Source organism: Leuciscus leuciscus (genome assembly GCF_965113295.1).
Source record: "Leuciscus leuciscus genome assembly, chromosome: 24".
NCBI classification, from domain to species: domain Eukaryota; kingdom Metazoa; phylum Chordata; class Actinopteri; order Cypriniformes; family Leuciscidae; genus Leuciscus; species Leuciscus leuciscus.
In genome coordinates, this window is record NC_138723.1 from 18,644,897 (window position 1) to 18,789,075 (window position 144,179).

The 144,179-nt window shown below is 37.1% G+C and overlaps 9 protein-coding genes and 3 long non-coding RNA genes across 23 annotated transcripts; 3 read left to right on the plus strand and 9 right to left on the minus strand.

The window, feature by feature from the left end:
- The first annotated feature begins 1,598 nt into the window (after positions 1–1,598).
- ptrh2 (peptidyl-tRNA hydrolase 2) lies at positions 1,599–3,409 on the plus strand. The gene is made up of 2 exons (XM_082157231.1): positions 1,599–1,692; positions 2,572–3,409. Exon 2 carries the CDS (start codon positions 2,574–2,576, stop codon positions 3,102–3,104), a length of 531 nt encoding a protein of 176 aa, XP_082013357.1. The 5' UTR covers positions 1,599–1,692; positions 2,572–2,573; the 3' UTR covers positions 3,105–3,409.
- Positions 3,410–4,355: 946 nt separating this feature from the next.
- Positions 4,356–40,674, minus strand: cltca (clathrin, heavy chain a (Hc)). Its single transcript, XM_082157128.1, has 31 exons — positions 40,421–40,674; positions 30,572–30,779; positions 27,013–27,281; positions 26,572–26,733; positions 26,123–26,236; positions 25,273–25,446; positions 20,568–20,765; positions 20,091–20,291; positions 18,447–18,599; positions 18,243–18,365; positions 17,936–18,073; positions 17,688–17,852; positions 17,401–17,581; positions 16,177–16,340; positions 13,303–13,428; positions 13,082–13,224; positions 12,063–12,297; positions 11,841–11,963; positions 10,973–11,118; positions 10,622–10,805; positions 10,303–10,495; positions 10,047–10,204; positions 9,140–9,412; positions 8,878–9,045; positions 8,473–8,622; positions 7,514–7,645; positions 7,311–7,421; positions 7,023–7,193; positions 6,717–6,938; positions 5,104–5,179; positions 4,356–5,011 (listed from the first exon to the last, which is right to left on the minus strand). Exons 1-31 carry the CDS (start codon positions 40,460–40,462, stop codon positions 4,875–4,877), a joined length of 5,040 nt encoding a protein of 1,679 aa, XP_082013254.1. The 5' UTR covers positions 40,463–40,674; the 3' UTR covers positions 4,356–4,874.
- A 1,673-nt stretch (positions 40,675–42,347) lies between these two features.
- Positions 42,348–50,938, minus strand: btg3 (B-cell translocation gene 3). Its single transcript, XM_082157229.1, has 5 exons — positions 50,823–50,938; positions 48,225–48,431; positions 47,949–48,086; positions 47,667–47,868; positions 42,348–42,943 (listed from the first exon to the last, which is right to left on the minus strand). The coding sequence occupies exons 2-5, from the start codon at positions 48,395–48,397 to the stop codon at positions 42,731–42,733; spliced, it is 726 nt and encodes a 241-aa protein (XP_082013355.1). The 5' UTR covers positions 48,398–48,431; positions 50,823–50,938; the 3' UTR covers positions 42,348–42,730.
- Positions 50,939–51,830: 892 nt separating this feature from the next.
- LOC309488806 (uncharacterized protein) lies at positions 51,831–53,339 on the minus strand. 3 transcript variants are annotated; one of them, XM_082157225.1, is made up of 5 exons: positions 53,273–53,339; positions 52,755–53,102; positions 52,316–52,636; positions 52,161–52,232; positions 51,831–52,054 (listed from the first exon to the last, which is right to left on the minus strand). In XM_082157225.1, exons 1-5 carry the CDS (start codon positions 53,322–53,324, stop codon positions 51,888–51,890), a joined length of 960 nt encoding a protein of 319 aa, XP_082013351.1. In that variant the 5' UTR covers positions 53,325–53,339; the 3' UTR covers positions 51,831–51,887. The 3 variants fall into 3 exon arrangements, 1 of the variants encoding a protein (XP_082013351.1); XR_014202275.1 differs by lacking the exon at positions 53,273–53,339 and having other exon boundaries at positions 52,157–52,232; positions 52,340–52,636; positions 52,755–53,159; XR_014202276.1 differs by lacking the exon at positions 53,273–53,339 and having other exon boundaries at positions 52,340–52,636; positions 52,755–53,146.
- Positions 53,340–56,044: 2,705 nt separating this feature from the next.
- LOC309488753 lies at positions 56,045–58,368 on the minus strand. Its single transcript, XR_014202263.1, has 3 exons — positions 58,161–58,368; positions 57,417–57,451; positions 56,045–57,113 (listed from the first exon to the last, which is right to left on the minus strand). It is a non-coding gene; the product is annotated as an uncharacterized lncRNA (long non-coding RNA).
- Positions 58,369–59,042: 674 nt separating this feature from the next.
- On the minus strand, positions 59,043–65,135 carry LOC309488805 (tapasin-related protein-like). Of its 3 annotated transcripts, none has more exons than XM_082157223.1 (6): positions 64,951–65,135; positions 63,581–63,641; positions 63,136–63,480; positions 62,709–63,017; positions 62,528–62,611; positions 59,043–59,353 (listed from the first exon to the last, which is right to left on the minus strand). In XM_082157223.1, the coding sequence occupies exons 1-6, from the start codon at positions 64,951–64,953 to the stop codon at positions 59,196–59,198; spliced, it is 960 nt and encodes a 319-aa protein (XP_082013349.1). In that variant the 5' UTR covers positions 64,954–65,135; the 3' UTR covers positions 59,043–59,195. The 3 variants fall into 3 exon arrangements, with proteins under 3 accessions (XP_082013349.1, XP_082013348.1, XP_082013350.1); XM_082157222.1 differs by having other exon boundaries at positions 62,697–63,017; positions 64,951–65,133; XM_082157224.1 differs by having other exon boundaries at positions 62,721–63,017; positions 64,951–65,131.
- A 1,643-nt stretch (positions 65,136–66,778) lies between these two features.
- On the minus strand, positions 66,779–69,102 carry LOC309488804 (uncharacterized protein). The gene is made up of 6 exons (XM_082157221.1): positions 68,723–69,102; positions 68,416–68,464; positions 67,912–68,253; positions 67,554–67,826; positions 67,374–67,469; positions 66,779–66,946 (listed from the first exon to the last, which is right to left on the minus strand). Exons 1-6 carry the CDS (start codon positions 68,783–68,785, stop codon positions 66,795–66,797), a joined length of 975 nt encoding a protein of 324 aa, XP_082013347.1. The 5' UTR covers positions 68,786–69,102; the 3' UTR covers positions 66,779–66,794.
- Positions 69,103–77,216: 8,114 nt separating this feature from the next.
- Positions 77,217–81,877, plus strand: LOC309488815. Its single transcript, XR_014202281.1, has 3 exons — positions 77,217–77,326; positions 78,168–79,694; positions 79,942–81,877. It is a non-coding gene; the product is annotated as an uncharacterized lncRNA (long non-coding RNA).
- A 1,990-nt stretch (positions 81,878–83,867) lies between these two features.
- On the minus strand, positions 83,868–88,306 carry LOC309488807 (uncharacterized protein). Its single transcript, XM_082157226.1, has 5 exons — positions 88,170–88,306; positions 87,118–87,426; positions 86,735–87,016; positions 85,420–85,494; positions 83,868–84,407 (listed from the first exon to the last, which is right to left on the minus strand). Exons 1-5 carry the CDS (start codon positions 88,231–88,233, stop codon positions 84,286–84,288), a joined length of 852 nt encoding a protein of 283 aa, XP_082013352.1. The 5' UTR covers positions 88,234–88,306; the 3' UTR covers positions 83,868–84,285.
- Positions 88,307–88,453: 147 nt separating this feature from the next.
- On the plus strand, positions 88,454–89,238 carry LOC309488818. Its single transcript, XR_014202284.1, has 2 exons — positions 88,454–88,568; positions 88,700–89,238. It is a non-coding gene; the product is annotated as an uncharacterized lncRNA (long non-coding RNA).
- Positions 89,239–89,722: 484 nt separating this feature from the next.
- On the minus strand, positions 89,723–95,104 carry LOC309488797 (uncharacterized protein). The gene is made up of 8 exons (XM_082157199.1): positions 94,387–95,104; positions 93,884–94,195; positions 93,502–93,780; positions 93,121–93,216; positions 90,848–91,156; positions 90,463–90,744; positions 90,219–90,299; positions 89,723–89,989 (listed from the first exon to the last, which is right to left on the minus strand). The coding sequence occupies exons 1-8, from the start codon at positions 94,448–94,450 to the stop codon at positions 89,952–89,954; spliced, it is 1,461 nt and encodes a 486-aa protein (XP_082013325.1). The 5' UTR covers positions 94,451–95,104; the 3' UTR covers positions 89,723–89,951.
- Positions 95,105–95,395: 291 nt separating this feature from the next.
- Positions 95,396–135,142, minus strand: bbx (BBX high mobility group box domain containing). 8 transcript variants are annotated; one of them, XM_082157173.1, is made up of 18 exons: positions 132,754–134,553; positions 129,691–129,816; positions 127,958–128,039; positions 122,539–122,710; positions 120,334–120,591; positions 119,333–119,534; positions 118,682–118,749; positions 113,594–113,674; positions 113,359–113,433; positions 113,140–113,217; positions 108,136–108,213; positions 104,870–105,734; positions 104,337–104,475; positions 103,323–103,471; positions 103,047–103,136; positions 102,489–102,677; positions 101,451–101,646; positions 95,396–101,359 (listed from the first exon to the last, which is right to left on the minus strand). In XM_082157173.1, exons 4-18 carry the CDS (start codon positions 122,695–122,697, stop codon positions 101,278–101,280), a joined length of 2,709 nt encoding a protein of 902 aa, XP_082013299.1. In that variant the 5' UTR covers positions 122,698–122,710; positions 127,958–128,039; positions 129,691–129,816; positions 132,754–134,553; the 3' UTR covers positions 95,396–101,277. The 8 variants fall into 8 exon arrangements, with proteins under 8 accessions (XP_082013299.1, XP_082013298.1, XP_082013304.1 ...); XM_082157172.1 differs by lacking the exons at positions 129,691–129,816; positions 132,754–134,553 and adding an exon at positions 134,993–135,142; XM_082157178.1 differs by lacking the exon at positions 129,691–129,816 and having other exon boundaries at positions 101,451–101,643; positions 108,136–108,210; positions 132,754–134,556.
- Positions 135,143–144,179: the final 9,037 nt, after the last annotated feature.

A 144,179-nucleotide genomic window follows, 5' to 3' on the forward strand; every position in this document is an offset into this window, starting at 1 on the left:
GTGTTTTGTTTTGCTCTATCCTCTTCGCTTCCGCATTCATCAATACATCATGTGTCGGGACAGAGTTCACTCTTCTGCCGGAACTAGACTTGCGTACAGCCATTACCGGCCAGTGATTATACTTTATAAAGTTATGGATATTTTTCTTACAAAAAACGCATCGCTTCAGAAGAGCTTTATTAACCCCCTTGGAGCCGTGTGGATTATTTTTATGATGAATGGATGCGCTTTTTTGGGCTTCAAAATCTAAGGTACCATTCACTCCCATTATAAAGCTTGGAAGAGCCAGGATATTTGTTTTATATAACTCCGAATGTGTTTGGCTGAAAGAAGAAAAAGTCATATACACCTAGGATGGCTTGAGGGTGAGTAAATTATGGGCTAATTTTCATTTTTGGGTGAACTAACTCTTTAAGTTTGAAAGATTGCATGTTACAAACTCACAGGAAGGATGTGTATTTGTGCACCTACCGATACCCTAGTCTAGTGAGATCTCACAAGCACTAAATAGGCCAGTGGCATGACAGTCTATATAAAGACTCTCGTTTCAGTTACCAACCACACAAAAAACCCAGAGGCCCACCACAAATGCACCGAAAATAACTCCAAGTACTACAGGGAGTTGACATCACGCAAACAAAACGTTTTATACCAGTGCCATCACTGCGTAACGTACTGCCCTTTGCTGTGAAAACGCTTGATGGCGGTTTTCATCTTGGACCAGATCTTTTCACATCTCTTTCTTTTGTCTGTCAAAACATTCAAGTAGGCAGCCGCACAAAAAATTAAGTGCAGCAACACAAAAACACACAAAAAAAAAACAGACCCATCCTACAAATTCTCTGCTGAAATGCATGCCTAACATAATGTAATGCGCATTTGTAATTGTAGCCTATTCATTTTTGGATTCTTTACAATTACAGATTTCACATAGTGCCTTCACCCAGGATGGATAACCTTCACAGATGGTGTCAGACCAGCAGATGAACAGCAACCTGGATAAACAACAACAAAAAGAGCCCAACAGGTATAAGACAATCTTAAATGTCAGAATCAAGAATATTTTGTCCATAATGTCTTACACAATCCTGAGCACACCTGCTCTCCCAATGCTACACTAAGGGTGCAAAACCATGAGAGGCTAGGCCAAAAAAACAGTGTCTGATTTCAAAGCTTCTTTACACTGTCTTAAATTAGGTTGGGCCTCTGGGGTTCAAAAGAGTAAAGAATTGAAAGTACCCGGATGAGAGATTGGGACCTAATTGTGGGAGTACGGTAGATAGGCAGCTTTTACAGCATCCTCCTGCCTTTAAATGGCCTATATAGCAAACCCATGATGCTCAAAAAATGCTGTCTAGGTAAGCAGGTTCCTAGATTTTGTGACATAATCACTCTTACAATGTCAAATGGCATGAGCATAAATAGGCATCAAGACAGCCTAGTCAGTGTAATGATGGCGGAATATTTCCGTTTTAAAATCAAAGGTCCCTGAAAAGGATGTGTGAAATTAAGGTGCCCGCATTACAATATTCATTAATAAGGATAAAATACACATTATACAAACCTGACTGGAAACCTTTCCGCGGTTTCTTTAAACTCCAACGCGTGACGTCATCAATAAGCGTCGGCTTGAAAGAAGCGGCCCGAGGAGTTAGCTGGAAACTTCAGGTTGCTGAATCATTTTGATTGATGGTGAGTCCGATTTCAAGTGGTCTTAAATACATTTATTCTGAATAGGCTCACCAGCACTTGTTAGTTTAATCTTAATCTGAACACGTTTTAGATACTAGATTCAAGCCGACTAGATTGATTGCCAGCATGAGTGTCCATGGACGAATGGCATAAGAGACATTTACATGTGCACAGGGATTTGTTTTATTGAATATTAGTTACACAAATACTAATGTTCATTTGATTCAGTGGGTGTTATAACACATTTTTTACCAAAATGACTATCAATACCGTAGTTTCCTCTAAAATACCACAGTAACAGTTATTGTTACTAAAAAAAACGTTTAAAAAAATTCCTCCATACACTGGTTTCAGAATCTTTCTCATACAGTTTCATTTTATATGCTCTTTGTACTTTCAATTGCACCTCAATGCTAATATGATCGACTCATGTCATACTGGCTTCTTATTACGTCAGATGTGACTATTAGTATATTTAGGATTATTTACATGTGATCCAGCCATGAATTATTTGATTCTGTGCGTCTTATAACATTCCCTTACAATAGTAAAAAAAAATTTAGTAACAGTTTTAGCTACTAATATGAAGACAAATATAATAGATGAATAATTGTTTTCATCCATACAGTGTTTTCAGAATCTTTCTGTCATTTTATATGCCATTGGTTAATCTAGCAACATTAACCCTATGGTTTCCATGATCATTTTATGTAAGGGTTTAGCAGTTTCCTGTCTATCCTTGTTCAACTGGTCAAGGTTGATATGGGATTTAGAAAGTAATAAGTAATGCATTCATACTTTTATGAGAGAGTAATCAGTACAGTAATTTAATTACACTGACTTTTACCCAACACTGCTAATCACTTTGTATTTCATCAGGTATGATGATGGATTCTCTGTATGGGCCTGTCGCTCTGGGCATACTGGCAGGTGTGGGCTGTGGGCTCGGCCTCGGATGGCACCTCAGTGGGCGTTTTGGCAGATCGTCCCGCAGCATGATGGCGGCTTTAGGAAACAGCGCCGGTGCTGGCAGCGAGGCCAGTGTGATGGGCGAGAGCGGAGAGTTCAAAATGATCCTGGTGGTCCGGACTGATCTGAAGATGGGCAAAGGTAAAGCGGCGGCACAGTGCTCTCACGCTGCTGTGTCCGCCTACAAGCAGGTCCAGCGCAGGAACCCAGAGCTCCTGAAGCAGTGGGAGTACTGCGGCCAGCCCAAAGTGGTGGTCAAGGCTCCAGACGAGGACTGTCTGCTGGAGCTTCTGACCCACGCCAAAGAGGTCGGACTTCCCGTCAGTTTAATCCAAGATGCTGGAAGAACCCAAATTGCACCAGGGTCTCGGACGGTTCTTGGCGTGGGACCTGGACCGGCTGATCTTGTTGACAAAGTGACAGGACACTTGAAACTATACTGAATAACACTATTCAAATAAGATGGGACAAAACTGGTACAGTTTTGACCAGTTCTTTGACGTTATAGTTTTTATACGATCAGAACGAGTGGAGAACTTGAATTAAAAGGGTTAAAATGACACATTGATTTATAGGTTTAACCATTTATTTTAAGTAAACAGTTCACCCATTCCATCATTGAACATACGAGTACATTTGTTTTGTCATAAGTTTATGTACAGAAAATTAGTTATTTGGGAATCTCATTTTTATCATATTAATCACCCCCCCTCATACCCAATGGAATAAAGGACTTTTGTTTGTTAAACTTTGGTGCATAAATGACCTGCTCCTGTTCCTTTTTCAGTTGCACAATGCTAATATGATCTGCGAGGATTTAGATTTAAAACACTGGATTTTTGACAAACTGGCTGCTTATTAAATCAGACGCGAGTATTAACATTTTTTTATTTACATGTGTGATCTAGCCATGAATTCCCACTTTAAAATCTTTATGTTATGCATGTCTGAATCAAACTGTCCAGTGAGTATGAAGGGGGAGGAATTACAAAAAAAAAAATACATGGCACATGAAACTGTGGTTAGACCATATTTTTCTTGAACAAGAAGCCTTTATTTATATGGTAATCTGGAGGGGAAGAAGGAGGGAAGGGGGGAATCTCATTCTCTGTGCACAATCAGATCTCTACAATTTACGTGTATATGTACGATTCATTTCAACTCAGTGAAAACTGAGTACAGGACACACAGGGAGTTTAAATCTTTCTTAAACCAAATTACCATTTCTGATTTCTCTTCTGTACAAATAAAGGGTAAATTGAATTTCGGAACAACTGGCAGGATAAACTGGCTTTCTAGTCTCACTTCGCTGCCTTACAGTGACCTAAACATCACAACAATAGCATACACACATACGCACACACACGCTGCAGCACAGAGAGGTAAGGTTAGTAAAATACACACAGGTGTGAAGAGCCGCATATATATTTATATATATTTTAATCATTACCCCTTCTCAAACAGATGGTCCCACACAATGAGCACGATACTGCACAACAAAAGTTTGTTTTTCATATGGAAAACAAAGGTACTGGTGAACCTGCATAGGTCAGAGAAAAAGTTTGAAGATGCCGTATGAGTGTGTCTTCACGCATTTAAAACAACCTTTTTTTTTTTATATATATATTTATCGAGAGCTACACACCTGCATTTAATTACTGGTGTTGAGTAGTGTTTGTTTGTGGAGGCGGTAGTCACATTTTCCTCGATTTTATTTTCTTTCCTGGAATATACAAGTTAAATGCAGACAGACTGAACAAGCTGCTCACACACATCAAAATGATACATTAGTTGTTTTTCCTCTGACTACGGAGTGCAAATCAGATTTTCTGTCTTATTTTAATTAAACTGACTTGCTTCTCCCACAAGTCTCCTCATTGTAGACACCATTTCCCCTTTACATTGACAGATAAAATTGACAGGAAATTAAATCTAGTAGATATTTGGAATGTGAAAAAAAAAAAATTCTCAATGAAATCTTTGACAATATAGAAATAAAGTCCTTCATGATGGTATAAAGAAAACACGATAAACAAAAAAAACGATCATTTTAAAAAAGGTAAAGTAAAAGAATAACATTTGCTCAAATCCCCCGTTGTGAGCACAAAGTAAGAGTCGGACCGGTGGAGGACTGAGGGAGAGAGATCCACGGGGATTGCTGGACCGAACCAAGCGGCAGCAGGAAGAGGGACGAGCGGGAAACAGGGAGGTCCTTACATGCCGTAACCGAAACCTGGCTGGGCCTGAGGAGCCTGTGGGTAGCCGGGCGCTGCTGTGTACCCGTAGCCGTAAGCCTGCTGCGGGGGGACGGCCACACTGGGGCCTGCTGTCAGCATGAGCTGAGGTGTGCCTGAAGAATGGGAGATAGTGAGAAAATGTATTAAAAATGAATTTTTAACAATAGAAATAGTTTCCATTGCATATGTGCTTTCATTGTTTTACCATAAACAATGGGTTGAGTTTCCGTCGCCTGCTCCTCCTCTTTCCTCAAAGACTCGCAGGTCTCCAGCTTGTCCACCTAAGAACATGAGAGAAATAAGTCTTCAGTCTGTATGTGTTCATTTCTGTTGAGGACTAGGAATAACTCTTAAATAATAAGACCGATTAATACAGTCACTCAAAAATATATAATTTACTAATATAGTTATAATTAATAACAATTATACTTATTTAATATTTATAATATTATAGGTTACTATATGTAACTTAAATCTTTTCAAAATGACAAATGGAGATTTAAAAAGTTAGTCAAATTTACTCACATTTTTATTTTTAAATTAATATAGTGATGTGATGTCTTTATTTTATGTTATACTAATATAAAGTATTTAAATGTTAATAAATTACATTTGAAAGTGACAAATAGATTAAAAAAAAATTTGACTAACAATTTAAACAAATTAAACATTTTTAAAAGGTCCCATATTGTCAAAAGTGAAATTTCCTGGCTTTTTTCATGATAACAGAGGTCTAGGGGCTATGAAACTACCAAGTCGAGAAAATGCTGTTCAGTCGATGGATGTCAGGAAACTACATCATAGCACAAGCTTCCGAACAACATTAATATAAGAGACCAGTGGCTAATGTTCGGAAATACCACAGTAATTTAGTTCGACCTTAACCGTCTGTTCTGCACATTTCGCAAGTGACTGCTTCGTCAATCAGACCCAGTTCAATGCCGGTTTTTCAAAAAAGCTAACGTTACTCAAAGATGCTGCAGTCCCTACATTGATGAGTCTGACCTCAAATTCGCAACCCGTAAATAAACTTTATTCAATATGGAGCCAGCATAATCTGAAATTATAGTTTGTAAACGGATATGCAACACTAACAAGTTGCTAAGTTGATGCTGACGTGTTTTTTTTTTTACAGTCTATGGTTGCCACAAGCTTTGATAGAATATCTGTTGGAAACAAGACAAAATACATTGTTTGTTTTCCTAAGTTACAGTTGGTGTCTGTTGTTTTTATTGAGTTAAAGACGGTGAGATCGAGTTCACTCAGTCTCTGTCTTTTGTTTTGCGTTAGAAACTAACGTTCAGTGTACTTGTGAGCATCACCAAGCCACAGCAGGCTACAGCATACATGAACCTAGTTACCTGTGGTTGGCCTGGCCGTGCATCACTCAGAAAACAACAGGCCAATCAGAAGAGAGGCTCATGAATATTAATTAGACAGGCCAAAATCAACCTGTTCTTAGCAGAGCTCCTGAGAAAGGAGCAGTAAAAATATTTTGAGAAGGTTTTTGGTACTTATACCACCAATATTCTTAAGGAGATCAAAACCTAAAATAAAACTCCAGAAAGGTGTACAATATGGGACCTTCAAATAATATACTGATAATTGATGTGTTCATTTTATGCTATTCTAATAATTATACTAATAGAAAGTATGTAAATGTTAATAAATCACATTCAAAGTGAAAAATAGATATTTAAAATGGTTTGTGTTTAAAATGTTAGTCAAGTTTATTTACAATAATTGATCATTTTAGTTAGGGCACTTGTAGTCCTCCACACATTTATACCCTATTTTAGAGTAGAAGCCCGTCCTTACCTTGCTGAGGTATTCCCTCATCACCTGGATGAAGTAAGGCATGGAAAAGTCCATGATGTTGTGCCTCCACGCCGTCTCCAGCACCACGTCAGGCCTGAGCAGGTCGTAGCAGGTAAAGAGGCAGGCGGCGAAACACTCCTTCTTATCCTCCTGAAGGAACCACTGCAGAAGCTCCTCGGCCAGCTCTGTGTCCTTCGACTCGGATGCATACTGCATGGCATCCTGGGTAAAACAACACATCAGATCAGATCAGCAACACATTTACAAACAGCATAACTGAGATAACAACCCTGTTGTCCAGCTCACCTTGTAGAGTTTGTCTTTCTTGCACAGCTCCACGCTCTGCTTCCATCTGTTGTTGCCTTTGAAGAGGTAAGCAGCGATTCTCCTGAACTCAATCAGCTCGTGCTTCTCCAGACGCTGGGCCAGCGAGATGTTGTCGAAGTTATCGTATGCATCTATAGATGTCCTGAGCGCCTGCGGACGGGATAGTTCAACAGCAGATGAGGTGGTGGACAAGAGCTACTGCAATAAGCTACTATAACTGTTCAATGTTTTTTTTTTCAGAAAAATGCTTTAAAGTGTTGTTTGTACCTGATAGTCTTCCTCTGAGATGAAGAGGTTGTTAAGTGCTTCATTGACAGACTTGTTGTTGTGGTTTTGTACTGATCGCAGGTAAGGCTTAACGAGAGGAAGCTGCTTAACCTGGAGGAATGAAAAACTCTCGTTTTACCTGATCTTAAATAGGGGGAAGTTGCTTAAGTTGGATAAGCTGGCCTTGTGCTTGCTCGCTTTACCTTGCTGAAGAAGTTGACGGCTCGTGAGTGATCCAGTCTTGGGGAAAGAACTATGAGCAGGTCGTTCAGTAACAAGGGCCTGAACTCCAGATAAAACTGGATTGCTTTGTAGTACAGTTCCACGTTGGCCACCTAAACAACACAAGAAACACAGTCACTTATTTAATTCATTTCCTGGTGTTATTATTATAGTATTCTTTATATACTAGCATAGTATTTATTAATTAGCTTTTATTTTAACTTAACATTTTTTGTAAGTTTGTGCTTTTGTTTTTCTAATTTATTTAGCTTTAATTCATTTTTATTTTAGTTGTAATCATTTTAGTAGTTCAAAAATATCATTTGCTTTATTTCAATTAGCTGCCAAGGCAACATTTCTAATTTTAATGCTTAATGAATATTAAGTTTAATGAATGTTCATTCATATTTTTTTTAAGTCAATACATTCATAACTGATGTCTTCAGTTTATTTAATGTTATACTAATAATTAGAATCATTTAATAAAAAATACACAAATATTATTTACTATATGTAAATGTAATTAAATCACTTTTCAAATTGACAATTTTTAATAAAATTGTATTTTATGTCATATTAATTATAATTAATAATAATTAGATAATTTACTACATGTAAATGTTAACAAATTAGATATTTGACTTGAATTGAAATTTGACAAGTTTACAAACTGTACCAAATCTTACACCCTTTATTGATGCTGGTAATTTATTCAATGCAATAGCACTAGTGTATAAAAAAATGTTTCCCCACTACACCATTAAAAATGTATTAACTCATGTTTATATTTCTTCTTTTCTTTCAGCTTTATTTCAGTTAACTACTAAATCTATACCTATTAAAATTGTTTTAGTTTTAACATTACTGAGAAAGTCAACTGAGTTTGAACTCAAAAGAAGTTAATTGAATTTATCTATTTATGAAAGCAGTTGAACTTTACCTTGGTGATGATGTCCTTAAACTGTCCCTCTTTCCAGGCATCTGTGGGATGGCTCATCATGGTGATGATGGCGTTGTCAAACTCTTCATACTTGTCATAGAGGAAAACAAGCTCCGCCCACAGGTGAGCCTGCTCTGCGGCCCTCAGGACCTGAAAGAGAAAGATGTCAAAGTGAAGGAGACAGACTTAGTAACATCTGTGCATTGCAGATGATGACACCAAAAGCACAAGAGAATATCAGATTACACACTGAATTCAATTATAGCTGGAGGGGGATAATGGGAGAAGAAATCAATTAACTCCTGCTGTTTAACAGAACTGAGTGAGCGACTCTTAAAACAAAAAAAAGAGGAGTGTTACAAACCAACATCTGCAATAACAATCATCGTTAGAACTGCTGTGTACCTTGGGGATGTTGACTCTGGACCAGAAGAGTTCCAGATGCTCCCTCATCTTCTGAGGTTTGAATTTAGAGTAGAGGATGGCCAGCTCTGTGAACATGCCCATGTGAGCACGCTCCAACCCTAGCGCCGCCTCCAGCATGGTGATCAGCTCCTCGAAGTAGCCACGGTCCTACAGAGAGCATTTGAAAACAATATAATTAAATTTGATCAGCTCTGTTAGTTACAGAATTTTTTTATTATTTTTATTTAGGATCAAAACTTGCCTGGTAATAGTTGATGAGCTCTTCTAGCTCATCGGCATGGACCACGATGTGAAGGCCACACATCTGAGCCAATCTGAACTCCTTTCCATCCACACAAGCAAAGCACACCTCCTTCCAAGTGCGAGTGCTGTTAGCCTTACGGGCACCGTCCACGGCGGCCTGATACTCGCCCAAGTGGACCAGAGTAGAAGCCAAGCGGCCGAAATTGGAGACATTGTTGTACAAGAGTTTGGCCGCCTCGTACATCTTCTCGTCATAGCAGCGATCTCCAACCTGTGAGCGATAATAAAACAAATGAACTTCAAATGTGATGCTTTGTTTGTCTTAGCTAAAAAATATATAGACAAGCTCTGTCAATCATCTCTCTTAATAACCAGTGTAATCGTTAAATAAAATGAAATTTTCGAAAAACTATTGAAAAACTTGCAAATTAGAAATGCTACCCTGGCAACTAACAAGTTAAAGTTGACGTACTAAAATGACAAAATCTGAAATAAAAATAAATTAAAGCTAAATAGAACATTCAATAGAACTATATATATATATATATATATATATATAAAAATTCATTTTGTAACAAAATTAGAAAAATAAAAGCTAATTCAAATGATTAATAAATACTATAAAAGTATATAAATAACACGGTAACACTTTATTTTAGTGTCCTTGTAATCATGCATAATTTACTGTACATGTAAGATGTGTAACAAGCACCAACCATAAACCTAACCCTTATTATATAGTAAGTAAATGTTGTTAATTAATATTCCACAGTGCTTATTTGTGTAATTACACTGTAACAAGGGCACCTTAAGATAAAGTGTAACCAATAATAGTAATATATGTAATAACACTGTAATTACACATTAAATTAACAAGCAATTCATAAAAAGCAATCGTGCATTACCTGCTGGATGTGTGCATTATTGGGTCCATTTATAAACTCCTCCAGTTCAGCAAGACGGTTGGTTTTGGCCAGTGCGAAGATCAGCTCTGTCTCCACGTATGACTCTCTGGCCTTCTTTCTGGCCATCTGCAAAAACTTCACCAGGTCCTCCCAGTTACCTTAGCCAGGAAAAATCGATGTGAATATAGAATCAAAGGGAAAAAGTCCATAAGTAAAATGATTTATTATCTAGGACTAGAACTGAAGTGGGCCATACCACTCTGGTCAGCAGCCTGAACAACCTCCATGTAAGCCGAGGGGTCATCAGCCTTGATGTAGGAGTCAATGGACTCTTTGACGAGACCCTTTTGCAGCTGCGCCTTAGCCAGCTGACTCCACACCGCAGGTTCATTACAGCGCTCTGCAAACTCGTACGCCCGGTCCAGATTACTGATGTGCTCAATCAGAACCTGAGGAGGACAGGAAACATCAGCTCTTTACTTATCTGCCATTCAATAAATCACATTAGCAAGCCTACTTGAAAGTGAAGGACGAGAGCTGCTGAGAGATTTACTGATTATGGCTCGACCATATACCTGCACTGCAGAGGTGTTGACATCAAACTTCTTAAAGATAGCAAAGGCCTCCTCAAACAACTCGCTGCTGATGGCAATGTTAGCAATGTCTGGGGCGTCATAATTGTCCAGGCGGTTGATGTATTCCATGACGCGGGTGCGGTCCGCTTTGATGGCTGTTAGGATGAGCAGGTTCTGCAGGTTTCTAGGAAAGAGATGAGGATTATTTAAATGAGATAAGGATTTAATATTCATTTGCATTAAAAAGTTGCGCAAGACTGTTTGGGCAAGGAATTTAATGTCTGTAAAAGACAGAAAATACACTAAAAAGCCCAGCTGTTTATGTGTCGGAATATTTTTGGGCTTATGCACCTGTGTTCACTGAAGACCGAGTTGTCCAGGACGATCTTTTCCAGCAGCTCAATGAGTTCATTGGGCAGGTCAGCAGTCATGAAGGCCTTCACTGTGACCGACACTTCCTCTGGGTCCTGAGTCTCTGACAGGGCTGTCTGCACCACCTAAAGACACAAATAACAACTTGAACACCAGCACATTCCAAAACCAGAAGGTCAAAACAGAATCAGAGATTTATTGCTTATAATTTGAGTTTTAAAGACAAGTGCAGAGTATAAAACACATCTAAAACATTATCTACACTTATTTTGTGGTCGGTAATGTATGTTTTAAATGTTTTTGAAAGTCTTATGTTCACCAAGGTTGCATTTATTTGATCAACAATACAGTAAAAATGGTAATATTGTGAAATATAACGATCTAAACTAACTTTTGTATTTGAATACATTTTAAAATGTAATTTATTCCTGTGATGGCTAAGCTGAATCTTCATCATCATTACTCCAGTCTTCAGTGTCTAATGATCCTTTCAGAAATAATGTTGAAAACAGTTGTGCTGCTTAATTTAAAAAAATATATATTTGACTACGCTTCCCAAAGTAAAGACAGAAGGTAGCATAATTATATTTAGGAATCCCAGAATGCATTGGAACAAACTAATTGGGGGGAAAAACTCATCCCAGATGGTGGAGCTGAATGGTGATATTTATACAATGCATTCAATACAGCAAAGTTTTGATAACATTAATTTGATCTATTTAAAATAGACTATTTCACCCAATATTAATGTGAAATTAATAAAACATAACAATCATGCACTTCCAGTTCCTGTATGAGCCATGTTTATGTATTGTGAGAGAGGAGTGCGACACATATATATGTGTACCTGGTCAATAAGAGGCCTCCTAAAGGGGTTGGTCTCCAGAAGCACACTGGCCCAGAGCTCCGGGTCTCTGCGGCGCACCAAGTACCGGGACAAACTCTTGAACAGAGAGTTCTCATTGCAGACCTGTGTAGAAAAATATAAAAGACACATTTCATGTTGTTTGGTTGAACGAAACTTGGAATAAACAGGCTCAAAACTTATTTATGGTTGAGCATCACTAACGCTTATGAGCTCCTGGTCGCACTGTCCTCTCTCATAGGCCACACAGGCCAAGTGAGGGTCTCTTTTCTCGCAGTATTTCCCCACCACACGGCTGTCATAGTACGGGTTCTCTCGCAGGAAGCGTTCTGGGTTGTTGTTGCTGTCAATATAGATCTTGGCCAGGGCATTGTGGGTAGCTGGCTCCTCACAACCCTCGTGGATACGAGACTCCAGCCATGGCAACAGCAGCTTCAGTCTGAAAAAGAAACTCATTTAAAGGACAAGTTCGGTATTTTACACTTAAAGCCCTGTTTACAGATCGTATCTGATGAAATAGAACGGTTAAGATTAAAATTTGGACACATGCTGCTGTCCCGAGAATTTTAGGTTTATTTCGCTCCGCGAAATACCTTTACGGTATTACTCCGCCGCTTCTTCTTCTGCTTCTTCTGTGTATTCAATGAAATGCCCGTGGTTTGCTTGCAATTGGCAAAGGTGCATTATCGCCACCAACTGGGCTGGAGTGTCTATTATTCAAGCTCTCAACGGAAGAATCACGGGTGTGACGCGTTTGGCAAAATAGGTCCACAAAAGCGAAATAAACCTAAAATTCTCGGGACAGGAGCATGTGTCCAAATTTTAATCTTAACCGTTCTATTTCATCAGATACGATCTGTAAACAGGGCTTTAAGTGTAAAATACCGAACTTGTCCTTTAAGCTATCATATCATTTTTTTCTCCCCCAGACATCCACTTCCAATGTTTAAGTCATTTTTCCCCTCACAAAATGATTACAAACACCATATTGCAAATGCAGGCGCCATTGTTAAACAATCAGAACAGCTACTGCTGTTTGTTTTCTGTGTTTACTTGTGCAATCAAAATTTCATCTGGAAACTCTTATGCTGTACACAAACAAATGATTAAACATCACCAAAAATAAACAGAAGCATCCTGGAATAGATCTGAATCCAAGACAGCTTAGCATCATGCTTTCAATTGCTTTGTTTTGACAACTTTACGTTCGATATTGTTCATACCGGTTTCTCTTCTCAACCTCTGCCACCAGCTCATCGGTGGAAAATTGGCCCCGCACAACCAGGATCAGGTTCTTGATGACATCTTCAGAGCAGTCAACATCGAGCAGCCCTCCAATCACCACAGGCAGACGGCTTGGGTTCACCTACATGTACAAATTATCATTTAATTTTTGATCATTGCTTGACTACAAAGGCTTTGTGAGTAACTAAAGGTTTCTCACCTTCTGCACGTAGATTTCGATGTACTTCTGCAGGCTGTTTCGGTACAGGTAGAGTACGAGGTCATGGACAAAGTCGAAACGATCGCACACAATGATGAGAGGCAGCTGGTCAGTGAGTTTAGCTTCCTGTCAGTCAAACACGATGGGGAAACGATAAGATAACATCAGATGTCAGACAGACAAAAGGCATGTGTTCAGTTATACAGTCAAATCTGTAAATAACTCCAGGCGGTTTTTAAAGTTTAAGAGTGACTTTTTAATCAATAGAACGAAATTTAATGCAAAACTTTCTATTAATTATTCAGTATAAAGGGGCGGTCACACTGCACTTTTCGTTCCATTGACTTCCATTCAAACGCATGTAAACGATATTTTATCGTTATATGTTGAATTCGCGTTTACAAAAAAGACGCTGCAGAGCATGACATCATAAGAAATCTCGCATGCTCAAAGTCTAGTGTGACCGTGGCTTAAGACTCAATTTTACAAAACTTCAAAATGTATGGATGACAAAGCTTATGAAACAGATTTGACTGTATTTGATAAAAATAAATACAAAAATTACTGAAAATGATTAGTTCAACAAAAACCTACCAAGTAATTAATAAAAAAAAGGTAAATATTAAAAGCAATAAAAACCTACAGAGTAATGAATAATAATAAATAAATAAAATATTCAAGCAATAAAAAAACTAGTTTTGTAAAAACCTATCAATTGATTCATAATTTAAAATGTTATATATTTAATAAAAACATAGCTCTATACAAACCTACAAAATAATTTACAATTGAAAGATATAATAAAAAATTTAATGTTTAAGTAATAAAAACATTTAGAGGGCAAGACAAGATTAGAGGGCAATCGAGTAGTCCAAAAATGTTTTTTGGAAGAATTAAGTGGTTAGTGGTAAAAAAGGAAGGTCTATAACTGAACACAAGGCTTGAATCATCTCAGGTTTTGATGTGGCAGCTTTGCTCCCCCTGCTGGCTATAACATGTAACAATTCTTCTGCCACACAAGAGTGCAGTTTACAACACATACAGGATTAATGAACTGGGATTGTACAATTCACTCCACAGAAACACCACAGACTGACCTCCACAACCTTCAAACATGAAGCTACAAACATTTACAGAGGCTGAACGTTTGCAGTGAAGCCTTAAACGAGACCATTTTAAAACTTAAGCAAGTCTCAAAATCATTCCACAAAAACGTGGCTGTCCGGACCCACCCTCTGAAGCTGGCATGGCAGAGTCCAACTGTGAGGTCAACTTTATATGGTCTGACTCTGGTGGAATAGATTCTGAAAAAGACCCAAGGCTTCCATTTCTGCAGAACACGGTCACCACAAATCAACCACAGCCAAACACACATCAACACACTACCACAAAACCACAAGCTCAATCTCAGCCCGGTCACTCGCTACGATCATCAGGGGAGGGGTCAAGTTCAGGCCGAGAGAGGGTTGTTCCCAGCAGTCAATGCTTTACGAAACCTCCCTGTATGTGCATCGCACACACCAATCCCAGTATTAATCCTTCAACTGACCATTGGGAGAAAAGAAGGGATGACAAAAGAAAAGAGAAGGGGAATAAAAGTAAAAGGAGTCTTAGGATGAATTTACCTTATACAAGTCCTGACCATCCAAAAAGTACAGGGTAAAGCACAGGAGATAACAACAGCCACCATGAGGATTAAATAGTGAGATCATCTCCCTAAAACTACAGGAACATGGCTGCCTGATCTAAATGGGGATTCTTTTTTAAAGAAAAGAGAATACCTGTATTGGATCCCCCCCCATTAAAACAATGAACTAAATCCAAAATGAATTAAGCTTTTTCACCAGCATTTGTGGCATAATGTTGATTACCACAGAATAATTTCACCTCATCCTTGTAATTCATTTTTATTTTAACTTATATTTTTAAATATTCAATATTTGTTATTTATTTTATTTTCACAGTAATAGTAAAATGCTTCCAATGGAAGTAAATCAGGTCAGCACTATGAAGGGTTTAGAAGCACAAATATTGTATTTTTGTTGAAGCAATTCACTGAATCATTCACTATACTGAATTATTACTAATCTTGTCTATATATGTAGTAAAATTAACAATATTAAATGATTAATTACCATTATGGTATCAGTTTACAATAAGGTTTAATTTGCTAACACAAGTTAATGAATTAGTTAAACTAATTATAAGCCATATATTTTTTACAGCATTTATTAGTTGTTTATTGTTTGTTCATGTTAGTTCACGGTTCATTAATGTTAACAGATACAATTTTGATTTTAAAAATGTACTAGTAAATGTAGAAATTAAGATTAATAAATGCTTAAGAAGTATTTTTCATTGTTAGTTCATGTTAACTAATGTAGTGTTATCGAAATAATTTTATGTGATAATCCACATTCCACAAATGCTATTGAAAGAGCTTCATTTAATCAAGGTTTAAATCTTGTGGCTTGATTTGAAAATTAATACTATTTGCATTATAGCCTCTTACTGTAACCACAATTTTTTTAATTCTGTTGTAATTGACTTTATGCCACAAATGCGGTTAATAGAATAAAACTAGCATTAAACCCACAAATTCCTTTACCATAAAATGCCAGATCAAACACTTTTTTCTTAAAAACAAACAAACAAACAAAAAAGTTCATTTTGTCCACTTGCATCTGAAATTGCAAATGGCCTGCACGTAAATGATAAAAGACAGATCAGTAGAAGAGAACAAAACAGGAAATGTAATGAGGGGCAAAGATGGAAAGAGTTTTAACAGAGGAGAAACTAGAGAATATAATGTGCTTTTTGCGGTCGGCAATGGATCGTTTCAGACGGGTTTTACTGACAGAGTCTTGGCAGTACCTTGAGAAAGTTCTTGACTCGTTCAGGGTCGTAGCAGTTGCTTTCCCGACAGATCCGCTCCACCTCTTTGATTTGGCCCGTCTTGCATGCGGCCTGGATGTATTTGAAATGCACCTCTGGGTCCTGGCTGAAGTTCACAATTGAGCCAAGGAAGTAGAACAGACCTGCATCCAGCACAGAACAATAAATGACGCTTGACATTTACTGGACAGACTTCTGGTTGCGGTTTGATCTACACATTTTGTATGTGCAGATTTTGTGTGATATTTTTATGGTGCTTTTTTGTGCTTTTAAATGATTTTATGTTCCACAGAGGAAAAGTCAAACGGGTTTGGAACGGCATGAGGGCGAGTAAATGATGACAGGGTGCGCAAACCCTTTAAATTACTGATCAGACCGCTACATTTGCATGAGCACTGCATTTCCATTAAAATCTAGCTTCTTGTCAAAAGCACTCTTACTCTTGCTGTCATGTGAAAAGCCTGAGGGATTGTGGGTGGCCGCAGGCCCTGTGCTGCTGCCTGCTGATTGCCAAACCTTTTGTCCTACTTAGCCCAGAACGGAAGGCTACATGCTGCTCCACACACAGAACAGAGCCATTACACGGCCAAGATACCAGTCAAATTGTGTCTGCACTATGAAAGCCAACCAGCAGAGTGACCACGAGTGTTTAGATACAAGTTCAAAGACATTTAAGAGTGATTTTCTGGCAGTGTCTGCCAACAGAAGTGTTAGGCCAGCCAGATGTATCAAATGAAACTACACGGGCAATGTAAACTCTAGGTGGGATACATATTTGCAGGAAAAATGTTGGGTTTATCCAACACTTCTTTTTCAGTCTTATTGCTTTTGAATGAACTTTATGAACCTTACAGTTGTTTCTGATTCTTGGATAAGGATTATTTCTTAGATATCATTCACCAACCAATTTGTGCAATCAAAATTTTAAACGAATTGACTCAAAAGGTCTTGTTCTTGCTTTCAAAATTAGTTTTTAGCTTGACATGCTGCCCTATCACAACACCTGTCGTGGTAACAGTAGCGCAATGGGCAAATAATGTACATTGCTATAGTAGCAGTGCTTTAAAGTCACGAAGGAGAAGGTATTTTGTTACTTTTATGATGGATGCGCTTTTTGGAGCTGTTAAACCCCTTGAGTCAAAGTGGTTGAACTTTCCTGTTACACCAGATAATAAAACAGAAGGAATGAAAGGATGTTCTTACCCTCAAAACTCTTGAAAGACTCAAAAAGCTCCGTGAGGGACTGGGTGGACAGCTGCTCGTGATACTTGGAAGCCACCTGGACACAGATCTGCAGGTTCTGCCTGATGTTAGCAGATAGCATGGCTCTCAGACACTCCACGGAGTCCTCCACTGACAGAGAGCCAAAGTAGTTCACCAGCCACTGCAGACATTAACAGAGCAAAATGAAGAGAGACAGATTAAAAACACGGTCATACTTCAATTCGGCATGAATGAAAAGATAAGAGAAGTCAACACTTGTTGGGTACCTCCGGGTTGAGCAGGTGCGTGTGTACGACAGCTCGTTTGATGTCGTACAGGTCAGTGTAGTGCTCCAAAGCTCTCTGCAGAAGCCCCGCCTTCTCACACAGCTGGGCAATATGGGCACGATCGTAGTTCGTGAACATCTGGTTTCCTAGGATGGCATCCGCAACCTGCGAGAGACCATTTTGCTTGAGAAGAGTCTGACAATAAGTGTGTCAAGAAGCTTTTCAGTATGTTTTTCTGCATTGTGTACCTGTGGTGCATGCATCAGGTTCATCTCCAGCAGACGGGTCTGCAGTGGTCCTTCTGATGGGCGGTTGTTTTTCAGAGCATCCAAAAGGAAGGACGTGCACTGCTGGACCAGGTTGTACTCCATAAACACATCAACGATCTGGGAGAAAAACGCAGTTTGTCAGTGAACGGGTCAGTTCATTAAATTGAGTCATAAAAAACAGGGGGGGTGCCACAGTTTCTCTCTAAATCATTTCAAATACTCCTTTCGTTCCTTTCTTCTCAATCTCCCACTTCACTTTCATCTCCTAGCCTCCTTCGTTCCTGACCTGTGTGATGTCAGCCAGCGGTTCCTCATCCTGAACAAGCATCTGAGCAAACTGCAGACCCTGATCCGGACTGATCCGCATCACATTCCTCAGCAGGAAGATCCAGTCTGGAGTGTAGCCCACCTGTAACCACCAAATGAGTATGTTTTCAAACCAGTTTGATTTGAGCCCAAATTTAGCTTGAAATCTGATCGGTCATCATACCTTTTTGGCGTACAGGACGATCTTGGGGAACTGGCCGGTTTCTGCGAAACACTGAATGACTTTGTTAGGTACGTTGGCCCTCAGATAGACACTGAGAGCAAGAGTGGGGTCCACAGACTTCACCAGGTCACCCAACTCCTCTGAGCATTCAAGCTGAAGAGAACAACACAATTTCACAATAAAGGTTAAAAACACATTAAAAGCACAATTTTAGAGTGCAGTGTTCAAATCACATGCATTCGATTCTTAAGAACCGATTCTTTTTTATGAATAACACAAAACTCATTATTTAGCATGTTCAACTCACTTAGTCATTCATTCAAAATCATTCAAAAGTCGTTTCTAAAACAACTGACTTCCTTACAGAACCTTACGTGAATCCTTTTTCAGTTATGTCTGAATTAAATGAACCTATGATGTATATTTTATGTTTTTAAACATACTTACATCAGTCTATTTAATGATTGCTAGTTTATATGACAATGTGAATCTGCGAAATATGCATAAATTAATAAAGGTGCTCTATATAATAAATTAAATATTGGTTATAGTTTAGCATACACTACTGTTTAAGAATTTGGGGTTGGTAAGATTTTAATGTTCAAAAACACAGTAAAAACATTATATGTACTGTATATTACTATTTTAATATATTTAAAAATGTAATTTATTCCTGTGATGCAAAGCTGAATTTTCAGCATCATTACACTCCAGTCTTCAGTGTCTAATATGCTGATTTGCAGCTCCAGCCAATTTTTTTATTATTATCAGTGTTGAAAATAGTTGTGTTGCTTAATATTTTTGTGAAAACTGTGATAGAGTTACAGAAAACTGTGATAGAGTTTTTGTATCACTTGATGAATGGGCAGTTCAAAAGCACAGCATTTCAAATATATATCATTTGTAACATTATAAAGTCTTTTAATGTCACTTCAGGTCAATTTAAAGTGGTCTTGCTGAATAAAATGTATTAACTTCCTTTAAAAAAAACAAAAACTAACTGACCCCAAATTTTTAAACCGTGGTGTATAATGTTTAATTGTAAGGTTGCATTGAATGCAAGGAAATCTTTATTTGGTATAGTGTTCTTTGTGTGTATTTATTCCATTCAAATGTATTTCAGGAATGAGCAAAGGATCATGGTCCTCAACTCTCCAAATAAATCATGATCGTGGAACAACAAATCACGTCAGTACAATCAATAAACCGAGAGATGTTACTTGTTGAGACTATGAGAAAGAACATTTTTAGTTATTTTGAGTGTGGATTGTAAAAAACAAGCTGGAAAAAAAATCCCAAGACTTTCCTCTTCTGTGCTTCAGAAGGAAAGAACCCAAACACCCCTCGCCCCACATAACAAACACATGACATCACATCTAAAGCAAACATCTTAGATAACAGACAAACACACACACATTCACACACAAACAGTCATTCTCACAATCAACACAGTCTGTTTTCACACAGACCCTTTCTTTGTCACAAAAATATGGAGGCATTCTTTCTATTTGTGAAAAAAAAAACACATGTGAAGAGCACACTCTGTTCCCTGCGCCTCTCACACAAACACATGCGTGCAGAGGAAGTGGCTCTTGTGGGTGTGTGTGGAGATAACCCATCTCCCCTGCGACCTCCTCCACATACCTTGTCCTCCTTCAGCCATTTCTCCAGCAGTTGTTTGCGGCCCTGCTGAAGAACAGGTCTGCACAGCTCCAGAGACTCAAACTTGTTGAGCTGGCCCTGGTCCAGCAGGATTCCGAAATACTGCAGCAGCGGGGACGTCTGGCCAGGCTGGGCCGGGACGCTCTGGAACCGGCGGATGGTGTCAGGGGTGCGCAGGATACCCTGAGATAAAGAAGATGAAGAGAAGTGGGTCAGCAAGCAAATATGATAAAAACATGCATAAACTAGAGCCCAACCATTACAATTGTTGAATCAAGTGAATATTATTTTATATAATATTTATATAATTATTACATAGTTGTTATATAATAATAATAATAATAATAATAAACAACAATATATATTTAGTAATAAATACATAAATACAAATTCATTGTTTTTTTTATGTTATTTATAATATCAAGCTATAATTATTAAATAATATTCAGCTCTCCTCACCTTTGGAGCGTTAGCGGCCACTTTAGCTGCCTCCGAGTAGCTCCCTGCGGCAAAAAGGTTGTTAAACTTGCGGCCGAACAGCTCTTCTGCTCCCGCCAGATTATTCCGGACCGCCATACGTAAAGCCAGGTCTGGATTCTGCAGCACATTGGTGATGTACTGGATGATGTTCTCCTCCTCAACACACACTGACAACACCTAAGAAAACACACACATGCACACAATAAAGTAACAGAGTTTGTGATTTATATTCGCAATTAGTTATTTTCATTCGCACTGATGTACAGTAAGGTGAGACATTTGATCTTTCAGACCACATTTCTGGTACATAAGCCCCTTTCACACAGAGATTCCGGAAAATACACGGATAATGTGTCCTGGGATTTGTCACGGGATCGTTTGATTTTGGTTCATTCACACTGCCAGTGATTTTCTGGAATCTGTGAGTGCGTTCACACACATCCTGTAAAGATCCCATAAAGACACATGACGTCAGGATGGCGAACGGTCTCAGCTTCAGCGTGGATAGTAAGGAGCTCCCTGAGGTCTCTGGTTCATTCCAGTTTGCAGACATTTTTGTGTTTTTTTGTTGATGAACAATTTTTCACTTTCTTCTAAGAGCAACAGAGTCGCATCATCACTGCGACACAACCCTTACGGCATTGGTCCTGGCTTTTGTTCACAAAGAGCGCGAAAGATCACAAAGAATGTTACTAGGTCCCCATCCCGGCATCGATCCCAGGACATGTTTGCGTTCCACAGAAGGCACTCTAGCAATTTTACAGCAATTTCCCGTGATCAACGCGCCGTGTGAAAGGGGCTATAGAGAATCAGACCAGGAAAAGACAGGAGAATTAGTTTTATTATTATTACTATTATTATACTGTCATTTATCTGTTTGTTAATAAAAGATCATTTAATAATTTGTTAAATTAATAATTTGTATTTGATGTTATTTATCTATTTGTTTATGCCAAAAGGCTAAAATAAATTTTTAATTTCTTAATAATAATAATAATAATAATAATACAAATATAAAAATGTCTCTGTTTAAATGTCTTTATTTGTTAAATTTGCTCAACAGAGCCTGTAATTCAGCACCAGGAAGGAAGAACAAACTGGAAGTTCAGGGACATTCCCAGTGCCCAAACCTCATATAACTAAGCATTTAATTAACAACTCTTATATTTTGAGACTTTGAATTACACGAGGTTTCTATAACTAGCTGATTTTTGACAGTTAATCACACTCACAGCAATACCGCGAACTTGAGTATGTTCATGTCACCTGCATAAAAGCAGCAGGAAAAGCCATCACACACAGAGCACAACTGATCTGTTGTATAATATCCCCTTTCAATGACCCTTAATGAGAAAACATAACACCTCGTATCAGCTGACCTCCTCACACTGAAGCTAAGGTGCATACTAATGCTCGTCTCGAGTATGTAACATGATCAGACGCAGGAGTGCAGTGAGATGTGGAGGGAGTCCTCTTTCAACCAAGTCACTGCTTTGATCAAGCATCTTATCTTTATTTCGAATAAAACGTGCTACTAATAAAACATAAAAAAATTACTGACCAGCCAGAAGGTCGTTTGAGAGATGCTTATAAAGTTTGGTATTATTACTGTAGATATTTGGCCAAGAGACAAGTTAAAGTTGCCAGTTAAAGCACAATGTTCAGCAATATTTCTCAGGAAGTACAGTACATATTAAAGCCTGGAAGGACAATTTTTTCAGCTACTGTACTAGGTTGAAACAGTGACACAATCAAGTAAAAGAGATGTATGATGTTTAATGCATACTTAACTTGTATGAACACTGATTAAACAAGACAAATGAGAGAAAGTTATTTTAAATGAATCAAGATAAAACAAATTGTCCCCCAGTCTAGGACTATTTAATTTCTTGCAACCAAAAAGGTGCAGTGTAAGTGCGCACTGTATCTCTGCTGCATGTCGCGAGTGTTTGTAAGCTACTGTGTGTTCTAGATCGGCATCAGCAGGTCAAAGTCACAGCCGTTATTCTGCATGGATGCACAGGACTCTCCGTTAAACCCGAACGGCCTACCCCCAACAATATGGGTCAGCTCACCCAGAGATGGAGGGAGGCAGAGTCACTAAGGAGAGGAGTAAAAATAGAGCAGCTCATTGTGTCTATCAGCTTTCTTCCACAAAGAGGCAGTGAGAGAGAAAGAAAAGGAGAGGGCAAGTGAATGAGAGATTACATTTGCGTGTGTGTGTGATAGACAGGGGCTGCAGTGGCCAACAGGGAAGAAACGCTGCATTGACGTCAATAAAAGCCCAAGGCCTGAGGAGATGATGATAGTAATAATGAGTCATTCCTGATGAGGACCACAAATTCAAACATCTGCGTAGAGCACATCCCAGTATCTCTGTTCTCAAATGGACAAGATATCAATTCCAGTTTGCTTAAATGTATACAACGCCACAGCCGTTTTGACTAATTTAATATATTTTTGCATTGTATAATAACCATTCATTTTCAAATGAGAAATATATATAAACAGTTCGACAAATCTCAAAATAAAAACAATTGCAACCATTTAGATTGAAGAGTACACACAAACTATTTTGTATATTACTATTATTAACAACCACCACAATAATAACAACAACAAACCAAATTATTAGTTAATTTATCTATGACAAATTGCAGATGTTCCTCTATTGTAAACTGCTTTGGATATATGCATAAAAAAAATGCAAAAATGTATTAGTTTATGTTAAAAAGCAAACATTGTAATTTTATTATTATTATTTATAATAACAATAGCAATATTAAAATAAATAAATAAATATTACACATTAACAAATCATAATATAGTTATTTTTTTAATATCATTACCACTACTATGATGATGATAATTATTATTGTTGTTGATTTATTATTATTAATAATAAAAATGGGCTTCTACTTTTTGGCATAATAAACAAATTGATAAATTAACAATCATTTTGTGCATTTATTATGCCAAAATGCAGAAACCCATTTTATTCATTATTATTATTCATGCTATTAATAAACAAATAAATGTAACTTTCTACATTTTATTATGCCATAACTTTAAAAAAAAATTAGAAATATTTTTTGCGTCCACTACACTTCTTTTTAATCACATAACAAAATTTTATTTTCCAGTCCATAGGAGCTGTCTAGGGGCTGAAGTACTAACAGACCAGACATTTGACTTATTGAGAGTCATGTTACAATAGTCCAATTCAGTATTACAGTGTAGTAGGCTTGATCGAGGGAAAAAGAGAGGGCAAAGCGTGATGTCACAGAAGCTGATGATGCATTCTCCCTACGCACACTGTGATTGGTGCTCCGGTTCCGCCTCTGTTAACGTGACAGGATTTAGGATGCCAGTCAATGCCTCCCACGGCAAGATCACATGATAACTGCCACTTTTTCTCTCTCTCTCTCTCTCTCTCTCTCTCTCTCAGCCTGTCTCCCTCTTGCATTCTCTGCAGCTATTTTCAGTGAAGGCTCTCTCTCAAGGTCACTCTGCTCACGAGTGCAGACGCAGCTGGTTAGAACCTGACTTTTCATCACCCACCAGTGCTGAGTGGTGCAGAGCACAGGAAGATGGAGAATGCCAGTATGAGAAGGGGAAACAGGGGCAGGAAGAGAGATCTGCATACCTTTTCCTTTACCTAAACTTCAATAAATCATACTCAGACAATTATTCCAGCGTGAAATTTACTCGATAACGAATCCATCCATTATGTACTAGATCTTACTACCAACATGTTAAATAATAGATAAACTAATTGCAACCCAATTACGTAACGCTCTACAAAATAACAACTGTAAGCCAAAACACACATAACCCTTCAGTCTATTAGTCGAACAATGCATTAACGCTATGCCGTTCACCTTTGTTATGTTGTGCATGGTATTGTTGGTCGACCCAGGCGGAGGTTCTGTATTATTGAGAAAGGTAACAGTGCTCTTCAGGTTCAGCGTGACACGGATCGGATAGGCTTTCTGTCACCTGCTGCATAATTTAAGACTTTCTCCGGCAAGGCTGGAAAATTATTTACCCGCTCGCGGGATCCATTAACAAGCTCATAAAGGAGCATTGTGAACAAGGAGAGCCTTTGGAAAGGAGTGTTGACTCACCAGAGATATTGTGAGCACCCAAGTATTTATATTATAAATCTAACGTCCTGGGATTCAGCATGCTGAACCGGGGAGAAATTTATCCTTTTGACCTCATTTATGACATCACAATGCTTTTAAGAACTATGGTGTCTTCTATATATAAGTTAAGTGAAAATTTCAGGATGGAAAACAATGACAAAAGCTTCAAGCTAGGAAATGAAAAAAGATTGAGGGAAATGTGTAGAGGGAGGATGGGTGGTTTCCGTGTCTCGGTAAGACGGGGTATTAAATGTTCTGCCTCTGGGGTAATCAGCTGAGTTGTGTCCTCAGATTCCGTCTGACAGAGCGGAGATCCGACCAAACGCACACATAGAGCTCCACAGTGTAGGATCAAAGTGACACAGCTGCTAGAAATTTGAAATACCGACACTAATTACAGCTAAAGCGTGTCATTTTTTCAATGTTAATATCCTTCCTCCTAACCCAGCTTAACATGCAGAGACAACTGTAAGTAAGCCATTTGAAGGTCGATTTCCCTGAAAATTTTAAACATTGTGGCCCTTTTCAACACGTACCTGTCCTTTCCTGTTGACACCGATGATTCCAGCTGTGGCTTCGTGGGGTGCCGTCACAAAAATGGTCTCTCCGCTGATTCGGTTCATATAGATGCAGGTGCCCGTTTCCAGGTCGTACAGATGAATGTAACCATATTTAGTGATGAGAAATACGACGTCCTGTTTGGAACTGATCTGTGTGATGAGAAATGTTGCATTGCATTCAATTTACTTTAGCATTCAAAACCTTAGGGTTGAATTTTTTGAGAAAAGATTTCTCTTATGAATATGATCACCATTTGACTGCATGTATTTGATCAAAAACACTCTAAAAAGTAATATTTTGAAATATTACTACAGTTGAAAATGACTTTTCTATTTGATCATATTTAAAAAATTTCAGCATCATTACTCCAGTCTATAGTGTTATGTTATCCTTTAGAAATCATTTTAATATGCTGATTTGGTGCTCAAAAAACATTTACTATGTTGAAAACAGTTGTGCTGCTTAATACTTCTGTGGTGATGAAAAGAAAGTTCAAAAGAACAGCATTTATTGTAAAACAATGTAAAAGTCACTTTTGTACAATTTACATGATCCATGCTGAATAAAAGTAATGATTTAATATATATATATATATATATATATATATATATATATATATATATATATATATATATATATCACAGTGACTTTTAAAATTTTAAGTGGCTATGTACCATATTTGTCCATAAAACAAAAGTTTGCTAATTTTATTGCTCAGATTCATCTTGTGATATTTAACCACGAACTGTGCAACAACCAGTTAGGTAGGTAGGAAGGAAGGAAATAATGTCTCATTTAACTGGAAAAGACCAAGAAACCTCATACCTGCATGGCCACGGGGAAGTCATTTTGCGCTTCTGGAGGGAAGAATACATCCACAGCTTTCTTTGGGAATGGCTGGTTGCCAGTCGGTGGTGTCCCCACTTCAATAATATGAAGCTGCATAGTAAATCCTTTAGTAAATTTCATGTTGTGACGTAACACATACACACATCTCAAAGTGCTTCAAAAATTATGCAAAAGGTCTAAGAGACAAATTAAGCGATCATCAATAATTGTTCAATAATATTAGTAACATGAACATCTGAAACTAAAACTAGCAAGCTACATGACCTCTTCCTCAAAAACGGCAGTTAACACACAAAACTGTCCAAACAACTTCCTATTTTTCTTAGACAACCATGTTAGGAATACTGGTAAATTTGGTCATTTAAGCAGAGTAAAATGTTTCTAGTTAATGCAATTAAATACTATAAAGACATTTGGCAATGCACCTTTCCTCCTGCCTGACCCCGCACAGCGAAACAGAAGAGAGTGGATTCTTCTGTATTCCCCTCCATTTTGAACTGGCCAAAAGCTGCGGCATGACCCTCGATCGGCTGTGACACCTTCCTGTCAACTGAGTACAGCTGCATGGCACCAACAACTCTGTTTTGCTATAACAAGAAACAGAATAATAGAGAGATTGGGAAAAATGCCTTTGATTTAATATCCAACATCTGACTGAAAGAAAAACAAAAGAAATGATTAACTAAAATAATAATAATTAAAATAAATATAAATAAATTACAGAAAAAGTCATTTATATGAAAAGGAAATAATGAACGCAAGACATAAAGAAAACAATATCTCAATGTGAGCATGTGTATGTCTAGAATAGTGTGCATAATTCTAGACCAGAAATCCTGAGTGATTATTTAAAATGATTATGACACCTGAGCAGAAATGCCAATGAGCAGCAGCCACTTCTGCTTGGCATCGGTGCGGTAGTTGATGATTTGACAGCCTGCCAGGCTGGAATGTCTGTCAAACACTTTGACCGGCTGAGAGTCTCCCTCCATGCTCCAATGATAGACAGCGTTATCGGTCACCAGGGCGACCGTGTTAAGAGAGATCCACTTCCAGAAAGTGACATCATCGGTCATGGTGTGGGCTTTCATCTTACTCTTCATCTCGATGTTAAAGATCTGAAGGGTTTTGGCAGCTGAGAGGAACAAAGGAGAAATGTCATTGTAGAAAACATTTGGACTTTTATACACATAAAAGCATTTAATTAGATTACAAAGAAGTCAGGGTAGAAATATTGTCAGTCATGGCTGGAAGTGCATCAGGCAAGCCCACCATGACAGCTCATTCAGCAGTTAGACAAATGAAGCCAAGCAAATCAAAAAGCGAGTGTGGAGAGAATTTGTGAACGGAACACAATTTAGACATCTCAAATTAAACACCAGAGACTGATTTCATCTTAGCACAAGACATAATGTGTGTTATGGGAAAGGAAAACTTGGCGGGAACTCACCTGATTAACTTCCAACCGATTATTCATAAAAACAAACACTAATCTACGTGGTAAGTTACTTTTCAGGTTCCAGTTAATCTGATCTTTGTGTACCGATACAATTAAGACAAGGATTGCAGTATAATGCAAAGATTTTTAAAGGCAACATGAAATGTTTTACTTTTGGTTTCGCTGACAGCTTTTGAGGCAGCCATTAGACCAGGATGTGGAGGCTGAAGGTGAAGTTCACCCAAAAAAAGATTTTTTTAAACAATGTAAAATGATTGCATTAATTTGAGGAAGGTTATGCACAACAGTAACCCAAAATTATGCCTAAATATTTGGGACTTGTTAACATTTCCCCAGCCTCTGTGACTTAATTGTCAGTAGAATATTAATGTTTCAAATAAGTTTTATTTACTTCTTTACATTTAATAAAATGTAAAAAAAAAAAAAAATAGGAACAGGAATGTGTATTAAGTGTGTAATTTTTTGTATTACTTCAAACAGCTTGCTGGTCAGATCTTTTTTTCTGTGCTGGCATTACTATAAGTTGCGATGAAATGGAAGTAGTGTACTAGTGACAGATCTTTTCTTCCACATCCAAGTGAAACAGATTATCAAAAAATAAAAGTTGGGCCAGGACTTGGTTCTATCCATTGCTTGATTGGATTTTGAGATGTAGGTGTAAGTCAGATCTGAATGCAAGCTTGCAAGGACAGGGTTTAGACAGCCTATGATTGGAAAAATCTAGCAAACATCATCAGAAGGAAGTCTTATTTTCACAAAAAAGATCTAATTCAATCAAGATTAAAAAAATATATAAATATGCACGAATTAATCATTCATACCAAAATAAATGCATTTTGAAAATAGATTGATTTCATGTCGACTTTACATTTTCAGTAGAACTTGTGTGAGATCGCAGGCTGATGTGAAGCTGATTGCGGCAGAGGTCAGAATTTACACTATATGCATCGACGGAAGCAAATTAACATGTTTCAGGCCTGTGTGGATATGATTCCTATAATACACTCATCACATGGCAAGGGTGCTAGCGTGAGAATTACAGAGTGAGAAAGGGATAGAAGGGATTTAAATCCACATTTAAGATTGTCTCAACATAATAAGAGGGCAGGAAACAGCACTATAGTCCTAAACACCCTAAACAGAAGAAAACAAACAACAACGTCTCAACATAATAATAAATAGGCCTACATGTCAAGGAACTCAAATCCTGCTTTTGGACATCCAACTCAATACAGAGAGTGGTTCCAACCTAGCTCTAAACTGAAAGCCTTAATTGGTTCATATGGTTGACCAACAAATCGGATTTAATAATATCAGTCAGTTTAATAATATGAGTCAGTCCTGAAGATCAGCAAATCAGATTTATATGCAGTGTGAACAAAGGTCAAAAGCAAAACTGTGCAAGTCTAGATCATTTCAGGTTAAATATTGCTCAGGAAATGTGCTGGTTGATTCGTAAAGGATATTGTGAATCCAAAATAGGCTAATAAAATGGTCTGTAGCCACAAACAAACAATCATTTTAAAGCTAATCTAATTTGAAACGGCAACTGACTGTTTTGGCTCTCAAATGCCATTCACTGCTCTTTTTTCTTCTATTGAAAAGTCAAAGCAAACAGGTTTGATGCTACAAATAAACTTTTTTCAAGCAGAACATTTTATTTATTATGCCGTTTTACCAATTACCTTCACTTAAATGTATCAGTTACAGTTAATAAATTGCTAAGAATTATAGAGATGACTATGAAAGCCATTTGCACAGCATGACAACTCTACAGAGGCTCTAAGCTTAGTGCTAAAAGCTATTGATATTTATTCATAGCTATAGATATAACATCAGCCATGACACTGATACAGAGTTAGTCACACAATTGCTACCTAAACACAAGCTGCATAGTGATTAAAACCTAATGGACTATGAACTACCACAAGAACCATAAAACTATGAGGCTACCTTTACCCAGGTTCATTTATATGGACTTAAGATATTTGATGTTAAGATTACATAGTGAGGGTGGAGGAAAGGACTCATTATGGCAAGCATTTAAAAAATATATAATAATTGAAATTAAACAAACAGAAAAGCACATGTATGCCCAACAATATTTCAGACCCCAGGAAGAGAAACTGGATTACTTATGTCTACAGAAATCAACATGATGTGAAAATTCAAGCTATGAATTTTGTGAAAGTCGAATCCTGTTTAGCCGAATTGGGTTAATTATGTGGTATATTGTTGGCTAAACAGTCTTTATCTATGTAAACATTATCAGAGAAATGCCACGACATGTTTGCTTTCCACACGGTTTGAATTTGCATGGAGCCCAAGACCGAACTTTGAGGCACACCTCTCCAATTTACAATGGCAATATTGTTGAACTGCCGTTGTTCTCAAAACCCATTCACTACATCAAAATATGTTAACTTCTAAAGTATATATGAACAATGTGTATGCATATCCTAAAACATTATTTAATATATTTTCTGGCTTGAAGTGGAGGCTCTAGAAACACCTACACAAGGTTAAGCAATGAGGCCAAACAACTCTACATGATGTTTATTTTAGAAACAGGATTATAACTTTCACAAATCATTGTACTAAAATATTAACTCACCGTCTGCATACACATGAGAAAGCAGCAACAAAAAAGGAAACAAAACAAAAAGACAAAGCAATTATGGCTGCATGACAAAAAATACACAACATATCATGTTACTGTAGGCTAAGATGTAGACTACAATGAGGAAAATGCAAAAACATTTGCTCCAGAAATTGTTCTAGTATAATTTAAACTAAAAAGAAACTCTGTGTTAATGAATGAAACTAAGAAAACAACATACTTAAGTTCTAGTTTAAAAAACAATTGGTTTGGATCGATTCTATGATTCAGTTCAGCTAAAAATGCAGTAGTTATTACAATTAGGTTAATATGGGTATCTGTGGCTCTAATAATCTATATCTCTTACCTTTAAGTGCAATGACTTTGCTTGCAGGGTTCATGATGGCGCTGTCTGCAGAGATGGGCCTGCGGATGGGGGTGTTTGGGTCCGCCATGTCGATGATCACCACCTGTGCCTGTTCTCCGACCTTCTCCCGGATACAGATGAATTTATCCGATTCCATCGTCAAGGTGCTGAACCCGATGTTGGCCGGGTTGATCCCCAAATTTTGGAGCTAAGAAATTTCATTTTTTATTAGTTTAATTTAATTTGATTGAAAACATAATACACAAAAGGAATATATATATATATATATATATATATAACATTGTGATTTATGATGACAATTCCCATTTTAAAAGTGTATACAAACAAGAACATATCCTTTTCAAGAGCCATGCATGAAATCATCACACATGGGGATTATGTTACATTATATCATGTTTCACTCTGACCCTGTGAATTATTACAAGAATTGATCTTTAAGGAAAAATCAATGACTTTGTACCTCACACTACTGACTGAAATGGAATCAAGGCATAATTTACAAGGGACACAAACACACCAAAGAACTTTGTTCCAAGAACTTTTGGCCTTTTTGTTAACAAAATTTCACCAGTAGTGGTGTCTTTTGTAACAATAATTTTTTCACACACAAAAAAGGCATAGGACCAGCAAAACCTCCCTTTCCCCACTCCACTAAGCCAAACACATGGATTCACTGTCTGAAAAGGCCTTGAGGAATTTATCTCAGGGACACACAAAGAACAGATACAAGAAACGGATACACTGGTTAACTAAGTCACCTTATCATATGCAGAATTTTTTTTATTTTACTGTAAAATCGTCCAATTTATGTTTTTTGCACGTAAAAACTTTGAATTAATGTATAATTTAGGGCTGGACCCGAATATTCGAATATTCGTTCGGTGGGTTGGTATTCGATTTGAAAATTTGACATTCGAATATTTAATTTTATTTTATTTTTTTTGGCACACCTGGGATCCCCCGCGAAACGGTTCTCATTCGCGCTTGAATAAGGCCGGCGACACACTGGCTGCGTGGCGTGAGCGTCTCAGCTGCGTGGCGTGTCCGTTTTTATTTCGGCTCCTATGTTAACAGGTTGGAGTTTGCACACTGCCTGCGTGAGACACGCGTCTCAGGCGCGGCTCGAGCCACGCGGAAAACGCTTGCATGCTAGAAATAGAACCGACCCCAGTGTTCCAGCAACGGGAGTGTTCTCTCGATAGAGCGCAGAACAGTGGAGTTTGTATGGACCAAAGTGCATGCCTGAGCTTGTGTTTTGAGTTAAGCTGCGTTGCTTTGACATTGTGGAAAATAGAATAATAGAAACAAAATGTATTAGCCTTTTTACCCGTTATTATCAATCTAAATGAATCTCGTTTTTTCTTTATTTAAATTTCGTTTTTTCCTTTATTTAAATTTCGTTTTTCTTTATTTAAATTTCGGTTTTTTATTCATTTTAAATTTCGTTTTAAATACAAAATTAAATTCTTTATTTAAATTTCGTTTTTCTTTATTTAAATCTACTGTGTCAGTAATTTGTTAGTCAGAAAAATATTAGACTACCTTAAAAGTATTGCTTTATTTAACAGACCTGTGTGCGTGCGTTTTATATCACTAGTGCAGTGTCCGTTATCGGAGCATGAGGCGCGCCGCTTCCCGCTCGCGCTGTTCTGTAGTTTATTAAAAGTTTATTAATTCTGAATGTGTCGCATCTCGCATGTCCGTCTATATTGCACCTAATGCGACACTGCACTCCCAGTGAAGTCGATTGGATAAACGGTTCTCGAAATAATCAAAATGCAAACGGACATACCGACACACAGAGAATACTGCCTTTATTAGAGAGAAGAATATGTTCAGCACCCTCTCTCTGAAGCTTCGAATATTCGATGTTCATTACTACCGAAGCTTTGAAGCTCAAAAAAATGGTATTCGGACCAGCCCTATAATTTACAGAGAAAAACAGTAAATGGACATTCTAAGAAGTCCCTCCATTTATTGGAGAATTGTTGCGAATCGCAAGAGTCACTAATAGGCTAACCTTTTTACAAGCACACAGCTACGCATCTGGAAAGATCAGAAGAGGAGAGACAAAAACACTTCAATTATCCAATAGAGCACTTGAACATCCACAGTTTCCCTCAATTACCTCAGATACAAAAACAGCAGGTCAGACTTTTTCTTGGCACAAGCTGCTCAACAGATAAAGCAAGACAACATCAAATAACATCGAACACTGGTATATCTTGCTGATTATAGACCTTTCACCAAATAAATGCACATAATAGTTAAGGTCAAGTAATCATGTTTTAATTTCATTGGCTTATGGCCAATGGTTTTATTTTGATTTGCTATCAAGTGATTAATATCAGTGGCATCTCTACCCAATAACTTCCTGTAGGGCCACATAGGAAACATACCAGGTAATGCTCAACATCGATAAGGAACTCATATCCGCTAACAAAACATGTTTCAAAGAGGGTTTCAAGCTATTAAAGAGACACTATCTCAGGTCATAACTAATAGAACTAAACCAACCATGGACGAGACTCAGGTCTCAGTCAATTAGAGACAAAAATAAAAAGTCAGTGGGACACCAGCTTAGCAGCACCACACCAGCTGCCTTAGAAGTCTGAGTCACCAAAGGCTCCGTCAGAAAGACTGACCCTGAGATCGATGGAGAATAAGATCTGCACTTGCACTCAGAGAAGCAGTGTGATCTGCACACTAATAAATGCTGATCTTTTCTTGTAAATTAGTCTAATTCTAACTTGTCTGTCTTAGACAGCATGATTCACACCATGTGACTAAGCACCACATGTAGATGAGAAAATGCAGAGACATCAAATCTGAAGAGACTTACGTTTGAAATGGGTTCAGAGAGGAGCAGAGGAGGAGGATTTAGTGTAGGAGACATCTTGACTTCAGGCATTTTCAACTAAACTGACAGCCGCTTCTGAAACGACTCTTCTCATATCAAGTCAGATGGCCAAAAGGGGTGAAGTTGTAACTTTATTTCTGATGAGCAGCCAAAACCAAGCCTTGGTTTTTATCAGCCGCCAGACAGATCTCGAATACCAGTAAGCTCAAACAGAGGTGGCAGTTGAGTTTGAGACACAGACGTATCATACGCCAATCGCGATTCTAATGTTCGAAACCGTGTGCCAGCTGCCGGCACATTGAATTACGGAGATCAGAGCTAACAGCTGGACACACAGGGATGAGAATCCGTGGTCTTATGTAACATCACTTACAGTATTCAACGAAAAACTGTGACGCTGTACAGGAGGAGAGTCCTCTGTGACATTAATAAAGCATTCAATGGTTAGTGTTTAGCAGTTATTTGCCAATAGTGCCACTATGCTCCCAAGACTATTTGTTTTGTCTAAAATCCACTTGTTTTTGCTTTGCATTTTGGGCTGATAACAGCCTCAAAGAGCATAACTGAATTAAAGATGACTTGAAAGTGCAAGGACAAATTTTAAGGATAAATTTGTCAGATGTTATTATTAATGCATTGCAATATTATTTACATAAAGTTACGCGACTACAAAGTCTATTATATGGCTTTGGAAAACTTGGAATATAGTGCATGATTTGTTTGGACTACACTTAAGGTAGTTTTATGATCATTTTTCAAGTACTATTTGGAGCTTTGACAGCCCCTTATCCCAACCCACTTTTGAATTCTATGGAATAAAACAGAGTGAACCTAAACCAGAACTTCTCCTTTTGTGTTCTACAGAAGAAAGAACGTCATAGGGGTTTAAGAAATCATGAGGGTGAGTAAACAATAAAAATTTTCATTTTTGGCTGAACAAACCCAAATTACAAGGACCTTGGATATCTAATACAGAGGTTGTACAAGATATAATAAACCTTACTGACTGATAATTATTGTGAAGGGCAGCAAAGACTTGGAGTTTTGTTCTTTAAGTTGCTAAATACTAAATTACTAAACTAACTAAATATTAACAAATACTAGAGTCAGTTGCCTTTAGCCAGCAATGAAATGCTGTATCTATGTCTCATGCTGCAGTTCTTAGGCCTAATCAAAGAACAAGGAGGAACAGGAAATACATTTTCTAGGAAGAGCTCAACGGAATTAGCAGCAACATTTATCAATGGGTAACGGACGCTGACACACCCGAAGCAACACCCACATTCCTTTGTCATGTGGCACAGAAAGCCACATCATCACTAGCTACTAAGCAAGAATTATGAAAGAAAAAAAATTAAATAAAAATAAAACCAAATTATATAAAATATATATATTTTTAAATATAGTAAATAAGCTATTTTCATGGCAGTTAAAAATTAGGTACAAATTATTATTACCGGTACATATTTTAAAAAGGAGATAAGGGATAAACAGACAATTTATAGAAATATAAAATTAATTTACATGCAAAAATAAAAAATTGTAAATACAAAATATTGCTACTGAGGGAAATGTAGCCTGCTCACGAACATTTCTGTGACCTTTCTTACTGCATTTCAAAGATGACATCACACATGATGACATCACTGGTGAGCAGGCGGTGCTGATTGGCTAAGGGGAAACTCTGCCATTCCAAGCTCTCATAACGCAATGAGAGACTGTGAAGCAAACGTAAGTGAAAGAGCACTCTCTGCTGTAGCGTCAGCCTTAGGCCAAGCGTGATTCATCCACAGCATGTACCTGCTGTTTGCTTCAGTGTCGTCACAGACATGCCCAGAAACTAACCCTCTTTCCCACTAGGTAGTTCATCACTGTCCAGTCTCCAAGAATATGCTGCGTAGCTCGAGAAACGGCTATTCGAAAATAGCTGGCCAGTCCCTTCCACAGAAATCTCTGGTATGTGCATGGATGCGATATTGATTTTATCCTGGCAAGGAATTTAAATCAATAATTGCTAGGTGGTACAAGGAAAGCTGCTCTTTTTGTACCAGAAATAATTCAGTTCAGAGAAAGATATTGAAGGTGACTATTCATTTTAAACATTAAGTCAGATATGCGCAGGATCTGATATGCACTACAGGTCAAAAGTTTGGATATGCATACTCATTGTTTATTAATTCCTAGAATAACACACTATTATTTGATCTTGTATCCAACTTGACAATGAAAAATAAAGCATTTAAAGCATTTGAGCATAAACTTTTCAAATGATTAGATGAAATTTCAATCAAGTGTGTTTACAGCATGGTAAACTCAAATAGTTGGCAATGGCATGTGTTCAATGACATAGAAAACCAAATGGAATTATCAAGCGTTTTTTTGAAAGCATTGACAATCTCTCCCCTCTCTGCTGGAGTATAATTGACTTCCCATTTTAGACTGTTTATTTTACAGTGGTTAGATAAAGATCAGTACTGTGAACTTTACCAGTGAGTTAGCAAACTAAAGACAACACACGAGAGATGATGGTATGAACAACAGATGAAGAAAGAGACAGACGTTAGCCGAATCATGGCAGTTTTTCTTCAAACAAAAAAATTCAGATGCAAAGTAAGGGGCCGTTCACACAGAATGCGTTTTTCCATTCCTTTTTTTCCTATGTGAACAATATATTTGGACAAAGTAACATGGCAAGTGTGCATGCAGCTACACCTACATTGAGCTAACTTGCATAACATGGTCCCATTAGGACATTAAACTTGCCTCCCCGCTGGCACTTTCACTGGCCACCAGCCATCACTAGTGTGGTATTCCACATTAAACCTTAAGAACAACCACAGACACTTGACTTGACAAGGTTAACTTGAACGGTTGCTCTGTTATGCTGACCTAGACTACTTTTGAAGTGTTCATGCTTTTAGCACATTTTGATGGCCGAGCTTTGCTTTCACAAATCAGGGCAAGTGAGAAAAATGTGTAAAACGTGAAGTGTCAAGAGCTTCTTTGGGTTTGAGCAGATAAATTCAGCACGTCATTTAAAATCATGACTTTTTAAAGCTGTCAGCACATTTTTTTCCTCCAACCTCCTGTGCTCATTTAACCCCTTTCCTTCACCATCCAGGGAAATATGGCGCCTTGCTCAGCACAAACCCCTTGTGCCTTATGATAGCAGGAGGCTCGGGGAAGGATACACAATATGCTGAGGCTTGCACAACACTGCCATCGTCCTCCATAACAGGAAGCTGGGACCCATTGTGTAGAAAGCTAAATCAACATATTAAGAGCTGTGACCATATGACCAAAGGTGACATGTGACCAGCCTAGCAGGTTCATTCTGGACAGCAGAGCGGGAAGTGAACGGGAAAGGGAATAGAAGGAATGAATCCTCTCCGCAAAGAAATCCGAGTTCAGCCAGTGCTGAGCAGTTCAAAATGGATAATGGATCTCCAGCTACATGAGACAGTCATGTGTGATCAGCAGGGTAGAGTTCAAAGATCAAATGCATTCACAAGGCTTTAAGGTAACGTATTAAACAGCATCACATAAAACACACGAAATCCATCTGAAGATCACCTGACTTGCTCCCGTATAATGCTTATGTTACTCTTAAAACCAGAGTAATTTACTCAGGTGATCTGCAACATTAAAATCAATGCACTACAGGTTATGAGAAACAACTAGGCTAACTTTCTGCATTGCACTGATAAGCAGTGCTAATGTGCATGGCCATGCATCCAGCATTCAGTGAGTTAAGGATTTTATACATTGCATTCGTTTGAAACAGTCATTGCCTGGTTTTTAGTTTGCATTGCTTAGGTAAGGCAATTGCAAAGAGATAAGTCGAAGAACATCTTACATATAGACCTACTGCCCTTGTATACATGAAATCATCTGGTAGTAAACTACGTTCGCATTTAAACTGCAGGTCTTGAAGCCCAATTCCGATTTGTTGTCTAAATCCGATTTTTTTTAAGTCAGCTTTTAAAAGTGACCCATATCCAATATCTGCATTTACACTTGGCGAAACAACCCAAGGTAGACATACTGACCCGAAAAGGCTTAGGCCAGAAAAGAAGTAAAAATGGTACAACTTGCAATGGACGCAGACAAAATAATACAAGCTTTTGCTCTCCGCACTAGGGCTGTGCAATTAATTGAATTTCGATTTTAGCTCCCAACGATCACCAAAATAGTACAGTCGAGTAAAAACGATTATTTTGCCATGTTCTGTTTTGAAAGAACGCTCTAATTTTGTCTTGTGTTCTGAATGATACGCGCATATCCACCCCTCCCGAAGCGTAAACTCTCTCAGCTTGAATGTTTAAACTGATAAGAATTAAAAAGAAGTTAAAAAAATTGACTTTAGTTACGATGCAATGCTGGCCCGATTGTGCAAGTGACAATTCCGTCACGTCCTGACTCCAAAACGCGAGAGTGTAGTTTCGACGCTGCCTTGTCCAACCCATTTTGAGAGACGAGAGAGAGAAGACGCAGCACTGCTGAACACTCACGCGGTTTGTGAAATTGCGTCTTGGAGATCATTTTAAAAAGATTGATTTGATTTTATAATCTGTGTGGATTAATTTAGGCTACTCATACAATCTACATGCTAAACTGAATCAATGTTTGCTGGGGAATTTTCCGCATTATAAGTGATTATATAGACCTTCCGGGAATTATTAAAATACTCATTTAAGTAACTTATTATCTGTTATATTATTTATTTTAATAGTTCAAAAAGCACAATCAATGTTCAAATTTCGATTTTTTAAGAATTGTTGACAGGTGTCTTTTTAATAAATGCAACACGTTCCCAAAGTCATGTGAAATAATCGCGTTACATAATCGTGATTTCAATACTGACCAAAATAATCGTGATTATGATTTTTTCCATAATCGAGCAGCTCTACTCCGCACCATCTTAAAAGGTCGGCAAAACATTGGTCACTTAAGACGAAAAAAAAGAAAAAGAGGAGAGCCCTTGTTGCAGACTGAGCATTGAAAAGAGTCATGTGATCGCAGTTGGGGTCCACCTGATGTCCGACTCGTATTGACGGGAATATCCGATCGGTCCGCTTACATGGCAGACACAAATGCATGTATCCGATTCATATCAGATTGGTTTTCCACATATGAACGAGGCTTGAAGCCGATCGGAGGATATCAGAATCCACGTGCTTTTTCCTGCTTACCATTGGTCATATCCGATCCGTGCCACATTGGAGGAAAAAAAAAATTGGAATTGGGTCACTTGAACCATGTAATGTAAATGAGGCCTCAATAATTTATACAGAAAATGTCAGTTTCGGTGACTAGACATCAGTTCTGCAAACATTAACATCATACTTTATACTTTTAATTGCATCTAACTGTTGTGCCTCAGATTTCAGCAAACCGAAATAAGCAGCTCTACGATTCGGACTACATGAGCAGGTTGTCTTTATGAAACTGATCCTATTCCTACTGACTCCTGTTGTACTCTTACCACTTCACTGGAAAAGTGCTGTTCCACATTTGCATTTCATGAAGTGAAAATTCCACCTGAGGACTTCAGGCTCTTTTTGGTCCATTATGCTCTTTGCTTTTTTTTTTACACTACTCACCTTGCGATCAGTATCCCAAAATCTGACAAAATTTGACAGGATATATAGAATGGCATGCATTTCAATCAGTCTGCCATCAAAATCCTGTTTGGTGCCAGTTGGATACTACAATTTTTCTACAATAAATAATCAGTCAATAGCCAAAGTTTGCCACATTAATGACATTTAATCGTATCTAAACGGGTGGTTCTCATCCAAAATAAGCTGTGATGTGGACCAGACCTACACAAAACTATGATAAAATGACACTCACAGACTGTTACAGGCCTGACACTGCAAATATGATGTTAAACAATATCTAATTGATCTAGCAGTAGGATTGTTGGTCATAATAAGGCCCAAGTTCAAGGACACAGAAGCAATACATATTTTAAAAAAATACCAAAATACACTCAAAACGAGACAATGGGTTAAGTTGCATTAAAAGTATAATTAGTGACCAAAATGAGTTACACCAATTCATTAACTGACTGAGAGCCTCAACTGAGATAGTATAAACAGATAAGAAGTGACAGCAAAGCAATGTATGATTTCATTGTAAAATAATGAACGGTTGCAGAGGTATCATGGGACCACACACACGTCTATAGGTGGGGCACTTAACACCTGCTACCAGGTAATCTCGACACCTCAAACATAAACCTGTCTTATTACATTATAATAGGCCAAGGAACCGTGTATAAAACAAGACGGAATATCTTCGATCATATACAGTGAGTCATTTCAACAAATAAAAGAGTCTGTTTATTTTAAGTTTTCCTCAGTAGATGTTTTATATATATATATATATATATATATATATATATATATATATATATATATATATATATACACACACACACACACATATATATATATATATATATACATACATACAGTACACACACAAGGACAAAACCAGAGGCCAAGACAGCTGACTAGTGTAGATAAGCCCTGTGACTACAAATCTCAATATATTCTCAATACAATCACTTTAATCTTCCTGCCATAAATCATTTCCAAGCTACGTTATAGTTTCAATACACTAAATTCGCCAAACCCCTGTGAATGTTCGAAGAATTATGACCAAAAAGGATGTCTGGGAAGGCAGATGACTAGATTGATTGTGTGTGTGTGTGTGTGTGTGTGTGTGTGTGTGTGTGTGTGTGTGTGTCACAACCAGTATTTAATATTCAGCAGGATAACACCGACCGTAGCTAAGCTAACTCCCTTGCTACTTACTACAGCTACTGGTGGGAGGTCATATTCATCAGGGAATGGGTTACTACGTCTGTTCATTTAAAAAAAAAACACACTGACGTTTTCACTACAATCGCATAATAAAATAAACGAGACCCTCATTTTAAGATGTTTCAAAGTCCTTACCTGCAGGTGCTCCTGGAATCTGATGGGCAGGATTTGAGCCATGATGATGGTGGTTTCTCTTCGCTTTCCTCTCTAATTCCTGCTATTATTTCTGCCTAATCTAAACTACTCCAGAGCCGAGAATGAATGGAGGTGGTCTTGTGTATTTTGGGGGGGCAGATGAACCGGGAATGTGTTAGGTTTCTCTAGTCGCCCGTTGAATGTAAATGAGGCGCTTCAACTCCAGAATGTCAACCGCCGCTGAGAGGAACTCTAGAAACCTGCAATGGCGGCGGAACCCGTCCGGTGGAGAAACGCACCGGAAAGAGACGTAGATCTCAATGGAGGCGGAGGGATACGAGCACTGCGGAGAAGAGGGATTCTAGTTTGTTTGACTATAAAATGTTAGTAATATACATGTAGGGATATTGTGAATGTGTTATACGTATTTTTTTTTAACATGGGAGAACTTAATAAGATAAGTTTGAGCGTAAAGGCTGAGGGTACTAGTTCTTTGCGAATCGCCCTTTGCTTTTTGCCACATCATTCGTCCTCGTGAATTGACGTCAGTTCCGATATTATTTCTTATGTTTTATTTGTATATTACAGGCAGGGGCGTTTTTCTAGGCTATCATCAGTACTGGGGAACGGTAGCCTACTTAAAGTGTTTGCGTGTATTTAGTAATGTTTTGATAGTCTTTTGGTAGGAAAATGCAGTACAGAGTCGTTTTCAATGCAGGTGTTGAACTTAATAAAGATATTCTTCATCGCAGGCCATTTAACAGAATGATTCATTTGCAGGTTTGTAAATAAATCGCTATTATTTCTTCACTGTGTTCAACGTATCTCATGTTTTGCTGAGTGAAAACCCACTCCGAACGATTCAGTGTACGAGATATGTCCGAATCATTAAAACTGAATGGCGCTGTTTCGGTTTGCCGAATTGAACAAAATTATAGAAAAGAACCGACTCAAGAGAATGATTCATTTGCTAATCGGGTGGCGCTAGTTTTAGAAAATTAGGTTGGAGAACATGTTTTATTTACTTGACTGCCAAGATTATATTTATTATTTGTAATACGTGCATTTGTTTTTGCAAGTGCAAGCATATAAAAACAGCAAATTAGTTCAAATATTATAATTGAATTATAATAATAATTGAAAAATGCGTACATTATATATATATATATATAAAATCACACACAATCGTTCATTAATCTACCATAAATTTGCATAGAAAATGTTTAATTATAAATCTTGTTATTCCAGAAAGTGGATTGGTGCAGTAGAAAACACTTTAATGTGATATTTTGGAGCGCTAATAACTAATTAAACAATTATGACAATAATGCACTGTGATAGCAAACGGTTTTCCCAAGCACCTGGTGCATATTTGATGCACACTATTGTAATGTGTAACAGACAAGGGTGTGGGAAAAAAATTAAATTAATTTGTTGGTCAATTCCTTTCGAGTCTGTAATGGTGGGGATGATGGCCATGAATTTTAGTCATTTCCTCTTAAACTTGGTCAGAGTTTGTGAACAGTTAGCTCCGCTCAGAGGAAGGTGTGGCCAGCATAGTGAACTTGTTGATCCGAGTTGTAAAAACACATCTGTACTACTTGTGTCAATATAAAATTCCATACACCACAAAATAAAGAAGCACTGCTTGAGGAAATTAGCTTAAAATAACTAAGTACTATAAAACAATACTGCAGTTCTATGCTATTTAGAGAACAAGTTAAATATATTGTACACCTAGACTCTCTGTTCCCTATTTAAAGATAAAGTTCAATTTTATTTCGTACTGCCACCTAGTGTTTTTATAACAAAACTACAAAAACAACAGTTACATCAAATAACCAAAACCATTTTATATTACTTGAAAATGTTTTTTAATGTTATCCATAATTTAAGTGGTCTAAGCAATACATAATACTTAACTGTGAATAAATAAAACATTTGGTCACTGAAACTATGACAAAAAAAACAACATGATTTAAAGTGTTATCAAATTATCCCATATAACATAAATACAGCACATATTTCATTACCATTAAAATTGAAATACTTGAAATATTCCTAATCCAATATGTACGAAGTTTACCATATACATGTTCTATTACAAATAATCTAAAGTGCAAACAGTTACGGTTATCTTTCTTTAAAAAATAGACCAGTCACAAATTCAAAAAACAGTGTGACAGAACTACAAAAATACACTTTTAAAAAATTTGGTCAGTCATCTTAGTGGTAACTTCAAAAAAACACTTTTCAATGGAACACCCCTCACATTGACACCAATGAACTAACATACTGTAGTAACAGTGGTCACTGAAGCTGGTGTACAAGGTTGGAAGGGCTGCCCCAGTAGCCATGCTTGCTGCGGTAACCCTGTTGGACCCAGCTGTGCGGTTTAAAGGAATGGTTGGGTCTGCAAGGGGGGCGGATCATGTAGTGTGGGCGCTGAGGGTAATGCCCTTTCCCTGGGCCGAATTTCTTTCTTGGTAGAGGATTCCATACTGGGGCACTGGCATATACAAGCTTTACAAAAGAAAGAGAAGACAAGAAATTGATAGAAACAATGGTTACATACATGTGCTTTATATTTCACTGATAAAAGTGAAATTTCCCCTCAAAAGACTACAATTCATCCAAATAGCTCCATTTTTAATTAAATGTACAGACAAATTTGGTAATTTTTTATTTTTATTTATTTTAAATCTGCAATTAGATTATTTTCCAAAATCATTTAGCTCTATGTGCCACAAAGTGGTGAGCCATGACCAATCTTTGCTTGGCAAGACTGAGGTGCTCCCTTTATACCCAAACACGATATCCTCGCCTATTACCAGTTCACCTGCTTATGACTGTTTCAAAAACAGTTTACAGAGTTCCCACACCTTGGTTAACTTCAAATTCAAGGACCTTTCAAGGACTTTCCAGGTCCAATACACTCAAATTCAAGGACTTAATGTGGGGACACATTTGCTGTGTCCAACAACAAACGCTGAGGTACCATCGTAGTAATTTTGTGAGTGTGTGAACGTCATGGCATGATGGCAACATTCAACACAAAGTACCTCACGCAGGAAACACTTAACGTAACGAGTAAATACGCGTAACTAACGTAAATCAAGCAAGCTAGTATGCATAGACCACGAAGTGTTGGCGAAATAACACATTAGCGGACCGGAGGGAATTATATGGAATTTTTTCCAGAAAACTTCTTGCACAAAATAAATTCAAGCACTTTCAAGGACCTGTATGTTTATTTTCAAAACTTTCCAGGGCCTTGATTTTTTTTTTCCAGATTCACAAACTTTCAAGGATTTCAAGGACTTGTGGGAACCCTGAGTTTAACTTGGATATTTTACATTTATGCATTTGGCAGACGCTTTTATCCAAAGCGATTTACATTGCATTATCCTATACATTTATACATAGGTATGTGCAATCCCCTGGGATCGAACCACTGAGCTACAGGAAAGCTTTATAAGCTTATCACTTTTATTTTGCATCTGTCCCAACTTTTTTGGAGTGTGTTGCAGCCATCAAAATTTGTTTATATTTACAAATACAATTAAGTTGTTCAGTGAAAACATTGGAAATCTTTTCTTTGAACTTTTGTCAGTTAAATAAAGTTGAAAGATAATTAACAAAATTTCTTGTTTTTATTGCATTTTACAAAATGTCCCAACTTTTCAGGATTAAGATTAGTAGAAGACAGTCCATATAAATAAATAGGATTAATAACCTACAATACCGTTCAGTGAGTTTTAATTAATACTTCTACTCAGCAAGCATGGGCGGCGCTAGGGAGGGGCTAGCAGGTGCTTCAGCACCCCCAAGAAAGACCAAAGCACCCCCAAAAATAATTTCTGGAAACAGTTATATTCAGGCTGTATTCTATGGAACCCCTGAACCGTATGGTGAAGAAGAAAAAAGGAAAACTTATCTTGTTATTTCGAGATATTAAGTAGTTATTTCAACAAAATATCTTGTTATTTCGACATAATATCTGGTTATTTCGACATAATATCTGTTATTTCGACATAATATCTGTTATTTCGACATAAAGGGAAATTAAGCGTTCTTATAATGGTTTTCTATGGGAGGAAAATGCTTAACGTGTAGTATAGCCTACACGTTGCGTTCATATTCTGGGCTCATCTGATTTTTTGTACATAGTATGGCCTACTTTATTATGATTTTAGTATCATAATGATTAATAAATGCACGCACAATTATCCGTTAACTTAATAAATGTTGCAGATCTCTTTTACTATGCACAAACAAATGCCTTTCAACTTATTTGTGCAAAATTCTGAATTAAATGAATGTGCAGCAATTTGTACAAATAGAGAGTCTGTGGGCCTACTATACATGTTGTAGCCAATAATTAAATTAGCACACTTAGTTTCATATTTGTTAAAATATTATTTCTTCTAAACATATTTTTTCATCTATGTTGATTATGAAAAGTGAACAGCATGATAGGATGCACAATATATCGGGAGACATGGAGTGGGCCAGACATGAATTTGACCACTTCATTAAGTTTTGTTTTGTAGAAAACCTTTCTTTAAAGTGAATTTTGTTTTGTATAAATTGAAATTTTGTATAAGAAGCAAATATTAGGGATGTCCCGATACCACTTTTTGCAGAACGAGTCCGATACCGATACTGTAATTTTTGGTACTCGCCGATACCGATACCGTAACCGATACCTGAATTTTCACTGCATTTGTAATTTTTAAATGTATTAGTAGATAAACCAAAAGATTATAAATCATATTAGTTGGCTTAATTTGTTCATCAAATATATATATTTCTTTCAGTTATTTTCATGCTTAATTAAGCCTGCTAAAATGCATTGTATGAGCTTCTGTAAGCCTACTGTCACTGTTCATTCTATTGCTCTATCATATTTTATCTTTCATTTAATAGCACAGCACATATTTAGAGCTGCTTCAGCAGGGCTCAGTGCTGAGGACTGGGTCAGCGGTTCAAATGTTTGTCAAAACCAGTGATATATCAATTATTTAATCCAATTTTGATACTACAACAAAAACTAGCAGCCTAATTAATGTGAATTTAAAACAAGTAAGCAGTCAGTAACAAAATAAAAACAAACAATCGAATTACAAATAGGACAAATATATACAATATAGAACAAAGAAAGGCTACAAATGAAATAAACAGTGTTTTTAGAGTTTTTCGGGTATCTAACAGTACAGAAATTTGAATAAAGTAATCAAATGTGAAAAAAGCATATTCATTACTGTATGAATTATATATAGATGGATATTTTCTAAAGTTGAAAAGGGTAGCCTATTTAGTCAAGAGCAGTGAGTATTTATTTCTCCTTTGTTTGATTAGCATTAAAACACAGAAGCAGGTTTATCAAACTGCTGCCCCTTTAAGACCGAACGCACAGACCGCACTTGAACATGCTACGTTCATTTGAGATATAACCGACTTTGTTTACTATAGGATACTCACCAAGATGGGCGTTATTACATTGTGTGTGAATTCGTCCGTACAAGCGCAAGACGTGAAAGACAATTTAATTCAGTATTCGCGCTGAGACGCTGGTTTGTGGGGCGCGCGCTTCGGATGTTTGCGTTCATGAAACTTCTTAACCTGCACACGTCCTGTAATAACGTAGGGAACCACTCGTTATACTTCAGTCAGGTAACAGTTCATGTTTTACTTTACTTAGGCTACATATACGATTTAGTTTTCATCCAAATAACATGTGCTGAGTGAACGATCAGCAATCAAGAGCATTCAACAGAAGTGCGCTCGCTCTCTCGCTCTCTCTCTGTCTCTCTCTCTCGTCAGTTAACGTTAATAATAAGCTAAAGCGACATGCCTCGTTTAATTTCGTTGCCATTGACATCCGACTGAACAAACTTTCCACTGATGTCTCGTCTGTTTAAACTAAGGCATGTGCTCGACCAGCTCGCGCGTCTATGCCTCAGTTCACCTCGACAAAGCACTCGCGGCGGCCAGTTTCGTTTCGCAAAATGGACGTGGTATCGGTGCGTGGTATCGGCGAATTTTTATGAGTACGAGTACGAGTATTTGAGGACAGTATCGGCCCGATCCCCGATGCCAGTATCGGTATCGGGCCATCCCTAGCAAATATAGCAGCCAATATAATCATGACATGGAGGCGCCGGCGCGGTCACTTGCATTGCACGTTAACTGGAGCGCATCTCATCATAAATTAACCGAAACTCAGCGTATGCCTCACAGACATGAGAAATATATCTATAGTAAGCTTGAAATGTCTTTAAACAAAACAATTCAAAAAGAAATAGGCTACTCTCTGATTATGTATTCCATTATGTGCATTTCACTCTATAGGCGCATTCACTACGGAGATGGCGATCGTCAACTTCATCTTTGCAGCCGACACTGACACAGAAAACACTAGTTTAATAATAAAATCAATGCACGCGTTGTCGCCGGATTTACAAATGCACATCTTGCTTGTTGCACACACATGTCAAAATAACATTATTAATAATAAATAATAAATCTTTAAGAATATTTGATTGAATGCTGAATGTTGTGTTTGTTCAATTTAATAAAATTAAAACTTTAATTGTGATAATTAAATAATTGAATATAAAATATTGAGTGGCCAAGTTTTGCTCATTTATTAATAGTATTTATATATAGGATATAGCGCAGCTCCCCCTGTCAATGATCTAGCACCCCCTCAGCACCTGCATTAAAAATTATCTGGCGCCACCCCTGTCAGCAAGGTACATTAAATTGCTGATATTTATGTTACAAAAGATATCAATTTAAAATAAATGCTATTCTTTTGGACTTTATATTTATAAGAATCCTAACACACAAAAAAGTTTCCACCAAAGTATTAAGCACAACTGTTTTCAACACTGAAAATAATAAGAAATGTTCTTGAGCACCAAATCAATATTAGAATGATGTCTGAAGGATCATGAGACATTGAAGACTGGAGTAATGATGCTGAAAATTCAGCTTACCCATCGTAAGAATAATTTCACATTTTTAAATATAACAAAAAAATATTTTAAATTATAATAATATAATAACAATAAAATAATATTTCACAATATTAATATTTTTAATTATTCATTTTTGATCAAACAAATGTCACTTAGTAAGCAAACTTCTTTCAGGAAAAAAAACATACCAACCCCAAAATGTTGAACAGTACTGTGCCTATGGCAATCAAGGCAATACAAATACATTTAGGACATTGTACCTGGTATGGAGAGTGGTTGTAGAGAGGTGGGTTGTACTGGAGCTCTCTGCATGTGGTGTCCTCATCCGAGGAAGATCCGGAGTGGTAATCCGACGTGACCCTCTCCACAGCGCTCGTCACTTTCTTTGTCACATCCTCTTTATCATCATCGTCATCGCTTGAGAAGGTGGCCACAGTGAAACCATGATTCCTCTCGCCATACCTGCAACCATTTCAGAAGTAAAGATTTCTTTCATATTTGAGCAACATACAGTACAGTTGCAAAGAAATAGAAAAACTCACCTACAGCACACCTCTCCAGGGTCGACCCAAAGCGTGAGTTCCTTAGGCAGACCAAGGTCTTTGTACTGCACTCCACTCTCAGCACATGCTCTGAGCAATTCAGCATCCTCTTTATGGAAGCGGTTCACTCTGATGCACCTGCACAGGATACATTTATAGCTCATTTTAACATCACATGAAGCATGACATGCATCCTGAACATCTGACTAGATGTGAATCTAAAGAACATGGGAACTAGGATGTCACTGCACAGTACTGCTTATCAGACTGCTGTACCTGAATGCTTGGCCCTTGCTGGGGTTGTCTAGATACCAATGACCCTTGTACTTCTCCTGTAGTGCTACAGTTAACCGCTCCACAAACAGGTCCAACTTGTCTGCTTCCAACTTCTCAGCCTTCTTTATCAACCGCTTCAAGAAAAACACCACCGCTGCTATTTCTTTCTTCATCGTTAGCTGTTCAGCTGAAATTCAGGTCCAACTTCTGTGAATGTAAAGAGACTTGATTAAATATTAAAGATAAATAAATACCACAACAACACCCTGTGATAATGCATTTTCTTGAATATAAAATAAATTAACCAAAACATGACTTTCAATTAAAGAAATGAATAATATATATATATATATATATATATATATATATATATTTTTTTTTTTTTTTTTTGAATTGTTATAAAATAATACAATAAATTATTACGCAACCATTTAAAGGTTTGGGGTCAGAATTTTTTTTTAGAATAATACAATTAAAATAATTAATAGTAATAATAAGAATAATTCAAATAGCCTAAAACATTTTTTTTTTATTCAGCAAGGATGCATTTCATTGACAGTACAGACATTTTTAATGTTACAAAAGATTTTCTGAATATTATTCATCAAAGAAACCCCAAAAAGTGTTACAATTTCAACAAAAATATTAAAGGGATAGTTCACTTTGAAATTAAATTTTGGTATGTTTTAGCTTACCTCAAGGGCATCCAAGATGTAGGTGTCTTTTTTTCCGCAGTAGTTTCAATTTTGATATTTTTAGGTCAAACCGTTCTTGTCTGTCAGTCATAATGCAGGTCTATGGTCACTTGTCTCAAACAGCATGCACAGTGCACAGCATGCACAGTGATCTGAGAGCGCGGGCGGGTATAGATATATACAATAGATGTCCCCTTGGCTACTGCGAAACCGTAGCCAAGGCGACATCTATTGTATATATCTATACCCGCCCGCGCTCTCAGATCACTTGGACATGGCTGAGTTCAAGAGGTAAAAACGATATAAAAACTGTTCGTTTTCTCACACAAACCGCTCGTTTCGTGTCTTAGGCCATCAATGTGTACTTACGATGGGGAATTGTTTAATTTGGACGACGGGGAATTGTTTTAATTTGGACTCTGTGCATGCTCTTTGAGACAGTGACCATCGACCTGCATTATATGACTGACAGACAAGAACGGTTTGACCTAAAAATATCAAAATTGAAACTACTGCGGAAAAAAAGACACCTACATCTTGGATGCCCTTGAGGTAAGCTAAAACATACCAAAATTTAATTTCAAAGTGAACTATCCCTTTAAGCAGCACAACCATTTTCATCATTGATCATAAGAAATATTTCTTGAGCACCAAATCAGCATATTAGAATGATTTCTGAAAGATCATGTGACACTGAAGACTGGAGTGACTATGCTGAAAATTCACAGGAATAAATTACAGCTACAAAATATATTAAAAGATAAGTTATTTTAAATTATAATATTTGACAATAACACTATTTTACCAGATTTATCAAATAAATGCAGCCAGATATAAAAAAATAAAAAAAATCTTACTGACCCTCATCTTTTGATTATTAATGTCATTTTGTATTTATTAAATAAACTAGAAACTTGTTGCACTCCAAATGGATAAGAAATCCTTTTTTTTTTATTAAATGATTAAACAATAAAACATTTGAGTATTATTATTAACAATGAACATTAATGGGAGTTAACTCCAATAAATAAGGAGTCTTTTTTTTTTTTTTAAGACTTCCAATAACGTTAACTGTTAGGTCAGGTTTCTTTCTAAACAATCAATCCATCAACATCAATCCACGCATGTCCCAGAAACATAAGCTCCAAGATGTTGGCTGTCTATGAACACAAACCCCGGTTAGAGACCGAGCAAGTGATTAACACAAAGCCGGTCAGACGGCGGGACAGAACAGCAGGAAGGCGCGCTAATACGTTTGAAAAACAAGACCATGACAGAAATGACCATTCGTTTATGGAACTTAATAGCATCACCTCAATCTTATTTTCTAGTCTGCATTACATTTTTATCATTATTGTATACTTTTAATTTCCAGAGTTGTAGTTTAATTTACCAAATATTATCTAGACTCTAGAAAAACAAACGTCATATTTATAAAAAAAAACCAAAAAAAACCCCACCTTAATCAGTCTCCAATGTGTGTGTGTGTGTGTATAATAAATAAATAAATAATATATATATAAAACACATTTCTATATATTTTTATTAAACGTATTTTAAAATACTAAATAGAAAAACTTATTTTACCGGTAGTTTCCCAACTGGACTTCAATTAGTAACACGAGCTAACGGCAGCGATCTTATTTAAATGTCATATTAAAACTATACTCCTTTTCCATTTTTAATAAATATTGAAATAATTATTACAAACTGAATCCAGCTAACGTTAACGTTAACTGTAGCCTAGCCGAGGTTAACGTGGCCTCGATTCCATTTTCAGTTGGCTTTTCCGACAGTTTCCTTTAAAAAAAATAATTTCAAATTATTTTATGTAATATTTGGAGCTTATAAACATTTTACTTTTATGCGAGTTCGCTACATCACTACAAACAGATATACTGACCGTGTTTTCCTTTCATCCACATGTGGCCACAACTCCTGCTGTCCGCCTGGCGCACAACACACACTTCCAGATCTGCTCCGCGCGAATACGGGTGACGTGACTTTGTCTTGTGCGCATGCTTACAGGAAATGATTCATGAGTCGATTCTTTTGATTCACGAAACAAATGATTCATTGATTGGCAGAGTGTGGAGAAGAAGAGCTGAGCAGCACACATGTAAATGGATGCAGGGTGGAAGTTTCTTTTCTTTTAATCAAATGAATTAAAACAAGTATGCATATTTCTTCTTTTTTTGGGGGAACAGATATGATCAAGTAAAGGCTGGTGTCCTGTCACATGACAATGAGAACTGTGGGCAGTTTTATAAATGGACAATGGCGCCATCTAGCTTGCAAAGTGGTGCTTGCTTGATGAACTGATAAACTCGTGATAGGGTCTCTGTGTTGTGAAAAAAATGACCTAATATCCACTCAGAATGACTTTTGCTACTTTTAATTTCAACATGAGCAGCACATGTTGTCGGAAGGGAAATAGCTATATCAGGGTATCCACTGCAGTCATAACGAAAGCGCAAAACTTGTGTGGCATGTCAACAGGAAATACCTATCAGGATGTAGCTCTTACCTCACTTCACACTTCACAAGGACAGAATAATATTGCAACCTGGATTGCAGGAAATTTAGAACTAAAAACATCATGCAGGGCTTAGGGTTATATATATATATATATATATATATATATATATATATATATATATATATATATATATATATATATATATATATATATATATATATATATAGGGGTTATTGAATTAAAAGAAAATGGAAATGGAAAAAAGAACAGTGGTGCTGGAGCTTCATGGGTTTTCAGACATTGGCAGGTTAAATTGAGTGATTTCACTGAGAACTTGCTAAAACTGGCTAAAAACTTGCTCCACCCCAGATAAAATCAGATTGACTAATATTGCTTGAGAAATAAAAATAAATAAATAAATGACACCAATCATGGTTTTAAACTGTATTTGCACAATGGCTCACTGGAATAACATGCTAGAACAATGGCTCACTGGAATAACATGCTAGAATAATCAGTATCGTGGAGGTGACTGTTAGTCGGATGATAATCACTCAGAGCTGAATACAGCACCTCAGTCTTCAGTTCAGAGTGCAGGATGAGCTCAGATGGGACACTGACCTCTACAGGCTGTTGACAGGATCTCATTGGACAACCTTTAGAAGAGATTATTGATGCAAAAAAATCTGATCAATGATGTTCATATTGATGAAAACACGAGGAAGGCTGTTGTGTTAGAGATAAAATCAATGACATACTCACACATTACTGTGATGATCAGGAGGACAAGAGTCAGCAGTGCAGAGGTGAACAAAACTATCCAAATATGACAGTCTATAAAATATGGGTATTGGAGGGTCATTATGTATTCTGATGTTTCTATACAGAATAAAAAGATGTATTTTGGTATTTTGTACTTTGGTATTTACTGCTATGTGCACCTCTGTTCTCATAACAGTCAGCAGGAGGCAGGTGGCGAATTATTGGTTGGCTCAGGGATGAGTGATTTACCCAACACGAGTAGTTTGTACAGTCAGAGACATTCAAATATGAATGGAAGGTGAATGATCCATCTGGGTTGGTTTTGTTAATGTTATATGTGAGAGAGACGTTCTGAAATCCTCCATTTCTCATCCACACCTGCTCTAGAGCGGAAGGGTAAAACCCCTCAGAGAGGCAAAGAATCGTGTGAAATCCATCCGATGCTCTTACATGTGACACGGACACCTTGGGGTTTGCTGTAGTAAATATAAGACTTATTAGTAAAAAACTCATGTATTAGGAGCAGATATTTGTCTCGGTTATATGATATACACTCAAGTCACTACGATTTGATTCTACTCATAATAAACTTACCAATCACTTGAACAAATGTTCCTTCTTCAACCAAAACCTCAGACGGAGGTGGTATGTTTTTTGTCACAACACATTTGTAAGTGCCAGTATAATTTATCTGCAGATTTGATATCTCAAATGACATTTCCTCAGTCTTTAGAATAAATCTAATGTGATCTTTACATAACTGATTTATCCATGAACTGTTACTCTTCATTAATGAACACAGTGTATTATTAGTTTTCAGTTCCACTGTGAAATTGTCAGTGTCACTTGATGGTTTGTATTTACAACTGATATTGACTGACTTTCCTCGATGAACAGTCTGAACCGAGGTGCCATTGAATTCTGAATGTCCAGCAATAACAACTGAAAAAGACAGGGCAGCAATAATAATAATAATGTTTTAGTTATCACTTCACTAGATTTAATTTAGAATAATATTTTTAAATAAAAATAATTATTTATAAATAAATATTTATATCAAATATAAATACTGTATAATATTTAAAATAAGATTTTCAAATTAAAATACCAACCAGACAGAATCATCCATACACATGTGGTCACAGAGTTACACTTTGATAACATCTAGAGAAAACAGAAAGTGGAATATTGATCACCCAGTTTTGAACAGAAGTAAACTATATATATAGCAGGGTAAACTTCTACTGGCTAGATGAAGAATGAAAGATCATAGCAAATATTATTTTTGCTTTTCCATTTTCCCCAACTGCAAAGAAAAGAAAAGAAAAGAAAAGAAAAGAAAAGAAAAGAAAAGAAAAGAAAAGAAAAGAAAAGAAAAGAAAAGAAAAGAAAAGAAAAGAAAAGAAAAGAAAAGAAAAGAAAAGAAAAGAAAAGAAAATAATTCGATTGCGTTTCCACGACTCTTCGACAGAATAACTGTAAAAAGTAAAAGAAAATCCCCCTAATTCAACTTAACGACTTAAGTTCAGTTGCTGATATTTAAGTATAATCAAACTGGAATTTTAATGAACTTTTTAAAAAATCTTGTCTAGTTATCTCTTAAAAACATAATTGAAGTTTGTTCAAATATTTTGATGAGTTAAAGTAATGGAAAAACATGTTATCATGAATTTTTAAGAACAAAAGAACAATAACTTTTCAAGAACAAAATACAGAAGAGAAAAAGATCAGTTACTCTTTCGCAATTTAGTGTCTGTGTAATATTACATAAAATATAGAGTTGTCAATGTACAAAATATATAAAAATAGATTTACAATGTTAATTATTTCAGAAATGCATCTAATTTGTAAACATGAGTTAATGCATTAGCTAATATTAACTAACAATGAGCAATATATATTTTTACAGCATTTGTTAACTTTTGTTAATGTTATTAACAAATTGTTTAATTATTTAAAAAAAAAATGTTCACAGTGGATTAACTAACAGATACAACTTTTGGTACTAAAAAATTTAAGTTTTGTTTTTAATTGTTAGTTCATGTTAACAATGAAATCTTAGTGTTATTAAAATATTTGGACAGAACACCACAATTGACCAATCAGACTTGAGAGCCACGAGAGCCCCGCAACAGTTTGTCTTTCCTCTAATTATACATTTGCAAGACTACATTTTTATATGAATTTGCTGTATAGCTCGCAAAATGGCACATATACAGAGCACTTTGGAGCAAAACAAGTATTGTTTCAGTTAAGTCAATAACAGTTTAAACAAAAGTAGATAAAAGTTAACAAATGAAGAGTTCAGATGCAAAAGCTTCTAAGTGCCATCTGAAATTTTCTTCTAGAATGATCATTTTTATAAAGCTTGTATATTTAAGTTAAGTAATTTCACTTAAATGACAATTAATAGGTAATTTGCATTGCCATTTAAGTGAAATTATTGAACTTAAATAATACGAGCTTGATAAAAATGATCATTCTAGAAAAAAAATTCAGACGGCACTTAGAGGCTTTTGCATCTGAACTCTTCAAATTCACCAGCAACACAAAATTCCTGTGCATTATTATAATGTTTCCATTTCCATTGATACGGTCTGTTTATACTGATCTTGTAATATGTATTACAAAAGTTCCCATGTACTCACCTTTTTCAGAGACTGCATCCTCTTTTGTATTTTTTTGCAGGTCTCTGTTCTAACTAATAATGGTGCAAATGAAGAAGTTGGTCTGCGGTTGGCCTGTAAAGTCAGAAACAAGCTCAACCGATCCGACCGAGGCAGTCTGAGATACAGTATACTCAGTTAGAGTGTATGTGTGGAAAAATCTAGCACTCCTAGATTCTGTCTTCAAGCGAGAAGCCAATCACAACTGTTTTCTTCTTTTAGGCCTTCATTGATTGGATGGCACCCATATAAAAGTGTCGCAAGGGTCTGAAAACAACTCGGGGTTTAGTTTTATAAAGAAGAAACATTATGTATGACCTGAAGTTGCAGTGACAATGTCTTAAAAGTGTTCAAATAGTGAAATCAAACGTCTTGTAGACTTTGTTTGCTCGTATTTGTCTCCAACAAGACTCTTTTTAGAGCACCATCTTCGTGATCTGACTGAGCAGCGGAACCGGTTATTTTAACCACACAATGTCTAAATGCAAAGCGGATGTAGGTCATAGGCAAAAGTGCAGAAGCAGTAGGCAAACGTGACAAATAAAGAACGAACAATTTATTTATGAATTATTTAAATAGATTACATCAACACAGGAAAGAAAACTGCACTCAGCAAACCATTTCATTGGGTTCTTAAAGTGCTGAAGCTGCAAATAACAGAGGCCTCATGGTCATCCCACATGGAAAGAACCTATATAAACATATATGTTTTAATATATGTTTTGATATATGTTTTTAATATATGTGACATATATAAAATTGGCCGTTTTCCTATATTATATGTACATATATGCACCTACATGTTCACCTATATATGCTCACCTATATGTTCACATATATATGCACCTATATGCACCTATATGTTCACCTATATATGCACCTATATGTTTACCTACTATATATTAGTAAAATTATTAAAATCCATAGCTACTAGGCCTACACTGTAAAAAAAAAAAAAATCCCGTATACAAACGGTAAATCTCTGGCAGCAAAGTTTCCAGACGGATTCCGTTAAATTACAGCAAATAACCATTTCACAAAATTACAGGCAAAAACAGTGAAAATACAGAATTGACTTTACAGTCAAAATTTATTAAATTACAGTACATTACTGTTGATAATGCCTTATTAAACCGTGGAAAAACGGATAAATGATGTCAAATTACATTTAAAAAAAAACATTTAACTTTCAAGTTAAACTGTAAATTTAGGGTTTTATAAAGTTATTTTATAATAATGCTGTCTATCTACAGTAATTATCTTTTAATATATAGTTTTTCCTGTGTATAATAACTATGAAGTTATGTATAAAAATGCATTAAATACATAAATTCAAATTCAAAGTTTGTATATTTACAGTTAAGGCATTTCCAATTTCACAACTTTGACCAATCTCTAATTAAGTACTTAATAATAGCAAATGTACAGTCAATTTCTGTTAAATTAATTAAACGTATAAGTACAAAATACCTGCACATTTACAGTATTACTCATTAAACAAACACTGAACATCAAGATATGTGAATGATAGGAAATACAATCTTAGTATATAATTTAGAACATGTAAAAATATCTACATTAAAAGGCAATTGCTGTATGCCTTTATACTCTAATATAACTTATTTTACACATTTACAATTACATTTTATCCAAAGTGACTTAAAAATTAAGAGAACAATAGAAGCAACAAGTGCAGTGACAAGTCCCAGTTAGTGTAGCACAGTATACAAGTTTATTTATTTATTATTAAAACAAAGATTTAGTATTATTGGGTCAAGTGTTTATGAAAAGATGGATCTTTAGCAGTTTCTTGAAAATGTGTTAAGTTGGGCAGGTCATCCCACCAGCAGGGACCAGTCCAGGTAAAGGTCAGTGAAAGTGGTTTTGTGTCTCTTTGGGATGATGGCACCACAAGGCGCCGTTCACTTGCAGAACACAAGCTTCTGGAGACACATAGATCTGAAGCAGTGAGTTTAGGTCTTGCTGGAGCATCTGGATCAGTTGCAGAGGTTTGACTGATGCTGGAAGGCCTGCCAGGAGAGCATTACAATAGTCCAGTCTGGATAGAACAAGAGCTTAGACAAGGAGTTGTGTGACTCCGACAGGAAGGGCCGGATCTTTCTGGTGTTGTATAAGGCAAATCAGCAGGATCGCATGGTTTGGCTGAAAGTGAAACCATAAGCAGTTTTGTCTTGGCAAGGTTGAATTGAAGGTGAAGGTCATTCATCCAGCAAGAATTTTCCATCAGGTAGGCTGAGATGCGAGCAGCAACCGTCAGATCCTCTGGCTGGAATGAAAGGTAGAGATATATGTCATTATAAGTGATAGGAAAACCCATGTTTCTAAATGACAGAGCCTAGTTACAATACAAAAAAATAATAATAATAGATGGGTGGAATCTAACACAATCGTGGTCTTACTGAAGCAAAACCAAACCTTGTGCAGCTCCAGTGGCCTCACAAGGATCAAATGAATATTCACATGGGAAAATATAGTATAAAACAAATTAAATTTTCTGCCACTTTTAGTGCAATCATATGGAATCAGAAGACTCGGCCATTACAATATTTTAAATTACTTCTTCCCATACCTTGTTTGCCATGATCATTCTGCTTTCCACTTGACCTGAAATCACAAATATATATATATATATATTTTTTTTTACAACTCAGTATTACATTTGCATATGTCAGAATATGTTCCACTGGGACAATGCAAAACCTCAACTGACGTGTTGGCAAGCATGCAGCCAGAATATGGAATTTATCATGTGGTGTTCATATTCTAGCCTCATGTGTTTTCCTGTATCAACAACAAGTACAGTATTTGCTGAATTCGTTTTCTTAACGGTCTTGATAACCACATTAACCCTTATGAAAATTAACTATGGTTTAACCAAAAAAAAAAAAACCTTGGTAACGTTAGGCCTATTTGTAGTATAACTGTGGTTATTAAAAATGGTAATAAAAATCCGCCAAAAACGTGGTTACTATTTTTTAAGAGAAGAGTTTTCAGCTTCCAGACAGTGTTTAAAAATGTCCCGCCATTTAAGAGATTGATTTACTGACAGATACTATCGCGTATTAACAAAGATTTTATACACAATTAAACGGACTTTATGTATAACAAGTCTACGAAAGCTTGTTTTAGGTATTTTTTGAGGTGTGGGTTCAACTGATCTTTCTTAAAACAGATGGAAAATGTAAAGATGCATGCTACATTTTCAGTGTTTTGCCTCCAGCTCATCATTTAAAATGCTAATGTTAGCTTGAAAACTGTAACGTAAACTTAACACAAATGTAATATAAAATATCGTTCACATGCAGACTCTTACCTCAGCCGGTGATCGGTTGGCATGATGTCCGCTGTGACGAACCAGGCTCACTGAAAAGGGTGCTATTTCCGAAGAATCCAAACTGACAACAGCTAGGGCTCCTGCTCACGGCTGCTCTCGACGAACACGATTGCTTTGAATTATGAGGTGTCATATTGAACCCCTGTTAATCTCACAATCCACTTCAGGAGAGTAGACTGAATTCAAATCTCCCACTTGCACTTACAGATCCAAAGTCGACTGATCAGCTGACCGTTGTGGGCGCGACTAAACAGCGGAAACGTAATGGCGGCGAATTTGAATCTGCGTCATCGCGTGCGCGATTAAAAAAATACAGACCATTACCTGTAAAAGTACACTTTTTTTTACAGTGTAGGCAACATAAATAAAACCCCAAAATGTAGAAATTTACATTATTTATTTACTTAAGAACAATCAAATAGTACAAGAACAAAAATAAGACAAAAAACTTAACAGAATTTAAAAAAATTTTTTTATTTTTATCTTTTTGATCTCAGCTCCGTGAGCTTCGAATTGATAGATGTGCCTATCTGAGCTAGGCATCATGTATGACAGTTTCCAAAGTGAGATATGAGCTACAAAATGACCATCCTGCCATGAGCTATAGGAGACATATCTTGTATGTACATATAGGGCTTATATGTATATAAAGAAGCAATACAGGAGACCTATATGGCCTGTATATGCACATATATGCACCTCAATTATGCCTATATGTGGCATATATACGCATATATGCAGCATATATATTATCATATATGTGCATATATGCTGTATATATGCAGCATATATGTGCATATAAACTGCATATAGGTTTCATATATGCGCATATATCCTCATATAGATTCTTTCCATGTGGGATATTTTGTCAGCCGCACACATTTACAGTCAAAATGTAAAGCAAAGTAAAAAATCATAGAAATATAAATCACATACACAAGTTGGTGTCTGGTCAGTGAATGATATAGACATGGATCAGGCTATCAATCATAGTAAAATGTCTTCGTTCAGTGTTTATTGTGGAGATGAGTGGACTCTGACAGGGCTGCATGGAACTGGATGATGGTCACCGAGAGTTGAATACAATGCCTCAGAATGCAGGTGATCATGGAGGAAAGGCTCAGGTGTGACACTCATTCCTACAGGAGGCACAGACTGTGAACGTGCTCTTCCTGAAAGAACATGAGAATAATGACTTGATCTGTTCTGATTGCTCATGAGACGATAAGAAAAAAACAATGCATAAGAGGAGTCATCCCTTCCCACCCTTCCCCTTTGCACTGTTATTTTTTTAATATATTATATTCATACAATTTTCATTTTCTTAAAATGAATTTATGAAGACACGCAAAACATGTTAAAAAAAAGTCTAATTCTGATATTCATGCTGTGATTTAAGGGTCCTAAGAGGAGCATGCGCATTTCACTTATATAATACCATGTGCGCGAGTGAACAGAGCATCTGGTAAGCTGTTCATGTTTTGGTCTTTTCAGTTTGAGTCACAGTAAAGAACCTTGGTTTCATGCACATTCGACAGTTGCTGTTATTACTCAGGTATTTTACTGTAAAAAAAATATTACTCCACACAATTTTGGGGTGCAAATTTCAAAAACAGTGCCTATTTTGCACTAGCATGTCATGTCATTTCACTAGTTCGCCTGCCCATTTACAATTTGTGCGTCTCACTAGCCTACACTATCTGTTTGTATAGCAACCGGAACTTGGCAGCTGCAGTGCCACGATGATGTTGCCAATTGGCTCTATTATTTAGAAGGCGGGACTTATTCCAACTTATTGCCTTTGCAATATCTACCATTCATAAGTAATATGTGTGCACCACAAGCCAGAAAGGGGGTAGGCTGTCATTAAAGAATCTTACTTAATAAGACCAATTCTTAACAACAGCTTTTAAATTTGCTGACATATTAGGAATGCTCTTTTTTTCATGGCATGAAAAACGAACAATTTACTTGAAAATGTGAGTTGTAAAAGCATCATACTCAACAGAACAGATTTATGTGTTCTTTACATATTTGGGAAGATCTTAAAGGGATAGTTCACTTTTTTACCTCTTATACACAGCCATGTCGAAGTGATCTGATCTGACGTGTACGCAGACTGGTGCATAGATATATACACTAGATGTCGCCTTAAAGACATTCGTTCCAATGAACTGCCGTAGACAAGGCGACTACCCAAGGCGTCACTTTTTGTCACTTTCAACCATGCTTCAATATCTGACGCTCAAAGCACCCTTTAGCGTCCATATGAGACGCAGAACCCTACCACAGACCCAGAGCCGCCTTAACCTAATGTTAGGCCCCGGGGCTGAGAGGTTTTGTAGGCCCCCCATCCCCTCAATTTAAAGAGTCTCATTTAAAAAAAGTGTAATAGCCTATCTATAGGTAATCTACATCACAAAATGCATTAGTTTCTTTCGAGACCTACAACAGTGATTTTTTTAAATATTGTTTTTCATTTTAATATTGTTATTAACATATCACTGAGCACATAAACACAAGACACTTTATTTAACAACCACACACAGCAACTAAATTTCAACTTTATGCAAATGAGAAGCGATTTTCGCGAGTGATGACCAATAGGAAAGAAGCCTTTCAGTGGAGCTCAGCTCCCGTCACCGTCTCGAGTGAAATTGCATGTGAATCGGCAAGACCGAAGAGTTCAAGGGCGATTTCACTGTTTTATATGATTTGACTGTAACTAACCACAAACATGGATATAATAAAATGATGCATGGAAAAGAAACTGTCGACAGTCTCAGTGAGTTTAATTCATACATTTATAGTTCGAGTGTTGTAGTTTTATGATGCAAGTTTAGCACTGCTGCAGTTCATTTTACAGTGCATTATGTTGACTATTAGGGACAAGAAAATGTATTAGCCTATTTGTCAAATTCGGATGACGTTTTAGTAATTGATGACAGTATGAGTGAGTTTAATTTGTAGATTGATCGATCGTTAATCTAGTAAATGATTTAATCCCTGAACACTGCTGTGTGGTAGATATAAAAACACTCTCCCAACAGCATACTGTTTCTTTTGAGCCTAATTCCTAGTCAAATTAAAATGATATAGTTGTATAATATCACTTGTGGTGGTGTTTTGTATAGATGTGGCCAGACGAGCAGTCTCGCCTCATTCGCGCCGCGGGACCTCTAGACGCGCGTAAACGCGTCTTTACAACACTGAAATCACTCGCGCCATACGCTCTATTCGCGTTTGGTGTGAACGCACCATAACAATAACATTAGAGCGACAGCACTACCAACACCCACAAGCGACTAGCGACATACAGCGACAAAATCTGACAAGTTAAAACAATATGACCTTTTCAGCTCATCATGAACCTGAACATGGGAGGCCCCTGAACTTGGGAGGCCCCTGGGCTTCAGCCCAGGTAAGCCCGTGCATTAAGGCGGCCTTGCACAGACCTAAACCTACCCAACCGAAGCGTCTCATATTGACGCTAGGGGGTGCTTTGTGCGTCGAATATTGACGCTTCCGAAAGCGTCAGTTACATGACGCCTAAACCTACCCATAACCGAAGCGTCACATATGGACGCTAAAGGGTGCTTTGAGCGTCAGATATTGAAGCATGGTTGAAAGTGACAAAAAGTGACGCCTTGGGTGTGAGAATGTGTTGCTATATCTATGCACCAGTCTGCGCACACGTCAGATCAGATCACTCGGACATGGCTGTGTATAAGAGGTAAAAACTATATAAATACTGTTCGTTTTCTCACACAAACCGCTCGTTTCGTGTCTTAGGCCATCAATGTGTACTTACGATGGGGAATTGTTTAATTTGGACGACGGGGAATTGTTTTAATTTGGACTCTGTGCATGCTCTTTGAGGTGGTGCCCATAGACCTGCATTATATGACTGACAGACAAGAACGGTTTGACCTAAAAATATCAAAATTGAAACTACTGCGGAAAAAAAGACACCTACATCTTGGATGCCCTTGAGGTAAGCTAAAACATACCAAAAATTAATTTCAAAGTGAACTATCCCTTTAACTAGCAGAATAGAACAAGCATATTAGTTTGAAAGATCAAACTACACCAAGTTTTTGTAATCATTTTTTTACATAGGCAAATATAAACAGTATAGGCCTACACTTAAAGGTGCGTTGTGTAATTTAGGAGGATCTGTTGACAAATACAATATCATATACATAACTAAGAGTTTTGCCTGCACCTGGACGAATTTACAGGAGGACGCCGAGGACGATGGAAAATTCCATTCCAAGAGAATGATAACTGAGATTTAAATTTATAAGAACAGACTCTATATTTTGGAGATCAAATATTAAACTTACTTAAACGCTCACACACGACTGTGATAATCAGTATGGCAAGAATCAGCAGTACACAAGTCACCAGAGCCATCCACGTTGTTATACCTATGAAAGAGGGATATTGAGCAACATATCACAATTATTGCATAAAAATTCTAATAATTTGTGAAAATATTTGCATGAGACACACTTTGGTATTTACTGCTACGTGCACCTCTGTTCTCATAACAGTCAGCAGGAGACAGGTGGAGAATCATTGGTTGGCTCAGGGATGAGTGATTTACCCAACACGAGTAGTTTGTACAGTCAGAGACATTCAAATATGAATGGAGGGTGAATGATCCATCTGGGTTGGTTTTGTTAATGTTGTATGTGAGAGAGACGTTCTGAAATCCTCCATTTCTCACCCACACCTGCTCTAGAGCGGAAGGGTAAAACCCCTCAGAGAGGCAAAGAACCGTGTGAAATCCATCCGATGCTCTTACATGTGACACGGACACCTTGGGGTTTGCTGTAGTAAATATAAGAGTTATTAGTAAAAAGCTCATGTATTAGGAGCAGATATTTGTCTCGGTTATATGATATACACTCAAGTCACTACGATTTGATTCTACTCATAATAAACTTACCAATCACTTGAACAAATGTTCCTTCTTCACTCAAAACCTCAGACGGAGGTGGTATGTTTCTTGTCACAACACATTTGTAAGTGCCAGTATCATTTATCTGCAGATTTGATACATCAAATGAAATTTCCTCAGTCTTTGGAATAAATCTAATGTGATCTTGACATGACTGATTTATCCATGAACTGTTACTCTTCATTAATGAACACAGTGTATTATTAGTTTTCAGTTCCACTGTGAAATTTTCAGTGTCACTTGATGGTTTGTATTTACAGCTGATATTGACTGACTTTCCTCGATGAACAGTCTGAACCGAGGTGCCATTGAATTCTGAATGTCCAGCTATTACTGAAAAAGATGACAATTCAGTTTTACATTTGAAGTTATATTAAAAAGTAGGGATTCAGTTCAGAGAATTTTCACATTTTTAACAGTATTGTATAATCACCAGAAAATAAGGACATCAGCATCAGAGCACATGAGGTCACAGAGTTACACTTTGATGATATCTATTAAGAACAAACAGAGAAATACATTGATAATATTTATAGGCTATTACAAATACATATTTTGTTTTGGTTTGTTCTGAAATAATGACTGGCTGACAAAGGTGTTTAGTTAAATAAATAAACATGAAATATTGATTTGAACTGAAATTAGGCTACTTTGTTAAATGAGAGTGTACAAAATACATGAAACTAGCACAAGTAGGAGACCACTTGCCAAGCCAACTTAGTTATTATAAATCATTATTTCCCCAAACATATTTGACAATAGAATTCAGCATTTGACCAATCAGATTCAAGCATTCATAAGAAGCTAGTCTTTCCACTAGTGCTGCACGATTAATCATATCACAATCGCGATGTCAAGCCTATGCGATTACGCTATATGACGCAAAATGTTGCGATTTTATGAAATAAATAAATGCATGTGTGGACATGACAGGCCAAGATCTCTGAGAGCTGTTTGCCCGTTTTCTACACCGCTAATAACAAGAAGACCAGTCAGTTTCCGTTTAGCGTATGGGCTGACAGGGCTCTTTGTATGTTTACAGCATTAGGTGAGATTTTTTTTTTTTTTTTTTTTTTTAGAGAACAATTTACATGTATCTACTGTACCTAATATTTATCCTAATGAATCGATATTGACTCAAGATCGAAATCAAATCACAAGATCAAGCAATAATAAAAACAGTAGCCTACCAGTCATTGTACCATGTAAACATTGTAACATATTGTCACTAAACCTAACAAAATTCTGTTACCAAATGTTTTGACAATCACAATACACATTCTGCTTAAATGTCCGTTTGTCTGGACAGAATGTTCAAAATATCTTTTTTTTCATGAGCATACATACAATGTTCTTATTTATTGTTCTATACTATTGAGACAATAACAAGTTTACAGTAATGCAAAGATGTCATTATTTAATTTTGTAAAAAATATTATTTTAATTTGAAAACACTGAGTTGACAAATACACATTTCAGCATTATCACTAATCTGTGTGTGCATTTTCCTTGAGAACTAAGCAAGTTGACTCATGAAACAAGTTTATTATCGCAATATTGACCTCAATAATCGCAATATGACATTTTCCCCAAAACGTGCAGCCATACTTTCCACAAAGTGATACATTTCAAGACTACAAAATATCACATGAATTACTGTTTAGTTAAGCTTCACAAAACTGACCGAAACATATATCAAATTTGAATAAAACACGTCAGAAAGTAAAAGCTGATTTATAAAGTAAAACAAAAAAATATTTTTCTATATATTATTATTGTAATATAAAACTCCCATATTCTCACCATTTCCTATTTCAGAAACTGCATCCTCTTTGCATTTTGCATGGGACTCGCTGACTGTTCTAACTCATGATAGTGCAAATGGAGAAGTGATGTTGGTTTGAGGTGGCAACGTAATTTATGTCAACTCAGAAACAAGCCCATCCAATCCGACTGAGGCTGTCTGAGAGTAGACTACTTAATTTGCAGACTGAAAGAAAAATAAACTAACGCTTATAAAAAAATAAATAAAAAATTCTATAGTTTAAGTCATGACAATCAAGAGCACTATGAGATTCTCAAGCAGTTATTCTATGACATACAACCTACAAAATGAATCTATATTCATCCAGGGAGCAGCCAATCACAATGCTCCCTTTTCTTTTATGGCTTCACTGATTGGAGGGACCAATGTAAGAGGCATTGCTCATTGTCCAAGCTGACAATGTCTAAAAGTGCGCGGGCGTTTTAAATGTTAAACCAGATGTCTTACAGACCTCATTTGCTCATAACGGTCTGCACTATAAAGACCTCTTTTGTAGAGTATCTTCACGCTCTGTAGAGGCGGTGAGGTCTAGTTATTTTAACCACAGCAGGGTTACACGTGAAATGCAGAGAAGCTATCATTTAGCTCACGTGTAGATATGAAGTAATTCAGTGCATGGATGATGTGCTCCTCAGACCTATTTTGCAGTTTCACATAGGTTTCGGTTGAAGATGAATCGGAAGCTCTTTGAAAACGTTTTCCTTGTATTCATTTATACACTAAGTGATGTTTTAAGTGTTTAGTTTAGCATGTTAAAGCTTGCCATCTTTTTATTCAGGCAATTGTAAAGAATTTTTTTTGCCCTGTTAAGGAGAGAGCATAATTTTGATTAAAGATTATGAAGGCACATGATTTAGGAAAAAAGAATGATGTGCACAGATAAATAATTTATAATAAATATTTAAATATTCCTTAAAAAAAAACAAGATTTTTTTTTTTTTGGTGACTTTAAGTCTGGAAAATACAACTTTGAAAAATCTGAACAGATTTTAAAACACTACGCATCATACACTTGTCGACTTTGTGAATGGTTACAGAAAAAGAAAAAAAAAAACACTCTAAATGACTGAGGACAAGATACGTTCATAAATTTCCATAATAACGAGATCTGTAAGGAACGTTCACGTCCTTGTAGTTACAGATGAGATTTTTTTGTGCTACTTGTAAAATGTGACCACTGTACCACCTGACTCTTGTAGATGTATTTAGGCATTGATAGTGCTGCCATAAAAATGCAAAATTCCCAGTCGACGTAAACAGCTCCGAGAACATCACGTGAAATTTGTCTACACAGACTTCCCAAAATCTACAGAATGAATACTGTAGAGTACTGTAGAAAATGAGCAGTAGTGAAGCAGATGCAGATAATCACAGCCGTACAAATAAATTAAGGCGAGTGTTTGTTTTTGCTCAACAAGCAATATGTTAATATTAAGCAACTAAACCATTCACTGTTATTTGAACGAATGGGTTAATGATTCAATGAATCACCCATAAAGAGTCACTTGTTTTGTTCCTAAATTAAACGTGTTTGAACAAATCAGTTTTTTAATCACTTGGTTGAGTGAATGATACCATATTTCTAAACAAATGAACTGAATGCATGATCAATTGAACGCATGACAATGACAACTTGTTTAATATAACAATCAATTGTTGCCTGGCGTATTGATGTAACCTGCTGAAAAACTCGACGAATCTCCTCCACCAAAGCACTTTTGGAACGCTACTCTGTCAATCAAATTGGAAGACCAGAACTAGGCTACCTGTTGTATTGTACTAGGGTAGTGAATACACAGAGATCTGTCATTGTATAATGTCTTTATTCAGTGTTGACTTCAATAGGGCTGCATGGAACTGCATGATGGTCACCGAGTGTTGAATACAATGCCTCAGAATGCAGGTGATCGTGGAGGAAAGGCTCAGGTGTGACACTCATTCCTACAGGAGGCACAGACTGTGAACGTGCTCTTCCTGAAAGAACATTAAAACATTTATTCAGTCATTGCACATGGTGACGAAAGTCTAAATCACATGTGAGGGGAAATGAACACTCTATTACTTGAAATAGAACAACAACTGTACATTTGTGAGCATGATCAGGTTCAGATAGGTAACCAGTTGGAGGTTTACCAGTAAAACCAAGAACAGGTACTAAAAGCGTGGGAGATTTGTGACTCACCGTGACTGATGAGATAATGTTATTTATTTTATAATGTGATAACATGACACTTGATGCCTAATGACATTTTGCATATAATTAATATCAAGAAATTATGAGAGAAAGACTTTCAACGGCCCTGTGTTTGCAAATTTTTTTTTCTTTTTTTTTACACAGTTCCAGTTTCAGAATGACATTTTTAAACAAAGTGAGACTTTTAGGATGTAAAGTGAGACTTACTGTAACATTTACACATGACTGCAATGAACATGAATGCAATGATCAAAAAGACAGCCAACACAGACGAGATGATAAACACCACTTTCACAGTCACACCTACAAGACAGAATAATTGTGAAGGCCTCATAAATACAGTATATAACATTGAAATAAAAAAATGTGCAATATCTCAAAACGTACCCCCTCTTTCATAGCAGACCGAGCTTGATAAATTGCCCACAAGTGGTTGGTTTAATGATGAGTGGTTTACCCAGCAAGAGTAGATTGTGTCACTGATGGTGTCTGGCGGCAGTTCAAGGTATGAGGATCCATTGAATGATTTGTGTGAGCTGTTGAGAACGTCTCCATCTTTGATCCACAGCTGTTCAAGAGAATGGTAAAATCCCACAGAACACACAAGCATGGGAGATCCATTAGGCCACTTCCCACAGGACAGAGACAAGATGGGACGTACTGCAGGAATTCACAAAAGCATTATTATAATATATTTAGCCTATTGATTTTTTTATTTTTATTCTGAGTACAAAGAAGTATTTACCAATAACTTGAACTCTTTCTACTCCCAGGTCCTCTTCAGGTGGTTTTGCAATCCTCTTCACAGTACAGGTATATGTGCCGGTGTCCTGATTTTGGAGATTTAATAGCTCAAAAGATATTTCCATAATCTCTTTAATCCATATGAGTCTGATGTTATCTTTACAATCTTGTTTTCTCCATGAATCCGCATGTAAATATGAACACAGTGTATGACTTAATGTTTGAAGATTCACTGTCATGATTTCTGTGTCATTTGTTCGTCTGTAGTTGCAGGTAATTTTGGCAGACTGTCCATGATTGACAAATAAAGTTGTAGTGTTATTTGCTGCCGCATTGCCAAAAGCTGAAAAACAAAGACCAGCAACAACTTGAATTTCTCATGCTTTCTCTCTCGTTGCACATGCAGGAGCTTCCTGTGTTGTTTGCTGAGGCACAACATTTCTGATAGATTCAACTTCAAGCACTTTTGATTTCTTTAGAGGATATTTAATGCAATTTCTATTACCGAAAACCGAAGACAGCAGCATCCACCCACAACAGATCAGAGAGAAACACTGCAAAAAAGTTTACATATTAAAAAGAAATGTCATATGAATATCATTTCAACAAAGATCTTATGAATTAAGTGATGAGATTCAGAGCAGCATATTTATTAAGACACTGAAATTTAAGAAGTATTAACTTTTGAAATTTGTTAGCTGCATTCCCCCCCCGAAAAAGAACGATTAAATATTCTTTCAGCTTAGCAAAAGCATTATATTAATTTAGATCTAAAATTATTTTCACACATCTTCATAAGATCACATACTCACCATCGCTCTTTCCTGGGGAAGTGTCAAATTGCGATCTCTCTGTCTTTTGCTCAGGCGTCTCATGCTAAAACTGGGCTTGCATGGTGATTTCCTCTTTAAGCAATGCAGAGGTTAGCAGCAGTTATAACAATTTATCACCTGGATCTCGTCAAATTCATTGTATGTTTCATCACACATTTTAAAAAGATGCTAGGTACTAGACAAAAATAAATCAAAATAAATATGAACTCCACCAAACAAAATCTTACACTCAGGACTGTCTATCCAATTTTCAACCACCAACAGAGTGTAATATAGAGATGTAAATGCGTTTTTTTTTGTTGTTTTTTTTTATACTCTAAAGTTGCTTGTTAGCTGGAATTAAATGAAAGGAAAGGATGTAAGAGTTGCATCATATCTTCATGTAAATGCTTGTCAACCACAAACATGGGCAACACTGGAACATTTAGTTTCAGGCCTATGACGCACCATGTGTAAAGTGTAAACCACTGGTATTTACTTAGAACAGAAAATGATCATTTTTATAGTGAGTCATTATAATTTTTCACTGCAAGTTCATCAGTGCCTAGAGATGGTGTGAGATAGTGACAGTTTGGTTTGACAGTAGAGCGGTTTGTACGCAACACATTTTTATGACGTGTTCATTTGTAAGTAAATACAATTTCAACATCGTTAGTCTAAATACCATAACAAAAACCCCCAAAAGTAATGTGACAAAAAGTGCAAAGAGAGATTGCAATAATGCAGTCAGACTGGTGTGGGTTCGATTCTGAATACTGACGGGAAATGACTAAGGTGCCTTTGAGCAAGGCACATAACCCCCAAGTCCTCAGGTGCCACAGCAAAATGGTTGCCCACTGTTCTGGGTGTGTGGGTGTGTGTGGGTGTGGGTGTGTGGGTGTGTGTGTGTGTGTGTGTGTGTGTGTGTGTGTGTGTGTGTGTGTGTGTGTGTGTGTGTGTGTGTGTGTGTGTACTAACTTGGATGGAGAGGACAAACTCAGTGTGGGTTACCATACTTGGTCTTCACATGTCACAATAATATATGACTCTTATAACAGCTGACATTTGCTTACACTGGATGCAAGTGTTGCGTCGTGTCACAAGCACATAGAAGCTATTGTAATTACAGATGCTGTCTACACTGGATATAATATACAGATGCAAGTTTCTGACATATTCCACTCACTTGAGTCTGTCGAAAACAGGACAAATGGAAGAGTGAAAGAACGTTTGCTTTGACACAACCTTACAGACTTTCAGATGGGTTGCCAGCGTCGGAAACAAGTGCATGGAGCATTTTAATTTTAATTTTGCATCAGAGAATTATGTTTGTTCTGAGCATTTTGTTTTGCCAGCGAGGCACAGTGTAATGGAGAGTTCGCAAAATAACGTTTGCTTAAAGATGAAGCAGTACCGGATCTGACAGCATCACAATCCGAGGATTATGAAATGATTTGTAATAATCCATTGTCTGTAAATGATGGTTTTATGTGGATTATGTTTTCAAAACACTTGGGTACTTGGGTGTTGATACTGTTTTCTATGCAATGATGATAACCAATCATTGACTGACAAGCCTTAAAGGAGCCACCCCTTAAAATCAGATCATATTTATATTTATATATATAGTGTTAACATAAGTAAACCTCAAAGAACATATTAAAGTTAAATAAAAAACCAATGTCATGAACACTTTAGTATACCACACAATTGTTTAGTGCTCATTTTCATTGCTTAAAAACAATGACAACACAGTTATTCGAAAAATACTTACTATTTACCAACTCACCGTTAACAGCTTACCGTTTTTTTTTCCATGTCAACATGAAGGCATTATAAACAATACAATAAGAATTTCCATCACATTCAGAGAGCACGCACACCATCTCAGTAAAACCACTTAACACACTTTAGCCTACCTATTGCCTTTGTAACAGTAGGTGGCACGTCCAGCATTAAAGGTTAGTAAGCAGCAGTTCTTACAACTCATGGCTGTGGTTTAGCAAAGACTTTATTACTGAACCATTTAGATCCATTTTCGTCACTTGTCTTTCTGCCTGCACAAACAAACCCAGTGGGTAATGTTAGGTTATTTCAATTGCTAAGTTGTAACTCCCAAATGTATGCAGCAACTACTTTTATTTTAATAGTGACAGTTTATTTCAACAAAGAATAGTTTGCACAAAAAATTGGTAATGTGAAAGCTGTTATGAGGACCGGGGCAGTAAATACAAGACTATCTGTAGGTGGTCTGAGTTTGTTTGCATAGAGATGGTGCGATTTATGTGAATGCAACTCGAACTTGAGCCTGCACTTTTTCAGGAAGTAAAATATGTCTCCGCAAAAGGACATTGTAATATATTGACCTGCGTTGTGTTTTCTATCATGCACACTGTGCAAGTTAGTGATGATGCAAAATCAACACAAATGCACCAGGGTTTGATAGAATCAAGTAGGCCCATGCTGTGGGGGCACCAGGAACAAACACACTTGGATTCAATCCACAGCAAACAAAGTCACTGTGAAAAATTCCCCCTTTTATGAGAATTTTGCTGTTAAAAACACCAAACAAAAACATTCCAGAAAAAGAAAAAACATTACAAAAATCATTCCACAAACAAGTTATTGTCATGAAACAGGTAAAGTAAAAGATGGTTTATTTAGAGCACTTAGGAACAGACACAGCAGGTGATTAGATGAATTGAAGAACGACTTAGATTATGGACGCAGATGTCGGAATTGACTGAGTCGCTGATCTGGTGCAGGTTTGGTGATGTCGTGATGGACGATAGGCAGAAGACTGAAGGATCAGAATGGCTGAAGGATGGCTCATGGACGCCAGGTGAGTATACACGATGTAGGTAAGTCTGAAATAACAGGCTGGAGAGTTTCCAAAGGAGAGTCAGGTTGTCGAGGTAATCGCAACGAGAACTGTGGGAACTGTGGGAACTGTGGGAACTGTGGGAACTGTGGGAACTGTGGGAACTGTGGGAACTGTGGGAACTGTGGGAACTGTGGGAACTGTGGGAACTGTGGGAACTGTGGGAACTGTGGTGTCTTTATGGTGCTGGTGATGAGAGTGCAGATTACAGTCAGGTGGCGATGACAGGTGAAGGTGATCAGTACTCAGGAGACATGGAGCGAGTGGGCGGAGTGTGGAGGTCTGGTGCTGTCCATGGTGTTTCCGTGACAGTAATAATTAGCGTTTTTGTACTAAAGTTTTGAGGATATATTATTAAAGACTAGATAACTTTGAATGAACCTTGCCAGAACATTATGGGTATGTTTCTTTTTATCTGGACTTAAGATTGGTTTTAGCTGTTTTTTTTTATTGGTTTTAGATGTGTTTTTTTTTAAATGAGAATGCAAGTTGTTCACCATATGCTTCGAATGTATTTAAATTTTTTTTATCATGTTCTGAAAATATAAAATGCCTTCCTTAAGATTTTGACATCATGGTGACAGAAAAAGCAGAAATAGACATAAGGAAGGATTCTGATGTAGGCTATATATAGAGAGTTTCTTGTGTTCATTTTTGAACTGCTGAACTACTTCTTAAATTGCATTATTGTGAAAGATATGAATAAATTAAGACTCTTCATGGTAACTTTCCAAAGTTAACACACATTTATGATTTTTTGTCAGGCAAGAATTATTTTTTTTTTGGTTACAGTTGATTGATGGGACAGAATAACAGATAGTGTAGCAATGCTCTGAAACAAATGCCCTGTAGACCTTATTTCCACCAAAACCTCTTTTGTTGATCAACATCTTCATGCTCTGATTGGATAGCTGAACTGAAAAAGCAATGAAGTGGCCTGGCTATTTTAACCTCACTGTGTAGGAGGTTGTGAATGTATGTTGAGGCAGGTGATGCATCAAAGATTGAGGTCAGTGTTGAACGTGCAAAGGCAGTACATGTAAAATAAATTAAGATTACTTATCGTAACCTCTACGGCCTGCACATTCTAGGGCTGTCTCTTATAGCTCTTTGAAAGCTATTTCCTTATGTAATGCAGTGTTATTTTAGGCTGTTTTGTGTTTAAGCTAACCTGAAACTGTTTTTTTGTTTGTTTTTTTGTCATTGAACTGCTGATACTATATCTAACATATAGATAAAACATTTTTTAAATGTTTATGTATCCCATAATACCACAGTCAAAGCCATCACTACAGACTCAGGAAATTAAAATGTGAGTTTGATTGTTTTTAGTCTAAATCTATTTCCTCTGAGGTCATCTATATTGTACTCCTAAAATTAGCAAATGGCATGCATTCAAAAAATTTCTCTTTGTTTTCTCTTCTGAATTTCTCTTCTGCAGAAAGTGACTAATCTAGGTAATTTCCTCCCTAGAATTAGCATCAGTGTTAATTTTGGCAGCCATTTTTGATTTAGTCTTAGTCTTCATCTTCATCTTCTTATAGTCACATTCTAGTCATTTTGTCTCTCATAGTTTTAGTCTAGTTTTAGTTGACTAAAAGTAATTGCATTTTTTTTGTCAACTTTTAGTCATTACTTTTAGTCAAACTGCGTTACCGACATTCATTTTGGTAGCTATTTATATGTAATCTTTAGACAACAAATGTCATTATAATTTTTCTCTCTAGACCAATTCAATTAAGCTTATGAGAAATTTAAATTAAGGTAACAGGCTGTATTGACATTGCACTCTTTAGCAGTAGCACTTGTGCAATACATACCCCTTTTCCTTAGTTCAGTGGTTCAGTGGTTTTAGAGTGCCGTACCAGACTGCAGTCACACCTTTTCCATTAAGGGACAATATTTGCCCCCTTTAATCGATTTTTTCAGTTCATTTTTTACCTTTATAAGTACCTTTATAAAATAAATAATGCTTTAAATTAAACAATGTTCAATAAATATGCAATGATGGTAAAAACGAAAAGATACTTTTAAATATTAAATTAAAATCGCCAGTAGGTGGCGGTAAGTCACTGTATTTATGAGTGAGTCATGGAGTCATTCATTCATTCAGTAATGAAGCAAGTTGCTATATTTATGAACAGGAACATGAACATTCATATTTTTGAACATGATTCATTCAAAGCCACAGATTCGTTCACGAATCCGCTGTGTGCTGAAGTTCTGCTATGGCTTTCATTGCAAAATAGAGCAATAAGCCTATATACTGACAATACTGTTTTACATTTACATTTACATTTAGTCATTTAGCAGACGCTTTTATCCAAAGCGATTTACAGATTAGGACTAAATTAAGCGAGTCATCATGAAGAGGCAAAAACAACCCAAGTAGTGCTCAAAAAACAAAGTTCAGGCATTATTCAGAGTAGCATAAACCCGACAAGTGAGGTTTTAAAGGGAAGGGTAGGACATTTTTTTTTTTTATTATTATTATTTATTTTTATTTTTTTTATAAGGTTAAGTGCTCACGGAAGAGATGGGTTTTCAGCTGTCTTTTGAATGTTGTCAGGGATTCTGCATTCCGGATGAGGGTGGGGAGAGCGTTCCACCAGCATGGAACTGTGAATGAGAATATTCTGGAAAGTGATTTTGTGGCTTTCTGTGATGGAACCACGAGACGTCGCTCTTTGACCGATCGTAGGCTTCTGGTAGGGATGTAGACTCGTAGGAGTGAGTGAAAGTAGGAGGGAGCTGAGCCTGTGATAGATCTGTAAGCAAGCGTCAATGCCTTGAACTTGATGCGAGCAGAGAGAGGTAGCCAGTGCAGAGAGATGAACAGAGGAGTGACGTGGGCCCTCTTGGGCTCGTTGAAGACAAGATGAGCTGCAGCATTCTGAATCATTTGTAGAGGTTTGGTTGCACATGATGGAAGTCCGGCCAGAAGAGCATTGCAGTAGTCAAGCCTAGAGATGACCAGGGCCTGGACGTGAAGTTGTGTTGCATGCTCAGTTAGGAAAGGCCTGATCTTCCTGATGTTGTGCAGTGCAAACCTGCATGATCGAGCTGTCTTTGAAATGTGATCTGTGAAGGTCAGCTGGTCATCAAAAGTTACTCCAAGATTTCTGACCGACCTTGATGGGGTGATTGATGATGATTCTAGCTGGATAGTGAAGTCGTGTTGCAGAGACGGATTGGCAGGGAGGACGAGAAGCTCAGTCTTTGCCAGGTTGAGCTGCAGGTGATGTTCCTTCATCCATGTGGAGATGTCCGCCAGACAGCTTGAGATCCGTGCAGCTACTGTGGGATCATCTGGTTGAAATGAGAGGAAGAGCTGTGTGTCATCATCATAGCAGTGGTATGAGAAACCATGTGCCTGTATGATGTGTCCCAGTGATGTGGTGTAGATGGAGAAGAGGAGGGGACCAAGAACTGAACCCTGGGGAACCCCTGTGGTCAGTTGATGTGCTTTGGATACCTCGCCTCTCCATGCGACCCTGAAGGACCTACCTGTGAGATAGCCCTCGAACCAGCGGAGGGAAGTTCCTGTGATGCCCAGTGATGAGAGGCTGGACATAAGGATCTGATGATTCACAGTGTCGAAGGCAGCAGACAGATCCAGGAGAATGAGGACTGAAGATTTGGAAGCAGCTTTTGCGATCCGTAGGGCTTCAGTGACCGACAGTAATGCAGTCTCAGTTGAATGCCCTTTCTTGAAGCCAGACTGGTTGACATCCAGCTGGTTGTTTTGAGACAAGAAGGATGTTACTTGGTTGAAAACAGCTCTTTCAAGTGTTTTCGCAATGAATGGTAGGAGAGAGATAGGTCTGTAATTCTCTACAGATGATGTGTTTAGTGTTGGTTTTTTAAGCAGTGGAGTAACCCGAGCCTGTTTGAATGCTGTAGGGAAAATGCCAGTATGGAGGGATGAGTTGATGATGTGTGTGAGTGCTGGTAGAAGTGTGGGAGAGATGGCTTGAAGAAGGTGTGAGGGGATGGGGTCTAGAGGGCAGGTGGTAGGATGACTGGAGAGGAGAAGTGTAGATACTTCTTCCTCGGATAGCAGAGAAAAGGAGGACAGAGGGATATTGGCTGTGGAAGTGGTCAGTCTGGGTTCCTGTGTGTGTGGAGCTGAGAACTGACTGCTGATAGTTGTTGTTTTGTTGGTGAAGAAGTTCGCAAAATCGTCAGCAGTTAAGGAGGAGGTGGGTGGTGGTGGAGGTGGACAGAGGAGAGAGTTGAATGTCTTGAAGAGTGATCGTATGTTGGAGGAGCTGTTGATCTTGTTGTGGAAGTATGAAGATTTTGCAGCATGAATATTAACAGAAAAGGAAGAGAGGAGAGATTTATACATACTCAGGTCAGATGTGTCTTTTGATTTGCGCCATTTCCTCTCTGCTGCCCTGAGTTCAGTCCAGTGTTCACGAAGAACCTCAGATAACCAGGGGTTGGAGGGAGTAGCGCGTGCTGGCCTGGAGGAGAGAGGGCAGATATTGTCTAGAGAAGAAGTTAAGATGGAGCATAAGGTATCTGTTGCGGTATTTACATCCGGAGATGAGAATTGTGAGGGTGGGGGAAGAGAAGATGACACGGCAGAGGAAAGATGGGAGGGAGAAAGTGAGCGCAGGTTTCGCCTGAAAGTGACTGGTGGTGGGGTTGGTGGTGCGGGGGTAGAGAGTTGTAGACTGAAAGTTTTAAATGTAATACATCACTTAATTACCCTTCTGTTTATTGAACTGTTGTATAAAATCAATGTAACATTTGAAATCGTGTGGATATTCAGGAAACATTGCATTCTTGCTCGTATAATATGATCAACATTAAAAACACTGCTGGATATCAGCCTGCATTTTGATCGCAGATTTAGTCGCACAGATAGCGCAAGCGGCTCGATCGTGGCAGAACACAGACCGACTGAATAACACTTTAATTTAAGTAGAAAATCTCAAATGAAGCTCGCTGTGCTCCAGCTTACTTGTCTGTGTTTTCAGATCATCCACGCTTCTTCAGTGTAGAGAGTGTACGCGAATGGTTGCCAGAGGCCTACTATTGAAAAGGCCGGGTAGAAAACTCTGAAAAGCTCTGATTGGGGGTTTAATTATTAAAATCTGGCAACCGTAAGCCTGAACGCTCGTAAAAACAGTCAATGTGTTGTCGTCTCCTTTATTTGACACAAACATTTTTAAACACTTTTCAGTCTCGTCTTTTTTCGTCAACGATATTGCATGTGTTGATATAGTCACAGTTATCGTTTAATGATGTGGCCGGGTGTCGTCTCTCATCGTCTTGTCGTCCATCCATCCATTTTTCGTCATAGTTTTAGCATGACCTTTCATATACCCTTAAATCAAAATTGTTTAACCCCCCTCGTAACTGTCAACTTTAACTTGAGCGCTGCATTTTTAGAATGCTACATCATGAGCAAGACTCTGAAAAACATGCAAGATGTGAGCGCAATCAGGTCAATAACATCCGTCTAGACATGCAATGTACAAGCAGTCCAGTCCAATGCAAAAACGTGTTCATTTATTCTTATCCAGTCTTGCATTCTTGTGTTTTAGTATTAGGTCATCATTAACCATCGAAGTTCAATTCCAATACTAAAGAACAGAGGACGCAATAAAGAAAATTCTTGATATCGAGGATGCATCAAATGCAGACTTGGACAGAATTGAGAAAATTTAGAAATCCCAAAAGTAATCGCAGGCTGACAACAAGCCTGTATAGTGGAGCGGCTAAGTGATATAATCGTTCAGTTTATGATACAAGCGTGAAAATTGGCATGAGCAGTCTCCATGGGTCACTTGACAAGAAAATTGTCAGAGCCACTTGAAATTTCAAGATTTTTCTTTTTTCAAGATGGCCAACACCTTAGTGGAGCAGTTAAGAGATATAGTGGTTTATTTGGTGATACAAGCATGAAAATTGGCATGAGCAGTCTTTGATGGTCACTAGACAATAAGCCACCCACAGCTACTTGAAATTTCAAGATGGCAGCCATTCTTCAAGATGGCCGACACCTTAGTGGAGCAGATAAGTGATACAGTGGTTTATTTGGTGATACAAACATGAAAAATTGCATGAGCAGTCTCTGATGGTCACTAGACAATAAGCCACCCACAGCTACTTGAAATTTCAAGATGGCGGCCATTTTTCAAGATGGCCACCACCTTAGTGGAGCAATTAGGCTCATGGCAATTTTCATGCTTGTATCACCAACTAAATAATTTCTTAAGCCTAATTGCTCCACTAAAGTGGTGGCCATCTTGAAAAATGGCCGCCATCTTGAAATTTCAAGTAGCTGTAGGTGGCTTATTGTCAAGTGACCCACAGAGACTGCTCATGCCAATTTTCATGCTTGTATCACCAAATAAACCACTATATCACTTAACTGCTCCACTAAGGTGTCGGCCATCTTGAAAAATGGCCGCCATCTTGAAATTTCAAGTGGCTCGGACAATTTTCTTGTCAAGTGACCCATGGAGACTGCTCATGCCAATTTTCACGCTTGTATCATAAACTGAACGATTCTGCCAAACGTAAGCACTTAGCCGCTCCACTAGTAAGCTTTAAACTTCTCTTGTTCTCACAGAGTTTAATCCATTTTTAGAAATAGGCTTGCAAACTTCCCTTAGCACTTCCCAACTTTGTTCAACTTTGTCAGGTGGACGAGGGAAGTTTATTTGGACACAACCCTCGACCCCTTGATTTTGACCGAGGGAGCAAGTCTACTCATATGTACTTCAGGCAGATCCATAGACCACAATGCAACATGATTGTGACGTCATAACAGCAACTCACTAGGCATGCTCCATAGCAGATTACAAGTGATCAAGTGCTTAGGGCATTCCATTAAAACCCATTGCAAGGGTTTCACCAGTAGTGGACACTTGTGCAAAGTAAGCAATGACATACAGGTGCTGGTCATAAAATTAGAATATCATCAAAAAGTTGATTTATTTCAAGAATTCAACTTAACAGGTGAAACTAATATATTATATAGACTCATTACATGCGAAGTGAGATATTTCAAGCCTTTATTTGTTATAATTTTGATGATTATGGCTTACAGCTTATGAAACCCACGAAATCAAAATTTGAATATTATATGAAATCACACAGTAATTACACAGTAATACCATGGTCATTGAACCAGGTTTTGGTTATTTTGGCAGTGTGGGCAGGTGCAAATCCTGCTGGAAAATGAAGTCTGAGGGTCTGGACAATCTGAGGGTGAGAATTTGTTGTGCATACAGTGATATGAATAACTGTTGTTTTAACTGGACAACTAAAGATAAAGATTAATTAAACATTCCATGTTGCATCAAATCCATATACATATAAAATAGTTTTCCTCATTACATTCACACACTCACCATCCCTCTTTCCAGGGAAAGTGTTGCGTGTGGCTGCGGTCTCGCTGTGTTATATCCTGAAGTGTCTCATGCTGTAAAACTGGGCTGAGGTGATTTCATCTCTAAGTAATTCAGAAGTTGACAGACACACATCTGTGTGCATTACACATTTTACAAAGAGGAAATTAAAAAATGTCCTCAATCGTTTTGGCTCAATTCTTGGAAGAGAATTTTTGTTTCTCAAAATAAGTTCAGATTTCTGAAGAATTAGTTTCTTGTTCTCATCAGATGTGACTTTCTTATTGGTTTAAGCAAATTGCACGTGTTTTGGCACATGTGTGCAAAAGAATAAGTACAATTGTTTACAATTTGCACAATAACTAAATGCACATGACTGGTTGAAAAACTAAGTCAAAACTGATGAGTTGATTCTCAGTGAAATTGGCAAACTCTTGACAACTTCTAAACATTATTTCATCATGTGAGCCATGATCCATCACATGCAAAATTATCCATTCAGTTTAAATCAAAACTGATTTAAATAAAATCTGTCAAACATGCATGTATATTCCATAAATATCTGACATGGAATGTTTGTAATGTCTATTAAATTGGTAAATGTAACAGAGACTCAGTAGGATCCATGTGCGGTTTATTTAAATAAATCAAGCTCAATGTACAAACAGGCGTGGGTCGAAATACCAGAGTGAACAACAATATCAGAGACAGGACATCAAACGTGGTCATAACAGGCAGTGGGTCAGGGCAGGCAGCAAACGGCAGAAGAGTCCAGGTAAACAGAGATGAAAGGCAGGCGGAGAAGAGTCGTAAACGGTAAACCAAGGCAGGATCAAAACATAGGCAGAAGATACAATGATAGAATAATGCTCAGAAATGCAGCCAGGGCAAACAAGACTTCGCAATGTGTGACTTCGCAAGCAGGGTTTAAATAGTCTGGTGATAAGGATCATGTGTGCAGTAACCAGTCCCTGCATGTGGGTTCTTGGGAAATGAAGTCAAAAACTAACAATAGTACTCAGGTGAGTGAGACCTCCAGTGGCTGACAGGGGAATCTTCACCGGCATTCGTGACAGTAAAAGACCTGTCATTTTTTTATGAAATAGGAATCATAATCTTGCCAATCAACCAATCAAGTTTGGTATCATACATATGGAGTTTGCCCAGTCATAACCTTAAACAGAAGCAGCTACAGCAGTACTGTATAAATAGGCCTACATTTATATTTATACATGTATTTTTGTAGAAAAAATTATGATTTTTTCGTATATAACACATATTTCCGTGATGAAAAACCTAAACTTTTTACCTAGTGTGACTCACACAATGACAAAAACCCTTTATATGTTGATGGCATTGGCCAATTTACTGACACAGTAACTAGGTTTTGAAGCATGAATTAAAGGGATAGTTCACCCAAAAATGAAAATTTTGTCAGTAATTACTCACCCTCATGTTGTTCCAACCCTGTAAGACTTTCGTTCATCTTCGGAACACAAGATATTTTTGATTAAATCTGAGAGCTGTTTCACTCCTCCATAGGCTTCTATGTTATTGCAACTTGCCAGCCCAGAAAGGTAAAGAAAATGTTTAAAATAGTCCAATTGACTACAGTGGCTCAACCATAAGTTTATCAAGCGACGAGAATACTTTGTGTGCGCATAACAACATGGGGTTGGAACAACATGAGGGTGAGTAATAATTTTTGGGTGAACTCACCCTTTAATACTAGCTATTTCATATGCAAAGATATTGGCCAATCACAGCAGTGGGAGTTTACACTGAAGTCTCTAAGCAGACATGCCCTTTAAAACAGAGCTTTCTAATCAGACTAGGAAAAATGCCTTTTATTTCTAAATGATGAATTTTTGATGTAAAAATCATACTAACATTATAAGTGCACCCCATGAAACATTGTAAAACAGTGCAGGTTATGACCCCGTTAATGTGTAATATTATTTTTAGTCTTATTCATGTGCAATGTGACAGTAAAATCTACTTGTCAACCACAAACACTCATAGAACTTGGAAATGTAGATATATAAAGCACCCTGTGCTAAAAGGAGCAGAGTAAAAAAAAAAAGACTAAATAAACTACTGACATATCTACTCAGAGCTGAAGATAACTTTGCTTCAAACTATGACCATAATTAAGTGATCATTTTTCATTGCAACCCAGAGTTCATCAGAGAATAGGAGATAAAGTAGTGTGTTAGATAATGAATAAGTGTGAGATTATTTTCTGCAAAGTTTGGTTTGACAGTAGAGGCTACAAAAACACTTTTATAATGTGTTATTTATTTACAAGAAATGAAATAGTACAATAGACCAAATACCATACCAAAACCAAAAGTCACATCACAAAAAGTGCAAAGAGAGATTGTAATAATGCCCGAGCATTTTATCTAATAAAAACATATATGAAGTCCTGTTCATAATCATATAATTTATTTTACGAGACATAATAGTTTAGTAGGCTAAACATAATAAAAACAAAGTTATTCACAGTCCAACTTACAGTTTTTAAGTCAGTAAGTGGCCATTTGCTTCACATTCATAGTGCACCATTGTGGCGAGCACGACGAGGTCGAGGGCCGTGGGAGGACGGCGCGAGGCCGGTGGCGTGATTGATAATGTGCGACGGTCTCGTATCTCTCACTGAGGAGCGGAAGCATAAAATGAGGAGCGACGACAGTGGTGATCGAGAGAGGATAGGCCTGAATTTGTGTTGTGTTGTGTTGTGACAGCAGTCGTCCGTGAGGGGCTGCTGTCTTTTACTTTACTTTCGTTTTGTATTTGTTTGATTTTTATCATTAAATATGTGTGAATGTTTGCCGGTTCCCGCCTCCTCCTTCCCATAACAACATACCTCGTAACAACCATCATTCAAATGTCTTAGAAAAACCACATAACACGAGTAGGCTACTGTCTTTGAAACAACTGGTCCCACCTGGCTTTAAACAAATCACCAGTAGCGGTTTTAACGTGACATCATGGAATCGGACGCACAGAAGACAATGGCACATGCCGCTATGCTTAGTGACACATCCAGTCTTCATTGGCAATGTGGATATACGCATGTCATACCGTCATCGTCTTCAGAGATACGCGTTTTTGTTGTTTACATGGAAACTCTCCATGTAAACAACAAAAACTACCGTTGTGAAAAATGATATACGCATGTCATACCGTCATCGTCTTCAGAGATACGCGTTTTTGTTGTTTACATGGAAACTCTCCATGTAAACAACAAAAACTACTTAAGTGAAAAATGATCACTTAAGTATGGTCACAGAGACAGCGCTCATAAAGATAATAAACGATATTCGCTTAAATACTGATTCAGGCAAATTATCAGTGCTGGTACTACTCGACCTCAGTGCTGCATTTGACACTGTCGATCACAACATACTTCTTGACAGGCTGGAAAACTGGGTGGGGCTTTCTGGGATAGTCCTAAAATGGTTCAGGTCATACTTAGATGGGAGAGGTTATTATGTGAGTATAGGAGACCATAAGTCTGAGTGGACATCCATGACATGCGGAGTCCCTCAAGGCTCAATTCTTGCGCCACTCCTGTTCAACCTGTATATGCTCCCAATGAGCCAAATAATGAGAAATAACCAAATTGCTTACCACAGCTATGCAGACGACACACAGCTCTACTTAGCCCTATCGCCTAACGATTACAGCCCCATTGACTCCCTGTGCCGATGCATTGACGAAGTCAACAGTTGGATGTGTCAAAACTTTCTTCAATTAAACAAAGACAAAACTGAAGTTATTGCGTTTGGAAACAAAGATGAAGTTCTCAAAGTGAACGCATACCTTCACTCTAGGGGTAAAACAACTAAACATCAAGTCAGGAATCTTGGTGTGACACTAGAGTCAGACCTTAGTTTCAGTAGTCATGTCAAAGCAATAACTAAATCAGCATACTATCATCTGAAAAATATTGCAAGAATTAGATGCTTTGTTTCCAGACAAGACTTAGAGAAACTTGTGCATGCTTTCATCACCAGCAGGGTGGATTATTGTAATGGACTCCTCACTGGCCTTCCCAAAAAGACCATAAGACAGTTGCAGCTCATACAGAACGCTGCCGCTAGGATTCTGAGCAGAACCAGAAAATATGAACATATCACACCAGTCCTCAGGTCTTTACACTGGCTCCCAGTTAGATTTAGGATTGATTTCAAAGTATTATTACTGGTATATAAATCATTCAATGGCCTAGGACCTCAATACATTGCAGATATGCTCACTGAATATAAACCCAACAGATCACTCAGATCATTAGGATCATATCAGCTAGAAATACCAAGGGTTCACTCTAAGCATGGTGAGTCTGCTTTTAGCTATTATGCCAGCCACAGCTGGAACCAGCTTCCAGAGGAGATCAGATGTGCTCCTACAGTGGTCACATTCAAATCCAGACTCAAAACACTTCTGTTTAGCTGTGCATTTACTGAATGAGCACTGTGCCGCTGTTCGTCCGACTGTTTGTACTGTACTGTATTTTACTCTATTTTTCTAAACTGTTTTAATTATTCTTATTTCTTTTAATTATTTTAATTTCTCCTATGTCAGCAGGGCATTTAGCCCGAAACTGTAAATGCCCACTCAGAAGGTGATAATGTGAAAGTGATTAATGTGGGTTTGAAAGTAGAACAGTATTTAAATGACGATATTAAAGTTTTCGTCTGAGAAAGAATGTGAACGCAGTGCTAAAGTGCTAAAGAAAGTGAAAAGAACGTGTGAGTAAATGAGGGAGAAAAGAAAGTTAAAGGAAAGTTGATAGATGGAAGTCGTAAGAAGATTGAAGGTTAAAAGAAGGTTGAAAGATTTAAGTCTTAAGGGAATCCTTTGAAAGAAAGATCTATAATAAATATTCTTTTTTATTTTTTAAAAGTACTGTATTTTATTTTATTTTTCTAAACTGTTTTAATTATTCTTATTTCTTTTCATTATTTTAATTTCTTCTATGTAAAGCACTTTGAATTGCCATTGTGTATGAAATGTGCTATATAAATAAACTTGCCTTGCCTTGCCTTACCGTTATCACTTTGAAACCCCTTTATGCACCCAAAACGCATAAAAAGTTTTACCTTTTTAAACGTATCGTAAACAACCCCTTGGTGTCAGTGTTTCGATATAACGTGTAGCCTACTATCCACTGGCACATGCCAATGAAGACCGGATGTGCCACCGGATGCGTCACTAAGCACAGCGACAAGTGCCTCTGGTCAGATGCCATGTCATTAAAATGAAACTCTTGGGTAAACTCTCCAGACTGAAGTAAGCAGCAGCAGTTAGTTCTCATAAATACACTCTTCTGGCTCAGGTTTAGTGTTCTGGCGGGCCATGGCGAAACTGAAGTTCTCATAGACTTTATTGGTGAACACTATAGATCCATTTTCGTCTCGCTTTCTGCCTGCGCAATCAAACAGACATAGAAAAACATACAATTAACATATAGTTCCTTTCCACAGATAAACAGTTTAGGCCTAAATCATTTACAACAGTGGTTTGTGTACTATAAATCGTTACGGTAATTTAGGTAATCTACTAAAATGATTGTTTTAACAGTACAATTATAAAAACCTTTTGAACTTAAATCTTTTTTGACAATAATTGTGGTAAATGTTTATTTTACTGCAGTTTATCTAGTGGAGGTCTCTAAAAATTTGTTTACAATGTACTGGTGAGGTCAGGACGAATTTAAATCAAGTTTTAGTGATCCACGAGGGCTTTTAATGAATCAATAGACGAATACAACAACCTAAAAAAAATCTTTAGTTACTTTTCCATGTAACTACTATAGATAGGCTACTGTTGTTTTTTTCGTTAAACTGTGGTAACTTGGTCTTACTCACTTCCTTGCTCAAAATAAGATCCAAAAACTTTAGTTAAACTGGTCTTGTCAAGCTGTTCAGCTGGCCTGCTGGGGTTTTGTCAAGCTGGTCAGACTGGGAGACCAGCTAAATAGATTAAACCAGCAAGGACCAGCAAACCATCTTACCTTTTATTTAAGCTGTTTTTAGTTCACAATATGCTACAAACAGACACGTTCATTCCCTTTTTTTAAATTTCAGATGTTGTTCTGAAAATATAAAAATGCTGTCCTTGAGAATTTGATGTCATGGTGACAGAAAGCAGAAATAGACATAGGAAGGATATTGATCTATAGAGATAAATAGGTGTTTGAACAGAGGGAGGAAGATAGGAATTATTTACGTCAAATTATTTTTTAACTGCTGAACTATTTCTTAACTTTCATTATTGTGTAACATGAATAAAGTAAGATTCTTTATGCAATTTCCTTATTTTTATTGAAGACACTGTTACCAAAAAATAATTTTCCCCCGTTGGATTCAATGGTTTCTACAAATCGAAGTAATCTGAGTTGTATTAATTGTTATAGAGTTAAACATAATCATACTCACATTTGCAAAAAACAACAATGGTGATGATGCAGAGGATGAGGCCTGCAGCAGCACTGCACACACTAATGACCAGAACTGTTATGGTCACAAACAGGGTATGATCAGATCATATACATCAGAACAATGCATTTTTGACATAGACAACAAGAAAACAGCAACAATCTCTCCTCATATTTTACAAGTCAGGTTGCTAAAGACCATCATAATGTCTCTCCTACTGTAACTCAGAATGCTATTTGAAATCAGACTTATTTATAGCTGAATTAATGTGTGCATTTGCATTTTTAAAGTCCCCTATGATGAAAATCAAGCTTCTAATGTTGTTTATAAGTCTATGTGGTGAAAACGAGGCTAGGGTGTAGAGTTACAAGCTATTTTAAGGCATGGCGATTTTTCTTTTCCAAGGAAAAAAACGTTTAAATATGTCATTTTGGTGGGACTTTACTTTATAGAAATGCTTAATAATATCAAAAGCATCTGTAAATCATTAAGTATTTGGAGGCAGTGGTATTTTAGTATAATTGAGATACTATTATAGTTTTTATTTTATTTTATTTTTAGTTTTAACAATTTTGTTGTGTTTTGTCATTTTGAATATATTTATTAAATATGCCTGTATAGTTTTTATAAATTTTTAATTCAGTTTTTGTTATTTTAGTATTTCAAGTTAAAAGTTTTTTAGATTTTATTTAATTTCAGTTAATGTTTATTTTATTTTATTTTTTTATGTTTTAGTTTCAGTTTTAGTTTGGAGGTAAACAGGCCTACACACACACAGAAAAAAAAAAAAATATTTCTCAATAATTAAGGCTTGTTTTCCTTTACAAATAACGGGGTTAAATCAAGATACAATTACTTGAGAAGTAAAATAACTTCAGATATGAAGTCTTGCTTTCTGAAAAAATTATAGAAATTAAGTGACTTCATTCTTAAAGCAAGAAACATATCTGGCAGCGACAGTGTCAGAAAAATAAACTTAATTTAAATGAAAAAGTAACGTACTTTGCATACCCTATTGGCAGATATATTTTTTTGTTTTAAGCATAAAGTCACTTAATTTTTTTTATTTATTTTTTTATTATAATACTTATCTTGTAATTTTATCTTGTAATTTAAACCTTTTTTTTCCTGTATGATTATTTATTTATTTATATGTACAATTATTTATTTATGTGGCTTTATCATTGTTTCCACTAGCAGTTTGCCTGAAAACGTTAAGGTTGGTGGAAATTTGACTTGACTTGATTTGATTTAGTAAATGGAACATTTTACAAGTTTGTCCTGGTTAAAGTGATAGGTAGTTTAAATGGCCCACCTTTGATAAATCCATTCTCTGAGGTGAGCTTTATTTGGGTTTGGGTTTGGTTATTTGAGTAGTTGGCGTGGCAGATGATCGTGTCTCCATCACTCCAGTCAGGTTTACACAGAAGCAGCGAACTGTTCATGTCATAAGATGTGGATGAATAAAGTAACCCTCGACCCTCTCGAATCCAGGTGAAGTTCACCAGCTCAGGGTTCAGACCCTCCAGAGAGCAGATCAGAAGAATACAGCTGTCATTACCGCTGTTCTGTTTCTGCAGGGACAGGCGTGGAGGAGCTGTAGTGGAGATAGTGAAGAATTATATTTATTACAGACATCTAAGATGGTCTACAACAAGTGGACAGTTCAGATATATAAATAAAATTAATGGCAATCACCTTCAACTTGGAGTTCCACATGTGAGATGTTGTCCACTGATGGTGGTGGAATCATTCTTGTTGTTTTACAGATGTAATTACCAGAGTCACTGAACTGAACATTTTTTATTATTAGTGACGTTCTGTTGAATGTAAAACGAGAGCATTGTCTGGTAGGAGATTCAGTATTTTTATTAAAATTCCATTCACAAATAGTTTTGTTAGTTGCTCTATGTATCCACTTTACATAAACTTGGTCAAAGTCATCAGGTAGTGAGTGGCAGGGAAGAAGGACAGTCGCTCCTTTAACTGCTCGGATAAACTCTGCATCTGTGGATTAACACAAATTTCAGTGTAAACCAACAGCAGAATGTTCCCTTCAAATATACAGCACATTTATAAAATATATTGTGAAAGACATCACAGAACGCATCGGTAACACTTTACAATAGAGTTTCATGTGTTAACATAAGTTAACTACAGTAGTTAACATGAAATAACAATGAACAATTTTTTACAAAATGTATTCATCTTAACGCTAATTTCTACATGTACACTTTTTAAATCAAAAGTTGTATTTGTTCACATTAATTAATGCACTAGTAACATGAACAAAAAATGACAATGCATTTTTATCAACTGACAATAATTAAGGTTAATAAAAGCTGTATATTAGCAATATATTACTTTATATTTTTTTATATTTTTCCTTTATTTGTCCTCGAGAGAAAATTTGTTTCCACCATATATATTACTTATGCATTAATTAATGTTAACAAATGAGACCTTATTGTAAAGTGTTACTGCATTTATTACTGCAGGTCTCGTTGTTTTGTGTAACCAACAGCAGAAAGTTCCCTTCAAATAGTTCATATGTCACAATTATTTTAAAATATATCACAAAAAAACACCACCATATCTAAGATGCATTAATTTAGTCCATCACTGAGATCTTTGATTTCAGTCAATTAATATTTCTTAGACAGTATGAGTCACAACTGAGACATTAGGCTATATGATCACTTCTTTGCTTTAAACAACAGAGCAAAATAAACATAACTGAAGTCTCTTACCTGTATGCGGGAGATAAATTAAAGTCAAAAATAAAAGATGGGTTGTAACCCGTTTTAAATGCATGTTGATGAGCTCGTCGTGTGAGACACTTCTGCACTCACACTCATTCTGATAGAGAGATGAACTTCCTGTTCATGCTCCCACCCACAATCTAGATCACAAGTTTAAAAAAAACTAAATCAATTCTTCTCCCGCGGGTGGGCAGACACTCGGAGATTCACTTTAACACAAATCGTGCTAATTTAAATGAATATTACCATCACATTGTTATAAACCATTCTGGAAAGTTATTCATCTATTTCTGTAAATAGAGCTTGTATTATCTTGAATGAAATCTTTCAGACTCAATGGCTTTGTTGTTGTGAATTCGATGGCATGGAGAATATGAAAATAAAGAGGTAACATAATTTTTTATTTTTTTTTAACGGTCATTTGACTTTTATACATGGAGGGGTACAGGACATGGAGTTTGCTGTATGTTTTTATCTGTGTTTTTCTGTTCTGCTTTCCATCTAAAACTATACGCAAGACGCCACAGCACACTGGAAAGGGAGACCACAATATTTCACAATATGCACTGAATACTCCGTGTACACCTCCTACTACCACAGACGGATGCGTCATGCACTTAATGTTTTGAAAGGGGGCAACAGTGTCAGTGTGGCACAACTTCTTGTGAATGTGGGTTTGATAGTAGGGTAATTTTAGTTTAGTATGCAAAGGAGCAAGGGTTATTTATAACAAACCAAGCAAAGTGCAACTGAACTTGACAGCCCTTAAAAATGGCTCCCCAAACACTTGACCGCAAATGCTCTGTTGTACAAATCGTGTAAATCACATATTTAATGTTACATTTTGTCAAAATGGTTCACAGCAATATTATAATCTACAATAACACTGTAAAAGTTATATGATCAATAAGATATGACATTATGTGCTTTAACATTGCTTTAACTGTTTTTTTTGTGTGTGTGTGTGACCTTTGACCCTTTACACAATTCAAATTTCTCAAAATATTTTGTTTTATGTGTAACACATAATAAATAATGCCATACAGTTTTGCAATGACATCAGGGTCGTTGTTTCTTTTATGTTCCACAGAAGAAAGAAACTCATACGGTATGACATGAGGGTGTATGTAAGAATTTTTGGTAACAGTTTAGTTTAGGGTCCAATTTTCACTATTAATAATGCATACTAGGATATTGGCTGTTTATTAGTACTTATAAACAACATATTATGCCTTATTTTGCCTGACCATATTCTATATCCCTTAATCCTACCCAATACCTAAACTTAACAACTACCTTACCAACTATTAATAAGCGGTAAAAAGGGGTTTATTCAGGCAAAAGTTGTAGTTAATAGTTAGTTAATAGTGAGAATTGGACACTAAACTAAAGTGTGACCGAATTAAATTTTTAAGTGAACTATCTACCATATTTAAGTGAGCCAGGACAACCCTCATGGACACCATATTTAGACCATCAAGTCACACAACATTTTTTTATATTTAAAATGTTTGGTTTTATACAATCAGCGGACAAAAACATGATTTGCATATTAGATATTTATTTATAAGTGGTACTCATTACATAAAACAGAAGTCGGCATATAGTTGCTATTTTATTTCAACGAAAATCATCTCTTGTTAATTCTCTCAAAAACACAAAGCAGACATTTTTTGGTAAGCATAGTTTAAAGGATCATAAGAAAAGTATCATTGGTAAACTATCATTTAGGAATGTATAGTTTAGTGTGTCTCCACTCTTCTGATGCTCTCATGTCGAGGGTCCACGGCAGCAGCTCAGAGTCTTGTCTGCAGGATGACAAGTCTTTTAGACACAATAATTTAACTTGTTTGCAAGAACTTGCAGTGGTTTGTGAACTATAATTCACATTCAAATCATATTAAATTAATGCTGGATTAGAGATTCCAAAGGAATCACTGTTTTTTTTTTTCTAGATGTAAAATCACAATTTATGTATATAATATAATAATTATTATAGTGTCAGAATTTGAGAGCAGATATCAGTGGAGGTCTTACATTTGAACATGCAGAACAATATCCAGATGAAGATGATGGCGATGATGAAGATGATGAAAAAGGCCACACAAACAAGAAATTCTGGAAAAAAAGACGAATCTCAGGTTAGCCTGATGGATTGGTTGATTTATATATTTTTTATATTTCCTTTTGAGAGTTAAAGGCAGTGGAACAGCTTTGCTGAACTGGTACACTGTACTCTAGTTTGTCCTGGTTAAAGTGATAGGTAGTTTAAATGGCCCACCTTTGATAAATACATTCTCTGAGGTGAGCTTTATTTGGGTTTGGGTTTGGCTATTTGAGTAGTTGGCGCGGCAGATGATCGTGTCTCCATCACTCCAGTCAGGTTTACACAGAAGCAGCGAACTGTTCATGTCATAAGATGTGGATGAATAAAGTGGCCCTCGACCCTCTCGAATCCAGGTGAAGTTCACCAGCTCAGGGTTCAGACCCTCCAGAGAGCAGAGCAGAGGAATACAGTTGTCATTACCGCCGTTCTGTTTCTGCAGGGACAGGCGTGGAGGAGCTGTAGTGGAGATAGTGAAGAATTATATTTATTACAGACATCTAAGATGGTCTACAACAAGTGGACAGTTCAGATATATAAATAATTTATGAACGGCAATCACCTTCAACTTGGAGTTTCACATTTGAGATGTTGTCCACATGTGGTGGTGGAATCATTCTTGTTGTTTTACAGCTGTAATTACCAGAGTCACTGAACTGAACATTTTCTATTATTAGTGACGTTCTGTTGGATGTAAAACGAGAGCATTGTCCGGTAGAAGATTCAGTATTTTTATTAAAATTCCATTCACAAATAGTTTTGTTAGTTGCTCTATTTATCCACTTTATAGAAACTTGTATAATATCATCAGGTAGTGAGTGGCAGGGAAGAAGGACAGTCGCTCCTTTAACTGCTCGGATAAACTCCGCATCTGTGGATTGACACACATTTCAGTGTAAACCAACAGCAGAATTTTTCCATCAAATATACAGTAAATAAATCACATTTATACGTATCAGAAAAATCGACCACAATTATTAAGTCTATCACAGGGATCTTTGTTATTAGTCAGTTAATACTTGTTACAGATTATACATCACAAATAAGACATTATATAAAACTTCTTTGATTTAGATAAAAGGGCAAAGTAAACAGAACTGAAGTCTCTTACCTGTATGCGGAAGATAAATTAAAGTCAAAAATAAAAGACAGTTTGTAGCCCGTTTTACAAACATGTTGATGCGCCCAGTGTGTCTTACACTTCTGATCTAATACACACACAATCTGAGTGATGAACTTCCTGTTCATGTGCCCACCCACATGATAAAAAAATTAAAAAAATAAAAGAAAAAGGTCAAACACATTTCCCGGACAGAGTTTAAATTAAGCCAGGAGTAGGCCTTAATCTAGAATAGTTGATCGTGTCTTAAAACCTGCCTCCTGGTAGGTTTAATTTAAGCCTCGATTTAGACCTGGAGTAACTCTAGTCTTCCTCCAGGAAATCAGCTTATTAAACTCCGGACTAAACTAAATCTAGGACTATTTAAAGCCTTGACCAAGAAAGCAGATTTCTGTTAATCTGGTTTAAAGGGCAATTTTAGTCTAGGATTAGGCTTAATCTCTGTTCGGGAAACCGCCCCTTAGAGATTTGCTTTGACACAAATTGTGCTTATTTACAGTAATTGTAGATTATTTAATTATTGAATGAAATCCTTCCAACATATATTGTTTTGTAGTGGCCTGGCAAATAGCAAATGAGAATACACTAGTTTAAATAGAAAAGATAACTTGCTCTGTGTGTTAAGGCGAACTATTACAACATACTGGAAGGAAAGACCACAAAATTTCACAATTTGCCGTAAACCCACAATCTTCAAACTAACTTACATTACGGTATCTTCATAAATCAGCCTCACACTCCTTAAAGGCAAGCCAGCTATTATTTTATTGAAAAAGTTTGGTTTTATACAACTGGGTGACAGGAGAATTATTTGAATTATATGTTTGTTCAGTGTTACTTTGAATAAAAAAAAACTGAGATGTAGACCTATGTTTGCAGTTTATGATACATCATACTACATATGAGTTATGTATGCAATATATACATTAAATTAAGGATAATAAAAAAAATTATCTCAACTCTCTCTCTCTCTCTCTCTCTATATATATACACACACACACACACACACACACACACACACATATATATATATATACACACACACACACACACACACACACACACACACACACACACACACACACACACATATATATATATATACACACACACACACACATATATATATATATACATATATACATATATATTATATCAACCCAATATATATATATTATATCAACCCAATATATATATATATATATATATATATATATATATATATATACACACACACACATATATATATATACACACACACACACACACATATACATATATATATACATATATATTATATCAACCCAATATATATATATATACACACACACACATACACACACAAACATATATATATATATATATATTTTTTTTTTTTTTTTTTACAGAATTACGAAAACAAAATTATTCAATAAGTTTCTTGTGTGTATGGTCCAATGCAGCAGGTCACACTCTTATCTGCAAGATATGAATGTTACGTACATAATTAAGCCACAGTTCTCACACAGTCAAAACTAAAAAGAACTGTCTCTCATAATATGTTTCACCAATAAAAATGAATTTCCCATCCATATGTTCAATAAAGATAGATTTGTCGGTTCTGTCTTTTTTGTTTAATAACGTTACACACCTTTTACTTCTGGATGGAACTGAATTTTAGTTATAGTGTCAGATTTAGCCTTTACTGAATGTGCAAAATGCACAGTATTTCTTACATTTGGAAATGCACAACAGCATCCAGATGAAAACGATGCAGATGACGAAGGTGCTGAAAAGGACCAAACAAAACGCTGGAGAGTTCTGGCTGGATTCTGGAAGACAGATGAGTTGATATATTAGTTATATTTTCTTATTTATTTTGAATGGTCAATTTATCTATCTTAAAATAGTTTTTTATTTTTTTTTATACAATTCAATTTTTTTTTTACTTTTTAGAATTTAAAAGATAAGGGACATTATATGCACCACCCACAAAAAACAGAAAATGTTCATGACACACAGACATCATGATCATATTACCCACAGTGCTCTTTATGCATTTCATTTTCTAATCAGTGGAGCTGTATGGACAGTATTTTTCCTATTTTAAAACTCACCCTTGTTGCTGAAGTCAAGTGTGATGTTCATGCTGAGAGGTGTTCGGCTATTTGAGTAGTTGGTGCGGCAGATGATCATGTCTCCATCACTCCAGTTAGGTTTACACAGAGGCAGCGAACTGTTCATGTGATAAGATGTGGATGAATAAAGTAACCCTCGACCCTCTCGAATCCAGGTGAAGTTCACCAGCTCAGGGTTCAGACCCTCCAGAGAGCAGATCAGAAGAATACAGCTGTCATTACCGCCGTTCTGTTTCTGCAGGGACAGGCGTGGAGGAGCTGTAGTGGAGATAGTGAAGAATTATATTTATTACAGACATCTAAGATGGTCTACAACAAGTGGACAGTTCAGATATATAAATAATTTAGGAATGGCAATCACCTTCAACTTGGAGTTTCACATCTGAGCTGTTTTCCACTGATGGTGGTGGAATTACTCTTGTTGTTTTACAGCTGTAATTACCAGAGTCACTTAACTGAACTTTTTCTATTATTAGTGACGTTCTGTTGAATGTAAAACGAGAGCATTGTCCGGTAGAAGATTCAGTATACATTTTATTAATCTTCCATTCACAAATAGTTTTGCTAGTTGCTTTATTTATCCACTTTACAGAAACTTGATCAAAGTCATAAGGTATTGAGTGGCAGGGAAGAAGGACAGTCGCTCCTTTAACTGCTCGGATAAACTCCGCATCTGTGGATTAAAACAAATCGAGACAGAATGTTGTATTCAAATGTACAGTATAAAAAACAAACAAATAAACAAACAAAGACATTTTGTTACTAGTCAGTTAATACTTGTTACACAGTATAAGTCACAACTGAGACATTATATGAAACTTCTTTTTATTAAAGGGCAAGGTAAACAGAACTGAATTCTCTTACCTGAATGTGGGAGTAAAATTAAAGTCATAAATAACAGAACGTTTGTAACCCATTTAAAAAACATATCAACTTGAACACATTACTGAGATACTGTACGCTTAGCTTGACATTTCTGCACTACATAGTGCATACATTCTGAGTGATGAACTTCCTGTCCATGTGCCCACCCATAATCTAGATCACTTTAAAAGATCAAATGAAAAACCTTCCTTTGACCAAACACTTAGAGATTCACTTCGATATAAATTGTGCTCATTTAAATGTAGGTTATCATTACCGTTATATTTATGATACACAATTCGAAATGAGTCACATGACACCTTTAGCTTTTATTTTATTTGAAAAGTTTGGTTTTATACATTTGGTTGACGAGATAATTATTTGCTTTATATATATTTTTTAGGGATATTAATTACATAAAAACAGAGTAGACCTATACATTTAGTTAATGATACATCTACATTTGAGTTATGTGTTCAACATGCATTCAATAAAGCATAGTGAATAATCTAAAGTCTTATTGAGAACTAACATTTTCTATACTTAGTGTAAAATACTTTCTGTTGATTGTAAAATGCGGAATGCAAACTCCAGAAGATTCAGCAATTTTATTAATATTCCAAATAATTATTATTAACGTGTTTAATAATAATAATTTAATAAATAAAACATTATTTAAATACAATACACATTATTTTCCCAAATGTAAGTTAATTTTATTACCAAGTTTATCATAAATTGAATTAATAATAAAAAAAATTTATTCACAACCTCCAAATTAAAGTACAACCAACAAGGTATAATGATTATTTCATATTTTTAAATAACAATTTGATGAATAAAATATTATATCACTTACAAATAACTTCATTATGGTTAAAATTACAGTTTTAGTTATACTAATCAAAAATCTATTGTCTAAACCTACTTTTTCAGATTGAAAGGGATTCTTGTGAGATTAGACCTACCCTGAGATCTATCATGACGTGAAAGGAAGACAGCAAACAGATTCATATGTATGTTACTTTAATAGGTGTTTAAAGAATAACATTTGCGTCAGCAGACAGTGTTATGACATAAGACTCAGTGAGAAGGGCAATGGCAAAGGGGTCCCTCTCTCTACGCAGGGGGTCAGTAAGGCAAGGCTGCATCAACAACTGGGCTGTAACAATCAGATCCATACATTGCATCATACAGTACTAGTGACAATAATCAGATCAAGCACACAAGTATAAACTCCTTAGAGGAATCAAGAACAGGATCTCGGGTAAGCGTTTAAAAAGACGGCGCCACAACTGCATCTAAAGCCATGAACGTACATTCTTGTACAGAGCAGAGAAAATCCTCATCATTGACGGGGTGCATATTTAAGGTTATTAAGACTCGAAACGAGTTGAGAAGGTGGAACGAGGAAGGTTTGGCAACTGATATCCATGATCGCTGATATTGCACGTTTCAGGTCTAAATGTGTAAAAGCGAAGGTTATTTGATGTCAGATATGACGGAGGTCAGGGTGTGTGTCTTGAGGATGACTGGAAGTTTTTACAAATTATTCAGGTACTGTAAGGAAGCAGCCTACAATTCCTCCATATAAAGCCACCGCATACAGAAAGACTGGATTGGAATTAGAAAAATACAGGTACAAAATCCATTACATTCAAGAGACAATCTAGCACAAAAGGGTAATATTATAATCTTTATAGCTAATATAGGAATTTCTGTTTCATAGAGGCATTTTGCTAAGAGGCATCTTCTAAATAGAAAAAAGTGGGGTGAACGATCATGACGGGGGCATCATGGGATGGGATCAGATTCTAAAGATGCATCATGCGGGGGGACGATTCAATTAAGCCGTGTTATCATTCAACGCATAATAATTCTCGCTAGCAATGAAGATTTTTAAAATACACGATATGCACGAGAGGTTACGATTAAGAATGACAATCATGAGGGGACACTGGCGAGATGGGGAGATCAATCTTTATGGGGCTAGTTCGCACAAAAATATAATTCTGGAACCCTTTTCTCATCGTCATGTCGTTCCAAATCCGTAGACCACAAAAAGAGACTTACACATTGCATTTTTCTGTACAAAGAATGAATGGTGACCCAAAAAAAGCACCACAAAAGTATCCAGTAATGACTTAAATTAGTCTTTTCTCCACACAAAACTATTATATGGCTTCAGAAGACTTGAATGAGAGTCATACGAACCACTTTTATGGTGTTTTTATGACTTTTTTTACACTCGCTTTAATTATTGAGGAGTGCAACCTGAACATTCTGCTAAACATCATCTTTTGTGTTCCTCAAAATCATGCAGATATTGAAACGACACGAAGGGTGAGCACGTGATGACAGACTTAAACTTTTTTGGGTGAACAATCCCTTTTAAAAACATGATGTTGTTTTGGTATGGGTTTAAGGTGCAAATATTGTCTTTCTAAAATAGGCATTAAAAAGGTGCCAACATTTTGCACACCACTCTCACTGCAGGTTCATTCAGAGGAAAAACCGTCAGAAAAGATTAGAAGAATTAGTTGTGCTGATAAAATACATTTGAAAACCTGAAGACGGATAAAGCCTGGCTCTCTGCATCATGAAATTTCCCTTACAGACTATTTTCGCTTTTCTTTGGCAAATGTCTGAGAGAACGACGCGCGTACGACACGTCTCCTGATCGCCGGGAAGAACTTAAAATTGCGTCCGAGGCGCATTGTGCGCGAGGGAAGACATCTTAGAGTAACTTCCTGTCAACAACAAACATGGGACTCGGGTGAGGAGCGTAAATTATGATATACCGTCCTTTGAGGAAACAGATCATTTTCCAATGCGGTCACATTGGCGACATTTCAGCTAAATTTGGTGTGTAAAAAAGAGACGCATGAAGCACTGCTCACACACAAGTCACTTTTAAACCAAGCAGCTTTCTGTTGGTCAGCACGGTGAAGTCATCTGACCAGCTGGAACAGGCGTGAAAGACACGCAGATTCTTATAGTAATGACTCAATTTTGCACGCAATGTGACCGCACCATTAGTCAGGGTGGAAACATTAGCATAAAATTAAACAAGGCATCCACTCTGACTAAGGTTTAAGCCGAAGAGAGGATAATTCACGATCAGATTACTGATTGATACAATTCAAATCGTCCATAATGACAATCAACTGATTCAAAACAGCTGAGCAGGAGGTTTAGCGTCGTCTTATTCTTGATTTATAATTATTATTTTTTACTATACACTTTTAAAGTTTTACAAGCAAGGGCCTTACAGGTGATTTATAAAATTAGCTTAATAAAATCACACTTATAAAAGTGATTAGGTCCTGATTTTTCAGGTAAACATCATCAATATGTCTCACGACTGCCTCAGGCACAATTACAGCCTACAAGCTCTCTATTACTTAAAATACACTGAGGTTTAAACCCTTGGCTTGGAGTAAATGCCTCTATTGTATAAATAACAGGAAAGGGGGACATTCAAACACAGATCTCGCGCCCGCCAGACGTAGGCCATATGCAGTTGCCTCGCACGTGCGCGTCAGTAAGCAGGAACTAAACGTCTAGAGGCGCTGCATTCTTTATCAGTGCTTGTTGGCTTAACAGGTAAGCATAGGTATATATACACAGATATTTGTATATGAGCTTTTGACAACAGTCTCGATCCAGTAGAGCACACCTCAGGAAAGGCTGAGGTTTCTAAACGAAATGTTACGAACGAAGCGAGGAAAAACAGCGCCCTACAGAAGGTGTTCTAGGGAGAACAAATTAAATACAGTATTTCGAAGGAGTACAAAAACCTTATTAGTTATAAGTTCATAAATTCACAGACAATATCATTTATAGAAGAAAAACCGGTGACTCTAAAAGCAAAACGAACAAAAAAACATCAATCGTCTTATTAAAACGGAAAAAGCTTGACTGTAACAGTGAAAGAGTGTGTGGCTTTTAAACCTGTGATCTGGCTTATAGAATTCCTTCATTTGTCTAATCTAGGCTCCCTGCGACCTCAGGAGGGTTTCGGGAAGAAGAGTCTGAGGTTCGAACCAGCCCGAGAACACAGGGAACTGATGTGCACTGCAAAATTCATATTGTTTTCCAGTAAAATATCGAAACATCCTGAAAACAATTTTACTCGAGAAGCAGAACTGCTAAAGACAATTGAACGAATCTGTGTTTTTGAACGAATCTGTTAAGTAGTTGAATCATTCACATTCAGCTCCATGACTCCATGATAAAACCGTTCCGAAGAGTTTCAGTAGATTTTTAGGCACTCACATTTTAATGAATGATAATAAGGCTGGTTTTGATCATGTAAATGATGATTCACAACTTCCTCATAACTAAACAAAATGAAACTGGCTTTTCACCACTGGCATAATGACCGACAGAAAGAATCACTGAACTTGAACACTAATCTTGAAATAATCTTAATTTTCTTACTTTTCTGGTTAACATCTAACAAAATTGATAGGTTTGTTTAAAAAAAAAAAAAAAAAAAAAAAAATCTTATCTTACACAATTCTGCTTCTCAGATAAATTGATCTTGTTTTAAGAATTATTTAGATATTTTTACAAGATAAAAAAAACGAAAAAAACTAAGAACATGATTTTTTTCCAATGTGTCGCTGATACAAAGCACGTAATCTTGTTTGACAACCTAAAGATGACCCTGGAGGTGTCTGACTCACAAGTGCCTAAACACAGGATGTGCACATAGCAGAATAATATGCTATGTTGACTCCCACAATTCAAGGTGTGAGTGTGTGAGTGTATGAGTGTGTGTGTGTGTGTGTGTGTGTGTGTGTGTGTGTGTGTGTGTGTGTGTGTGTGTGTGTGTGAGTGTGAGAGAGAGAGAAAGAGAAAAACTCTTTTCTCTTCTACGTCAAACCCTGTTTTCTTTTCCTCTCCAACTCTCTCACACCGTGTGCTTGGAGGAATGGACAGAATCAGCAAAACTTTGAGTTGGAATGGCGTCTACAGCCTCAGGTACAAGAAGAAAACCAGGGCTGAGTATCTCAGTGATGATACAAAAGCTAATTTGAGAATAAAACAAACACAAAACAAAATTCGCTATTACAACGGAAGCCAAAGACAACTACAAGCATCGTCTACGGTAGCTAAAAATTAGTGCAGTGTCTATTATTAAACTATATTAGAGAGGAGTAGCACTCTTTTGGATTAGCCAGCAAGACGCTACACACTGCGGTAAGGTCAAGTATTGACATAAAATGCATTTTTTTTTCATTCAAGTATCGCCATACTGCTCTGATAACGAACTCATTTATAGCTGTGTATGTCAGAGAAGAGCGCAGAGGGGTGTCACAATATAAAAGGATTCGACTGACTTTCCATCGGGTGATTCAGTCAGAAACACTTGTAGGCAAGGTCTAAAATAAACTCTTTGCAACAACTGCCAACGGTTAATGCAAATTGCTAGGCAGAAATATTAATTACTCATAACAAACTTTAGTTTCCATTATAAAACAATATAGGGGAAAATTATAAATATATATGTACTGTTATTATTTTTTAGAATATACACAACCTTTCAAAAGTTTGGGGTCAGGAAGATTTTTATAAAGAAATGAATACTTTTAATATTTTTTTTCAGCAAAGTTGCATTAAATTGATCATATGATTTCTTTCAAATAAATTATGTTATGTTATGTTAACTTTTTATTAATCAAAGAATCGAGTAAAAAAGTATCACATTTTCCACAAAAATATTAAGCAGTACAACTGTTTTTAACATAGATAATAATAAGAAATGTTTCTTGGGCAGCAAATCAGCATATTAGAAAGATTTCTGAGGGATCATGTGAGACTGAAGATTGGCATAATGATGCTGAAAATTCAGCTTTGCATCACAGGAATAAATTACATTTTAAAATATATTGAAATACAAAATTTAATTTATTTGAAATTGTAATAATATTTCACAATATTACTGTTTTTACTGTATTTTTGATCAAATAAATGCATCCTTGCTGAGCATATGACACCTTTGTCAAAACCGACCGCACACTTTTGAACTGTAGCATATATATATAAATATTCAATGCTGACCAATGCTAATTTTGGACCCTGCTCGTCATTATGCCTGCAACCGCAGCGCGTCTTGTGCAAACACCTGGCTTCCCACACAGCGCTGCTGTTTGTGATAGAATAACAGGTGGTTTATCTCTGACTAACTCTCATCTATAGAGGCACCAGACATATTGAGGGTCATTGCTTGAAATAAAGAGGCATCTAGGCATTGACTGTGCATTGTGAAGGTGAAGGTGGTGCTTCTGTGCAGAGAAAAAATCTGAACAGGTTTGTGAGGTATGAGGCTGAGGTTGAGCAGTCAGAAAACACTCATTCTCTCTCTCTTCATAAGATTCAGAGCAGTAAAAGGGGGCAGGAAGCCACAAAACGTTCCTCTGATCGAGAGAAGATGTACACTGCTGTGTGAGAAAGACGTTTGTGCAATGAAGCTAAACAGAAACAAGAAAGATAGAGAAAGACAAAGAGGGAGCACTTGCTTCAAATGCACTTTTTGTAGGCAAAACTTGACCTTAAAATAGTAGCCATTTCTTGCAGATTGTAAAAATCAGATAACTGGTCCGGAGCCACCAGAGGAAACAGGCTTAGGGACCAGAATTGGCTCCCCCAGGGCCCTGAGGGGGTGAGAGGGAGGGAGGGAGGGTGGGGTTGGGTGTAAGGTGAAGGCTTCTGGGATAAAACATCTTCATCCGTCTCAAAGCTTCCCTCATCCCTTTCCAGTCTCTCTCGCTCTCGTTCGCTCTAAATCCTCGGCGTCAGGGGCCGAGAGTCAAGAATAAGGCCCCAGCATGTCTGTACATAAGCCCAGTCCGGACTAAACCCGTCCCGAGCCAGGCCGAGGCCTCACTGGTCCGCGCAGGAAATCAGCACAGGAGCCATGTCCTTCACTTGACCTTCAGTGGGGATGCTCACAGCACGCTGGGCTCTGGAACAAACACGCAGGCTTTATCATCAACACACACACACACACACACACACATCATCACGCCCATGAGTTTGCAGGGTGTCCCATCTACCTGTGCACGTTCTCCATGGCTGCAACCTCAGCGAGAGCAGCTAAGCTGAAGAAGGCCGGGAGGCCACCGGACGTATCTGGCTCGTCCACTTCCGCTGATCTGGGGTCATTGTAGCAGACCCCGCTATTGCATAATGTCTCTTGAGTGAATGGCTTTTCATCCTGATTCTTGGTCTGATCCTTAGATTTGTCTTCTGCTGCAACAGAGAAAAATCAAAGAATTTTAGACTTTTATACAAATATGCTCCCCCCCTCCCCCCAATCTTCTTTTGTTGGCAGGACAGCATAGACTAACAATTCCAGTATGTTTTCAGAGATGCACACTCACATGTCACATGATATGAAGAATCCAGTCACAGAAATGGCATAAACAAGCTATTTATTTCTACATGAGGAAGTTGCATCATGTTGAGATGATGTGGCTAGATTAATGTGGATCATTTTATCTTAGTAACCTTCTATTGTCGGACACTTATGGTTGCGGTATACATATGTGACAAATATTTATGCAAATAGCGCATTTCTACATTGGCATCAGTAGCTAATGTATATATACACAAATACAACAACAATAATAATAATTTACTATAAAGACATTTATGTTACAAAAGATTTCTATTTCAAATAAATGCTGTTCTTTTGAACTTTCTATTCCTCAAAGAACCCTGAAAAAATGCAGGTCAATAATACAATAATAATAACAATAATAAGAAATGCTTCTTGAGCACTAAATAAGTATATTAGAATTCTTAAAAATCATGTGACACTGAAGACTGGAGTAATTGCCATCACAGGAATAATTTACATAAAAAATATAATACATCATTTACATTATAAAATAAATGTTATTTTATAATATAACAATATTGCTTTATTTTATATTGCAAATAAATGCAGCCTCAATTTGCAAAAAAAAAAAAAAAAAAAAAAAAAACACTTTTGAACAGTAGTGTACATTGAAATAAATTGGTGCAGGGTGTTTGTTGAAGGAGTTTAGAAATCATAAATGAAACGGTAACAGGAAACTGGTTCGGCTCACCCTCAGCAGGAGACACTCGTCCATCGGCCGTTCGCACCAAGTGTGTGATTTTACTCTTCCTGGCCTTCCTTTTCTGACTGCCCACAGGTGTGTCCAGAACCTTCTGGGGTTCAGGAGAGGGAGACACACACGGACTGCTCGACTTCACTGGACTTGATTCTGTAACCATGGGGTCAGGTGTGGCGATGTCTAAAAGAACACATGAAATATGTCAAGACTGAGCCCTGGAAGTCCTAATGCAGAAATCCTGACAATAATTGGTGCTTTAGGATACAATATTTAATTTAGCTTGAGCCACTTGTACTACACCACAACAGGCTACATCAAAGTATTTAAATAACTGTTACACGTGTGCCCCTTTAAGATAACTAGAGTGTACTGTGACCTAGATTTGACAGCGTTCCCTGCTATGCAGCAGGAAATACTGAGACACACTGGGCAAAACCACGGACAAACAACCAGAACCACGCAGGCAGAGTTTCCAACACTAGTGCACACACTCTTGCTGTCTGAACAGAGAATGAAGCTGATTTCAGAACAGTTTCTAATGGCTGTCACCTTTGTCTGCGGCACTGGATTTCTCCTTCCTGTGTTTGTACTTGTTCACTATCTTGTGGAATAAGGTCTTTTTCTGAGATGAAGATGAACCTAATTTCAAAAGCAATAAAACAGAAAACAAAAAACAAAACAAAAAACAACACAGCATGCTATGTTAGGTGGAAGTCATGTCATTCTGAACATGAGATGACTACTTCCTAATAAAGTAAGCAAATGAGGAAATGAGTGTGGTGGGCCAGGAGGATTAGTTAGTTTCCATATGTGCAGTGCACTCACCCTTGCAAGGTTTGGGTGGTTCAGGAGGGCTGGATGTACTGGTTTTTTTCTTCTTGGTGACAGCCACACTCTTTTTGTCAAATGTCAGGGGGCTGTACTGCGGTAAGCTGTTGAACTTTTTCTCGAACTCCTCTTCAAGCTTTCCTAGTCTGTGAGTTTTATACACAGAAAAACATTAGCAATATGTGTGCAAAATCTGCTCACCTGGATTCAAAGTCTTCTAGACAAACCGACTTCAATCTTGCACAAACACGATGGAATGTTCTTAAACACTTTTACTTTGGTAAACTATGATACTCTGAATACTATGATCATGGAATGGCAAATATGAGTATGAGTGAAAAGTACAAAATTCCTTAAACTATCTAGTTACCAAGCTATCCTAAACCACAGAAAAATGACAGCTTTTGAGATGTTTCAAATATTTTTAGATAATTAACCTGATTGAAAAAGAAAATCTATGATCATCATCAAATGTACTGATTCAACCAATATCATTGACAATCAATCTATAGTCAATGGTGAACAAGACTGCAACTAATCAAAAAATAAAAAATAAAAATAGTCGGCAACAAATTTGTAATTATTTTGTGCCAGATTTACTAACAGCTTGCACCAGCGCAAACCCTCTTTTGGCATTAAAAACCTACTGTCAGGATTTAGTAAAGACATACAGGGAGAAATTAGCGGTGAAATGGCATGGACACAGTTATTTTTGTGACTGATGTTATTGCATAGGAGTTTCCCTTTCATACGCAACATTTATGAGAGGAGAGTATTTAAATAAATCAAGCAACATGATTGACTAAGGTTTGTGGTAGTCAGTTGACTGGCATTTGTGCCATTATTTAACGCCGAAAAAAGCATGTCTTCACCCATTTACATTAATCTGGAAAAAAATTCCATTATTAAAATAGTTGGTAGTTGCATCCCCAATCAAAAAACTCCTCTGCAGGAGATTAATCACTATTTCCAAGCAGATTCAGTGCTGTGATGGGAGAAAGTACAGCTCACCCCGGGGTGGTTTCCTCTTTAGACTTGGACTTCTTCAGCTTTTTGGGGTTGCTGGTAGCAGCTTGAGAAAATCCCCAGCTTTCATCATTCCAGCCACCCTCATGATCGGACACACTGCCTCGCATTGAACCTCTTTTCCCTAGAAAACAGACCAACAGCCCAAACAGCACATTTTTCATTCATTGTCAAATCAAATGTTTTTATGAGATGAGATAATGAGATAATGGCCAACTGAATCACATTAACTGAAAATTCTAAATGATATTCAGTATGAGATAAGTTTAACACATTTCAAAGAAGTCATTGAAATGGTACTCGTAAAGCACAATTTAAACACTTTTTTTTAGTGTTGTCATTTCTGCATAATAGCATGTGGGCGATAAATATATTAAGGAAGTATGTTTTTTTTCCATGCTACTATTTGCTCCACATGATCAGCTGGAACTAGTGGGCAATGCGTTTCAAATCCAGTCAGTATGACATAATCAACTAACAGGAAAATAACCTGTGGGAGGAGTGTGTGAGCACGTTACCTCTATCAACATTTGCTCTCAGTGATGTGAGCATCCCTTCGGACACCAGAGTCTTATAAAGCGCTCCTTTACAGCTTCGCTCAGACTTCCTGGACCCACAATTCTCTGGCTTAACCTCCAGGTCTTTATCTTCCTGTGTGGTTTGAGGTGGTTTGGTGTCTGTGTCTTTCTCCTCCAGTTCTGTTGGCTGCAGAGGAGAGCAGTGTGGTTCCATGTCCTCCACGCCACTAGGGGGCTCCACCTCCAAGTCTGGTTCATTCTCACACTCAGCTTTAGGGGTCAAAGGAGCTTCCTCAGTTTTCATTTCTACATCCTGTGGCTTATTAGCCTCTTCGTCCCCTTCTTCCTCTTCTTCTGTGGCGTCGTCTTTTAACTTGAGCTGTTTTTTCGGTTTAGACTTTTTCTTCTTCACAGATGGAGATTGGTCCGTAGAGGGGCTGCTTTCACTCTCTGAGGGACGAGCTTTCTTCTTGGGTGTCTCTTCTGAGCCCCAAGTACCTTTTGCGACCGCTTCAATGGTGAACATTACGCTGTCCAGGTCCGACTCAGACGACTGGCGCTTCTTCGCCTTTTTGGGCGATGGAGGATTTTCGTCAGACTCTTTATTTTCTTTCTTCTTTTTCTTCTTCTTCTGCGTCTTACTAGGGCTGATGTCAGATGGGATGGCGTCAGTAGGGGAGGATGAGGTGGAGCCGGAGGTAGAGGATGAAGATGTGGTGAGAGGAGGTTCTGGAGCGTCCCGCTGCTCTTCGTGGTCTGGGATGGCTGTGCTAACTGAGCTGTGCTGAGCACAGAGAGAGGAGGAACCACCAGAGGGCTGGGAGGATCGAGCTTCTATCTTCTCAGCCTCAGAGGCCAAACACATCTATATAAACAAAGAAGGACATCAGGTTATGGAGCTTTGTGATAAAAATGACCTCTGGCATGGATATTCATGTCTTACAAGCTATTAGATATCATGCAACATATCAGCTGCCTGAAGGCCGTTCCTCATTTTACTCATAATGTGACATGTTGCCAAGTGAAACTAAGCTTATTAAATTGGGAAAAAAAATGTAGGGCCTTTAATTCGATCTATTAGTCATTTCTGAATGATGAAAAGTAGTTTCTACATTATCACAAATTAAATTCCTATTCAGTATTTTAAACATTATTATTTTCATAAGATATAAAACTCATTTTCAGCAAATCCTTAAAATCGTATTTTTTTTAATACTTGCTCAAATGGTATAATTTGTACCTGCTTTAATAATAAAATTATAATATAAAAAATGTAATCATGGTACTTTAAACATGGTACTGAAAGATACTAAGACATTTAAACTTCTTTTCATCAAATCGTTTTTAATACAAGTGTTCAACTGGTGTATTGTTTACTTTAAAGGTAGGGTAGGTAGGATTTTTCTAAAAAACTTTTTTTCAAATTTGTTTAAACTGTCTTCATATACCAATACATAATTAAAATGTAAGTGCTCTGAAAAAGAGAGTATAAAAATCGAGTGACTGTAGACCTTTTAATCTGCAATAAACACAGCTCATTATTTCCATTCGGGACGAAACAATTGATTGGTTTGGGCGACTGTCACTCTCTCTCGCAACCATGGCTACCACTACCACCCCTGTTGCTACAAGATCTGCCCATGTATGCCCGCACTCTTGAACGACCTCCTCTGCTTCTCCCTCGACCCCAGACCTGTCCTCGAACCGACGATGCGGTACTTGTCTCCGGAGTGTAACGTTAGTCCTCATCAGAGTCAACAATGTTTTCATCATGGAAACTCTTACATGCAAAACACCGTATATGTTATGAATCTTACACGAAATTCACCTTCATCACAGTGTAACTGATGGTAATGGAAAAACGTGCATCAATGCAGCCTGTTTTTAGCTTTGCCTTATAAATATAGCTCGTTACCTATAAATATAGCTCGTTACCGATTCAAACAAAACATATTTTAAACTTTACCAGTATCGATATGCTAGCTTGATAGTGAGTACTAAAAGCCATCTTATTTGTTTATATTTATAGTGATAAAGTTAGGTATTTTATTACATGTGATTCTGACATGATGTCACTACATGCACTGCGCTCCTTCCTCTCCACTCGTCTCAGGTAAATAAATGCGTCTTCCAGCTGAGCCTGAGCATTTGGCGTTGGCGTCGCGCGTTCATGTGTTTTGGGGGCGTGGCTTTGGAAGGAGCTCAGAAGGGAGGGGGTGGGAGTGAATGGAAATAATTAGCTGTGTTTACAACAGTCGTGAGAGGTCTACAGACACTCGATTTTTATACTCTCTTTTTCAGAGTACTTACATTTTAATTATGTATTGGTATATAAAGACAGTTTAAACAAATTTGGAATGAAAAATCCTACCTACCCTGCCTTTAAAATAGAAAAATTGAAAAAAAAATTTATAATATAATAATTAAATAATATTTTAAAATAATATAGATTTAAAATCTAAATATAATTTCAATTTAGAAAATAAAATCAATCAAAAAATACATTTTTTATAAATTACTATACATTTATTAAAGGAGAAGTATACAAATTAAGCAATCTGTTGTTTCAAGTTATTTTAGAACATTTTGATAAAATGGATGGTTGCCAGGGTGTTGCTGTGCAGTTGCTAGGGTGCTTACTGGGTTAGGGTTAAGCCTAATTAGTCCAATTAATATCTTATGGAAAATTTGTTTTAAACATATTAAAACTCATTTTCAGAAGACACTTCTAAAATACGTGTTCAATTGGTAGAATGTTTAAAAATCTTGCTTTAAAAATATTTGTAAATTAAATCAAATCAAACACTTTTATAAATTTGTTAAATAATAAAAAAACAAATATTAATATTTAAAAATAAATATGATATTATTTTTATTTATATTATATTGAGGTATAAATGTTATTAAATCTTTTTTTTCTCTCTCTCTCTTTTTTTGTACATTTTGATTTTTACATTAACATTTTTGGGAAATGTGTACTGATGAATCATTCAAAGTAGGAACATGTATTTAAGTAAATACTAGGGTCAATTTTGTTAACTTAAAAATATAAACACCCACCAGGTGGCAGCATACGCATCAAAACTGTCCAAGGATTTATTACATAACATTGCCTGCCATAGTCCATGCCAACCGGTCAACACCAGCCACTGCCTCACTGAGCTTTAATTCTGCACTATAACATCAAATACTGTATGTAGCATAAGATTCATCCCCAGTCTTGTGTCTGTGTAACCCGGGGCAGTGATTGTGGGTTGGTGATGTACCTCAGCGAGCTGGAAAAGAGCCGACTGGCCGCACTGCCTCCCCTCAGATGCTGACTGAGACCTACTGGAGGAGATCTGCTACAGAGACAAACCAAACATGCATATTCAGACCAATAACAAGCGCATTATTCACCCACAAAGAGGAATATACATAGACATATGGAGTTTGTTAAGGGAAAAATTTATACTGCTCATTTATTAAGGAGGATTCTAGGTAAAATCACAATGCTAGGGGTGTAACAGCAAACAGACGTCATGGTTTGGTACGTACCTCGGTTTTGGGGGTCACGGTTTGATATGAGTTTGGTACAACAGGAAAAAGCAACAAATCCCCAAAGCTAGGTTTCTTTTTTTATAAATTTTAAACAGACAGTAGTGCAAATTACAGTTTGCTCCACCTAGCGACATTTATGGTGCCTTCACGTGCTATGGAAAAGATGATATTTTCCACTTGTGAACTGGTATTTACCAGTGTGTTGTGTTCAAGTGCTTTAGTTGTCGTAATGTAGGTAAAAAAATTGGACTCACAGATCCAGACCTGTTATTTGGCTAAAACAATTTTAGATTGCTTAAGTCAGTAAATCATGGTGTCGCTGGCGTACACTACAGACAAAATACATTCACTCGAGTAAATTGCCTGATCGCTCATTACTAGGAGGCTCCTTGACTGCTAGCTAGCATCTGCTCTGGGTAGGTAACACCAAACCATAACGGTATTTTTAAAACTGACACTGAGTGTTAACGCCTTATATTACAATTGTTAATGACAACATTTTATAGGCTACAAAAACTATCCGCTAACAGTAGCAAAAAACGTTTAGTTATTCACGACTCTTGCGTTGCTCTCCGCCATTTTGAAAAGGTCAAAGGTCATCTCATCTCGGCAACTCGTGCATCAAAATATTCTACGAGCTGCCCAGTGGAAAATACCACATGAGTGGGTGTTCATGTGCATTTTCCACGTCGGCTTTTGGTATTTACCATAATTACCATAGCACGTGAAGGCACCATTAGTCCCCCCTGAGGTGGTTCGTACATTCGGTCCTTTAGTCTATTAAGCTGTAAACAAAATGCACTCTTGTACAGGTAATTTTTTTTAGGGCTGATAAATAAATAAATAAATAAATAAATAAATAAATAAATAATCAGCTACAAACTGAAAAGCATCTCGTGTTCTAAAAGTACAAAATAAATAGAATAATGAAAAATAAAACTTTTTTCTTTGAGCGTGAGAGTTCATTAACATGCGGTGAATGGCGGATGCACAAATTTCAATATTACGCTCTATCAAGAAATCACGGAAAGATGAGCGAGAAGTAGAAAAAGAGCCCGCTTCACCTTTCCACGAGGAAAGCGAGTGAAGCGGCACCTGAGGCTTCCCAGGACACGCGTATTTCATCACTCGGCTTCCACGACACATATCGGCACAATGCCAAAGGATTTTGTCTTAGTAGAACAGCGGAAACAACTTAAAATACTCTGTCATTTATGCTCATACAGGTAAGAGCAAGACATCATTCGAAACTGAAAAGGGTCTATTTTTATTTGTGTACACACACACAATAAAACAATACATTGTGCTTTTGAAAAATAAAGAAAACAAACGGGATGCCGCTTTCTGCCGTCCTGGTTTCCTTTTCTGTTAAGTTAGTGGAGTGCATCACAACAAATGTATGGAAACTCTTGCATGCCATCTAAACTCTTGGTTTGGGTTAGTGCATAGATCGTCTCTTCTTCTGCTCTTTATCCTGTTATGGCGGTTAGCAAAGAGTGTTGCCTTACCGCACGCCCCCATCTGGATTGGGGTTTGGATCGCCTGTGACTGACTGTATTCTTTGTCTGACTGTATGCACCGAAATGTGACGTTCGCACTGTGACAGTTCGGGATGAATACATGTACTGTTACACCCCTACACAATGCTGTAATGGCATTCAAGTAAAATACATTTTAAATTGTATTTAAGTAAAAGGCATTTTAAAACATTTTTTACATGTTCTAATGAAAACGTGAGAGGAGCTTGAACATGCAAAACTCGCCGCCATGGTGTTACAGTGTTCAGGGTGGTTGCCAGGGTGTATCTAGGGTGTTGTTGTTAGATGCTTACTGGCCAAAGTCAAAAGATCCCTATCTCTATAGCCGCTTTCCGACCAAGTAGTTACAGGAACTTAGTTATAGGAACTGTCCACTTCTAAACAGTTCTATGAACTACTCTCCCCCAAACTCGGTTTTGCTGTTTGCGTTCGCACTGGCCAAGTGGCCATAGGAACTGGTAGGAGGGGTAAGGGAGTGACGTAAGCACGGCGACTTTTATTTTGACGGAGCGACGGACCTTTATTTTGACGGCGCTGAGAACGCCAGAGCAAACAATGCTCGCATTCTGTGTTCATTAGTTAGCGGTCTGTCTAACAGTACTGTTTAACATGTTATTAGATAGAATTGTTATAGAACGTACACAGTATATGAAAAAAAAGTTATTAGCCTATGCCGTGTGGTTGATGTCCAGTGTTGCTAGCTGAGGAGAAATACATAATCATTGACTTGGTCCCCTGAAAGTTGCGTTGGATTTTCTCTTCAGCATAAAGGTTTAGAGGCCCATCTATCACTGTTTTTCCATGTTTGTATCTAGTTTCTGGAGTAAATATATAGGCTATAATCTGTGTGTTTACATATAGCTGTTTTAAAAATGGCAGGTGCTGGTGTTTTGCGTGCGTTCGGTCATCAGCGTACACTAACGTCACGAGTAGTTCCTATAGTGCTGGTTTAGACCCTACTCTGAAGTAGGAGCTAAATTAGTTCCTAGTTCCTGCGGTGCGAACACGCCAACATCCGGGTACTTCCCGCAATAGTGCTAGGAACTGTGAAAAGGTTCCTCCGGTCGGAAAGCGGCTTATGATACTCTGGTTTCTATATGACTTGTTGAGACCCTTATTCAATGTATGGAATTTTTTAATTCTGTCAGAAGAAATATTCATTAAAAAACTTAAATTAATGTTCACTGCCCAATAGCAGTGTTATTTTACTATTATGCATATGCTGTTATAGTTGTATATATATTCTGAATTAGGCTTAGCTTTTAGTTTCATTTCATTTTCATATAAATTTTTTGTTTGTATTTTAATTTTTAGTAATTTTGCTGCTTTAATTTTTATATTTCTTGTTTTATATGTAATATTTTAATAATACTTTATTATTTTTAACATTTCTATATAGCCTTACATTTATTTTATTTGTCTATTTAGTAATTCAACTTATCAGTTAATGGCCAAGTCAACATTTACAATCTCCATTTAAGTATTTTAAGCTTTTCATCTAAAATGTATTACATTTTATTTTATTTCAGCTTTATTTTAATTACTACAACACTTCCTAATACAACCACCCTCATGTGTCACATGCGGTCACGTTTTGTGCCACTGTTTAAATGCAAACTACTCAAATTCTTCAAACCAAATGAAATCAGCTGACTCTGATCAGCTCTTTCCAGTTAACGATGATGATAATGAGAAGTGCTGAAAACAAACTGGAAATCCAGGAGGGGTTACTGAGGGTTTTTGCTGTGGTCATTGACTGCAGAATATTTGCTTACTAATTGAAACCAAACAAACAACTAAAGACAGTTGTGGAGTAAAAAGGCAGAAGGTTTTTAGCTAAGATTTCCGGTATAAGTATTTGATAACAAAACTAAATTATTTTTTGTTTATTTTTTGTAAAAATAAAATATTTTACGTATGATTTATAAAATATTCACAGTGCGTTTGAAGGAAAATGTTATTCTTGTTTAGATATTTTTTTTAACGTACCTCAATTAAATGTTCTGTATAAATTCAGCAAATAAATAACTTTTTTTACTTTTGTTGCCAAATAAATTGCAGTCAATGTGAACACCCCAAAATGCATTTAAAGGTACAATATGAAAGAATTTTGTATCAAAATATCCAAAAACCACTTGCACAGTGTAATATATTTCTTTCAATTGTGTGCTTACATTATACTAAATGTTTCCAAGAATTTCTAAATTAAAAGAAATTCACAATTTTAAATAGTGCCCGTCCCATGTAACTTGTTGCCTGTCGATGACGTAATATCTGCGCTATCCCTGGTTTCCGCTTGTACTGCCTTAGTAACCATGGCGACAGACATGGACAACTGCGTAATGTTTAGCGGCACGCTCACGCTGTTGTCGTTTTGTTCAAACATTATGGACCATGGCAAGCAGACTTTGGGACAAAGGGAGAAATAAAACGAGGATCAATATCAGCGCGGCGTTTGAGACGGCGAGAGATCCACGTCCGCGACAAACTTGGACTTGACAGAGACGCCGCTCTTGCATGTACTTTATTAGACAGGTGAGCAAATGTACATAAAACGAATCAAATGTTAAAGCTCAACATGATGAAATGTTAGAATATGATCAGTATGTTATTCTAATGTTGATCTAGCTTCCTGCTAGTCTCATACAGCCAACAAACTAACACATAGAATAACATCATAACTTTCAATACACAAATACAGTTTAGTGTGATAAGAGTAGACCAAGTGAAACAGCGCTGCGTTACCTCACACGTTTCATTTGTCTAATAAACTGACCGGTGTGAGTATTATTCAGCACTTGCGTGTAGTTCGGTAGAATGAAATGTCCTTATTCCTTTATATCCGCAGGACTCATGTGCGGCGCTGATATCGGTCTCTAATTAGCAATCACGACCTGCTTCATACCACAGTCATGTATTCACTCATCCATAAATATTATTAGATCTATCGGCATGACGACAAGGTCCATGATTCTGCTTATTCACTGCGTCAATCTACGCCTTTGTTATTGTAAGAGGTTTTCGATCCCTAGCGGCGAAAAAAAGTACTTATTGTAGCTTTAAGAATAAGCTCGATGGAGCAGGATTAGCTCCAGCTCTAACATGTAAGGTGGGCCACATGACATTCAGGGTGGGATGGACAGTGGGGGGTTGGAAATGGAGTTTCTAGGAGAGAGTTTATTATAACTGTACCTCAGCCAGCTGAAACAGGGGTGATTTAACACAACTCTTGGGCAGGTCTGGTGAGCTTGGCTGGGATGGTCCAGAGGCCTAAGAAGGACATTAAAGCAAACCAAATGAGTGCTGGGAATGGGATGTCATTTTAACCTCACAAGACAACCAAAACCTTCCACATTACTGTAGCACTTGTTATACTTAAGGTGTCCAAAACTATACTTCACTGTCACTCACCTCTACGTGTGTGAGAGAGCTTGTGTCCTCAGCGTTCTTACTTCCTCCAGCAGGCTGCACTGGACTGGAAGAAATCTAATGAGAAAAAGTAAAGAGTGTCAACAAAATGCATTCAGATCATTAAGCAAGTCATTTAGACGCACACAGCCAACCATCCATATCTGAGACGTCTCCCTGCTAAGGAGGTTTTTAAGGGTCTGTTGTTAAGAACTGACAAGTCTTCAGGTGGTCTCACCTCAGCCAGCTGGAAAAGGGCTGATTTCCCAGTGTGCTTAGCAACTTCTGTGCATCCAGTCTGGGAAGAGCTGGAGGAAATCTAAAATGAAAGCATGAACATGAAATCAGTAAAGTAGAACAAAGCCATAAATGTAAACAATCTTGAATCAACACTGACATTTACAACTCAACACCTCCCTCTGTTGACAGCTTGATGGAAAAGCCAAAGGTAGATTCAATAAAAAAAAAAAATACCCATCAATTACATTGTCTAAACAGGAAGTGACAATGTGACAGCTTGAGGTGTCTACACTGGAAACTTGTTGCATGTCACCTCAGAAACTACTGTAGACATCAGCACAGTAAAACAGGTAAATAATTATGTATACTTTGCATTCAATGTGATTTTAAAAATAAGTATTTTAAATAAAGATTATTATAATTATACTGTTTTTCAATTATATTTAATATATAACATATTTTAATATAATATATTTAAAATATATTAAATAATACATTGTACATTAAATAAATAAATAAATAAATAAATAAATGAAATAATATAATATATTTGCTACATATGGTTACATATTGCACAAATTTAGAAACAAAAATGTATACATTTGTAGGCCTAGAAACATGAACTGGCTTTGATATAATGGTTAAAAGTTATTTAAATGTTGAATTTAATGAATAGTCAGAAATCAATTCACTTTTCACAATTTCACAACCCTAACCCTAATTTCACAATCATTAATTATTCCTATCATCAATTATTCCTATTCCTATTATGTAATTAATTCATTTTATGCAATATATATATATATATATATTACTGCCGTGCATTTTTTTATGTAACAGTCAAAACATATTTGAATATAAAGCCTACTGTATTAAATTAATAGAAATCAATTCACAGTAGGGTTGGGTATCAATTGCTTTTCAGCTATTTTGATTCCAATTCTGATTCTGCTTATTGATTCTGCTTCTTCTCGATTACAATATGGTATAAAAAAAAAATCTAATATTTAGATATCAAACATATTTATTCTGTGTCTTTTTGCAAAGCTTTGTTGCAGTTGAATACCATTAACAAAAATGAGCAGCCTAAAGAACAACTAGCTAATAGACTAGATTAACTAATATAAATTTCAAACATTAAAGTCAGTAATACAATTAGAACAAATAAGCAAATTAGCAAATAAAAAATACAACTTAAACTACAGAAATTAAAATCAAATGTAAAATTACACTGCATTGTTTTCTTTTATAAATAAAATATAGATTAATCCTTATTAAAATTACTAAAGTTATTCAGTCAAGATTATTGAGTGATTTTATTTTGATTTTGTTCTTTGATTAACATTAAAGACACAGATGGCAGCAGGTTTATTAGGCTGTTGTCACTTTAAGAGCTAATGCACTGATCCAATATACTGTTAGTGTTACAAATGCATTTTCTTTCTCAACTGTTTGTGTTTACTTAAGACATAACCGCCTGTGTTTACGAGGCTATTTTGACAATTTTTGTGTGTATTTGTCCGTTCAAGCGCAAGAAGATGTGAAAGAGAAATCAATTCAGTATTCATGCACCATATGAGAGGCGGCTTTCTGTGCGCTCTCTGGATGTGCCCAGCACAGAAAACAGTGCACTCGTGCCGACTTGAGTTCTCTCGCGTCTTCTTGTGCTTTAATGGTTTAAAACCACATTACAATGCGCGCACAGGAATCGACAAGCGGAATAATTTTGTTTATTTTAGCCAAGAATCCGATTCCTGACCGATTGCAATCGATTTTTTGGGGGATTCCCAACCCTAATTCACAGACATGGCATTTAGGGGTGTAACTAGGGCTGGGACAACGCGGCGAAGTCATCGATGACGTCGACGCAAAAAATACGTCGACGCAAAATATGCGCGTCGATTCGTCGACCTGTTTTCATTTCTCTAAAAAACGTGTGCAAATTACTTCACAGTGTGTTCCTTATGTGCGCTGATACGCGATGGCCATCATTCTATCCAACAGTATAACCAATCCAGGGGTTTTCCTGTATTGAATTTTTTTGGGGCGGCCGCCAAAGCCTTATTTGATCGGTGAGTGATGTAGAATAGAATGACTGACTGCGCTTGACAGGGCGCATATAAGTACGAGAGAGAGCCCCGGCTGCGCGCGCGCGCACTCACCGTCTTCAAACAACACGAGCGCTGTCTTGCTCTCTCTCCCTCGTGCATATTAATCAAAATCATTAGACACGATAGAAAAAGGGCGTAAGACCAAAGTTTCACGTGGAGCATTCGGAGATTTTTGAATTACCGCGGAGTGTGAATTGTGGTAAACAATAAACTGCCGGGATAATCACACAACGCTTGCCGTAGGCTACAGGTCCACTAATGACACGTCCGATTCGCGAACTAATGACTCATTTGAACCGATTCACTTTAATTAATGGTTAAAACAACTGATCTGTCCAACACTGAACTCACGAGACGTCTGAATCAGTGTATAACAAATCGGTAACACTTTACAATAATGTTCCATTTATTACTGTATAGGTTACTGTATTCTTTCAATTGCTCTAAACAAGTATTTTGGGTGACCTTTTTATTTTTTTATTGAATGCTAGACATCAAGTTGTTGTTATTTTCATCTGAAAGAAGAACTTTTTTTCAGTAAGCTAGGCCCTATGTGTTCAGTAAGCTTGTTTCAGTAAGCTATGTGTTTTCAAGGCTTTAAGGTTTTATTGAATGCTACCTCTGACTAAGAATGCATTACTATGCACTTGTATAGTCTTTTATTTTGGAATTTTAAGAGCAATAAACATATATTGCAATGTTAAGGAATTCATGTTTTTTTCATTCAGATATGTAAATTAACATGTATAAATTGCTATTAGTCAATTCATGGGGATTGGGGAGATAATCGATAATCGAATCGAAATCGAATCGGACTGGAAAAATGAATCGTTAGATTAATCGATGCATCGAAAAAATAATCGCTAGATTAATCGTTTAAAAAATAATCGTTTATCCCAGCCCTAGGTGTAACGATACGCGTTCGGTACGAGGCTTTCGGTTCGGTTTTCGGTACACATTACGTACCGAATGGTTCGTTGGACCATTTTTTCTGCCGACCAAAATTTCGTTATTTCAAATGAAGGCGCGTCGCGGGTGGCAAGCGCGCTCATAGAGGCTGGCGCGACCACAACATCAACTGGCAAATACAAAGCAAGGAACGAAACTGAGCTACTCTTATTGTGTTCGTGTGGACCGTTTATCAGTTTTGACCTGTGAAGCGGGACTCGCGAGCCCTATGCGCGAGCCTGATCAAGCAATACCACGCAGCGCTAAGGGATCCAGACCAGTAAAGAAAGCATTTGAATTTCAAATGCTTTTTGAATTCGCCACTGAAGTAATAACATCGCTGTGAGATCTAGTGAGAAACATGCACATTTCTATGTTATTAACGGATCAAACAGCGCTGACGTGGAAACCAGGAAGAAACATCGTGCCATGAATGAACTGGCCGGTGTCCACAGATCAGCAACATTCACCGTGGAATGGATTTGCTGTAGTAACACTAACTGCAAGGTATGGAAGTTTGTCAGGAATAGTGGGCTATAATGCTTTCAAGTAACATTACGTCTGTTTTATTTTGACATTATGAATACAATTGCTGCCCTCAAATGTTAATCTGAACTAAAATAAACCTTTGTTTATAACTAGCCTACTACTACAATATTACATTTCATTTTGTCCAAGGAGCTGTTTTGTTTTATATGCTCATAAGAAGAGTCAAGTATAGCTCCATTCTTGCTCAGTAAAAAAAGCAACAAAAAAATTTTTATAAAAAAAAATAATCATACTTTATGATGTTAGTTTCATTAAATAAAATAATAATTAAAAAAAATTTAATTCAAGGAAATTTCTCTGGCATTTATTTATTTTTGCTGTAGCCTATGGAAAACGTACCGAACCGAACCGTACCGAACAGTGACACAAGTGTATCGTATCGAACCGAACCGTGAATTTTGTGAACCGTTACACCCCTAATGGCATTACTTCATGATCTTAGGCAAACTGGGAAAATAAAGTAGCAGGTGTAGCTTTGCAGAAAAAAAAAAAAAAAAAGAGACGTCCGTCAACACAAAGCAACGTCGACATGGTGTTACTCTTAATTTAGCAGTGACTTTTCACTTGGAACGACTTGCAGTGCACTAATGCCAGGCACAGTTACTCTGGATCAACCCGTGTGTGAGATTGTGTTTGACAACAGAGAGATTTAGAAGACAAATCCTGGTCAAACATTACAGACAGACAACAGGTAGAAATGATTCAGCCTTGTTCCTTAAAAAGGACTAAACATTTGATGTATTTGTCTGCAAAACATGGAGGCGCTGCCTTTTGTTTTGTATTAACCTCCCGTGGCCCTGTTCAGTGACAAATGCACTGCGCCGAAGGCAATTAGGATCACTTAGTGGCAGCAAAATGGAATTTACAGAGGATTAACAGGGGTGAGAGTCTGAGGAACCCACAGGAACACACACAAACAGCTCGCATCCCTGAATCACACACACACATTAGCCTGACGTCTCGAACGCCTCATAAAGCTCTACAATTTATGAAGTCTATGCACCTCCTAATGGCACACAAACCCAGTTTGGGGCCCAAAACAGTCATCCCAGTCTGTTTAGTCACAGGCCGCTTCGGCTGCTGTATCCGTGGAGATGGGCCTGTCACAATCTATTTACGTGAGCACTGATCATGTGCTCATTATATCAGAGGTCTGCCGTGAGTACAGAATGATGCAGATTTGTCTCAATCACATCAAGATATGAGGACATAGATCTAGACTAATAACTGTTATTCTCATCTAGAGCCCTCTTTGTGTTCCTGGTTTTAAAACCTCATTTAACTCGACTGTGGTTACACTGTGCTCCTACTACTAATCTGTATATTAACATGTGCAATTACACTGTAATCTTTTCTAAATGTTATTATTGTGGTGTATTTGTGTTTTTCAGATGCTGTTCTGATCTGCAAATGAACTCAAATGTGGTACTTTATGCTGAGAGGTTATTTTCATACGTATTAAAATGATGTTGCTGTACCTCTCTGGCGGTCAGCGCGTGCTCCCCGGCTAACAGCAGCATGCTTAGGCCCCCCATCTTATTGGGATCTATAAACACAGCATTAAAAAGACATTAAGAAATGTTCGACAATACAGTTAAACCAAGTGACATGAAATGAAGTGAAGGAATATGTACACTACTGTTCAAAAGTTAGGGGTTTCATAAGATTGTAAAAAAAAAATTGTAAGCAATTAACACTTTTATTTAGCGAAGATGCATTAAATTGATCAGACATTTATTATGTTACAAAAGATTTCTATTTCAAATAAATGCTGTTCTTTTAAACTTTCTATTCATCAAAGAATCCTGAAAAAATGATCACGGTTTCCAAAAAACTTAATTAAGTAGCTCAGCTGTTTTAAACATTGATAATAATAAGAAATGTTTCTTGATCACCAAATCAGCATATTAGAATGATTTCTGAAGGATCATGTGACACTGTCGACTGGAGTAATTATGCTGAAAATTCAGCTTTGCCATCACAGGAAGTTACTTTTCAAAACTACATTCAAATAGAACAATTTTATTTTAAATTTAAATAATAAAAACTTATTTTAAAATCTTACCAACCCCAAACTTTTGAACAGTAGTGCATGCGTGTACATATTCAGGTGCTTGTATTGTTCCTACCAGCCATGGCGAAGTTGAGCTGGGGTGTGCTGTCAGTTTTGGCCTGTTTTTTGGCAACTGAAGGATCTTTATTAGGGTTGGAGGGAAGAGACCAGACCTTCTTGCGGGAGTTACTCACAGAGTGGGAAGGACTCTTTACCGGCTTGTTGGTGGCAGGACACCATTTGTAACCAGGGTTAGCTTTCATGAACGCATCCTTGTACTGTGTCAGAAAGAACATATAATTATCAAAAACATTATCAAATAATAGATTTAAACGTGTTAACTTACAGTAAGATTAACATCAGCCGTTGTGATTTTTCTCATCCTTTCTAACAACAGATAAGCCTGTTCATATGTTTTTTTCTTGCTATCTTTAAAGAGTTAAAAACGAACAGCTTTTCATGCGGCTTTCAAAAATGAGCAACTTTTAAAGGTAATTGTATGTTAGATAATTGTTTAAAGTCCCCCTGTAGTCAATAATTTTATCCCTTGAAACTCATCTTAAAATAACTTAAACGTAACTCTACACTCTTGGTCATTACATTCACTTGGTCAACTTACTGAGGTAAACGCTGCACAATGCTATCGCCCTTTCAACATCGGACACATAACGGTTATTAATATTAGCCTTTTGCTTGACTATGTTATCAAACAGCTAATAGTGTGTTGCTAATGTTACATGAACCATGTTCCTGTTCGCCATCTCAGAGTCTGACCGCTGCCTCAGTATCCTTAGAAAAGCTTTGAATAATTTAGAACGTCAGTGGAGAAAGATACATAGTTCATCATATCATCGTAATATACATCATACACCCACTATATTGCTAAATCTACCCGATTTTACATATCAACAGAAAAATATACCAGGATAACCTGGCTTCTCTTGAGACTTCACTGTTTCAGAGCGGTCATAGTTAATGATATGCTAAAGCCCGCTAGCACGTAGGTGATTGGTTACAAGGTACTACAAAAATAAATAAAACAAGGGACTTATTGTGTGTGGTCTGCCTCCTTTTTACCTCCTTAGCCATGTCGGTGTACTTCTGTTTTTCTTTGGGGTCCAGTACGGCCCACCAGTCTGCCAGAATCTTAGTGGCCCCCCGGTTGTCTAGTCGCGGATGCTCCTGTCGGACCAGCGAGCGGTGGCGTTTGCAGAACAGCAGAAAGGCATTCATGGGCCGGCGAGCCCGCTGCTCAGAAGAGTATTCTTCACTGTCATCTTCTATCCCGCCACACACTCCTTCCTGAGCTACGCTCTCTGTACATAACACCGGCTCCTGGGGCGAAAAGTGGGGAAAAAGTGGAAAGAGACATGCAAGGATCTGGTCAGTTTCAACAGCAACAGTGGAGAAAGCTACACCAAGTTTAACAACCAATATTTCACCATAGAACGATATTAAAGGGTTAGTTCAGCCAAAAATGAAAATTCTGTCATCACTTACTCGCTTTTCCAAAGCGAAAGACTTTCATAACATAACATAACATAACATAAACAGAAGCTCAGCCGTACTTGCTTGATGCGTGAGAACAAACCTCAATGGTTCTCGCACGTCAAGCAAACATGCTTGAGCTTCCGTTTACCTAACTGATGTGCGCAATGATACATTTTTATATGTGAATTTCATCTGTTCATCATATAAAGCAATCGAGTCTCTTCAGAAAATGTTGACAAACCCATTCAATTCATATGGATTAGTTTTACAATCTTTTTATGAACTTTTTGAAGCATCAAAGTGGTAGTTCCCTAGCAGTCTATGGAGGGAGAGAAAGCTCTCAGATTTCAAAGATGAATGAAAGTCTTACGGATTTGGAACGACATGAAGGTGAGTAAATGATGATAGAATAAATTTTTTTTGGGTGAAATAACCCTTTAAAATAAAACAATGCATTCCTATGGATCCCTTCACATTAACCAAGCGATTCCCAAAGTGGTTTTTTATTTTTTTTTCAGCCATGTTTTTATTTTAAATCTATTTAAAAAAATTCCTTTTTTATAATTTACTTAATTATCAGCTTTTCGTCAACTCATGATGAACCCACTTCAGTTTCCTCATGAACCTCCAGAGTTTGCAAACAGAATTTGAATAACAAGGAAACTACCCAAGGTAGTTCGGTTTTTTGTCCTTCCTTTTGGCTCATGATCATTCCAAATAGACATACTTTTGTTGTTACTGCTGTTTTACATGTATTATAAATTAAAACAATGTCAAGAGAGCATTTTTCTTTCATTAAATATGCAAACTTTCTAGCAGGGACGGATGGAAACTGCAAAAATTACAGTTAGTGTTGCAAAGCTACAAAATGGTAGTAGTATATCCTACAAATCTGACTGAGCCTGACAGTCCAATGATTCAACAATGATGCAACATTAAAGACAATATGAAGCTGCTTTGTTTTTTGCTGTATGATGCATTTCTGAAACTGAAACTGAAACAGATTGGATGGAAATGGCATGTGTATTTTTAATACCTTTTTTAACCCAGCTAAAATTTCTAATGAACCATGATTTGCTACAAGCTATTGCTATTGATTATTGTCATCGTAAAGAGTCTATTTAGCTCTCAATATTCATTCAAAAGTTTGGGTTCAGTAAGATCTTTTTTAAAGACATAAATTTATTCTTCAAAGAAGTATTAAACTGACCAAAAGCGACAGCAAAGACACTCATAATTTACAAGAGATTTTTAATCCAAATAAATGCTGTCCTTTTGAAATTTCTATTCAAAGAATCCTGAATATATCATGGTTTCCACAAAAATATTAAGCAGCACAACTGTTTTCAACACGGATAATAAGAAATGTTTCTTGAGCATCAAATCATCATATTAGAATGATTTCTGAAGGATCATGTGACACTGAAGATGGAGTAATGATGCTGAAAATTCAGCTTTGCCATCTATATTAATATTTAATATTTCACAATCTTACACTTTTTATTGTATTTTTGATTAAATAAATGCAGCCTTGGTGAGCATAAGAGGCTTCTTTCAAAAACATTTAAAAAAAATCTTACAAGTCTCAAATATGAAATTTATTTTTTACATAAAAAATAAAATCTAAAATCTAATTTTGTCAATGTTTAGAAGAAGTACACCAGCATACAGAGGACCTCAAAACTAAGACACATGAACTAAAAGCCACAAAACTCTCATTTAATTTGAAAAAACACACACTAATGGCAGTGTTAATGCACTGAAGTGAATCCAGTTTGAGTAATCATTCACCTTCTCCAGCTCTTCTTCATCTTCCTCCTCCTCTTCCTCAGAGAAGTCTGGAGCTTTCTTGGCCAGCAGCGGGTGCCACTGCAGACACTTGCGTTTGGGCCGCTTTCCGCTGATCTCTCCCTCCACCGGAGGTTCTTTCCCTCCACCTCCACCCTTCATACTGCTGCTGACCCTGATGAGGGCAAAGGTCAGAGGTCAAACACGGCCCTTAGTGCTCTTTAACATCATGTAATAGACTATAGGACAGGAAGAGGCCATGACACATTGATAATTACATTGCCTGGTAGTTAATTTAAAGGTGAAATGTGTAATTGGTTACAAATTCGAGGAGACAGAATGGCAGCAACAGACTGTAAATAGAATTTGACGGGCGTCATAAAACTATAAGAGAAGCCAAGGCTACAATAATGTATTTTTGATAGAGCCATAAATCAAGTGGGGAGAACCTAAGCATCGATAGCTCTGGATAAGATCCTCAAAACACTGTTGATTTTTGTTTTCCAGTGTGCATTGTTAGTTCAAGAAAAAAACAGGCATGCTGTTGAGTGCATTGCGGCGCAGTGATCGCTGATGGAGAGCGGACACAGGGTTCCCTGTCTATCTCAGCACTGTTCTTCTGCATCTGCAGCACCGGTGCAGCTCTACTGTACATGTGACCCTCCTCTCCAATAGGACCAGAGCACACATCTCACACACGTTCGCTGCATGCACACAAACAGGAAGAGGAACACACACACATACACACCCAGTCACATCACCATGAAACATACCAGCTCACTACTAGCTAGATTGTTTCCTAACTCGTGCGCCTCAATTATCATGTGTTACACTTTAAACTGCACACAGGAAGGATCTAGAATGGATCTGAATTTGGGAGTACAATGTTTCAAGACATTGCATTAACAGCAGACATCTTCTGTAAGGGTTTCCATAGCTGGTGTCTGCTGCCCTCTTGCTGTTTATTCAGTAATAAGGACTGAACAAATGCTGACACTAGACGAGGTCTTGCACGTTCATTCATTCAACATTGTTAATGTGAGAACTTTTAGAGTTATTAGTGGATGTAAATGTCACATCTCATTTAACCCAGATGTTTTCATCAGTATTTTAAAGGCACCTATATATTTCCATGTAAAAATACCCATTTATACTGTTTGAGAAAAATACTATCATATAGAAAAAACTTTAAATTATCAGCAAAATGCAATATAAAAAAAAAGGATTTTGTACTGTATAAAAACAATGCTATAAATCTAAAAATGATTATATGATATTTGTGAAAAAAAATGTATATAGGCTATATATAAAATGACAAACTATCCTTAAAAGTATGAATAATATTCCATCTGTTAACATTAACTACATTAGTTAAGATAAACTAGCAATGAAAAATACTTCTAAAGCAGTTAATGTTAACTTCAACATGTACTAACTTATTAAAATCAGAATTGTATGTTAATATTATTTAATGGACCTGAGCTAACATGAACTAACAAAGAACATTTATACTTTTATTAACTAATGTTCATTTAGTTTGCTCATTGTTAGTTAATTCATTAACTAATGGGACCTTATTTTAAAAGGTTTTACCAAATTTTCTCACAAAACTATGCAGATTTGTCACTTTGCTGCTGTGACTATAACTATGACTGTCACTAGAATAAAATAACTGCAATTAATATAATGATTGGTTATGAAGAAAGCAAAATTAAAACGAAAAAAAATGAAAGAAAATAAAGATTCTGTAAATGCTAGCATTTTTTTTGTTTTGCTGATTAAATTACAGTAAATTAATGGTTCACAAAATCATGTCCATTCATTCATTAATTTAGCAAAACCATAATTTGTGTCATTTCAAATCCATTTTTTTTCCAGTGGCCACAAAAAAGGAAACATTTTGAGGATGTTCATGTTGCTCTATTCCATACAATGAAAGCATACATTACCAAGTCATTCACGGAAAAACCTTTGTGGGTTTGGAACAACATAAAGGTGAGTAAATGAAGACAGAAGTTTAATTAATGGGAATGCTAATTATTTTTCTGTATGGACAAACGAATCACTGTAAAGCTCAATAAAACTACAGCAGGGACAAATTCAACTCAGGCCATTTGTATGAAACCAATCAGGTCTTGCAGGACAGCAGTTCTCCCTTTATGACCGGTCACTATATGCACTAATGGCTGTTCAGTCTGAGTGGCAATGGCCCCTCTTATTGAGTGACGGCTTGATAAAGTGCAATAAAACAGAGATTACAGGAGCTTACATTATCAAATGAGAATAAAAATCACGTAAAAAATGAATTCAAATGGGAAAGATTGTGTCATTAAAAAAACATAATCATCCAAAGATATATGGATAATACTGTAATTCATGGTTTTGAGAATGTAAATATATATTAACATTACTATTAAAGGAATGTTCTAGTAGCAAGCTGTCGCTTACCACAAAATCATTTTTGGCTCATCCCGCCGTATGTACATTTTTTGTACAGAAAATGTATGGCTAAGTTTACAATAGTAATGCAAGATGTTTAGATTAATAAATCGGATTAAACAATCAATACTTCAATAATTATACAGACTCATAAATCTCGTAGACATCTGATCATGTATGATTTGATTTTAGTTTGAGTAAACCGATTTTATGATTAACTGTTTCTGCCCCTTATAAATACCAATATTATGAAAAGTGAATGCTTTGTTTTCAGTTCAGGCAACATGATCAAATTAAAATGGAAATTTTGAAAGGGACATTACAATAAAAGTTGTTACCCTTCTTGCATGCGTTTCACGTTTGGATGGATTCTACAATGGATTCTCTAAGGGAGTTTAAACTTGTAGTTAGGTTCGCTTGGTCGGGACCAAAAAAACCTACTTTTTTTTTGTCCTGGTCCGCTTAGAGTTCACATTGGCATTTTTAAAGTCCACGTGAACCGGAAGTTGCAACGAGTTTTCTCCAGTGTTGTGATGTATTTCCAAGTTAAACAGAATATTGAATAAAGGGCGGGGTTTTACTTTAGCGCACCTCCTCTCCATCCCTCGCTAATAGAAAACTGACTCACAACCTGATTGGTCGGCTTTTATTACGTATATTTCGTGACTGAACTCACCGAACATCCAAAACAATGCTGTGTGCTGGGCTAAATGCACTCACTCTATGTGTATAGCCTACATATGATGGTATTTTGACCAGCTGAGAACATGTGAAGAGCTTATAAAATGTGTAAAGGTGTCAAAAAAGCATCAAGAATTCCTCTGTCACACACGCAAATGAAGATCTTCTGCGAGGAGATGCGGTTCTGATGCCTGTACCGAACTGTGATGGGCAACATCGCAACTATGACGAGAAAAAAATATATATATATGAGTGAGCATTCTGTCCTTTTTAGGGTCTCGTCTGCATGTTTTTGGTTTGTTTACATGTCTTTGGTCCGTGTTGCGTTCAAAAATCATTCAGGGTTCGCACCAGGGTTCATTTTAATCGAACCAAACATGTCAAGTGTGAACACACCCTTGTGTACTCTCATGCACTTGCCATGCAATGACAACTTTCAAAAACAAATTAAATCTAAATTTCCCAAATTTGAATGAAACAAGAGTTTGAAACATCACTGAACCAAGAGAGGGATACAGGACTTGCAACAGGTTTGCTGCTAAAAAAAGTTAGAATTCCAAGAAACCTATGTTTAAAGCTAGTGATTCAACTATTCTATATCTTTTAGCCATCCAAGATAAAAAAAAATGGGTATTTATCTAAATGTTATCCTGGCGCATGACATTAATCATAACTTTGATATGAATGTAGTCTAAACTGCTCTACTGAAAAGCAAACACAAAGCTTAACAGGGTAGATAGATACTTATTATTGTCTAAGAGACTGTGTAAAATCAGTGATCAGCCAAATCACATTCACTTCTCTCTCAAATTCACTTCATTTAGAATTTAAACAAATTTACATCGCAAGAAAAAAAAGAGTTGTCTATGAAAGAGAAGTAAAAGAAAACATCTCGCGACATCGGTGCAAGTAAAAGATGTAAAGTTAGTTTAGTTGTTAAGATATTCACATTTTTATCTATTTATTCTAAAGCTTATTATAGATATCTTTACTAAACTAACTGCTTAATAATAATTGATCAACTAAAATTGTACATGTGTAATGGATTAAGAGTATAATATTATTACAATACATAAACTGTATTATTAAGATGCAAACGAAGCAACAATATGCAGATATACAGAATAGAAGTGTTAGTATTATGGGTCGAGTGTTGACACGTTAATACTAACACTTACTATTCTATTATAATAGAATGAAATCAAACTTTAATGATGCACTTTTTATGAATGCAATGCAAACCTACAACAGCTTGATGATACTGTGTAAGTGGAAAGAAAACATATGTAAATATAAACAGTGAACTTGGGTTTGCATTATCAAACCATTATCTACAAAAAAAACTTGCACAATCATTAAAAAAATGAATTGCTCTTTAACTCCCCTTTCATTCTAATGAACTGCATTCACCTGTTATCCTTAGGTTAAATTTGACCAACATCGAAAACCATAAAAAATTCATGAATTCTTAATTAGTGTTCAACGGATCTGAAGAAACATTAATTAAAGAAAATAATTTTTGCTGGTCAAAGTATATGATGATGAAAATCATGGTTATATACATTTACATTATAAATGGTTATATACTCGTTGTTAAATCTTACAAAATTGATGGAGTTTCACTATTTGATTAAGAATTAAATTCATTCACTATTGGCATTTCATAATATCTCACATTTTATAACAATAGCTTAAACTAGTTTAAAATTACAATTTAATTTCCATTTCCACAAATATGATGCATAGGCATAGTTTTAACCATTTAAAAACAGCATGACAAAGTTTTTTATTTTTCAAATATGAGTCAAATTATAAATACCACAGATGGAACACATTTTAAATAGTTTAAATAGATTAAAATCAGAAAATTCTGTTTTAGATATTCATGACAATGTTAGAAAGCCTGGCTCCAATACCAAAAACAATGTGGTATTTATAGTCCATTCTTACAGATTACAATGGAAGGGCTAAAGGAATAACATGCTATGCATTTTATAATATGCTATTATATGATCAAAAGTACAATTTGTTATTGATGCAGTCATTCAGGAAAGTAGACCATGTTTGAACAGACTAGCTCTTTGCATGATAAAAGGTTGAAGAATGAATATGTGTTTTATCTCAGATTGAGCACAACCCAATAAGCAGGTGATTATGTACAGACACGAGCTTAAAATCTGTGATGTAATGAATGTTTGATCCGTGATGTTAAGGCATCAGATACCAATTAGTCTGTGAATTTAAGAGATATAACAACCGATGAAAGGGAAAAACACATGGCATGAAGTGAAGGCGTACTTACAGAGCCACAGAATATGGAAATACGGTATTTGAAAGATGAGGATGGATCTGTCAGTCAGGCTGTATCATGCGATGAAGATGACCTACAAAGTAAAACAAAAAAAACACACTGTGCCCTCAGTACAGGAATAAATCATCGAAAGCAAAGCCAAATGCACCAAATAACTCTGTCCCGAGATATTTTAACCGTGTGTTGTGGATTTGATTAGTTAGAGGCATATGTGCACCGCCTCAGCTTCAATCTAAGGTGCCATCTTTGGTGTTATTGATGGAAGCATAAAGTTATGACATCGCTCACAGCATATATTGAATTCATTAAATCCACTTCAGTTATGGCAAGCAGTAGTAACATTTCCCTAACTTGTATATATTTATTAATACTTATTTTTTAATGTTAACTAATACAAGTGTCATTTACAATGACAGTGATTTGCAGCAACCAAGTGAACAGACATTGATTTATTAAGATTACTACTAAATAGTACAATAGTGACTAGTATCTCTTTCAACTTAACTACTCATAATTCATTAATTTGATACTAGTACTTTATTAGACATTTGTTATTATTCCAACAGTGACTACTGACTAGCATCTATAATTTACTCGCTTGTAATTATTCAATAGATGCTTGTACTATCCAGCTGTGACAAGCAACTATGAGTAAATAGGCAACATAATGAATCATTAAAACTCAAATAAATACAACAACTGGAACATATACTAGTCGAAAATGAATAGCTGATATCTGAACCATAGATTTCCATTAAATTCAATTTAATCGCAAATGATAGACATTACCCAGCTAGCAAAAAGTCATCTATTAAACGTTGAATAGACGTAAATCTTCAACGTCTAGCCTAATTACGACTTTTCAACGTTGAAAACAGGTCGATCTTCAACGTCTTGATGGAACATGTAAAACTCTTTAAATTTATTTGAGATAATAATGAAGATGGTTTAGTAGTTTGTTTTTCTCCGTTATTTTAGCATGTATAACATACTTATCATGTCTTAGATGATCAGTTGAAAACACGTAGTCAAACAGTCCGGCTGAAACTACTTAGTTGAAATCACGTCGTAAACCAGTCCAAGGCGGACCGACTTATTTTCAACCATATTTCAACATTGAAAGATGGTAATTGTTTACTGGGTAGACTCTTGTACTTATTGGAATTAGGGATGCAGCGATGTATCAGCCAATAATCGGTAAGCCGATAAAAACATTTATATTCACGTTCGGCCATCGGTTGATTGTTTAAAAACAGCCGATGATCAGGGCCTATTAATACTCTGTCAATCAAAAGGGGGCAGAAATACGTCAAACTGCAACTCATATTGTGTGTAAAGAAAATTTCATATTGAAATTAGGGCTGCAACAATAACGCATGAACAATTTAAAACGCAAATGTTAAAGCAAGCTCTATTTGACCCTATGAATCATCCGTAGTTAAAGCCAGGGTTGCCAGGTCCACTGTTTTTCTCTAGACCAAAATATTTTTTGTAGCTCACCTCCCATCCAATAATCGCAAAGAGCTTTCAAATTCTGTCCATTTTTATCAGAATTTTTTTTAAATAATTGCCATTTTGACACTCATAATGTGATGTGACAGGTCGCTGTAGCATCTAAGGTCAGGCAGCAGCGCAGAACTTTTCATCCCCTTTAACACAAGTTATAGCATGAAAAAACATGCATGAACATCAAAAGGTATGTTGAAAGATACAGTCCAACTTACCGAAATGTATCATGTCTCATGTAATCGCTCAATCAGTGTTTCAACTGCAGAAAGATGTCCATAAAACAGCTTGTGAACAATATGTCGCTTAACGTTGCATTTACCTCAGGGAAGTTTGTTTGTTAGCTATAAAAAACACCAGAGATGAGTTTATTTACGGTTAGTGTTTGAATAAATATGTCATGAAGACAAGTGTTTGTGAAAACTACCTTAAGTGCAACAGTTACAGTATACAAACATTTCAGTTTCTAAAAATAAATAGCAGTTAAATATAATAGTTTTGGCTCGGTTGTTAATTTTAACCTCTAATATTACATTAATGTACCGAATGATAGAGTTCCCTGTAGTTTACAGCATTAGTTGGGAGAGATTTTTTCCTTAAGAAAATCAAACTATTGGTAGAGATCACTCTGAATAATCGCCTATCGGTATCGGCAGACATTTTGTATCGGTGCATCTCTAATTGGAATAAGTACTAGTATCTAATGAATAAAGCCCCGTTCACACTAGCAACTTTGTTGTTGTAGTTCATATGTCACTTCACCAGTTGGTTGCTAGTAGACATTCTTAGTTCTGGTCAACCTAACGTGACAATGAACGTCACTGCCGCTAAAATGATGTTCAATGTCATTTTGTGCATCAACATGTGCAAGTGCGGCCATCTATCTGTGCCAAGACCACAAACACAAGGCTATTTCGGTCCATTCACAATTAATTGTCATGCATTATTTACATTATGTTTTACATAGTCATTGCATGAAGTCAAAGACATAAGAAAAATGCACTCTGCAAGGATTAACTTCTCCATCTTGCAGACACTGATACAAGAGACAGGTCGCTGCATGAAGTCACTCCGCATTTGTTAAAGTCGGCTTGAAATGAAAACTCACCCTATTTTTTTAAATGCGTAAAAAAAAATTTTAAAGTCTGACCTCGTAACGTTTAATAAACACCATTAACTAGATTTTCTGGTAAAAAAACGACAGACTCCCTTACAAGCTCATGTTCATCTGCCTCCATTTTTGAGTGCAACACCCACATCTCAAAACCTAATCAACAACCAATGCATTGAACCAGGTTCCCACCCCATATTTTATCTTTTTCGATGCTCCGTTACACTTAGATGTCCCTTTCATTGCAACTTTTCATTGCTAAGCATGCTCACAAATAGCTGTGAATGGTGATTAAATTGCTGGACATCACTGAGTCGCTGTACTGCTGGTTTCCAGTTGGCGTTCTTATTCATACTCCTACTGATGACGGGTTGCTGCACATTTGCTTTCTCAACTTTTTGCATCGCCGACGGACATAATCGTTTATGCAGAATGAATGACTTTCTGCTGCTTTTCCACAGCAGATCACGGCCAATGTGAACACCTGTTTAACTCAATATGCATTTACATATAATGAACAGTTAAGCTAATAGTGAATTTAAACAATAGGGATTTTCACACTGTGCTTAGCTTAACCCCAGGTTATCGGCATTCTAAACCCGGCTTTTAACCCGGAGTAAAGGTACGTTTCACACTTGTAATTTAGAAGCAGGATTAGCACTGCTTTTTACCCAGGGTTATGTAACTCTGCTCTGGAACAGGGTTAGCATGGCTTTTGCAGTGTTAACCCCATTGCGGTGCCAAACTTATACAGTGTGAAGTAATGCTGTGTTACAACTAGATGCTTAGCAAAAGACAACCAAACGTGTGTCCCATTCATATTCATATGTTTTGGACAGTCATGGAAACATTGTGTTGTATACAGTAGTTTCAATGTTTAAGGGGAAAAAATGTCAAATGTTGACAGAAAATGCGGCAATTGGAATGAGGAAGAGAACATTTCATTCTTACCTTTATAGTTCAAAAAGTCCATTCAGGATACACTTTATAATACAGGGTAATATACAATATGAGGATGCGCAATGCTAGAGCATTTATGTAAACATTTTGCATGCAGCGTTCATCCAATAAGTGACACCGCGAATAAGGATGTTAACCCAGGTTTAAGAATGTAGCCTACAGTGTGAAACGTCAGATTATGAATCCCTAGGATTGGCCTAATTGTTAACCCAGGGTAAATTATGAGCAATGTGAAACATAAATTAAGATAACCCAGGATTTCGTTTAGCCTGGGGTTGACTGACCCAGGGTTAGCCATTTCAAGTGTGAAAAGCCCCAATTATACCTAGTAACGTTAATAAAAAGATATAAGTTTTAAGAAAGCAATGTTTAACAGGCTTGCCATACTTCGACTCGTTCATGTAGGTCTTATTAAAGCAAATCCGACACAGTTTTGTCGGGTGGATGGACGATATATACAGTATTGCAGCGTTCCGTTTTCAGGTACAGCCTGAGAGCGGTGCTCTCTCTCTGTGTCTCTCCCTGCTCAACTATCGAACAGCGAATCAAGAACTCCACAAAGCACAATGTCGACGATATCGTCCGATTATTTAAGCCATCGAGCACATTTCATAACTCATTTGACCCCTTATTTGAACTGTGCTCGGTTTGCATCTCGGTGCAAAATGTCGATCTGGGCTTTGACAAGACAGACAGCCGAGAGTCCATCTTGCTTTGGGGAAGATGAAGTATAAATCTCACTCCTGTCAAACTCCGCCAGGGCATTTTCAGAGAGAGATACCCCTCCACAAGCTTTCATTACTTAAACTATGGGTTTTCAGGGCAGACTTTTCAGATGAGACGGTTTTGTGCTCAGGTTTCTCGCTCCGTTCGGTCAGATAGAATAAAAGTAGCTGGCTAGCCTGCTAGCCCCTGTGATGCGAGATTGCTCTAGCTCGCCTGAACGTGTCATTAACAGACCCATATGCAATAATCGCACGGTTGGTCGTACATGTTAAATCGTCGTGAATTGCACAGAAACTCTGATGTTCGGTGAGAGCAGGTGTCACACACGCAGATCACAAAAGTTGTTTATGCCGAAGCACAACAAACTGGCACGTATTTCGCACTGTCTAAGCGAGAGCTCCCGATCAATCGGAACTCGGGGCTTTTCACAAACAAAATATGTCCAAGTTTTCAGTCATCGCGGCATATGTGAATGCAAACTTACCCCTGAAATCCGGTCGAAACGCCAGGGCCTTCTCATTCCAGCCTCAAACTTATTGACACATCAGAACAGTTCTGCACTGGCCGTCCGTACAGTAGCCCCACAGACACTTATATTATTTTTTACCGGATGCTTGAAAGGGAGCAACAACGCAGCGTGAAGTCGACAAAACTACATCACAATCGCGCCGATCACTCCAAGAACGAATAACGGTGGGGACCGAATGCCACTTGGTGTTGGTACTTTCGTTTCAGGCGAACAATTTTCTGGGTTTGTTTTCTCTCGCAGCCCTCCTCCCCCTCCGTGCGTTCAAGTGTTCCCACTGAAGCCCGTGTGCACAGTGTGTGGATGTTCACAGCGCTGGACTCACTGGCCTACCGTGTCACATCATCATCCTCATCCTCATTCAGTCGGTGTCCTGTCAGAAAATCCAGTCTAATACGATACTTGTGTTTTATATCTGGGTTCTGGCTGGTTGACCAAAAATCAGCTTTACCACCTTATGACGAGCAGGTAGGTGGTTTTGCTGCTGGTCCAATAGTTTGCAAGCTTTCAAAATCTTGATCAGCTAGAAACACATGCCATACCAACACACATCTAGTTAGTTTGTGAACAGTGTGTGGCTGTTTTGGACTAACTGGACTATTTTGTCATCATAAATAGCTGGTTGACCAGTCACAAGGTTCCATAAACCAGCTTGACCACCTCATATGACCAGCCGGTAGCTGGTTTGTTGCTGGTCTATCTTATTTACCATCTTAGACCAGCTACCATGCTCCAAAACACATCTAGTTAGTTTGTCCAGTGTGTTGCTGTTCTGGACTGACTTGAATATTATCATCATTATTATAATTAGTTGGTTGATCAGTCACCATGTTCCAAAAATTAGCTTCACCACCTCATATGACCAGCTGGTATCTGGTTTGTTGTTGGTCTGCCAGCTTAATTACCATCTTAGACCAGCTAGAAATGAGCGATCATGTTGCAAAAACATGGTTGACCCGCTTAAGCCGGTATGAATGTCTTAAAGGCCTGGTTTCACAGACAGAGCTTAGATTAAGCCAGGATTGAGCCTTAGTTCAATTAGGACATTTAAGTAGCTTTTATAAATGTGTCTTAGAAAAATAAAACATTACTGGTGTGCATCTTGTGACAAAACAATGGCACTGACATATTTTAAGATATGTCAGTGCAAGTTACTTTCAGCACAAACATGCATTTTAGTCTGGGACTAGGCTTAAGCCTCATCTGTGAAACCGGCCAATTGTTGTTGTTTTTTTATGGTCTAAGATGGACCACCATCTAGGAACCGGTACCATGACTGCATTCGAAATCGCATACTTCCCTATATAGTAGGCGAAAAACAGTATGTGACAAAAGTAGTATGTCTGAATTCACAGAGCTCAAAAGAGTAGGCAAAAAGTACCCTAATGACCTACTTCTTCCCACGAGATTCTGAAGTGTGCAAACGATGGACACTTCACTGTCCCATAAGGCCACAGGAGAGGATTTGTGAATGGCAGTGAAGCGATGAAACTGACGCTGGTTGATGATCACATAATAATGACAACATGGCGAATGTAGTTCGTCCATATTACATTCATACCACACATACTCATACTATATAGAACATACTTTTTTTAAGAAGTCGTTAAGGAATTACATGTTCAAAATATGTACCTGCTCAAAAGAGTATGCGATTTCGGACGCAGCCCGAGCTTCAAACACTTTCTAGTTGATTTGTGCACTTGACTACCCATGTTATAGCCAATCATATTTTTTTGGCCATTAAGGGTTGACTAGTGACTGTGTAAGCTGTTTTTCTTTCTTTCTTTTCTTTTTTTTTTTGCTGGTTCAAGAGCTTAATGACAATCTTAGGCCAGCTAAAATGTTGTAAAAAAAAACATCCCTGACCACCTTTCACTGGTATAACTGACTGATAGCTGGTTTGTTGCTGGTGGACCATCTTAGACCAGCTACCTTGTAACAAAACACACATATCATTTTAAACTGGATTTCCCAGCAGGGTTTAGAGTCAAACCATTCTGCCTAAACTCCAGTGCTGCGTTTAAGTTGTTTCACTGCACCTACTTCTAGACTAGAGGATGACAACACCATGCTGGGAATGCTTTTCTGATTCAGATCCACTATCTGTAGAGCTTCCTGGATGTTGTGTATTAGTGTCAGATCGGCGTTGCGCTGGTAAAATAAACTCTAACAGTGCATGTGCGTCGCCACTTACCTGCAACAGGCCACCAAAGTGACTTAACAGCTCCGTTGTCCACCTTTCGCACCCCTTCGATGGTGTCTTTCTCTGTTCACTTTTTTTGCAACATACAGTCTACTGTACATGCAGTGAGTGAAAATATAGTTTTCATGTAAGGACAGTTATGATTGGACGCACGCTTGAGTGACAGCCCGAGGCAGCCACTCAGAGTGCGCGAAACATTTCGGCACGGTTCCGAGACAGAGAGATTAAAACCACATCTTCATAATGTCCTGCACATTCACACAACACACAAAACACACAACAGTTACAGAAGAATTGTGCACTATCATTCATTAGATCAACAGGAGGTGTGAAATTATCGATATAGAGACGCCATCGAGAAAAGAGAGCGAGTGACATGTACGCTTCATGCAATCCCAACACATACTAAACAGTCTCCGACCCCGAGTGCAAACACACATTAGTGAACAACATTGATGTGTTTGCCCCGTATTCACTCTTTGCATACGACTGTTGAAAGCTCATTGTGGTTAAAAGACGATAAGCCATGCTTGTGTTCATTCGTGTCACAGCAGCCTTGTTCTCTCACATACTGGTCCACCGTTTTCCTGTCTCGTTGCCCTCTTTATGAGAGTTTTTCATGATACGGATCTACGTGCTAACACGAGAGTGGACATCGCATTATCACCTCTACATATCACTTTGGTCACACACGAGCAGTAATAAAACATGCAATTTATGCTCATGATTGTTTATGTCGTTGATATTGATTAATGGGGATGAGGAGGAGGAGGAAGAGGAAGAGGGGGGTCAACAGAGGCAGAATCGTACCTGTGCGACGCGATGCTTTTATAACTGTTAAGTTCATACTTTTCTGTCAATCTTTCGTGCGATACAAAATTTAACTCTATCTCTGCTGAAAAACAAAACAAAAAACAACGTATACCAGCCTAAACTGGTTTGCTGGTCTTAGCTTTTCTCCCAGGCTGCTCAAGTTAGTCAGCTTGCTGGCTTTAAATGGGTTTTGAGCACTTTCCTACTGGTCTAGCTGATGTAAATAAGCTCGACCAGCTTGGTCAGTCTACCATCTTAAATCAGCTAAGATCAGCAGTTTACCTTAGTAACCTTTTTATTCATTTAATTTGTTTTTGTTTTTTTTATGTTAAATGTAGGGTAGCCTACATCTTGCGTAATGTTTTTTGTAGGCGGGCTACCTTTTGTACCTTGAAAATGTTCTACAAGATCACTGTTATTTGACAAATTTATTAGGCCTATGTTATTTATTTTCACTATTATTTTCATAGATTATTGCCATTTTCTCTGATGGACTAATGACAAGTTACAATGTAATGCTTAGGAGGGTGTCTGGTGTGTGATGAACGTGATGATTAATTGACTACTTAAATTTAATGTACCTGAATCACTCCAATAGTTTGTTACTCAGGCCTATGTGTGTATCGTATTTTTATGCAACACAATCACATGAATGTGAAACGTGATATTCCATAAGAAACCATGAGATTATTAATTACTGCTTTGTTAAAGGATATTTAGTTGTTCACTCAAAAAAGAAAATTCTATCATTAATTACTCACCCTCATGTCGTTCCAAACTCGTAAGACTTCCGTTCATCTTCGGAACAAAAATGTAAATATTTTTGGATGAATTCTGAGAGCTTTCTGTCCCTCTATTGACAGCTACGCAACTACCATTTTGACAATTTAAAAAGTTCATAAAGAGATCGTAAAACTATTCAATATGAATTGAGCGGTTTAGTCCAAATTTTCTGAAGAGACACCATCGCTTTATATAATGAACAGATTGAATTTAGGCTTTTATTCACATTTAAACATTCATCAACTCACATATCATTTGTGGTAAACGGAAACTCAAGCTTGTTTGCTTGATGTCCATGAACCAGTGAGGTTCATTCTTGTGTTATGCAGCACGTTTGAGCTTCCACAAGAAGTTTGGGTGAACTATATGAAAGTGGACTGACTGTAACAAAACTACCACTCAAACTAAAGGAATCAGCCTCGGTAAGTTAATCTAATGGGCCAATCATTAACCTCCTGGTCAGATAAGTTTGATGAGACATTCTGTTCCCACAAAAGTGAAATCAAATCAGTTGAATTTTGATGTTTCATGTTAATCACATTAAAACAGTACGTGTTAAAAGTCAGTTTGTAAGTCGTTGAGAGACTGAAAGAGAGAGAGTGATTTGAGGAAAATCACATTAGTGACTGATTAGATTATTGCTTTCAATAGATGGCTCAAAAATAAATCAAGGTGTTTCACATTTTTTCACATTCCCGTGAGTGAATATAAGGGCTTCAGAGTTCCATTTTCCCCTTTCCATATGTGAAACTCCTGCTTTGTGTACACACCCTCTTATTTGAGAGGGAATTATATCCTGTTGTTTAGGGCTCAAAAATGATTTAAATGCTGCGTTAGATGAGTAATTGAAAATTTTATTTCATTATTATCATTACTGAATCGCTAATGTGTCTGCATTGCAAAATTAATTTGTGTATTTCTTTCATTCAGTCTTGGAAAACCTGTACATTTCAGTGAATTTTGAAATTGTGTTTTGTGTATTGAATATACAAACAAAACATTTCCTTTCCTAAATAGAACTTGTGTAGGGTAAAACTTGTTTGCAAGGCAAACTGAATCAGCCTTATGAGTTGGTTCTTTCCTATGAATCAGTCCAAGCAGTTCACAGAAAAATATGATTCATTAATCAATCTGAATCAAAATGTTTTTAAAAATCCTAATGGAAAGGTCATGGAAAATGAATTATTAATTCACTTGTCAAAAAGAGTGCAAGTAGCAAGACAGGCTTTCTGTAACATGTATGTTGCATTAATGTTTCAATTATGGGGGCCATAAATCATTCATTTGAAACATCATATAAAGCTCAAGTAGGCTTTGATTGTGTAGCTCAACAGACAAACCTTCTGCACTTTCTCGACAATCCAAAATAATCGATATTATATATAAATAATATAATATACAGAGATTGTTAACAGCAATAGGCCTAAACCTCACAGGCGGTTCCACAAAATACCTATTAAGTGCATGGCAGAATTCCACACAATCTGTCTCAAACTGACAAATTCCGTCTCAAACAATAACACATAGGAATGAATTTTATAAAACCACACCTAAGTTGCTGTTTCTGTATAAAGACAAATCTTCCTGTTTGAAATTGCATGAAGCAGCTAAATGCACTGTAATCAACCCATCCTCAAAGCACACGCTCACTGAGGCTGCAGGTGTGATTCAGTTTCTAGCATCGCACTTTTGACTCTTTTACTGTGGATTTATAGAATAGGCCTACACTACAAAAACCCACTTATCTGTAGATCATATAAAATGTGAGGCAAATTTCTTTAAATCAAATTCTTGATGCATATTACATTGATTGTCTGGTGAGCAAATAGTGCCCAATTTGCAAAGTATGTCTTTCCATGTCTCAGGACAAACTACAACAGTGCACTGATTATGAACAATGAAAATGCATAATAATAATAATATTCTCATTATGTACTTATTCTACCATGTTTATCTGTTTATTAATTTAATTATTATTATTAATATTAACAATAATTCTCATTGTATATTGATCCTGCACTGTCACTCTATTAATTTAATTCCCAGTTTAGGTTAATAAAGGTCAATAAATCGGCCTATATTTTAAGTTATAAAGTGAGTTGTCAGATCTCAGTCTTCATATTCATACATAAGACAGTATGCTGTGATTTAATATAAATTTTAATTTATCATCTTATTAATTTGTATTATTGTTTGCATGTCTAGTTTGTACTGATAGCTCAATAAAACCCCTTAATTGTTTCTTGAGAGTTTCAGTATTACCCTAACTTTTCTCTTGACAGGCCATTTTTTTGAACGGTCACTCTGTGGCACTGTTCCTCAAGCAGGATTTGAGTATTCCTTCTAGTGATATTTGACCCAGATATGGAAATTCAGATAATCCGGTGAATTCTGGAGCATCTGTAGATCAATGGCAAAGAAGCATAAGAGTTGACCTGCCCTTTGGCCTCTGAAGATAAGGAGAAGAGAATCCATCCATCTCACGGTAAGGCATGACTAATGGCCTCTGTATATTTGCTTGCTGATGTCTGGTCTCATTACCGAGTCCGATTTATTGTGTACATTGATATACGTTGGTACAGTAGCACTCTCTAGTGAGGCTTAAGATTACAGCTTCTGTTTGTACCGCGGCACCTGCTGCCCTCTGCTGGTCACCTGCTACATTACAGCATCCTTACAGGTATGGGACATGAAGTGTTTTTAAATATTAATTTAATTGTAATTTTTAAGAAGCCAAATTTAGATATCACAAGCCAAAAAAAATTATGATAAGGAATTATGATTAAGAAATGTCAAAACAAATGATAAAGAATTCAGATTCAGACCAGAAGGTCATAATGAGAAAAAGATACGTGAAATGAAGGAGTGTAAGAATATTTGGTTCATTTAAGAAGCATCAGTGTTGCAGGATTCGAACGGAGCTAAAGTCAGTCCATGCTTGATTGTGATTGGCTGGCTGGGGATTTCTAGGTTAGTGCTGTAGGGGAGAGCTGTCTCACTGTAGAGAGAGAGAGAGAGAGAGAGAGAGAGAGAGAGAGAGAGAGAGAGAGAGAGAGAGAGAGAGAGAGAGAGAGAGAGAGAGAGAGAGAGAGAGAGAGAGAGAGAGAGAGAGAGAGAGAGAGAGAGAGAGAGAGAGAGAGAGAGAGAGAGAGAGAGAGAGAGAGAGAGAGAGAGAGTGTAGTCAGCATCAGTCCAGTGGAGCTTGAGAAGTGCCGTTTGCTTTATTAAAGTTCTAGAACTCTTTTTATGCCTCCTATAAAATGAGGGAATGGAAGATAAAGGTGAATAGAAATTAATTTCTCTCTGGCTCTGTGTGGCCTCCCTTCCAGGCGGCCCTCTCATTTAGACTAATCTCTCTCTGGATGGGTCAAGCAGCGGATGGAAAGACACACAGGGGGTCGCGCTGCTTATTAGCATAAAAAGAGGGATTACACGATAATTGTCCCAGCTGTGAAGGCCGTCTAATTTAGCGATTGGGTTTATGAAGCTATAGTTCTTGTTAATGACTGTAGTGGGTCTCGTGCAGATAAACACCATTGCTTACAGCGGGGGGCAGATGGCATTTATGACAGGGGAGAAGAGAGGGGAGAGCTAGTGGGCAGAGAGATTTGAAATGGAGATTCTCTGTGTGTGCGTCTCCCTTTCTGCTCCCCTGGCGTCCCGTTTATCTCACACTAACGAGCTTCAGAGAGCCATTGAAGTAGACACAGTCCCTCTTTACTTACTGGTAGGCCTATAGTGTGAAGATCTGTCAGTTCGTAGCTAATGTCAAACCAATGTCGTGTCAAACTATTTGTTCAAAAACCATAAATGAACCATTCCATCATTCAGGATCAAAACATTTTGCCTAAATTTTACGTGGAGGCCAGCTAGTAGGAGCTGTACAGGTAAAGCTCACTCCTCTGGCCTCAAGAGGCGCACTAGCGACTGACGTTAGAGACTGCGGTCTTTTGCATCCTTATTAGCACACCCGTCTCCTTTGCCGGTGACCTGGGTTTGAGACCTGCCCAGAGCGGGGCGAGTATGACCTGAGGGGTTACTATTATGCATTTGGCAGATGTATTTGTACAAAGAAACTTACATTGCATTTAAGATACATATTTTATAGTGAAAGCCAAACAACAGTGTGGCAATCAGGGTGGGGATGAGAGCAGTGTGTACGAAGTAAGGCCGGTGACACAAGTGTTAATGAGCTTTACCTATGCACCACACCTGTCTCGAGTCCCATGGATGAGCTCCGGAAGGATAAAAGGAGGAGTGACGACAGTGGAAGACGAAAGAGGACCAGGTCTGGACTTTATGTTGTGTTTTATTATGTTTATATGTGGCGGTTCGCGGTTCCTGGTTCCCGGTTCCCAGTTCCTGCCCCCTTCTTGCCTGAACACAAACCTTGTTATAAACAGATTGTCTTTATGAGTGAAGTCCTTAGACTTCACCAAGACAAATATAGGGTGCAATAGCTGATAATACCTGTTTTTAGTTTTTAATTAACCAAATTAAGTTTTTTTTTTTTTTTACAGAGAGGTGTTCTAATGTATTTTCTACCACACTGCGACAAATACTGGCCAACCAATTAGATTCAGGCTTTTGGTCATTTTCTCAGAGGCGTTGCTGTTACATAAAACCATTATTCTCACAAACAGACTTTGTTTAGCAGATTATTTTGTTTTCGTCAAAGTGTGAATTTGCATGTTCATTCAGCCCGTCTGCAGTTTTTTACACATGGGTCTGAAGCTGAACAGACAAATTACATGCAAAAATTGTACTAATTTTTAACGCTGAACAACGTTTTCCACTTCTGATGTCATTTTCGAGAAATTCGATTTGTAGTAATTATCCCTGCTGAAAAATCCAGCATTGCTGGTCACCAGCATAAGGTATGTTTTGCATGTTGGGACCAGCATGGTTTGCTGGTTTAACATGGGATGTTGGTGGCTGGTTTGCAGGTCCCCAGCATAGGATGTTGGTTGATGGTTTGCTGGTCCCCAACATGGGATGTTGGCTGAGGGTTTGCTGGTCCCCAACATGGGATGTTGGTTGATGGTTTGCTGGTCCCCAACATGGGATGTTGGGTGAGGGTTTGCTGGTCCCCAACATGGGATGTTGGCTGAGGGTTTGCGGGTCCCCAACATGGGATGTTGGCTGAGGGTTTGCGGGTCCCCAACATTGGATGGTGGTTGAGGGTTTGCTTTTCCCCAACATAAGATGTTGGCTGATGGTTTGCAGGTCCCCAACATGGAATATTGGCTGATGGTTTGCAGGTCCCCAGCATGGGATGTTGGTTGATGGTTTGCTGGTCCCCAATATGGGATATTGGCTGATGGTTTGCAGGTCCCCAGCATGGGATGTTGGCTGAGGGTTTGCTGGTCCCCAACATGGGATATTGGCTGATGGTTTGCTGGTCTCCAACATGGGATATTGGCTGATGGTTTGCTGGTCTCCAACATGGGATGTTGGCTGAGGGTTTGCTGGTCCCCAACATGGGATATTGGCTGATGGTTTGCTGGTCTCCAACATGGGATATTGGCTGATGGTTTGCAGGTCCCCAGCACGGGATGTTGGTTGATGGTTTGCTGGTCTCCAACATGGGATATTGGCTGATGGTTTGCAGGTCCCCAGCACGGGATGTTGGTTGATGGTTTGCTGGTCTCCAACATGGGATGTTGGCTGAGGGTTTGCTGGTCCCCAACATGGGATATTGGCTGATGGTTTGCTGGTCTCCAACATGGGATATTGGCTGATGGTTTGCAGGTCCCCAACATGGGATGCTGGTGGCTGGCTTGCTGGTTGTTGCTGGTTTGCTGGTCCCCAACATGGGATGCCGGTGGCTGGTTTGCTGGTTCCCAGCATGGGATGTTGGTTGATGGTTTGCTGGTTCCCAGCATGGGAAGGCCAGTGGGTGTGCAGGTGGACCAGCTTTTTGCACGCTGGGACCAGCTTGGAATGCTGCTGTGCTGATGGACCAGAATATGCCGAATGATCCCAGCAAGACCACAACATAACTTGCATGTTTATCACGTTTCTTAGTGTGTGTTCATAGTTAAATAAAGACCAAGACATTTAAACACTGTTCAGTTTTCATACGATACCAATCTATAAAGTAAAAGTAACACTGAAGCAGTGTAGCAGTTTGCGAAATAAAATAGATTCACTCTACAAGTGATGATTGATCATTAGTGATGACAGCTGCGGTTAACAAGCAGAATTACTGAAGATAAGAGGAACAACAAGAACAGGAATAAAAGAGAAGAAACAAGCAGACAGCACAACAACTTTTAAAAGTCTTTAAAAAAAAAGCCCCTTTTATTTTTGAACTTTCATTATCAGGTTGCTATTAATGATTAGTCATATTACCTCTGGGTCAAATCTTACACAATCATGGTTTTAATGATCACTTTACTTTAATTATCATCTGTAGGCCTACACCAGCTCTATTTGCTCTATCTGCCCAAACCGACAAAATATCTGCATGTGTGCATGAAATAAAAGATTGGCTTAATTAAAATTTTCTGAAACTCAACATGGACTAAACTGAGTCTGAGATAATTTTTATTGGAACTCCAGGTGTTCCAGGAAATCTAGGTGTTATTTTCGACTTCTCTCTCTCTTTTCAGGCTCATATGAACTCTATGACAAAATCTGCTTTCTTTTACCTGCGTCGCATTGCCGAACTTTAAATCTTTGGACGGCTTGGCTCCCCCCTACACCCCGACTCTCTCACTACGATCATCTGACTCTGGCCTTCTCATTGTCCCTTCGCATCGCCTCTCTTCAATGGGGGGCAGATCATTCAGTATTGTTGCACCTAAATTGTGGAACTCTCTCCCCCGATCACACTGTTGTGTTAATACAGTTTTTCTGAATAGCTAAAACACTAAACTCCATTCTCTGAACCAAAATCTCAATCGCCTAAACCAATTTGTCGAATAAATCACTCTTTCTGTAAAACATGAAACAAGTTCAGATAGTTAAAACACTGTTTGCAAATCTCATGCACTCTTTTTTTCAAAACCATAAACAAATTTAGACTAACTAAAACACATTTCGCACTGTGATGCACTTATGTTTAAAAATGCTAAACACAGGCAGGCAAAAGTTAAATACAACTACAACACAGTTGTCATCATTTACACACAACGACTCAAAATTGTTCACACTTATTTCTAATGATGTGATCAAGTCAACTGTACATAATACAAGTCAGTTCAGAGTCCCGAAATTGACTCAAAATGTTGCTCTGAATGTTGATACCAATAATGGATGGTAACAATATAAGAGGGAGAGGAGGAAGAGTATGTGTGTAAGAGGTGGTGAACAAGGAGGAAGAGGATGAGGACGAGGAAGAGCAGGTGTGGAGAATGTTGTCAAGGCTGGATCTGGCTTTAGGGTTTTTTCCCTTTGCCTGCAAAGATGACATTGTCTGTGATGTGGACAAAATCCTCCGGCCGGACCCAACATGAAGACATGATGTTGAAGCAGAATCAGTCTCTCATTGACCTTGATTCTGCAGTTGCACAAATCTTCTGAGTGACTATAACATGCTTTTCATTTAGAGTTTTTTACTGTAACGTTTTTGGCTTTT

What these genes read in the sequence shown, in the direction of transcription:
- ptrh2 (XM_082157231.1), top strand. Translation starts at nt 2,574, where the DNA reads ATGATGATGGATTCTCTGTATGGGCCTGTCGCTCTGGGCATACTGGCA.
- cltca (XM_082157128.1), bottom strand. Translation starts at nt 40,462, where the DNA reads ATGGCTCAAATCCTGCCCATCAGATTCCAGGAGCACCTGCAG. An exon ending in GGGGTCAGGCAGGAGGAAAG is followed by an intron (nt 26,237 to 26,571) that starts GTGCATTGCCAA and finishes TTTACTATGCAG; the next exon opens with CTTCATATTATTGAAGTGGG. An exon ending in TGAGGGAATACCTCAGCAAG is followed by an intron (nt 5,180 to 6,716) that starts GTAAGGACGGGC and finishes TCATGTTCTTAG; the next exon opens with GTGGACAAGCTGGAGACCTG.
- btg3 (XM_082157229.1), bottom strand. Translation starts at nt 48,397, where the DNA reads ATGAAGAAAGAAATAGCAGCGGTGGTGTTTTTCTTGAAGCGGTTGATA. An exon ending in CCTGGAGAGGTGTGCTGTAG is followed by an intron (nt 47,869 to 47,948) that starts GTGAGTTTTTCT and finishes AAATGGTTGCAG; the next exon opens with GTATGGCGAGAGGAATCATG. An exon ending in ACAACCACTCTCCATACCAG is followed by an intron (nt 42,944 to 47,666) that starts GTACAATGTCCT and finishes TCTTTTGTAAAG; the next exon opens with CTTGTATATGCCAGTGCCCC.
- LOC309488806 (XM_082157225.1), bottom strand. Translation starts at nt 53,324, where the DNA reads ATGTTATCAAAGTGTAACTCTGTGACCACATGTGTATGGATGATTCTG. An exon ending in TGTATGGATGATTCTGTCTG is followed by an intron (nt 53,103 to 53,272) that starts GTTGGTATTTTA and finishes TGTCTTTTTCAG; the next exon opens with TTGTTATTGCTGGACATTCA. An exon ending in ACATAGCAGTAAATACCAAA is followed by an intron (nt 52,233 to 52,315) that starts GTACAAAATACC and finishes CATATTTTATAG; the next exon opens with ACTGTCATATTTGGATAGTT.
- LOC309488805 (XM_082157222.1), bottom strand. An exon ending in GCTGATGTCCTTATTTTCTG is followed by an intron (nt 63,481 to 63,580) that starts GTGATTATACAA and finishes CATCTTTTTCAG; the next exon opens with TAATAGCTGGACATTCAGAA. An exon ending in ACGTAGCAGTAAATACCAAA is followed by an intron (nt 62,612 to 62,696) that starts GTGTGTCTCATG and finishes CCTCTTTCATAG; the next exon opens with GTATAACAACGTGGATGGCT.
- LOC309488804 (XM_082157221.1), bottom strand. Translation starts at nt 68,785, where the DNA reads ATGAGACGCCTGAGCAAAAGACAGAGAGATCGCAATTTGACACTTCCC. An exon ending in GGTCTGCTATGAAAGAGGGG is followed by an intron (nt 67,470 to 67,553) that starts GTACGTTTTGAG and finishes TCTGTCTTGTAG; the next exon opens with GTGTGACTGTGAAAGTGGTG. An exon ending in AGTCATGTGTAAATGTTACA is followed by an intron (nt 66,947 to 67,373) that starts GTAAGTCTCACT and finishes ATGTTCTTTCAG; the next exon opens with GAAGAGCACGTTCACAGTCT.
- LOC309488807 (XM_082157226.1), bottom strand. Translation starts at nt 88,233, where the DNA reads ATGCATTTAAAACGGGTTACAACCCATCTTTTATTTTTGACTTTAATT. An exon ending in AGAGAATGGATTTATCAAAG is followed by an intron (nt 85,495 to 86,734) that starts GTGGGCCATTTA and finishes TGACCATAACAG; the next exon opens with TTCTGGTCATTAGTGTGTGC. An exon ending in CATTGTTGTTTTTTGCAAAT is followed by an intron (nt 84,408 to 85,419) that starts GTGAGTATGATT and finishes TTGATTGCGCAG; the next exon opens with GCAGAAAGCGAGACGAAAAT.
- LOC309488797 (XM_082157199.1), bottom strand. Translation starts at nt 94,450, where the DNA reads ATGTTTTTTAAATGGGTTACAAACGTTCTGTTATTTATGACTTTAATT. An exon ending in AGAGAATGTATTTATCAAAG is followed by an intron (nt 90,300 to 90,462) that starts GTGGGCCATTTA and finishes CTTTTTTTCCAG; the next exon opens with AATTTCTTGTTTGTGTGGCC. An exon ending in ATTGTTCTGCATGTTCAAAT is followed by an intron (nt 89,990 to 90,218) that starts GTAAGACCTCCA and finishes GTCATCCTGCAG; the next exon opens with ACAAGACTCTGAGCTGCTGC.
- bbx (XM_082157172.1), bottom strand. Translation starts at nt 122,697, where the DNA reads ATGAAGGGTGGAGGTGGAGGGAAAGAACCTCCGGTGGAGGGAGAGATC. An exon ending in AAAGAGGAAACCACCCCGGG is followed by an intron (nt 103,472 to 104,336) that starts GTGAGCTGTACT and finishes TAAAACTCACAG; the next exon opens with ACTAGGAAAGCTTGAAGAGG. An exon ending in ACGAGTGTCTCCTGCTGAGG is followed by an intron (nt 101,647 to 102,488) that starts GTGAGCCGAACC and finishes TCTCTGTTGCAG; the next exon opens with CAGAAGACAAATCTAAGGAT.